General features: G+C 30.2%; 6 protein-coding genes, 1 long non-coding RNA gene and 2 pseudogenes across 17 annotated transcripts; 5 read left to right on the top strand and 4 right to left on the bottom strand.

The window, feature by feature from the left end:
• Positions 1–10,504: 10,504 nt before the first annotated feature.
• LOC107635183 (glutamine synthetase nodule isozyme-like) lies at positions 10,505–23,470 on the top strand. Of its 10 annotated transcripts, none has more exons than XM_088485292.1 (9): positions 10,505–10,768; positions 10,890–10,986; positions 11,217–11,272; positions 11,390–11,496; positions 12,335–12,400; positions 12,691–13,440; positions 13,801–13,882; positions 15,102–15,167; positions 20,153–23,470. In XM_088485292.1, the coding sequence occupies exons 1-6, from the start codon at positions 10,712–10,714 to the stop codon at positions 12,704–12,706; spliced, it is 399 nt and encodes a 132-aa protein (XP_088341418.1). In that variant the 5' UTR covers positions 10,505–10,711; the 3' UTR covers positions 12,707–13,440; positions 13,801–13,882; positions 15,102–15,167; positions 20,153–23,470. The 10 variants fall into 10 exon arrangements, with proteins under 10 accessions (XP_088341418.1, XP_088341416.1, XP_088341415.1 ...); XM_088485290.1 differs by having other exon boundaries at positions 10,520–10,768; positions 11,221–11,272; positions 12,691–13,454; XM_088485289.1 differs by having other exon boundaries at positions 10,520–10,768; positions 15,108–15,167.
• LOC107635182 (uncharacterized) lies at positions 19,235–31,267 on the bottom strand. The gene is made up of 3 exons (XR_015881092.1): positions 31,147–31,267; positions 27,582–27,692; positions 19,235–19,603 (listed from the first exon to the last, which is right to left on the bottom strand). It is a non-coding gene; the product is annotated as an uncharacterized LOC107635182 (long non-coding RNA).
• On the bottom strand, positions 23,203–26,543 carry LOC148569430 (sucrose transport protein SUC1-like; annotated as a pseudogene).
• Positions 23,603–30,548, top strand: LOC107635180 (chromatin assembly factor 1 subunit FAS1). Of its 2 annotated transcripts, none has more exons than XM_088485282.1 (9): positions 23,603–26,834; positions 28,022–28,108; positions 28,272–28,340; positions 28,479–28,562; positions 29,005–29,360; positions 29,447–29,766; positions 29,901–29,982; positions 30,058–30,186; positions 30,314–30,548. In XM_088485282.1, exons 6-9 carry the CDS (start codon positions 29,507–29,509, stop codon positions 30,428–30,430), a joined length of 588 nt encoding a protein of 195 aa, XP_088341408.1. In that variant the 5' UTR covers positions 23,603–26,834; positions 28,022–28,108; positions 28,272–28,340; positions 28,479–28,562; positions 29,005–29,360; positions 29,447–29,506; the 3' UTR covers positions 30,431–30,548. The 2 variants fall into 2 exon arrangements, with proteins under 2 accessions (XP_088341408.1, XP_088341407.1); XM_088485281.1 differs by having other exon boundaries at positions 23,604–26,834; positions 29,476–29,766.
• A 20,530-nt stretch (positions 31,268–51,797) lies between the features above and the next one.
• On the top strand, positions 51,798–56,353 carry LOC107638100 (AP2-like ethylene-responsive transcription factor BBM2). The gene is made up of 9 exons (XM_088484048.1): positions 51,798–52,125; positions 52,214–52,886; positions 52,979–53,061; positions 53,342–53,350; positions 53,481–53,569; positions 54,057–54,130; positions 54,231–54,281; positions 54,525–54,601; positions 55,271–56,353. Exons 1-9 carry the CDS (start codon positions 51,879–51,881, stop codon positions 56,170–56,172), a joined length of 2,205 nt encoding a protein of 734 aa, XP_088340174.1. The 5' UTR covers positions 51,798–51,878; the 3' UTR covers positions 56,173–56,353.
• Positions 56,354–79,862: 23,509 nt separating this feature from the next.
• On the bottom strand, positions 79,863–85,267 carry LCAT3 (lecithin:cholesterol acyltransferase 3). The gene is made up of 11 exons (XM_016338560.3): positions 84,719–85,267; positions 84,509–84,600; positions 84,237–84,364; positions 83,819–83,954; positions 83,653–83,704; positions 82,885–82,985; positions 82,518–82,700; positions 81,763–81,920; positions 81,309–81,363; positions 80,610–80,663; positions 79,863–80,367 (listed from the first exon to the last, which is right to left on the bottom strand). The coding sequence occupies exons 1-11, from the start codon at positions 84,933–84,935 to the stop codon at positions 80,188–80,190; spliced, it is 1,356 nt and encodes a 451-aa protein (XP_016194046.1). The 5' UTR covers positions 84,936–85,267; the 3' UTR covers positions 79,863–80,187.
• Positions 85,268–93,375: 8,108 nt separating this feature from the next.
• LOC110271613 (vacuolar protein sorting-associated protein 2 homolog 3-like) lies at positions 93,376–94,843 on the top strand. The gene is made up of 5 exons (XM_021122618.2): positions 93,376–93,565; positions 94,130–94,164; positions 94,255–94,305; positions 94,538–94,642; positions 94,745–94,843. The coding sequence occupies exons 1-5, from the start codon at positions 93,376–93,378 to the stop codon at positions 94,841–94,843; spliced, it is 480 nt and encodes a 159-aa protein (XP_020978277.2).
• A 63-nt stretch (positions 94,844–94,906) lies between these two features.
• Positions 94,907–102,088, top strand: LOC148569429 (uncharacterized; annotated as a pseudogene).
• Positions 102,089–131,567: 29,479 nt separating this feature from the next.
• On the bottom strand, positions 131,568–133,861 carry LOC107637190 (F-box protein SKIP23-like). Its single transcript, XM_021122617.2, has 4 exons — positions 132,707–133,861; positions 132,218–132,315; positions 131,846–131,958; positions 131,568–131,602 (listed from the first exon to the last, which is right to left on the bottom strand). Exons 1-4 carry the CDS (start codon positions 133,859–133,861, stop codon positions 131,568–131,570), a joined length of 1,401 nt encoding a protein of 466 aa, XP_020978276.2.
• Positions 133,862–136,468: the final 2,607 nt, after the last annotated feature.

Genomic DNA, 136,468 nt, shown 5'->3' with positions numbered 1-136,468 from the left:
ATTTAAAATATTTTGTTCAAACGACACCCGTATATTCTTTATTATACTAGTGCGATACTGATTCATGACAAATATCATCTACTTATCATACAAAGACATGAGTCATTAACCAATCACATAGCAAGTGTTTTTTTTTTTTTAACTAAGAAGTTCTTTTGCTATTTTTTTTTTGTGACTCGTTCTTTTGCAATATACGTTCTTGATTTGTTGTTATATAAAAAGAAAATTAATAAAAGAAATGTGCGTTGCAAAGGCTTATATACATTGGAATTGAGAGTGAAATTATGTTCCAGCTGTATTGGATTGACAGTGCATTATTGTGGCATCTTTTCTCGTTGCTCTCCAATTTCTTTATGTGTGGGGGTTTGAACCCTTTGTTTGCTCCTATTTACGGGGAAGCTGAGAGTGACATTCATAATAATGGTCCTGCTATGTGTATAGTGAAAAATCATGCATATCAAATGTAGTAGTGGGGCTGAGAAAGGGCTTTGATTTGATTTTAAGATATGAGAATTTTTTTTTTCAATTCATTGTTTATAGGGTTTTCTTTTTAATAATTTTAATAAAATTAAAAGATGTGTTATATAGATAAAATTTAAGATCATATAGTATGAGTCTTACATTTCACTTAATAATAAAGAGAGATATATATAGATTTAGAGCTAATAAGTTTATTATGCACTAAATAGTGAGTGCTTCCCTTGATGTACTCAAATACAAGTAGTCAGGCCCGGTAAAAAAAAAAAAAAAAAAGAAAACCAAAGAAAAGATATAAGACAAAATTGAGAATGTTGATGGGTGGTTCATGTTGAATAAGTTCATAACTGAAGAACTAATTAATAAAATCAAATGTGTACTGCATGCTCTCTGATCTCACATGCACGATTACGAATAATAATGAACATGTACAATAATGTCTTAGTCATATGGGCATAATTTATCCAAATAATATCTTATAATTATGAAAGGAATCAACCCCAAATTGGTAAAATTTAATCTTTTCTAGTTGGGGTCCACTCCTTTGATCAACAACATAATAATGAAGCTGCGTCAAGTGGGGGCATATGCAGTCGCTTTACAAATTCTGCTTTACCCATGTGTGGGGGTTGAAAATTTTCAAATACCCATAATATTTCTTCTTCTTTTTTAAATTTTGAAAAAAATAAATAGAAATTATAAGTTGGAGACGGATGCAGTGATATGCACAATTGAGTTGAGAGTGGTGAAACATAAATAGTAGATATAGTAATTTTTGAATAAATGTAAAAAGTAAAAAAATATTTATTTAAAGAAGAAGATAATACATAATAGTGAGAGTGGTAAAATAAGAGGTCTTTAAAGAAGGTGTTGAGAAATGAGAAATGAGAAATGAGGGGGGCACTTGGGAGTTGGGACGTGACTTGTTGAAAGGGAACTTTCCAAAAATGGAATAAGGTCCACATGTTATTATTGTTGACGCAGATAGTGTTCGGCCCAAATAGGCAAAGTTTCTTGCAGCCCTTGTTCTTAATGGGTCCCATAACATTCAACTCTTTGGGGTTTGGAATATGAATGGTCCCCCACCCTATTACTACACCTACATTCTCATAGTGATAAGTACTATATTTGTAGAACAAAGATGTTGCAATTTTCAATGTTTTTCTGATCCTTTAATATATTTGTGCTGTGATGGAAAATTTTGATGGTGTGATATAGCATGAGCACTTTTGTGGCCCAACAAGAACAAAGGCTCCTCCACTATTGTAGGGTAGATTGGGAAATTAAAGGCACACAAGTGGGGCACCATGATTGAATGTAAAAGTAAAGGCACCTACATAGGTGGTCGGTGGTCAGAAATTATTTTTAATATGGAAATGAAAATGGTATTTTAGTTGAATATTGATATTTGAAGTGTATTTTAATATTGTGAAACTCATTCAATACGTCTTCACATGTTGCAACACTCCCCTCACGTGTTGGCCAGAATGCTGCCACGTGTTCAGCACACTCCCCATGTATTGTAACATGCCTTTACGTGTTGACTTCTTACCTACAAAATCCACCTATCTGTAATTACATCAAATAATCCCATTTCAAAAAAAAATACCAACATTTTTTCTATATAAAAAAAAGAGCAATGCTAGAGAATCAGCAATTTTTGTGATTGATAGCTATCTAATAGCCATCAATAATGATTTAATGGTGTGAGATTGATGTGAAATTTTATCTAATGACTCACATTTCTCTGCTGGTTACATGCTGGCCAACATTCAATAAAATTGCTGGCACTTAGACTTTTTCTAAAAAAAATCAGCCGTCGGTGGTCTCTATCAAACCAAGTATTGAGGCAGTTACTCAGATTTTTGTGGCACTCCGACAATGCAACACAACACATACAACTATGTGCCACCTCGTGTGCAATGCTCTGCAATTGGTAAAATAATTTAGCTACTATTACGACATTCCAATCAATTAAACAGCGCGCTATTTTCTAAAAATTAATTTTATTAAATCTAAATCTAAATTATTGTAATACAATATAATAAATAAAAAAATTAAATTTGTTTAATTAAACAAAGAATACAATACTTTTTACTTAATAAAAAAGGTTTAAAAATGAGTTATATACTTGCACTACTTTTTAATTTTCACTTGCTTTTGAAAGTTAATAACGTGTTTTATGATTTTATTTATGTTTTTGTAGATAGTTAAAAATAAAAATGTATTAAGTAGCGTTTGTTTTGAGATATTATGATGGAGACTGAAATTCAAAAATTTAGTATCATGTTTATTGATCTAGAGACTGGTATTAAAATTTTAATTTCTGTCTTTAAAATTTTAGTATTTCAGTATCTCCAAAAAATAAAAATACAAAGTCTAAATTTTTTTAAACGAAGATTGAAATTTTAATAATATTTTATATTTAAAATATCTCTATTTTAATTAATTAATTCAAAATTTATTTTTTATATAAATTAAATTAAAATTTTATTCTTATTTTCAGTGATTTTCTCTCCCTTTGTACCAAATACAATACAAGTAATTTAATACGCCCCTACAAGCTGGTGGATGGAAGATGTCAATAATCTACAGCTTGGATAAGTTTCGATGAAATTGTTGAAGAAGACACGTCTGACGTGGTGACACGGAGGAAGATGCTTGCGGTGGAGCTTGAGCTGCCGGCGGCAAAAATATAAAAGGAGATGTTGTGCTTGAGAAGCGATCTTAAAAAAAAATGAAAAAATAAGCGCGTAGAGCGCAATAAGATTGATCTTTAGATGGCGCATATTTTTTGGTGACTGAAATAAACTAAACAAAGAAAAACAAAACAAACAAAACAAGGAACTGCTTAAATAGAGGGACAGTCCCGTTTAAGACTACTCTTAAATTTCTCCCAAGGTGAAAGAAGCTCCACATGTGAAAGTTGTAACTTCATCGCCATCTTTGCCATAGTATCTGCCACCGCGTTTGCATCTCTCGTAATCAAACGAAAGTTAACACGTCAATTCCAATGCATGATATCTCTTATTTTGAGCATCAATTGATCAATAAGCCCAAAACCATCTTGAGTAACAAGATTAAATGCTTTCACACAATCTGTCTCACAAATAACATCTCGTTGACCCACATCCCAAGCTAAGAGATATCCTCTCCAAATGGCAAACAATTCTCCTTGAAGAATACTATTACTCTCAATCATTCACAAACACCCCATTTGCCAACTCCCATTACAATATCTAATAACACAAGCAAAACCAACACTATCACCCGAACCAAAATAACTAGCATCACAATTAATCTTAAAAGTACCAATGGATGGGGATTCCAAAAACCATTTAGAGTATAGGGAAGGGACATACGTTGTAATTCAAAAATATTCCTAAGCTCCTTTTCTGAAGATAATGCAAGACAAATCACTTTTTTCGGAGGCTAAGTTTCATGAGGATTAAAGATGTCATTATTCTTTACTCGCCATATCCACCAAAGTCTCGAAAAGAACTTGAACGGATGCTCTCTGCTATGATACAAGAACCAATTCTTCAAATCCAAAGGATGACAAGAAATATCCAACCTATGCCAGACAAGCTGAGCTTTTGGACAATCCCGAATACAATGTAAAACCGATTCCTGGCTAGAAAGACATCTTGGACACCTATCTGATGACGACATCCCTCTTCTAAAGCGAAAACTTGCAATAGGAAGAGCCTCCTTAAGACACAACCAAGCCAAAAACTTATGCTTTTCCGGAACAAGCTGACGCCAAAGCCAAAGCAAATTCTCCCGCAATAAGAGTGGTCTTTAGAGGGCGCATAGAGCGCAATAAAAAGAGGGCGCGTAGAGCGCAATAAGAGTGCAGATGAAACTGTTAAAACAGATGTAGATTGAACGGCTAAAACAGAATGCAGACATGACTGCTAAAACAGAATGTAGAATGCAGATGTAACTGCCAGAAGAAAGCGCAGATGGAACTGTCGGAAGTAAGCGCAGATGGAACTGTCGGAAGAAAGGAGGCGTAGACAGAATTGCTGGTAAAAAACCGGGGTAACCAAAACTGAGGTAGGATTTTCACTTGTATGCATGTAATAAGGATTGGTTGGATCTTGAACTAAATTGGAAGATTGATTATTCACTGTGGGAGGGGATTGAAAAGAAACATGGTGATTTCTCACTAAAAGGACAATAGTTTATATATCCTCCTCAAGGAGGATACCATGATAAAATTGTGAAATAATAAGAAAAGAAAAGAATGCAAACTTTTATTGATTGTTGATTGATTGAATTAAATTGAGATGAAATGTAAACTATGAGGGTAAAACTAAATATATATAGAGCATTGTCCTATGAAAGATAAAAACAAATAAAGAGAAAATAAATAAAAGATAAGATAAGATAATAAAGACTAAAATTGTAATTGAATTTATGTATTCTGTTGGACTTAATTTATGGGACACGAGACTTCTTTGTTGTTGTCATGGATTAAGATGGAAGAGTAGTTTAATTATTATTATTATTATTAAGCAACATATTGACATCGAAATTCTATTATTATGACTAATCTAACAATTTAATCTGATATAACTAATTTGACTAAGTTATAACTCAATTATGTTATTTATACATTAAAATAAGTCACTAAATCAGTTATACATATAAAATTAATATTAAAATATAAAATATATATTAAAAACGATAAAATAATACATGTATTATATATAAATGGGTAATGATAGGTAACTAATAATTTTTTTGAACAATATGAATAATTATCAATTAAATTAAAATATATTATACTTTTAAATTACCCACCTAAATTTTAATATTAGAATAATCATCCGTACACCTAGTGAAATGAACATCCAATATATTTATTGTTCATATTATTTAGTATTTTCATTATCTACCTATACTTTTCCTATATAAATATATGGTAACTAATTTTTTCTATGTATTTAGTATTTTTTTATTGTAAAAAGGAGTTAAATGCTTTCTTTATAACAAATTATATTATCATTACATCACTCATACAGATTTAAAGATAGGTGAGTTTTATGGTGCCTTTTATTATGATGCCTAAATTGCCTAACTTACTTTTAAAAGTAAAAAATAAAATATTTAAAATAAAAAATAAAATGTTTAAAATTTATTAAATATTATGTATTTACCTTTTTTGGTAAGTTAGGCACAATTTCAAAGGCACCATAACATTCACCTTAAAGATATGCGTTTTTGTTATACATTATACAACACATGGCTGATGTAATGATAATATAAGAAAGAGAAAATAAACTTGGTAATTATTACAGTGTAGTTAGATAGCGTTTGGTTCATGTCCATGTTTACTAGCGACATGGATACGGTGGAACGTGTATACTGTTTGTTTGTTGAGACACAAAATTTTGATGGACACGGTTACATATAGATGTACATGAAATACATGTATTTTGTGTATTTCCTTGAAGCTGTGACACTGAGACATAATTCATGAGACACAAATTTTTTTCAATTTTATTCCTAGTTATTTTTTAAAATTTCAATTTTATCATTTACCATATCTTCATAACTCTCTCTCTTTTTCTCCAATTCATTCCACCTTCCAACCTCTGTTCTACCCCTGCCTTCTCCTTCCACCATTGTCACCGCCACCACTACTGGCGTTGCCACCGCCTCTTTCCTTTATCTGCCTCTCTTCCTCTCTTCTGCTTTCTCTCTCTTCTTCCGCCGCCGCCCTCATCTCCCTCTTAGCATTGTTGCCGTCACTATCGTTGTGCCGCTTCCCTGTCGCCTTCCGTCATCCCATTGTCGTGCCGCCTCCAGATCTGCCTTGGTTCGCCTCTCTTCTTCGTCGCTTGTGTCGATGCCTCTATTGCCTTGCCTTGCCTCTAGATCTACCTTCACCCACTTCTGTTGCCTTTGTTGGTTCGTGCCGGTACCTCCGTTGCCTCTTCCTGTATATAGATCTGTCTTCACTGCCTCCATATCTGTTTTTCAAATTGTACTTATTTTTTGTATTTTTTTTATTATTCTTTTTCATTGGATATATTTTGTTCAAGTTTTTTTTCTTGGATCTCTGTTTTAATTTTTTATATATAAAAAAATTATTGATTTGATTATTGGATTAAAGATTTTGATGATATTTCATAGTTATTTAGATTGAGGCTGAAAAATTAATGGTAGTGATGCTGGAAAGCAATGTTAATAGTGATGTTGCAATGATAAGAGTAAATATGATATTTAGTAAAGATCAATGTGTCTTGTACATTATTACCAAACATAGCAAAAAAAAATGTATATTTTGTGTCTATGTCTTACTGTGTATTTATGTCTATGTATTTGTGTCTCAAAGACACTATCCACTACTATTTTTGTTACGGAACAGTAAAAACATAATTTTTAAGAATTAAAGGATGATCTGTTATTGTGTTAAAGTTTTTTTTCTAGTATAGTATTAAATAAAAATTATTACGGAACATCGTTTATACTACATGTAGAATAAAATAATTTCAGATATAAATTAAAAATAATTTTATAAAAATAACAGTTAAGACATTGTTTTTAATTAAATTTGTTCGAACAACTTAAAAGAAATAATTGACAAAGATAATACTAATTTAATATTAGCTGAATTTATTTTATTTTTAACAAGCAATTAGTATGCAAAAATAATGTTCTTAATTTTTTAAAGAATTTTGCTTCAAATAAATTATTACTTAATAAATAAATATTAAAATTTTAATTCACGACATTTTATTGAATAAATTAGTTTTTTAATAATATAAAAAGACAAATTAATTTCTTCTATTTTCAATTTTTGTTAATTTGATTCTTTTATTAAATTATTTTAGAAAAATAAATGAAATTTGTCACTTTATAAAATAGGATTTAACTATTTTGTCTCTTAAAAATATATGTTAATATCATAATTAATTTTTTTATTGAAAACAAAAAATTTAAAATTTTAATATATTTATTTTATATTTATTAAATATAAATATTTAAAATATTTTATTAATAATAATCTTATTTTATGTCCAAAAAATACATATTAACTAAATCCTATAAAATATACTATAGCCTGAATTATTCTTTTTTTATTAGAGATTAATATATTTAATATTTTAAAATATTTAATGCTAATTTGATAATTTTAAAAAATAGTTTGGATATTACTCTCTTAGTTTTATAAATAAATAAAATACACATTAAGATAAATTACATATAATAATAAATATTTGGTTATATATATATTATTTGATTAAACTATCAAAATCGTATAATCCACTTCAAACTATAAGTAGAAGAAGTATATCTAATTATAATGAATTTGACTTTATCCATATTAGATATATTATTTTTGTAAATTTATTAGATTTTATTAATTGAAAATCAAGTGATTTAATAAAACAGATATACCGAATGATTTTAATAAATACAAACAAAAAATTATTGAAAATTAAATATCTTGTTATTAAAAAATAAAGAATAAAAAAACGTTATACTGAAATTCAGTGTTAACCACTAAAATTATTTTTCAACATCATATATAAATATATAGACAAAATTCTAATATTGTTTTTACCTCTTATTTTATTTTATTTTATTTTATTTATAAAGAACAGAACCTAAAATAAGATGAAAATTAAAGAAATGAATTTTTTTGTCTCAATTTATTTTTTTTAACAATTAAAAAGATTATTCTATTTTTTTATTTACACTTAAATTTCTCAAAAAAACTAAAAAAAAATTATTCATCAAAAGGTTTAAAAAAAAAGTGGCTACAAGATTAGTTTAGAGATTTTTATATCCCTTAAGTTTAGACCATAACTCATAAAATTACTAAAATAAAAAATAGATCAAATCATAATTGGACCTAAAATAAACAAAATAAAATAAATATAAAATAAATAATAATAAAATGATGCCTATTTAATCTACCTTAACTAATGAGAATCTTTAATATAATTTGTAAAAAGTAAAACATTTAGGTTTCTTTAATCGTTAATCATTATCTTAACTAATTCTTGATATATTTTATAGACAAATGATTTAACCATATTTACAAAAAAATTTTTATTCTTAGTTGTTGCTTTTGTAAGTGGAGCAATTGACATATGACAGTTCTTAGTTTATCCCACAGAACTCGTATTATTCCCTTTCTCCTAAAAAAGATTCATCCTCAAACCTGCATCAAAATCAAAATAAGATAGGTCAAAGACATTAAAAGTAGATGACACATATATTCACGAAAAGTCAATCTTATAAGCATTGTCATTGATTCTTTCTAGCACCTGAAATAGACCATCACCCCTAAGGTCTAACTTGAATTTTCTTTGAGTAGGAAACCTCTTCTTTCTCAAATAAATTCATAAGCCACTAGATTCAAAGACAAGTTGTCTTCGACCTTTATTCACTATTTGAACTGTCAACTTATTTTTCTTTTTAATTAACTCACTTGCTTTCAAGTGTATTACTTTAACCTTTTCAGCTTTATCTTCTGCATCCAAACTAATAAAATCACTCAAAAGTAAAAATAATAAATCTAAAATAGTTCGAAAGGATTTCAAAATAAGAAAAATTTGTAGAAGAATGAATGGTCCTACTATAATAGCAAACTCAATAAAAAGTAAATAATCTTTTCAAGTTTTTAAATTCTTACCAACAACATCATATAATAAGATCCTTAACATTTGATTTACCACTTTAGTTTGACTAGAATAGAGTATAATAATTTTGTGCCGAACATATTCCACAACACTTTTTAAAAATTATTCAAAAGTTTGATGTCATGATCAGAAACAATAGTTTGGAGAACATTATACAAGCACACAACCTCTTTAAAAAACAAATAAGCAATATTTGTTACATTATCAGTTTTGTGACATGTAATGAAATAAGCCATTTTACTCAACTTATCTATCATAATAAAAATGTTATTTTTATATTTCTTAGTTTTAGGCAAAATAAAAACAAAATTTATACAAAAATATTAATCTATAAATATACAGAAACAGATAAATTAAAAAAAAAATACAAATTATGTAGTAAAAATTTAGATTTAGTCTATTCACATATAAAATATTTTATCTTATAAATTTTGTACAATAAAAGACATTTAAAAAAAAATTAAGCACAAAAATATTTTTATATCTCTTTTATATAATAGATAGATTATGATTATTTGATGTGATTTGACTTAGTAAATATCACGTATATGTTATGATATGATATATGATTTTGTTGCATATAAAAAATATATTTTATGGCTGAAAATTGTATTTAAATTAAACTGTGAAAATTGGGTTATCTAATTTTATTAAGTTGTTTAAAATCTTGTATTAAGAATTTAATTGTTAGATATATAAATTTAAAAAACTATTTGAAGTAAAATTAAAATCATCTTTTTTCAGTTGAGATAATGTAATTTTAATAGAAAAAAAAATACAGTTCATATACTTTGACTAAGTTATATATCATGTTAGAATAGTTTTCGTTAATTAATAAAAATTAAACATAAATGTAACAATGTCTTAATTTTGTTTAACATGTTTAATTATTTCCATGTAAAAATAAAAAGAAAGCAAACTAATAAAATGTTAAAATGTTTATAACAAATTAATAATACACGTTATATTTTAATTTTTTTAATGTATACTTATAAATGAATATTTAACAATTTTTTATATATCATATGAATACTATTTCTTTATAATTATCATTTAAAAAGTTGTGAGTAAAGACATAAAGAAGAAAAAATAAAAAAATATGTTATTATTGTTTAAATGGTTAAATATATATTATTTTACCGTCATATAATTATAAATTATCTAATCTATTAGTATATTACATTAAGAAAAAAAAACTTGAGTCAATAATCCGAACCGAGAAAGTCATGGTCCTTGTATAAGAAAAAAGAAGTATAATAAACTTTAATAGTTTTTAATTGCTTCAATTATTTTTAAACGGAGTTAGTAATTAATATTTAATAATTTAATAATCTACAAATAGTTGTATGGTATTACACTAGTGTGACCCCTCTCTTTCCATTCTGCATTACTCTCTTCATCCTACATTATTATTACTTTCCATTCTTCATCTTTTTGGTCTCTGACCCTTGCTTCTTTCACACTCTTAGCAACCATGTCTTTGCTCTCAGATCTCATCTCCGAATCCCGCATGCACCGGCACCCACAAGATCATTGCTGAATACATAAAAACCAGAGACTTTCCCTTTTGCATGTGGTGGAAAACAGGATCGGTGTGGATCTGGCTTCGACATCAGAAGCAAAGCAAGGTAATCTTTTTAGTTTTAATTTTATGTTGCTTAAGTGTGAAAAGCTATCAATTTTCATCGTGATTCTTTTGATTTGTGAAAATTGACCTTAATATCTTTTTCTTTTTCAATTAAAACACAGACACTCTCTGGTCCAGTGAGCGATCCTTCAAAACTTGGAACTATCATGGTTCTAGCACTCGTCAAGCTCCTGCTGAAGATAGTGAACTCATCCTATAGTATGATCCTCATTACCCTTCTTTTTTTAAATTTAAATTTATTTCAACTTTAGATTTTAGATTTTCTTTCTTTGTTAGCTTGTCATGTGTTTGCAAGTCAGAATTTTGGAGGACTGAAAACTAGAAAACAAATATATACTTTACTTTTCTATTTACACTCCTATCCTTTCGTTGATATTTCATTTTCACAAGAAACTGATGAGTGGGGTTTGCTTTTTGTGTTGAACAAGCGAGCCCACAAACCATCTTCAAGGAATTTTCTAAAGGAGGGGAGAGAATATTCTTTGTAAGTCTCTTTTTTTTTTTTTTCATTTCTAAATAATGCTGGTTTCAATTATTGTGTCAACTTTTCATTAACCTTGTAGTTGAAAAATAAAATAAATAAAAATTGTATATTTTTTAGGTTATTTGTGATGCATACACCCCAGCTGGAGAGCCAATCCCTACAAACAAGAGACACAATGCTGCCAAGATCTTCAGTCACCCTTATGTAGCCTCTGAGGAACCATGGTATATATAATTTGCAATTTAATTTCCAGTATTTTTATTTTTAAATTTCGTTAAAAAAAATAGATGTGAAAATAAAAAATATTTATTTATTACTTTTACTATTTTTTCTTTCACAAAATTTAAAAAACAAAAAATTAGAAAATAAAAATGCAAACCAAAAATGGCCTGAAATATTAAATTCCCATGCCACTTTAGTAATATTTTCATTTTAAGTTCTTGAAATTAGAGACCAGTATACATATATTCAATAACTGAGGTGGTGGTGAATTCAGTTTGTTTGGTGTTATTCGGCTGTGTTATTCTGTTTTAATAGTGTTTTACAAAATGTGAATATTTTAATTTTGGAGTTTTATATTACGGTTTTATTTATTTTAATTTCCGAGTTTTTGTGTTTGACAAGGAAATATGTGATTGAATATTTTGTGTTCTGTCTCTTTTGTTGATATCATGGTCTTTTTGTTCTAATATTGCTCATGTATGTTCTGTTCTGCTATGTTTATACATATACTACTATTGAGAATTTACTATTATGTATTAGCTAATTATATTTAATTGCTTATGTTGTTGTTGTTGTTGTTGTTGTTTGTCGATATATGTTCTTCCAGTATCATAGTTTCTAAATCTGTTTGGCCATATCTATAAAAAATAATAATAAATAATATTATGTTCATTGATATCATTATATAAATAAGGTTCATCATTGGTTTCTCTCTAAAAAAAGGTAATCAAGGTGTTCCTCTCTGAACAGATTTAGAAATTATACTTTTTGAGGAACAAGTGTCTATACTTTATATCATTGTTGGTTGGTTCTAACTTTTTTTGTTTTTCCTCCTTTCAGGAAATTACTGCAGAATCTTTTGAGCCATCACTCTTCTTCTCACACCATATCCCTGTTCCTTCTGATGTAATTTCTATCCTCTTCTGAAATATAATCTTTTAATTGCTATCTTAACCTCTTTTAGCTGATAATTCTGCTTGTTTTTAGCTAAATTCTAACCACGTACCTATGCTTGCGAAATATTATGTTTCTTTTCTTATCATATACAAAATTCAGAAGATAGGTTTTGTTGTGTGCTTAATTAGCACTTTAATTTGTTCTGCAAATATTTGGTGACCTTTAGATGCATAGATTTCTGTAATTTGTAGTATGGTGAGTTAGAAACTTAAATTTGGTGTTAATTGTTTTTGGAACAGAGTGTGGTTTTGTTAGAGGATGAAGCGGAAGCGTGGGCATAAAAAGGGGAAGGGAAAGAGCAGTAGCAAGCATGTAGTGAGTGGTAATGAGACTTAAAATAAGAAAGAAACCTCTGCTTTGGAGGATTTTGGTACTAATAATGATAATGATGATGATAAGGATGATAACTCTGGAATGGAGGTTGACACACCTTCCTCAACTGGGACAGATCAGCAGCATTACAATGTGGCCAGCATTAATCCTGATGGCTCCATTGATAAGACTGTGGGGAAGCCACTCGAGGTTGGGTGCTTTAAGGTGAAACTCAAGACTCCAAAGATGTTGGAGTCCCATTCCCAGCACACGTCTTCAGATGCTCCTACGCATAGTGACCCCGATAAGAGTAGCCAACAACACGGCTTTGACAAACAAGGTGTCGGTGCTGATAGGAAGGAAGACAGTGCAAATTCCTTGCCTGATTTGAAATCCCCTGTTCCATCAAAGAGGGCTGCTACCGCTAGCATCAAAATTAAGTCCTCCAATAAAGGTGACTATATCTTGGATGTTTATAAGGATGTTCAATACATTTGGGACAATTGTTGTAAGTATAACAATAAAGGTGACTATATCTTGGATCTTATGAGGCGAGTGAAGAAGAATTTTATTAAGTAATGGACTGCAGCTGGGTTATATTACGAACCATCAAAAGGGACCAAGGATGAGACTTCCGTGTACCTCTCCATGATTTCTTTCTTTTGTGAAAAGGATAGGTATCAAGCATTTAGTGAGTCATTCTTGACCGCCATTTTCTTTCCGGTTTTAAATATTCTTGTGATACAATATATGAACAGGATTAGATGTGCTTGTTTATCTCTGCCATTTTGTCTCCAAACTTCTTTCACTTTTGGGGTCATGCTCAGGATGGGAGATGAGTCAATAAGTGATAGATGTTAAAACATTGAAAAGTGGAAAGTTTATAGTTTAGCTATATGGTTTTCTAAGATTTTATTTTCACAATCCTACTCAAGTAAATGAAAAGAAGATGAAGATGAATATGCTTTTTAATTTTGTGAAAGATGCTAGACCATGGTCTTTTGATAGCAATTTGAGCATATTCTTCTAATGAGCAGGAGTAGAGGATGCTGCATTATCTGGTGATGGAAAAGTAGCGAAGGGTGGTCAAGCGAAGCAGAAGTCAAAGAAACGTCATGAGTGAGTACACTCCCAACTATGATATTAGAATACTTATGTGGTACAATTGCTATTATGATTGGAAGTTGATATCCCTTAGTCTTAAATTGAATGAAATCTATTGTTAATTATGTGTTTGTGTCAGTAATACTATTTTACATAGAAATTATAGACTAATATCTTTGACTCCAGAAATTCAATACATGATTGATGGTTTAATTTTCTAAAAATGAATGGTTAATCTGAAGAATAAGAATAGAGAAGCTTTGATTACTCTAAGAAATCACATTAAGTGCAATGTAATTTCTATGAAAGGTATATATAACACAGTACATTTATAAACTTGGTTATTCCTATTTCTTCAATTCTTATAATATCATACATTATTCTGCAACAATATTGCATTGTAAATTCATATTGATAGTGATACTATATAATCCTTTATTATGTAGCTTGCAGAATTATGATCTTTTTTACACTTTTTCTAATCTTACTCTAATATTTAACCATTGTGTATCTTTCTTAACTATAGTATTATTTTACTCATGGCTCTCAGTTGTTCATCATTTGTCACTAACAAGATCTAATTTCCCTAATTAATTATCATATAGAGAATTTGCGAATTTGTCTGACCAGATTATATGTATATGTTTTGATATTTGAATAAAAGTTATTAACTAAATATGCTGATTTCTCATATATCTATCTATTCATTTATGAATTGTTAATGTCATCATTGCAAGGGTCACACACTTTTTTTTCCTTCCATTTGCATGAGGCAACATGGTAATGAAAATGATGCGTGTATCTTCAAGGAGGAAAGGCACAATGAACTAGTGTGTTATGTTGCACTTATCAATGCAAGATTTTAGTGTAATTACTTTTTTTTTCCCTACCAAGTATAGAAATACTACATTCAGTAAGGGATGAAAGGCACATTGGTGAATTTTCGTTTTACAACACCCAGACCTGTAAGATTTTCTGGTGACACATGACATTGTTCAGATAGTTCTGTTAAGATTTTGACTAAATATCTTCATGAATGCAAATTTGATTTAAGATAGGAGCATTCATATGTTATTATGATGAAGCATTCTTTTTTTTAATTCAATTTTTATGAAAAGTAATCATAAATTATTGTATCATTAAGTCCAAATTATTTATTTATTTTCGTGCATCCCACAGACTCATTCACTAGTTAAATATGAAATAATAAAAATGAGTAACAATTTGGTGGCAGGTATAGTATTGAGCAAGAGTATATTGTTATAGAAAGACATTAACGGGTGGCTTCCTTGGACCACAGGTAATCCAACTTTCTTTTCCTTTTTCTTTTTTTTTTTTCTAATCTCCTTTTTGATGAACTTTTTTAACCTTTTTTTATTTTCTTTTCTCTGAGTTTGTCTCAATTTAAGCTAGGGTTGCATCTTTTACTGCATTTTATGTTGCCTCAAATTGCTAACTCTTAGCAATTTTTTTTGTCTTTAACCCAATTGTCCACTCATGCGTGGATTGAATTTTCCTTAATTTATTTTATTAATAGTAAATACCTATGATTATGATCAAAGATTACATCACCATTCACCTACTTCATATATATTTTAATTTATTAGTGTTTATCAACCTTTTTTTTTTTTTTTTACACAATATCGAGTTCAATAAAAAAGCATTTATAATATTTAATTATTTAAAAAGCATACTTGGATAAACAATTTTGTAATTAATTCTTGATTTGATTTTTTTTAACTACTGTATAAATAATCAAAGTGTTTGATACTATGAACCAGAAGAAATCAATAAAAAATTGTTTGGTAGGAATCTCAATTCTTGAAACCACACATGAAAAGAATAATTATAATATAGGAAGCTTTTCACCTGTTCCAGTGTATTCTTTGGAATATGACTATTTCATTGTTTGTAACCAACCAGATTTTATATAAAAAAAATACAAATAGTCTAGATTTAAGAAAAAAAAATTTGTGGACATTCACAAAGAAAGTGTATGGTGGACATGCAACCGTTACATCTTTTGGTCAGTTTATTTGACTTGAAAATGTCTTTTTTATCAAAGTAGCTTCAAGCTAGTTTGAGTAGTTATATATTAAAATTGTAGCATTGGGTGAGTTAAGCTGATGATTTTGTTGTAAGATTTCTATTCTTTTATAAAAAATGAGCTTATATATTTGCTTAATAAAAAAAAGTTGCTTAATAGAAAATGATATTCTACTAGTAAGGTAAGTGTTATTAATTTGTTTTATTGAAAAAAAATAAAAAAAATAAATATGATATATTAACTGGTATTGTTACAAATATATTTTTAATTTAATTAATTGAATGTAAAATGAGTTAAAAAATATATTTTCTTTAAATGAATAGAACAATAAATAGGACAATTTTAATATTAATATAAGTTAAATTTAATTGGTCAAGTAAGTACTAAGTACCACTGTAATAATATTAACAAAAATTTGTGCAAAAACAATATTACTTATATTTTAATTTTATCGACTAAACTCATTTCAAAGTATAAGTATTAAATTTATTGTGCTAAATTTTTAAGGATAATATAGAATTTCACAATAAATTAATTTTATCTGATATTCGTTAATTAAAGAAATAAATTAATTAAAATATTTTTTAATTAATTAATTAATGATAAGTCTTAGGAAAAAAACTAATCTTATAATTCTTGTTAACTAAATTATGATATAGAATAGTGGTATGGATAGTTTTATGGGTAGGACTTGTCAAGAAATAATTTAGAAATTGACAATAGATAAGTAACAAGGGATTGATAGAAAAAATAAATAATAAATTTTGTGCATCATTATTCGTTAACATTATTGGTGAAGAATATTTATTAAGAAAATTAAAATATTAAGTTATTAATTAACATCTTTAGATGAAAGGCATCAGTAGTCAAATTAAAAAAAAAATCCTAGAATTATAGACTCCCAAATTTTGTAAAGCTATAATAAATTAATTTTTTTGTATATAAGAAATCATTTAATAAAAAAAATTAATATTAATATTAAATCTATTATCGTTAAGTTAGATTAACTAATTGCTTACACTTGTAAGTTAAGGATCCATAACTACTTATGCTACTTATAATGGATTAGTTAAAAAATTTTAGAATCATAATTATGCTAAATTAATATTCTTTTGTTTTTAAGTCTTTTCTCTTATTTTGTTTTGAGTAATTCTTGGCATATAAGCGATTAAGGCTTGTAAGCCTTATAAGTTCAATTAAAACTAACGCTCAAAACACGCTTCGAACCATTCTTCTTCCTCTTTGTCTTCTCCTTCTTCTTTTCTTTCGTTTCTTGCCTTCTCTTTCTCCTTCTTCTTCTTCTTCTTCTTGCTGCACGTTCTTCTTCCTCTTACTCTTCTTCTTCTCATTTTCTTTCGTTTCTGCACGTTTTTCTTCATCGTCTTCCTCTTCTTCTTCATTTACGTTCTTTCTCTTTGTTTTATCTTTTTTTTTTTTTCGATTTTTCATGGTGAAATCGTTTTTGAAGAAGAAGAAGCAGTAGAAGATGAGGAGGAGAAAGAGAAAGAGTTCTGAATTATGCATAAGATGTATTTTAACAAATTTTGGGTGTATTTCTTTAAATCCTTTGGGTGTATTTTCTGTAATCCTTTGGGTGTATTTCTATAATCGTTTGGGTAAATTCCTGTAACCATTTGGGTGTATTTCTGTAATCATTTTGGGTGTACTTCTGTAATCGTTTGGGTGTATTTCTGAAGTTTCATTATCTTCAAAAGGATTACAGAAATACACCCAAAGGATTACGAAAAATACACCCAAAGTATTTAAGAAATACACCCAAAATTCATTGCATAATTCAGAACTCTTTCTCTTTCTCCTCATCTTGTGCTGCTTCTTCTTCTTCAAAACGATTTTAAAGATTGATTTCAGAAACTATGAAAATCGAAAAAAAAAAAACGAAGAGGAAGAGGAAGAGGAAGAAGAACCGTTTTGAGTGTAGCGCTTTGAAAATAGGAAACGTTGAATAACGCATTAAAAGGCCTAGTAACTTGTAAGACTTGTAAGTCAAAAAGACTTATATGTGTAGCACTCCTCTTTTGTTTTATGATAAAATTTAGTTTAACATTTTCAAAAATAATGGTAATTCTTATCAAAGAAATAAATGAGCACATATGAAATTATTTGTTGTGATTTTTTAGAATCTATTTAGAATAATTATCTTTTAATTTAGATTTTAATAAGTATTATTATTAATTTTTTTTTTCATTCCTATGATAATTAAGAAAAGTAAACGAAACGAAAAGGATCTTAATATTAATAAATTAAAGATGGACAAAGGAAATATTGAATGAAAAAAATATGTCAACTTCACTATTAAGATGTATATATGTGCAATATTTTTTACTTATATTATGTGTTAGTTTTTCAAGATAACAATATTTAGTTTCACTTTTAATATATTATAAATAAGTAAATAAACAAAAGTAAAGAAACAGAAAATTTAAAAAGAATGAGAAAAAAATCATTTTTAATTATAGAGATCTATTTAACATTTATCACCAGCTTTTTTTTTCTTTTATTTCTCTTTGTTTTTCTTATTTTAAATAATATAGTAAAAGACAAATTTCAATAATATATAAGAAAGAATTAAAGAAGTCATTACATGTAAAGTAAATATGATTGTCTAAAATCTATATTTATTAAAGATAAATAATATTAATATTAAATACATTGAATAACTTAAAGAAAAAAAGTAAAATAATGTTATATATTCAAATTTTTTTGTTAACCAAGTATAATCAAATTAGTTTAATATAACAAAAATCAGTTATAGTTAGTATTATTTAATTATATGTTTCTTTTTTCGGAGGATCACATAAATTACTGGAGTGGTTGTTTCATTTGATCCCAAGCCTATCCAGGTGAAAAATGATCATCTCAAATATGAATATTTTTTTTTGAAAAAATAATACCTTAAGATTTAAGAAACAGAGAACACCATTTCCAACCCTACCGAAAAATTAAACCGATATTTTTCATGCTCCCATGTCCATTTATCTGATCTTAAAATGAATCATTTTATTGCTCTCTTTTTTCACGCAATAGAAACCAACAAAGTCTCTAATTACATGGATAGTTTTAAAGCATAATCAACAAACTTTTATTAGTTTAAAGACTCTTGAGACGAAATAATCTTTGTAGAAAAAATTAATGTATTTTATAATAAGATTTGCAGGAATCTAATTATATTATAATAAAATTTATAATATAATAAAAATAATTTTTTAAATTTGTATAAGTAATGAAAGTTTATTAAAAACTAAAATATGTTAAAAATTTATTAGAGACTAATTTAAAATATATTCTTTAAATATTTACTTTTAGGGGAGATAAAATATCAAGTTAAGAAGTCACTAGCAAGATAGGACCGCCCTTCCCTTTTATAAGAAAATCTTTCTTTGTCGTGTGAATCGTAGTCTCAACCCTATTGGTTTTGATTTTTATCTTTGGCGTTCTACTTTCAAGATTTTGTGAAGAAAAATTGAAAATAGATGATGAAATAAAAAAACAACTATTTTCACTTTTTCATTCCTAAAATTCTGAGATAACAGAAAGCTCACTATCTTTGAATGATTTAACTCCTCTTCAAGACCATTGAATCGATAATCAATGTGCTGCAGTTCAGTTACTGATTTTACATGTGGTTCTACTGTCTCAAGGGACTTGACTGCTTTCTCGAAGAAACACAACTGTTGAGGCATATCAGGAAGTAATAATAATCATTAATGCGTACTCTAAGTAATAATAAATATCCTTCATAAAGAATAGAATAGAAAAATGTTCTAAAAATAGATTATTAGCCACAGCTCCTAAAGTTGTGGATTAAAATAAACCTGCTATACCAATAATGAAAAGTTGTAAATTTGTAATTTTAACCAGCATTGATATTTACACAACTTGAAAGCATATAATATGTATGGAGCATCCTAAGTTTGTCAATCTTCTATGTCTGTATCCTAATTGTTCATGACTCCATACTCCTCATGCATTTGCATCTTAGCTAGATTAGCTAGTTGGTTTAGTTAGTTTTAGCTTAATTTCATTCATTTTCTTTGAAATAAACAAGCACTTTGATGAGTTTTATCTTCATACATTAAAGTACCAAGAGCTAGGTGAACTTTGGTCAATTTCATGCAAGTAATTTAAGAAACTTATGAATGAATTTGAATGAATGAATGTCTTGAAATTTGTTGCATGGAATGACAAAACTTTGATGCAAGTTCTTTGGTTAATGATAGGTGGAGTAGAGAGCCCTGGAGCAAAGTGAAGGCCATCAAAGGCGTTGCCAACTTCAGCCTGACTACAAAGGAGTTGCTAACTTTGGTTTTCAAGTTAGCAACGCCTTCCTCATTGCAGCATCACCACCTTCTTCATTTCAGCTATAAAGTTTCAAGTTGGCAACTTCTTCCCATTCTAAATAACAAAGGCGTTGGCAACTTGATTCTCCAAGTTAGCAAGGCCTTCTATTTTTCAAACTAACTTGGTTTCTAAGTTAGCAACTCCTTCCCTTTTTAAATAACAAAGGCGTTGGCGTCTTGATTCTCCAAGTTAGCATCGCCTTCTTTAAATCAAAACAAAGAAGGTGGAGATCAAAACATGAAGGCGTTGGCAACTTGATTTTCTAAGTTGGCAACGCCTTCCTTACGCTCTCTGCTTCAGTTCAGTGCTGCTTCTTCTATTTATTCTGTTTCTTCATCTTCGTCTTCATCAATCATCATCACTTTCTTTTTCTTCTTCTTCAACAAAGCTTTAGTTAAACAAACTGTTATTTTAATCCACCTTTTGCCTAGCTGAGGACGACCTCTTTCCAAAGCTTTTTCTTTGAGCCGGATACCTTCTACCTCCCTCCAAACTCTCTTCTTTGTGCCCAGTTACATACCTTCTTCTTTTATAGCCATAAGTTCATCGATAGAATCACGCTCTACACCGGCGGAGCCAATTTCAGTGTGGAAGCTGGTTTTGGTGGCCTCTATCGCTGTCGGGATCCACCTTGTCAATGTTGTCCAGATAGCATGGCTAATACGAATCTAATACCAAATAAATGGACTTCTTTGGTGTGGCTCGTCAGCGTCGTTTCTAACTCTGTTTTTCATCCTTTATTTAGTTATTACAGCAACACCTATAAACTCGGGTGGCGGCACCGTTCTTTTATGTTTGCTGGTGCTGTTGGCGCCACCATAGCTTTTTTGACAATTGGATTCGCCAAAGGCATTGGGTACGCCTTTGGAGACAACATCTCCAAGTATACTCAGCATCGCGCCTTCATATTTTTGGGATCGGATTATGGATCTTGGAGATTTCGATCAAACATGATCATGCCCGCTGCAGAGACTTCCTGGATGATCTTGCCAATAGAGACCAACCAAAGATCTGACTGGCATATAAGTTCTTCTCATTCTTTATGATAGTCGGAAACGAACTGGGTTACTTGGCCGCCTTATTTAGTAGATTCGATGTTATGTTAGCATTCACCGTGACAAAAGCATTTGAAAGGTTATGCGCAAATGTGAAAAGCATATCAATTTTCTCAATCCTTCTTCTACGATTATTGTCGACTGTGGCTCTGTTCTGCGTCCAGAACAAGCCAGCATTACTTGAGGAAGAGTCAAGTGAGTGGGAAGAGGAAGATGACAGATGCGCACTAGTTAAATGCTTCTGAGAAATGTTTCGGACTATGAAAAGGCTGAATAAACCCAAGTTATGCCTGATGGCGGCTGAGTTATTCAATTAGGTGGCCTTGTACGGATTCTTCTGGTACATCTTTGATTGGATGGAGACCGAGGTATTCGGTGCGAAGCATAGAGAGCTTAACTTTAGTGCAAGACCATTATATAACCCAAGCTAACGGTATGAAACTCAGCGTCTTATGCTAACTTGGATGGTTGCGGGTGTTATGTCCTTAGCTGTACAGCCCATTGGGCGAGTGCTTGGTGGCGCGAAGAACCTTTGGTCAGCTGGAAATTTTATACTTGCCGATGGCTTGGTCATAACGTTTTAGATAAGCAAGTTAGCCAAGGAAAAGCGGCGAGAGAGCAATGATTTAACACCCTTCAGCAGCATTCTAGCTTTGGTCTTCTGCTTTTTTGGAGTTATGGGCATTCCGACTGTGGTAATTAATAATATCTTTCTATTCGAATCATATATAAGATAAAAAAAATATTAGTATATGTTCTTATCTTAAATGTTTATTTATTTTGACCTCAATAAAATTAACCATTTTAGACATGTTAACCATACTCTTATTTGAATTTCAAATAACATTAAGTGTCCCACCAGCACCAGCATTCATCTACTCAAACGACAGTGGCTCAAACAAGAGTGGTGCAGGAAAAGGTATGACACTCGCTCTAAATTATACACTATAAATAATATTATACTAAAATAGGATGACATCAACTTTTAAAAAAACTAAAGTAGAATATAATTTTAGAGAATAAGCCATAACCAATAAGCAAAATATAATTCATTAATATTTAAAAAAAAAGGTTAGAAACCAATTATCTTTTAGTCAAAATCACCATATTAGAGTATTTTTTATTTTATTTTAAATTTTTGTTAATTTATATAAAAAATTATAGTAAAAAAATTGATTTGTTTTTTCATGTTAAAATTTTACAAGTTTACCTCTCAATCTTACAATTGAGGTTTCGAAGATTAGAATATATTTATGAAATATATAATTTATATATTAATTAAAGCAAGGAAATATCCTTACTTTGTGTCATTTACGTCTCTATTTGAAAATATCTTTAATACTGATATAAAAACTAATTAATAGATGTGAACAAATATATTAAACTATTTTTTTAACCACTCCTAAAAAAATTTTATTTGGAATAACTGAATTAGATAATATGTTGTATGCAAATTATAGTAACAACACTATTCCTGAAATGTAACAACCTGTTTGGAGGTGGAAACTTATCCACCTTCGTGGTAGGTGCAGTAGCGGCTGCTGTGAGCGGCATAATCGCCAGATTTTTACTGCCTTTTACGACGCAACCACTCACACTAAGAAGCGGCTAAAAAAGCAAAGACACTTCATGAAAGTATGAGTTTTGCTTCCATAGCTCAATTCTTCAGCCTATGGACTTAAGAATGGTTAACGGAATCAATCTAAAAGTCAATGTTTTTTTCTGCTGTATTCTTAAATAGTATTTAAGAACACATAAGCAGGTAAAAAGACATTGAATTTTGGATTGATATGGTTAAACATTTCTAAGTCCATAAACTAAAGAATTGAGCTGTGGAAGCAAAACTCATACTTTCATGAAGTGCCCTTACTTTTTTAGCCGCTTCTGATTGTATCTGGTTGCGTTGTAGAAGGCAGCAAAAATCTGGCAATTATGCCGCTCACGGCGGCCGCTACTGCACCTACTACGAAGGTGGGCAAGTTTCCACCTCCAAACCGGTTGTTCCATGGCAGGGTTAGTGTTGCTACTATAATCTGCATACAACATATTAGCTGATCCAGTTATTCTAAATAAAAATTTTTTAGTGGTGGTTGGAAAAATAGTTTAGTGTATTTGTCCACATAGATTAATTAGCTCTTATATCAGTGTTAAAGATATTTTCAAATAGAGAACATAACTGACACAAAGTAAGAATATTTCCTTGCTGTAATTAATATATAAGTTATATATTTTATAAATATATTCTAACATTCGAAACCTCAATTGTAAGATTGAGAGGTAAACTTGCAAATTTTAACATGGAAAAACGGATCAATTTTTTTACTATAATTTTTCATATAAATTGACAAAAATTTAAAATAAAATAAAAAATACTCTAATATAGTGGTTTTGACTAAAAGATAACTGGTTTCTTTTTTTTTCTAAAAAATATTAATGAGTCATATTTTACTTATTGGTTATGGCTTATTCTCTAAACAAATTATATTCTACTTTAGTTTTTTTCAAAAGTGGATGTCATCTTATTTTAGTATAATATTATTTGTAGTGCATAATTTAGGGTGAGTGTCATACCTTTTCCTGCACTACTCTCGTTTGAGCCACTTTCGTTTGAGTAGATGGATGCTAGTACTGGCGGGAACACTCAATGTTATCTGAAATCCAAATAAGAGTAAGGTTAATATGTCTAAAATGGTTAATTTTATTGAGGTCAAAATGAATAATCATTTAAGATAAGAACATATAGTATATGTTCTTATCTTATATGATATCTGATACGAATAGAAAGATATTAATTATCCCAACAAGAATGGCCAGAACTCCAAAAAAGCAGGAGACCAAAGCCAGAATGCCGCTGAAAGGTGTTAAATCATTGCTCTCTCGCCGCTTATCCTTGGCTAACTTGCTTATGTAAAACGTCGTGGCCAAGCCACCAGCAAGTATAAAATTTACAGTTGCCCAAAGGTTTTTCGCACAATCAAGCACTCGCCCAATGGGCTGTACAGCCAAGGACATAACACCTGCATCCATCCATCAAGTTAGCATAAAACCCTGAGTTCCATATCGGTAGCCTGGGTTATATAATGGTCTTGCACTAGAGTTAAGCTCTCTATGCTTCGCACCTAATACCTCAGTCTCCATCCAATCAAAGATGTACCAAAAAAATCCGTACAAGGCCACCCAATTGAATAACTCAGTCGCCATCAGGCATAACATGGGTTTATTCAGCCTCTTCATGGTCCGAAATATTTGTCGGAAGCATTTAACTAGTGCGCATCTGTCATCTTACTCTTCCCTCTCACTTGACTCCTCTTCAGGTAATTCGGGCTTGTTTTGGACGTAGAACACAGCCACAGCCGTCGGTAGAAGAAGGATTGAGAAAATTGATATGTTTTTCATATTTGCGCATAACCTATCACATGATTTTGTCACAGTGAATGCCAACATAACATCGAATCTACTAAATAAGGCGGCCAAATAACCCAGTTCGTTTTTTACTACCATAAAAAATGAGAAGAACTGGTATGCAGTCTGATCTTTGGTTGGTTTCTGTTGGCAAGATCATCAAGAAAGTCTCTGCAATAAACATTTGATCGAAATCTGTAAGATCCATAATCCGATCCCAAAAATGATTAAGGCGCGATGCTGAGTATACTCGGAGAGGTTGTCTCCAAAGGCGTACCCAATGTCTTTGGCGAATCCAATTATCAAAAAAGCTATGGCGCCAGCGCCCGCAAACAAAAAAGAACGGTGCCGCCACCCGAGTTTATAGGTGTTGCTGTAATAACTAAGTAAGGGATGGAAAACAGAGATAGAAACGACGCCAAGCCACACCAAAGAGGTCCATTTATCCGGTATTTCGAACTCCACATAGATTGGTATTAACCATGCTATATGGACAGCGTTGACAAGGTGGATCTCGACGGTGATGGAGGTCACCAAAACCAGCTTCCACACTGAGATTGGCTCCTCCGGTGTGGAGCCTTATTTTTTTGATAAACTCATGGCTATCAAAGAAGAAAATATGTAATTGGGCACAAAGAAGAGAGTTCAGAGGGAGGTAGAAGGTATCGGTCACAAAGAAGAAGGTATTAGAAAGTTAGCACAAAGAGAAAGTTTTGGAGGGAGGTAGTCCTCGGCTGAGCAAGAAGTGAGTTAAAATAAGAATTTGTTTAACTAAAGCTTTGGTTGATATACAGCTTCACCAAGACTATTTGGAAAGGCTTAGTTCCTCCAAGAGTGGAGCTATTTGTGTGGTTTGTTTTGATAGGCAGGGTGAATACAAAAGAAAGATTATGTCGGCTTGGGATAATTCGCTATGAGGATAATTTGTGTGTACTATGCAATAAGGAGGTGGAATCTGTTCATCACCTGTTTCTTGGATGTGAATTTACTTGGCAGGTGTGGTGCGCATGGATAGCTCATTTTGACAGACGGTGGTCCTTACCAGGTACTTTGAAGGAACATTTTCAAAGATGGACAGGAGCAACATGTCGAAAGGAGGACCGCAACAAATGGCTCATATATTTCTTTGCTGTAGTTTGGAACGTCTGGATCGAAAGGAACAGGAGGGTTTTTCAGAATAAAAGAAAAGGGGTAGAAGATATCATCCATATGTCTAGTCTTAGCTACCAGGAGTGGAGGCGTGATGACCCATTTTGTTGTTGATGGCTCTGCCGAAGATGACAAAGGGGTGTATTCTAGTTTGATAAGTTTGTGTGGTGTCGAGTTTTGTTCTTCTTTTTCGTTCTTTTTCTCGCTCCACTTTGTGTGTTGAGCTCTTTTATTTCAAAAAAAAAAAAAGAAGGTAATGAAGATGATGATGATTGATGAAAAAACAGAGTAAAAAGAAGAAGCGGCACAGAACTGAAAGAAGGCATTAATATTAAGGCGGTTGAACATAACCACCGTATTATTCTTTTATTTCAACATTTCTCTCTTATGCCTTAATGTCTCCGTTAAAAAGGGTACATTTTGGCATTTGCTATACCCGCCATTATCTCAATTTGTTTTATTATCTTTTTTAATAAAACTAAAAGAGCATATGAGAGTGAGAGGAAGTGATGTTTTTAATCATATAAGAGTGAGAGTATACGAAACCCTAACAATCGCGCCACCGTTCATCTCCACACAACAAAGCCATTGTTGCCTCCGATTGAGCTTTTGTAACTTGGTTCTTTGGTCTCGATCTGAAGTTTGCCACCGCCATAAGCGACATCGTTGTTGCTAGCCTCCGATTGTGCTTCTGCGATTTGGTTTTGCTTCTTAGTCAATTACTAATTACTAATTCAATCTACTTCATCTTCTTATTTGAATTTGTCTAATTCGATCTTCATATTATTTTGATCTGGTTTATGTCTTCAGATAATTCTTGTCATATATCCTATTTTCTCTTTCTGCCGCTGAGAAATCGGCTTGTTATAATCTCCTACAAAGCAGCCTTCATCTACATATTCGTCGGCACTGATGCCGTCATCCTTATCGCCTCTGTTGTTTCCAATTGAGCTTGGTAATTTTCTTTTAATACCTAATTTTTTTCCATTTTGGTTTGCCTAGTTAAAGTTATGTTTCCTTTGTGCTTCCTGTAATGTTCTTTTTCATTGAGACGATTTTATGTTCGAGGTAATTTTATTGTGTATGTCAAGGTTATGTTCATGCATATGAGAACCATGCATGTTTAGTAATGGTAGATTGGTAGGTAATATTAGACAATTTTAAAGGAATGAAATATTTAGCTATAGTTGTTTCAATTAGAGAGACATCGTAATTATAATTTTGAGTTTTTGATACTTTCAATTGACTAGTTGTTAGACTTCAAGGAAAAGGGCTTTTATCGAAATCAATATAATTTTGTTGATGAGTTTTAAAGATTTTACATTACGATTGGAATATTTGAGGCATTGTGAAGAAGTCATTTATCCGAATTATTGATTAATATCTCTGCACAGATATGGTTGAAAGCTGCTAAAGTTTTGGCACGGAACATACTTTTATTTCTTATTGCTTTCTATGGAAACAGATAATTCTTGAGATTATGTTTGTAGAGCAACTAGAATTACTATTGTGGCTGAAAAAGAAAATTAAGATGCATGTTTGTACTATGAGTTCAAGAGTCTGTTCTTCCTTCTTAGACAGATCTTCTCTTAAGCATAAAGTGAAAAAGGGAAGCAAAAAAATAAAATCCAACATGCATGTGAATTCTCAGGGGTTCGTATTAATCCAAGTCAGATCACATATTAACCTGATAGTTTCCTACCTGATGAGTATGACCAGTGATTGGTTCACATAAAACAATACTCTGAGCACCATTAGAAGAAATCTGAGTAAATTTTGTAGAGGCTGCCTTTCCCTTCGCAGAGTCTCTGACCTGCATTAATGAAAGAAATATTTATTCAGATTTATCATGTAAAGTAATTTCCAGACTTTTCATCCCTGAGTTTATTCATCAATAATTGAATGTATCAACTTCATTTTGAACCTCCTAAAAGTATCTAGTAACTTCTTTTTACTGAGCATTAGTTATCAATTTCATAATTGTAGCTGAATGGCTAACTTTTCATAACATGTGCATAAATAGGGAAAGTATTAACCATTAAGTGAATCAGTGGTTAGTCTTATCTCTTATGGTTAAAGTGGTACAAAATAGGGAGGAAGAGTGTTTAGCAATCCTAAATATTTGCTTATATTTTGATGCAGTTGTGACGGATGTTATGCATAAAAAAAACATGCAAAATGTTGGAACTTGCCACCAATACCCTCTGTCAGTAAGCTATAGAGACTAAGGTGCTCACCTCCAGTGTACTCCTCCTTTCCCGAGCATTATAGTCTATAGCGATCTTCTCTTATTATGATCTGTCTTTTATCTTCTTCTTTTTCAATTCTATATATGTCTAGCTAACTAGCTACATTTGATTTATTTAGTGATTGGAACTTGAGTGTTTTGCAGAGTAAATTCTTGAACCATGAGAAAGCTAAGAGAAAGATAGATACACACAAAAAAGATGGAGCAAAAGAGGTGAAAAAGAAAGCTACTTCTAATTAATAATGAATTCTTATCAAACCTATCTATATATATTTAATTTCTTGTGAGGCTGTTGGTTTAATTTTCTAGTATAATATATTATATTTCTTGTTTAATTTGAATTTTGTGAAGTTGCTGGTCATCAAGGGGAAGGAGAAAGAGGTGTGGCAGTGGCAAGCAACAAGGATCATCATCATGGTTGTGATCAACCTCATTGTAAGAGTCATGACAGAAGTACAAAGAAGATACCATTAATTGGTTTCTTGAATATAAGAAGATTTGTTTTTCTTTTCTTCTTCAAAATATTTTATCATTATTATCCGGTTAATAATGTAAGTACACACTGCCAAAAATTTATAGTCAGTCTTTAGAAATATCATCTAGCGTTCATTTTGAGTTAGAAATTTATATTGCCAAAGAAAAATAGATAAAAAAAAAAGAAAGGTGAAAATGCAATAAAGCATTTGCAGGAGGTTTAATACAATTTGCGTTTAACTTCTTGGCACAACTACTTTACTAGGATTGTTTGTCACCTTTTAGAATATTTGTTATAACTTGCGGTGGTTAAATATGTTTTTCCCCCTAAGCTTTAGTATGCAGTAAAATGATTTCACCTTCTGATTACTAGAGATGGTTTTCTCTGTGCACTTTTTTGCAGGAGTTAGATTCGAAATTGTCGCAAGGTGAAGCACAAAATGATGAGAAAAGTGGTGAAAAGAGGAAACAGCAAAAGCAGGCAGATGAAGCAGTAAAGAGTCAGCGTCGCCGAGAGAAAGAAGAAGCTGAACTGAAAAAGAAGCGTTCTATACAAAAGCAAGCCTCACTCATGGAACGTTTTCTTAAAAGAACTAAAACTGATAGTAACCCTGCATTTCAGAATGATGATGTCCCACCCAAAGAAATTGCACCTGATTTGTCTAGTAATAAGAGTGAAAGTGTGACTGACTCAGCTACTCTTTCAATGGATAGTACTTTTGCATCAAGTAGTGAAATTGTGCTTGAGAATATTCGCAAGTAAGTTTTTTCTCTTCTTTTCCTTTGGGTCTAGTCTTTAACCAAGTTGTTTGTAGGTCCCAGGAGAAAAAAATCTGACTTTGCAGGTTACACTTTTCAACATGGCGCAATTTAGGTCAGTTAATTAGGTCAAACAGAAAACAAAGATGGGGTTTACGTCAAAACCCAGGACTGAGATTTTTAAGGAACTTAAGCTGACGGGTTCTAAATCTGATGCTAATTATGATGAGTTGGGCATGGAAGGACTTGAAGACAGACCGGGAGAATGCAGTTCTGATATTGGATCATCCCCAATGAATGTTGATAGTTCACCTCCTGAGGCTAAGAAGTACTCTCGGGCAAAACAATTATTGCAGTTTGATAAAGCTCATAGACCTGCCTTTTATGGTATTTGGCCCACAAAAAGGTTAGATTATGCTCGAGTAGATTTTGGGGTTAGTGCTATGTGTACTTAAAGCCCTTTACTCGTCATCACTATTAAACCCTCATTTGTTGATTAAATTCTTGAATTTGCTTATTTGTTGAAATATGTATTTGTAGTAATGCTGTTGGACCACGCCATCCTTTAAGAAAGGACCCAATCCTGGATTATGATGTCAGCAGCGATGAGGAATGGGAAGAGGTGCATTGAATTTTTGTATTTTAAGTTGATGAAATATCAAATGGATTCCACCTGCTAACGTGCATAATTTTCCAGGAGGAACCTGGTGAAAGTCTTTCAGATTGTGACAAAGATGAAGATGAATCTCCAGAGGACTGTCCCAAATCTGATGAAGAAAGTGAAGATGGGTTTTTTGTACCTGACGGATATCTCTCAGAAGATGAGGTAGAGGCTGTGCTAGTGTTGTACTCAATTTGCATGTGTTATGTTTCGAATTCAGTGATTCCAATTTGGACCTTTTGGTATGTTCCTATATGCCTGAGCGTCATTAACTCTGTCTATTCATATGTAGGGTGCACAAGTGGACGGAATGGAAATTGACATTGAAACTGAGGGGGTTGATAGCACGCCAAGCAGCAAGGATGACAATGAAAATGAGGAGTTTTATGCATTACTTCGACATCAGTAATATTTAAACAGTTTGACAGAGCATGCTCTTCGAAAAAATCAACCGTTGATTATAACAAATTTGACTCATAACCAGGGTCTGTTATTGGATCAAAGTCTAAGTGGAACTCCTTGCTTGATTTTTCTCTTTCTATTTTTTATTATTTCTTTTTCTCAAGAATTTATAAAGAAATAAAAACATAAATTCAAGCACAAGAATTATCCTTTTTTTAAATCAAAATTTTAAATGCATGAAAACGGACATCAAATAAATACGGTATAAATCTTCTAAATTACATGTTATGAATACGTCACTATTACCGTGAATTTCATTACCCCACCCCCACACAAAAAAATGTAAACGATTGATAGTAAATACTTTTGATTGTCCTATTTTAGATTGGCATGCATGATCGATATCACATTAAAATTTCAAATTCTTAGTATTCCATCCACTCATCCTCATTTTGCTTCATTGTTAATAAGTCCTTGCTTTTTCCATCTGGACAGTGGCAAATTCAACATAACACAATAAACAACATTGAAATAAAATCCTAACAACACCCTCGTTGAAACATGAAAAATGCTAATAAATTCAGATGATTATCATGTATGAAATTAACATAATTACATAACATTGTTTACAACATCAGCATAGCATGTCATATAACAACACCCCACACAGAAAAAACAACATCTTCGCTCATTGAAACATGAAAAATCGAAACAGAGACATACCAGTAAGATCACCAGTGATGAGGACCAAGGAGGGGTTGATGAAGGAAAGTGCGGGTCCCACGAGGTCATGGAAATCGATGGCTCTGTCAGGATGGTGAACACTGAAATGGAGGTCGGAGAATTGAACCACCCAAAGCACAGAATCATAGACACCTTTTGTTTGAATCACCCTTTCTTCTGTTTTGCTTCCATTGCCAGCAGTTGTTGGAGTGTAGAAGGAGATGAAACAGAGAATAAGAAGGAGGAGGTTCATGTTCCTTCTTCGTTGAAGGTGAAATCGTGCTACCCTTCGCTGATTTTGGTTTTGATTCCGGAATTTTAATTTTTTTATTTATTTTTTTTTTACGTGGTAAAAATTGACTTTGGGCAAAGCAAGTTGATGAGGTAGTCCAAAACCCTTAATTTGGTTCATGAAAAGCAATGTGATGTAGTGAAAACAGGTTATATTCTAAATTAAGCAAAATATATTTGTATTCTTGATTAAATATTTAGATTTTATCGTGTTAATTCCAAAATATTGAATATATATATATATAATTTAAACTAATCAAATATAATTAATTAACATAATTTAGAGTAGTTTTATGATAACTATATAAATATTTGAGTAAAATGATAATTATATTCTTAGAATTTTAATCTCGAACTAATTAATCTCTTAAAAAAAGAGATCATTTAAATTATTGATAATAATAAAGAGTGAATATTAATATTATTATCCTTTTTTGTCTCAAACATCTTCTCAAGTACAGCAAGATAATTTAACATCTTAAAAGACAAATGATTTTTCAATAAATAAAAAAATTAGAGGATGTTTAAAGAGTCATATTAAAATGATCAATTATTTGTTTAATATTTAGTTATTTACATACTATTAGTTAAGGAATTTAGTTTAAGATAATGTACAATTTTCTTAAAACTGAAATAAATATGATAAAAATATACTATGATAATATATTTACTTTTGAACAGAATTATAACCAAACTATACTCTTTTTTTCCGTCATGGCAAATATACGTGTATGTTTTTGGCATAGCAATTCACTTCCTAAATTGTGTTGTCCCTTTTTGGTGTTGGTCATTTGAAGTGTATTAATTTTTTGTATGGAGAAGTCATCATTGTTGTTTCAAAATTATGCAAAACTGCCCAAGTGAAAGCCCAAATTAAGCATACTTTTCTCTAGCTTGGGGATTATATATTTAAAATTTAAATTCTAAGCCAATGAAGGCAAAAAACAAAATTAATTATTGGAGTTAATTATTAATTTAGTACTCAAAACATTCAGAGGTCGATGAAAAAATATCTAAAAAATATTATTAATAAAATAGTCTATAAATAATTTTAAAATATGATAAAAATAACAAATTTTTTATTTTAATAAATAAAATAAATGTAATATTTACGAAAATAAATATTTTTTAGAGAATTTACCGATTTAAATTTTCTTGTCATATCTTGTTTACGGTGTAAACGAAATATGGAAAGTCAGACTGACACGTGTATATCTTGTTTACACGGTAAACGAGATATATATATATATATAAGACAAATTCAGTATCTATAAAAGGATGTGTAACCTTTGGTATTCTTCACACACATTTCATATTCTTTTTCTGTCTCCTCTTTGTCTCAAAAACAAAGCTGAATGGCCAATAATAATCCATTCATAGTTGTGCTTCTTTATCCGAATTGTCGTATGAGAAATAGCGACAATAGGGTGACATTTGAGTGTCAGGATCCGATATTGTTTCGCACTCAACGTGTGGAGACGTTGTCGAATTTGAAGAGTTTGATATTGAGCAAGCTTGGTGGGACAGAAGGGAGAGAATGTATCGTCTCGTTTAGCCTGATTATGTCCCCGTCATTCCCCCACTTGGCGAGCCATCACCGCTTGGGTCAAAAATATAATCAGAAAGGGTTAAAAGAGGGGAGAAAGATGTTGACAAAGTGAAATTGGACCCGGAAGTCCGCTGTAAACGACTTCTGTATATAAGCGCGTACGGGCCATATTTCGTTTGCAGTATAAACGAGATGACAATGCACGTATCTCGTTTACATTGTAAACGAGATATATACGTGTCAAGCTGACGTGTCATATCTCGTTTACACTGTAAACGAGATATAACAAGAGAATTTAAATCGGTAATTTTCTAAAAAATATTTATTTTCGTAAATATTACATTTAATTTATTTATTAAAATAAAAAATCTCAAAAATAACCAATAAATATTATGTTTTTTATAAGTGACAAAATTTTGTATTTAGCAAATGACTTATTAACTTTATCTGAATTTTTGTAGCAATATTTGAATAAATATTTCAAAAGTGTACAAAAAAATTCAAAACAAAATTTGATCTTCAATTTTTTTTTTTACTTTTCAAAAAAATTTGGTTATTCACAATAATTTTTTTTAAAAAAAATCACTTAATATAAACTTACCCATTTTTGAAAATGAAAATATCTTATTTTTCTAATGATACTTGCAAAAAATTATATCAAAATGTGATCTAAATAATATTTTTTGTTAATATATATATTTAATACCTAATTCTATTTTGTCGTATTTTTTTATTTTTTGAGGACTTATTTATCATTAATTAATGTCTTTTGAAATTATTTTTGTCAGCATTGTGAATTTTTCTAGTACTATTTGAATAGTTTATTTTTAATTGTTATATATAATATTTTTAATTAGAGATCATATTTCAAAAGAAAATGAAAAAAATGCTTCAAACTTAATTTTCAATTATCATATTTATAGTTAGAAAAAATTAATTTTTGTGTACTACTATTAGTATAAAAAAATTTATCTATTATAAAAATAACAAAATTTTAAATTAACTAATTAAAAAATTATTAAATTCATGAATATAATTAGATGATAATGTAAAAATTTTTGTACGGTCTCGAAATAAAACTCTTACAAAATACTAAAATTGGTAAATGAAAATTTTTTAATAAACGCGTTGTAAGTGAATAGTGATCAACCTAATTCCATATTAGAGTAGCCTATGACAAGTGAAGAGGAAAAAAAGTCAAAGGATCAGTCAGGATAAATTGGCACGCTTTCGGCTTTTGATAAGTTTTTTTTTTTTTTTTTTCTCTTTCTAACTTTAGAAACTGAAGAAAAAAAAAAGTCCGATCCAACTCACTAGTTGAGATAAGGTTATTGGTTCATAAGATAAACTCATTCCATTTCACAACTCTACGTACTTTCATGAAACTTTCCACTAATGTTTAACACTATATATGCCACTATATATTGTTAGACTTGTCAAAAACACAAAATAGATTCACCATGATGGATACCATATAGTAAAATGAGCTCATGAAATCATATAAGAAGGAAAAATAATAAAAAATGGTTAAGGCCCATGATTTGTGTTATATGTATCATACTCATAGATTATAGGTGATGGTACTATTAGAAGTAGGTCAAAATTAGCTTCATCTCTGTCTAATTCAAGGGCTTCTTCTGCTAATCTGGTCCGTTTGTCGTGTGTTTAACTGTTTATTATTTGGAAATTTTTAATTTTTATATACTTAACTTTTTCATTTCCATCCGTTGATAAATTCATAATTAATATATATAAAATTTAAATTAAGAAATTTTAATAACCAGCACTTTTATTAAAATATAGTCAGTACTTAATCAACAAAAAAAAAGTGAATAATTTCACACTATTGGATGAAATTTCACACAATTAAAAACACTAATGATAATTAATTGATGACTACAAATCACAAAATTTGTTGACCTCTTAACACTTCTCTTTAAACTAATCAATATAATTAATTAACATAATTTAAAGTAGTTTTATAATAACTATATAAATATTTGACTAAAATGATAATTATATCCTTAAAATTTTAACCTCAAACTAATTAACTTCTTTAAAAAGGTACCAATTAAATTATTGATGATAATAAAGAGTGGATATTAATACTATTATCCTTTTTTTTTCTCAAACATCTTCTCTAGTGCAGCAAGATAATTTAACATCATAAAAACAAATAATTTTTCAATAAATAAAGAAATTAGAGGATGTTTAAAGAGTCATATTAAAATTATCAATTATTTGTTTAATATTTACATACTATCAGTTAAGGAATTTAGTTTAAGATAATATACAATTTTCTTAAAACTGAAATAAATATGATAAAAATATACTATGAATATATGTACTTTTGAACAGAATTATAACCAAAGTATATTCTTTTTTTCTGTCATGGCAAATATACGTGTATGTTTTTGGCATAGCAATTTACTTCCAAATTGTGTTGTCCCTTTTTGGCGTGTTGTTCATTTGTAGTGTGTTTATTTTTGGTATGGAGAATTCATCATTGTTGTTTTAAAATTATGCAAAAATACCCAAGTGAAAGCCCAAATTAAGCATACTTTTCTCTAGCTTCGGGATCATATATTTAAAGTCTAACCCAATAATTTAGTAAGTGGTATAGACCGCCTTTGTTTTTTCTCAGGAGAATCTTTCTTTTAAGAGTGTCTTCGTTCATCTCTCTTTTATCTGACATTTCTGCTTTCTTTACTCTTGTATTTCTTGTCATGGCACAAGCAGAGGATCTATCTATTGAGGGAGATGTGGTCTGCCTCAACCCAGCATATGATGAGTGCTTTATTGAAGGAAATTTGAACATGGTAGGCAAGATTATCTCTGACAAGGAAGTCAGCTTCAACACGTGCAAAGCAACACTGCTGGGAATCTGGGGAAATCCGGAGGGAGTGGCCATCATAGAGGTGGGCAGAAACAAGGTTATGATCAGCTTCAGAGACGCCAGTAAGGGTGTTCAGATATGGAAAGGTGGACCTTAGAGCATCAGAGAGAATCTTGTAAACCTGCAGATATGGAATGGCAGACAGTCAGTATATGATGTTGACCACAAAACCATGGAATTATGGGTACAAATTCATGGGCTTCCGCTTCAGTACATAACGACCAAATCAGCAGAAATTATTGGTAAAAGACTAGGAGTTGTGATGGAAATGGAAAACCCTAGATGGAATAACATCCTTCAAAGAACCTTTTTGAGAGTTAAGGTAACTTTGAATGTCACTAAACCTTTACCTACTGGTTTTTGGCTAGCTAGAGAAAACGCTCCTGATCTGTGGATTGATTTGAAGTATGAAAGGATTCAGGATAGCTATTGCCTAAACTGTGAAATTCTTGGTCATAATAAGAAGGACTGTAGGAACCCAATGGCAACAGCATGTTGGGACCCTTTGAAACCAAGGTATGCTCCGGGGTTGGGGGTTAACAGAGCTAAGTCTATTCCATCCAGGTGTGTAGAGCAGAGAGAAGATGAGGAGAACAGGGTGGTGTCGGAGAATAAACAAACGGGTGGTGGAGAGTGCTGGAGAATGGGAGCTTCCCAAGGAGAGAGGGGCAGATGCAAGGTGTTCGGGTGACAGGGTAGGGGAGAGTTTCAGAGAACTTTTGAATGTGTCCTGGAGCAACAAAATTTCAGTCATAAAGAGAGCCAGGGATCAATGATGATTCAGTAAGTATATCACCCAGGCGTGATTTGTATGAAGACAAACAATCAGGATCGGGTGAGAGGCTAGCAGACCTTTTAAACAGGACTAGGAAAGGGAAGGATAAGCTTCAAGCGTCAGGAGAGGATAATTGGGATGGTGGGCAAAGGGATGAGGGCAATCAGATCCGTGCACAAGTGTACGAAAATAATGAGGCCCTACCTTTTAATATGAGAACAACAAAGAATGAGATTGGACTAGCTGGCCTAACGGTAACTCAGGAAGAGACAGCAAGCAAGCAGGTAGAGAAAGGTAACAAAGACAATATTAGGTGCTTATCAATTAGAGAAGAGTTGAGCGAGCTCTTTGGCAAGAAGGGGTTCAAGCAGAATCATCAATTCAAAGATGGAATGCTGCAATCAACAGGGAGGGGGACAGATTGTACGAGTCAAGTTGCTGATCAGTTGTGGAGCTACAGGAAAAAACCAAAAATGAAAAGAGTTATCAATGCAGGTGCCAGAACTGTGTTTCAGAGGGTAGGAACTAGGGAGAAGTATTTTGTTGAGCTACTAGAAGATCAGCAAGAAATGGAAGAGGATTGCATTGCAAAGGCTCAGCAGAGGAATGATGTCAAATGGGCCTTGGAGCTGCCTTACAACTTGGGAATGCATCTGAACCTCAAAAGGAAAAGAGGATTATGCATCAATGCAGATTATGAGGAGGAGATCAAGAATTCCAAGGAAATTTGTGTGCAACAACCAGGTAAGAAGTACAAATCTGAGACTGGAACAGACATGGCCGAGGAGGCGAGCCTTGACATGCCCCACCATCAGCCATGATTGTTGTCAGTTGGAACTGTCGAGGAATAGCGGCCCTTTCGACAGTGCATGAGTTAAAAAGTATTTGTAAATACCACAGGCCGTCTATTTTATTTCTTATGGAGACTAAAGCTAGTTGTGATAGGGTTAGGAGAAAGTTATGTTTTGATAACTTGTTTTGTGTAGAGTCCCGGGGGCTATCCGGAGGTCTTTGTATTTTCTGGAAAAGTAATGTAAATGTTCATGTTTATGCCTGGTGTGATAATTTTATTAAAACTAAAGTTAGTAGTGGTAATAATGAGGATTGTGAGTCTACTTTTGTTTATGGGCATCCAGATTATAAGAAAAGGAAGGAGTTATGGAAGGAATTATCCTTCGTAGATAATAACTTAGCACTGCCAAGAATTTTGATTGGGGATTTCAATGATGTTATTTCATAAGATGAGAAAGTAGGTCTGCACCCTAAACCGAGTAGTCAGATCGAATCTTTCAGGAATTTTGTTCATGACAATGCTGTCTTGGATTTGGAGCTACAAGGGATGAAATACACATGGTTTAGTAATCCAAGGAATGGTTGTGTCACGAAGAAAATGCTAGATAGGGTTCTTGCTAATTGGGAATAGATAAGAATTTTCCAAAATGCTACGCTCTCAGCCTTACCTCCTATTAGTTCGGATCATACTCCTTTAATTCTCAATGTTAATCCTAGAAGACGAAGGAGAAAAAAATTTAAGTTCGAGGCTTTTTGGGTGGACCATGCTGATTGCGACTCTGTTATAAGGAGAGGATGGAGCAGTGCTGCAAATACTGGGGATGACATTTGGACAAATCTGACTCGAAGAACATAAAATTATAAGGAAGAATTGGTCAAATGGAGTAGAGACAGCTTTAAGAGGGCTGATGTTGAAATAGGAAATTTAAAGTGTTGCCTCAAACATCTGCAGGAAGCCGATTATTCTGAGTCTCGGCAAGAGGAGATTAACAATCTGAAATTGGAGATTACCAAATTATGGAGGCAAGAGAAGAAGTATTGGAGTCAGAGGTCGAGGGTAAAATGGTTGAAATTTGGGGACAAGAATACATCTTTCTTTCACGCCTCTACCATTCAAAGAAGGGACAGAAATCGGATAGAGAGTTTAAAGGATTCTACAAGCAATTGGGTGTGTGGGGAAAGGGATATTCTCAAGCTAGCAGTAGGGCACTTTCAAAATCTGTTTAAGGCCTCGGAGAACTTGGATATGTCTGCTTGCATTCGCCATATTTCTGTTAGAGTGACTGAGGATATGAATGCGGAGCTCATGAAGAAGGTTACTGATCAGGAAATCAAAGAGGCTACTTTCAGCCTGGGAAATCTTAAGGCGCCAGGTCCCGACGGTCTCAATGGTCTTTTTTATCAGAAGTATTGGACAATTATTAGTAAAGAAGTCTGTGATGTTGTTAAGAGGTTTTTTCATGATGGTAGTCTACCAAGCAGTGTTGGGGAAACCTTTATAGTCTTGGCTCCTAAGATTAATCACCTGGAAACCCTCAATCAGCTAAGACCGATTAGTTGCTATAACTTTATATATAAGATTATTTCTAGAATGTTGGTTATTAGGCTTAGGAAAATAATAGATAAGATCATTTCCCCCATCCAGAGTGCTTTTATGGGTGGCCGCCTGATCCAAGATAACTTGGTTATAGTTCAGGAAATGTTTCATGATCTAAATAGAAAAGGAACAAATGCTTCCAGGAACTTAGCTATTAAGATTGATATGAACAAAGCTTATGATAGGGTGGAGTGGTCTTTCTTAGAAGCAACTTTGAGGACTTTTGGGTTTAACTCGCATTGGATAAAGTTGTTGATGAAGTGTGTGAGCCAAGTAAGTTATAAGATTAAGATTAATGGATTGTTATCGACGACTTTTGAGCCAGGGAGGGGTCTTAGGCAGGGGGATCCCCTATCACCGTACCTTTTTATAATAGCAGCTGAGGTTTTTACCATTCTTATGGATAAGGCTAAAGAAGAGGGCAGAATCTTGGGAGTTAAAATTGCCCCTACGGCACCAGCCATCTCACACCTCCTCTTTGCGGATGACTGTATAATCTTCTCAAAAGACAATGAGGAGGAAATTTACCAGCTCATTACCATCTTGAATTTGTACACCGAAGTCTCAGAGCAGAGAATCAATTTGGACAAGTCTGGGATCACGTTTGGAAACCTAATTCCTATCAGGACTAGAGTAGAAATAGAAGAGATTTTGGGCTTGTCAGCTTGGGATAATCCAGGTAAGTATCTTGGGATCCCTGCTCACTGGGGAAGATCTAAGAATAGTGCTCTTAGTTGGATCGAGGATAGAGTGGTGGATAAGTTAGGAGGGTGGAAACAAAAACTTCTTAATCAAGCTGGGAAGGAGGTCCTCATCAAATCAATTGTTTAAGCGTTACCTGCCTACACTATGAATGTGGTTCTTTTTTCTAAAGGTTTTTGTGAACGGCTTAGTAGAAAATTGCCAAATTTTTGTAGGCGTCCTCGGGTAAGGAGAGAGGTATTCATTGGAAGAGTTGGGAGAAATTATGTGCCAGTAAAAAGGATGGAGGTTTTGGGTTTAAGGACTTATCTTGTCAGAATATAACACATTTAGCTAAACAAGCATAGAGAATTTTCGAAAATCCTAAAGCGATTTGGGTACAGATGCTAAAAGCTATTTACTTCCCAAGGGATGACTTTAAAGACGCTAGGGTGGGAAGGGCAGCATCTTGGATGTGGAAAAGTATTATTCATAGTAGGAATTTTCTTTTGAGAAATGGTAGATGGCTGATTGGGAACGGAGAGCGAGTAAGAATTCTGGAAGATAAGTGGATAACGAACTTAGATAAGGATCTTGCTGTTAGAAACCTTGATATTGAGTTTGTGAAGGATCTAATTATTCAAGGAGAGGGGTGGAATATAAATAAGTTAAAGTTGTATTTTGATGGAGCTTCAGTTGATAAAATCCTTAGAACCTCAGTAAGTCTTTTTGGTAGGGAGGATAGGTTTTGTTGGCCTTTCAGATCGGATGGCATTTACACCATCAAAACGAGATATCATGTTGCTCGGAATGAAAGGAGCCTACAGAACAATAATCCATCCACCAGTGTAGACTTAAAATTCTTATGGCATGAGATCTGGAATTTAAGAGTTCCTCAAAAAATCAAAACCTTTTTATGGCGGGCTTCGCATAACATTCTTCCTGTCTTTGGAAATCTTTTTGATAAAAGAATCACTAATACCCCTATGTGCCCTATTTGTTTGCAGGAACCAGAGACCATTGAGCATGCATTGCTACTATGTCCCTGGACTAGAGCGGCTTGGTTTGGAGCACAAATTCAATGCTGTCCTACGGCCCTAACAGTTTCTTCTTTTGGAAAGTGGATGATGGAACTTCTAAGAAAAATGAGGCTGAATGTAAGGGCTAATTATGATCTTTGCAGCAGTAAGGTTGGGTTTCTAGTTTGGGAGGTGTGGAAAGCGAGAAATCTAGCAATATATCAAAAGATCAATCCTAATCCTATAATGGTGATTCACAAGGCTAAATTAATGGAGCTAGAATTTGCGAAAATAATAGAAGAACCAGTAAAGCATGTAACTACTGTAACAAGATTAGGCAGTAGGGTTACCTGGAGAACCGCCGCTGCAAGGTTGGATCAAATGCAACGTTGATGCAGCTTTCATTGGAGCTCAGTCTGTGGGTGCTACCATTGCAGTATTCAGAGATCATAATGGAACCCTCCTCTTAGGAATTAACTCCACCATAGTTGCGGCCTAGCCATTGGCTGCGAAAGCATTAGCGGTTAGGGCAGCGTTAATTATGTCACAGAATTTTCTAATGCAGAAGGTTATCGTAGAATCAGACAATCAGATTCTCATTCAAGCACTAAAGTCACATGCATCAATTGCAGAAATTCAAGTTGTATTAGATAATATTCGACATTTAGCAAGAGGCATTCCAAGTTGTTGTTTTACCTGGGTGCCCAGAGAAGCAAACTCATTAGCGCATGAAGTGGCGAGACTCACACATCAGGGAACTCTCCACCAAAATTGGGTCGTGCATAAGCCAATTTCCATCAGGAACGTCCTCCGCAAGGATAATTTGGCCGTCTCAAGGTTGGGAAACAATTCTTGACTGAAGGCAGGAGCTTTTTGGGAAGACAGGGGGTTGAGGCTGCTCTGGTGGATATCTCAATGCTCCAGGAGTAAGTGCTAACAGCTAACGCAGAGATTGGAGTTGCTGCATTGCCGAAAGAACTAGCTACGGTGAGCTTCTTTACCTTGATCTACGGTTTTCATGTGACTTGGTAGTTGGAGGGCTGTGGCGGGTGCATCTTCCGACAACTAATCTGAAGGGAAGGTATGTAATTGGAAGGATGTGGTCCGGGGTGCCAAATGAAGTACAATTCCGGTCCCAACCCCTATAAAAAAAAGAGAGAAAGGGAAGGGAAGCTTAATCAGTACCATGATAAAACATAGGACAACATTCTCGAGCCCAACAAGAGCTTTCTGACGCTTCACTTCTTACCTAGCTCTGGTTTATGGTTTCTATTCAACTAATGATGGCTTCCAACAAGACATGTGTATTGGTGGTTATACATGAAGCCACTTAGCTCTCAAACTGTCGATTTGGAAGTGGAATCTCTGAGATCTGAACTGAACCTCATAGCGCGCAAATGTCTTAGTCCCTACGGCGATGTTGCACTGATCTGGAACGGGATTCAGGCGTCTGCAAGTGGGAGATGATAGTGGAGAGGGTTTGGCTTCGTTGGCAACCTTAGGAAGAATGGTGCACAAGGGATCTGATAGAGTTTGATTTCTGGGTTGGGTGGGTCTTGGGGAGTCCATCCAATTATTGTGCTTTGGGCCCTTGGTGGGCCTTGGCACTGTCCAAAAAAAAAAGTCTAACCCAATGAACGCAAAAAACAAAATTAATTATTCGAGTTAATTACTAATTTAGTACTCCAAAGATTCAGGCACCAATAAAAAAATCTCAAAAAGATGTTATCGATAAAATAGTTTATAAATGATTTGAAAATACAACAAAAATAATCAATAAATATTGTGTTTTTTATAAGCGACAAAACTTTGTATTTAGCAAATGACTTATCCACTTCATTTGAATTTTTATAGCAACATTTGAATAAATATTCTGAAGGTGTATGAAAAAATTCAAAACAATAGTTGATCTATAGATTTTTCTTTTTATTTTTTTTAAATTTGGTTATTCACAATATTTTTTTTAAAAAAAATAACTTATATAAAATTATCAATTTTTTAGAATGAAAATATCTTATTTTTCTAATGATGCTTGCAAAAAATTATATCAAAATATGATATAAAAATTTTTTTTGTTAATATATATTTAATATTTAATTCTATTTTATCGTATTTTTAAATCTTTTGAAAATTTATTTGTCATTAATTAATATCTTTTGGGATTATTTTTATCAGCATTGTAAAGTTTTCGAGAGTACTATTTTAATAGTTTATTCTTAATTGTTCTATATAATATTTTTAATTAGAGATCATATTTTAAAAGAAAATGAAAAAAATGCTTCAAACTTAAATTTCAATATTGTCATATTTATAATTAGAAAAAATTAATTTTTATGTACTACTATTAGCATAAAAAATTTTATATATCATAAAAATAACAAAATTTCAAATTGACTAATTAAAAAATTATTAAATTATTAAATTCATGAATCTAATTAGATGATAATGTAAAATTTTTTGTACGGTCAATGTATCGAAATAAAACTCTTACGAAATACTAAAATTGATAAATGAAAATTTTAATTAACGCATTGTAAGTGATCAACCTAATTCGATATTAGGGTGGCCTATGACAAGTGAAGGGAAAAAGTCAAAGAATCAGTTAGGACAATTTGGCACACTTTCGGCTTTTGATAAAAAAAAAAACTTTAGAAACTGAAAAAAAGAGAAAGTCCGATCCAACTCACTAAGGTTAGTTATTGGTTCATAAGATAAACTCATTCCATTTCACAACTCTACGTACTTTCATGAAACTTTTTCACGAACGTTTAACACTATATATGCCACTATATATTGTTAGACTTGTCAAAAAAACAAAATACATTCACCAAGATGGATATCATATAGTAAAATGAGCTCATGAAATCATATAAGAAGAAAAAATAATAAAAAATGGTTAAGGCCCATGATTTGTGTTATATGTATCATAATGCTCATAGATTATAGGTGATGGTACTATTAGAAGTAGGTCAAAATTAGCTTTATTTCTGTCTAATTCAAGGGCTTCTTCTGCTAATCTGGTCGGTTTGTCGTGTGTTTATTACATGCAAAATTTAAATTTTTATGTACTTATTTTTTTCATTTCCATCCGTTGATAAATTCATAATTAATTACTTTGAAGAATTATGCTTTTGTAGACTTTTAGGAATTGTTTTTTAATTTTGGTGTTGTCTTCTTAGCGATATTTTTTAGTAATATTAAAATTTAGTTTTTTTTTGTATGAATAGATCATAAATTTAATTGTGACTTTTAATTTTTTTTTAATTTATAAATTTGAGTTAAATTTATTTTTTTATTTTAATTTTTTTAAATATACAAATATAATCTCAATTTTTTATTTTAGCATTAAAAAAATTTTAAGTGTCCAAATTAGATTTTTCGATTTATTTTACGTTGAAAAATTCAACACAAATTAATTTTTTTTATTTATACACTATAAAATTTGACTCTTATTTTTTTATAAACTTTATTATTTCTCAAATTTAAGAGTCTAATTTATTATTTAAAAAAAATTAAAATTTATATCAGAATAAATATATTAATTAACTATTATACTGAATTACACACTATCTTTTTTTATTTCTAAAAAAATTAGTCTAATTCATTCTGAAAAAATATATTTAAAATATGTATAAGAACTAAAATTGAATATTGAACATCTGAGATATGTGCATAAATAAATGCACAAAATAAACGTATAAATACGTCATCATTCATTTATTTTCGTAATTATTATATTTATTTAATTTAAATAAAAAAATCCAATTAAATGTATACACGTCTTTAATTTAATTTAAAGAAAACGATCACATACACGTCTATAAAGTATAAATGCTCCTATAAATATAGATGGAATGGATTAGGCAGGTCCAAGATAAGTTGCATGCCTATTACTTACATTACCAAGGTAATTAATTAAGCATGTTTTTTACGGTGGCAAAAGGGGATGGCAGAACAACAAGTTTGATTTTAATAATCCACTTACTTTATTTTTTGTATCTTAGAAAAAGTAGTTTGAAGGCCATGTGTTTTACCCATTCTTTGATTCCTTTCTTCACAGTCAAACTTATAAGTATTGAATTTCCACTCTTCGAGATTAATCTTTTATCTGTCATCAACTCATATCTATTATTAAAACTTTTCTTTTTGTATTCATTCTCTTCGTACGTGTGTCTCCATCTGTGTACTGTTTTTCTTCCTTTTCATACTTATTATTTAACCTTGCATTTCAAATTACCTTGATCTCTATCTTATGTGATTCAATTAATCATTTCAATTTGTATGGTAATGCTACTATAGAAAAAATAAATAAATAGTATTTACACCCAATTGACTTTTTTATATGGGGCAGTTAATGATATTGACTTCATTCAAGAAAATTTTTTTTATGGGTTCAATATTAAAGTAATCAAACTTATATCGTAATAAAATAAAAAATATTATTTACACATTAAAATCGGTCGATATATTTATATATAAAATTTCTTTTAAAAAAAATTATTTTTTATTCATATTTTAGTTCTTCGTCCAATTTTTTTTCTAACAATTTAATAATATACTTTTAATCTACATTTTTAAAATTGCTAACTAAATGCCGACAAAAAATAATAAATTATACTAATCTTCTAATATTTTTTATTATAAATACATGTATAGTTTATATATTATGAAGTTATTAAATATGATAAATTATTTACTATTAGCAAAACCCTAAATTTTTTGTAGTTTTGTTCACACATCCACATGGAAAAAATTAATCCAATTTCCTTCATTGAATTTGTCTCTCCACAAGGTTTTTTTTTTTTTTTTGGAGAATGAAATAATATAACCCGCAAGACAAGGGTGGTTGTCCTCTCATAGGGGTGCAACGTGAAAAATCCACACTACTAGTACTCCTCCTCCTATGATATATATGCATATCTCGAATTTCTATATTTACAATAATTATGCTCTATTTTTATTTCTTTTCTTTTTGAGCTTCTACTATCTATTCCTTAGCTTTATGTTTCATAGAAAAGCAATCATATGTATATGTATAGGTGTACACAGTATTATTCCTAAACTTTGAAAACGAAACCATTTTGAAGCAAAGAAGAAAACAAAGTATGCTGTCTTACATGAATAATTATTTGCATTGGTTTGCGGCTGTGCAAAATATAACATCTTATTCATTTCCTTGTCTATATGTACCAATTTTTTTTTGTCAATACAAGTCAATTTTTAAAAAATTATTTTATTTATTTTAAATTTAATATTTTAAATCACAATTCCTTAAAGTTTAAATGAGTACATCGTAAATCTAAATAATAAAACTAACTAATAATATTGACTAACTAAAAATTAATTTTTATATTTTTTAGATAAAGTACAAAATTATGAGTTAAAATATGTGTTATAAATTCATAAATTAATATTTTTATATCAAAATACATGAAAAATAGTAGATAAAAGTTATTATATAGTTTAGTTTAGGTTTATTTACTCTGTTAGTCTATATAGTTTTACCAAATTTTTAGTTAGTTTTTTATATTTTTTATTAAATTTTTTACATTATTTTTTATTTTGTAATTAGGTCCTTCTTAGTCTAAATAATATTAGAATTAACTGAATATTTTTTCGCAAATTGAAGATATTCATAATTAAAAAATTAACTAGATTTTTTGCTGCATGTATTTTTGAAAAAATATTCTATTAATTTTAACAGTTTTTAACATGAAAATGGTCTAATACAAAATTAAAAATAATATAAGAATTTAATTAAAAAATATAAAATCTAATTAAAAAATTGATGAAATAATACAGGCCACATATATATATAGGGACGGATTTACGGGGATGAGTGGAGGCCTCGGCTCCCCAACCTTTTTAAAAAAAATTAATAGTAATAAGTTATTAAGTATGATTTATTTTTTAAAAAATGTATTTAGTATTTAGTCTAGTATAAATAAAAGTTTAGTATAACCTAAATATTAATGATTTCTAATATCTAAAAAACAAGTAACAATATTAAAAAAATATGAAAAAGATATTATTACTAATATTTTTTAATTAAATAAAATTTTTCAAATCCCATAAAGTGGATTCTTTTTCTTCTTGTGATCGTCCATCTTAATTCATTTGGTATTAATTCTTGCTGTTTCAACTGTTACAACTGAGAGATTTTTTTCAACTATGAATATTGTGAATAATAACTCAAAAACAAGATGAAAGATGATTTTTTTGCTAATTGTCTTTTAATTATATTAAAAAGAAAATTGCTGAAAATTTTGACACATATTCTATTATCGATAAATTTTATGATACGAAAAATCGATCACTTCGTTAGTAAAAAGTACATGCATTTTTTGTACTTTAAAGTATATTCTTTATCAATATATTTTTATAATACATCTTATATTATATAATTTTTTTATAATTTTTAATATCATATATATTATTGCCCTATAGTAATATTTCTGGATCCGTACCTGTATACATAGATATATATATATATATATATATATATATATATATAGAGAGAGAGAGAGAGAGAGAGAGAGAGAGAGAGAGAGAGAGAGAGAGAGAGAGAGAGAGAGAGAGAGAGTATCTTACTTAGCTTAGTGTGTTCCCATAACATGCAAGAAAAGTTCCAAAAAGAAAGAGACACTCCCGTTTGTAGCGGGGGATGGGAGCAGATCCATTATTATCATAACACTTACAAATCTGCCTCTCAAAGTATGTAACTATGTATACATCATACATATACATGTAATGTGCGAAAATTTCAACATACAAAGCATTCGTCAGATATTTTATTAATTTACATTTTTATATATATCTATTAAATAAAATACAAATTTCACTACTAATAATATCTCACAGTAACTATTAATGGAAAAGTGAAGAGAGAGGGTTATTTTTATCGGAATTGTGATAATAGCATCTGACATGAGGTGACTAATGTCCAAGTGGGCTTCAATTGTAAATGGCTCAGGAGAGGGGCTGCGTGTGTATTTTTTGTCACGCTATATAAATCTGTCAGCAAAATTTTATATATTATTATTTTCAATCTTCACCCTACTACAGGTGTTTACAGCCAAGAAAACACCAATAAAATAATCTATACACATATTTAAAATATATATTAAAATATAAAACACATATTAAAAATAAATTAAATTATATATATTTATATATAAATATATAATAATTAATTTTAATAATTTTTAATTTTAATATATAAATAATATTTTGTTAAATAATAATTATTTGATAACTTGAAATCTTGTATTAAAAAGGCATTTAATAAAGTTAAAAAATGAAAAATAACAATGATTATTAGTAAAAAAAAAACTTAAAAAAAATATATTATAAAAATATTATTCTGCTAATATATATGATATAAAAATATTTTGCTATAAACGATTTTGCAGCATGTGGTAATTATTTAATGTGACGATTAACAAAAGTATAAAGTATAATTCAGGGATTTGAAGTCCAAATTTTAACATTATTTAAGTAGATAGGTCTGGATGCATGAATTACTCTATAAAAATAACTGGTAAATATTCTTGGAAGGAAAGAGATGAAGTAAGCAGTGTAGTTATATATATTGGCTTAATTCATCTAAAAAAAAAAAAAGGATTAGCATTACCGACAGATTAAACTAGTAGTGGATAATAACTAGCTACTTGTCTGGTTTATAAGATCATAATATAACATTTCAATAATGTTTCATGCTTCAGGGTGCTAAGTAAATCGGTCACTTTCATGGTTTTCTAATAATGTGATATTTATTTATATTTCTTACAAGAATATTGTTATGCATTGTTTTTTATTTTTTGTTTTTAATAGGATTAGATTCTGCACACAACTGGCACATACCGTAGATATCATGCACATGCACAATAATTAGATCAGTGTCTGTACAAAAATACAGTTTGAGAAATACTAGAATATACTTAGAACTCGCACGTATTTTATGCATACAAATTAATTAAAATATATAATAGTAGAGATCAGATTATCTTTGTAAGCAAAAATTATATAAATAATATAGTTTCAAATGTGTCTATCGAAATATATCAACTGATTGGTTTGTCGTTGTGGCTTTTTTTGGATATGCACAAAAAACTTGGATATATATAAATAAAGCTCACTCATTTTTATGGGAATTGAAGAATAATTTTGTAACTTTTCACTTTCTTTTAAGAAAAAGTGAATGATGTATTTGATGTGTGAATAGAATAGAATATAATTAGAGGATTTATTTCAGGAAAAATTAAGGAAAAACAAAAGCATATACTTGAGAGAGATATGACTCATGACATATACACACCTTTACTTAAAAGTTATAACTTTGGCCAGTTTTTATAGTTTATAAGTATTTTTTTTTAATTTTTAACTTTTAAAAAGATATAATATTAATATTTAGCATAATTTTTAAATTTAAATTATAATTTTTTAAAAAATTATTTAAATACTTATAAAAAATTAAAAAATAACATTTTTACAATAAAATTTTTTTTATCATTAAAAAAAAATATTTTTAAAATTAAAAAAATAAATACAAAATAACTTATTTATAAATTATTTTTAATGTAAATATTTATTGTTTAAACTGTTTTTTTTAATTTTTTTTTAATTAAATTGTTTACTAAACTGAACTTTAGACGAATACACTCTTCATTCCCCTAAAAAAAAACGGTGGATTTGGTTTTAAGTAGAATTTTAAAATAAAAAGTTTTAAGAGTAAATATTGCATCGATAATGCTATGTGTATTGGTTGAAATTGACCATTATAATATTGATTTTTTAGTATTATTCTTTTAAAATAGAATAATTCTATGTGTATATTAAAATCAGTCATTAAAATTAATTACTAGTATAAAATATATGTTAAAATATAAATATACATTGAAAATAAATTAAACTATATATACATATATTTATACACAAATATATTGATTAATTTTAATATACAAATAATATTTTTGTTAAAAATATATACTCCGTTCAAATTTTGGATGCGTTTGTGTTGTTTTGAAATTATTTTGAAACATTATTTACAATGAATAAATAAGACTATAAATGCTTTCATTGAAATTATTTATATTAGGTTTTGTTTTGTAGATGATCAAGTGCCCTAACACACATTAAAATTCAAAAGTAGCTAGAAAGTGTTTATGGAATTCAAATATTTATTGTCATTTTTTTTGTTAAAATAAGCTTATTTTTCTGTTGTAAAGATAATTGAGTTTAGATTAAACTATCTTGATTAAGAGCATTGACTAAGAAGATGAAATTGATAGATATCTTTGTTTTTCCAATGCAGAAACAATTTAAAAATTTTTATAAGTAATATATATATGCTTAGGACTGGTAATGGGTAGGATACTACTTTAACAAACTCTATCCACGAGTTGAAAATTTTATTAAAACTCTATCCTACTTTATCTGCGGGTTGAGAATCTCTCAATCCTAACCCTACTCGCACCCTAAAATTCTAAACTCTACCCTACCCTACTCTACCTGCATAAATATCAATTTTTTTTAAAGTAAATATAAAATTCAATCATTTCAAATTTTATACATATTAATAACATAAAAAATAAAAAACTACTGCCCTAAATTACTAAATTAACTAACTAATTTTAGTGGTTATTCACTTATTATAAGTCATTATATAAGGGAGATTGTAGTTTCAACTCTCACTTCCTTCACTATATACCTAATTTTTATAAAATATGTGTTATATATGAGGTGCGAGTAGGGTAGAGTAGGTTACACCCTAAATCTATACCCTACTCTACCCGCAGACATACCCAGACCATATCCTACCCTATCAAACGGATTGAATCGGGTTAGGTACCCGCGAATAGGGTATGAATTGCCGGCCCTATATATGCCTTTCTTATTCAAATTTTTTATTTGTTATTAGTAAGACTCAACTTAATTACTTTTGAATTATTAGTAAATATCCTTAAAGTACTTTAACGAAAAAAATTTTATAGCATCAAATATAGTTTAATGAAATAATTATTAATAAACTCTCAGTAAAAAAAAGTAGATGAAATAAAAGATAAATAAAAGGTGAATGGTAAAAAAAATTTAAAAAAATTATTTATAAAATAATCAAATTAGATTTACATATAAATAGTTTTTTTATAAATATAATATATAATAAAATTTAATAATATTATTTAATTTATGTAACCGATGGATTTTATCTAGTAAAATAAGAGTTGTTGTTGACACTGTTGGATGAAAACTAAAGTGTAAATTTAAGTCGAAAGGATTAATTGATATTATTTACTTATTTTGATGAAAAGATCAGAGTAGAAAGCGTGTTTGAACTCCATCAGTTGAGCATTAATTACGAAATGGTCATCATCATTATCATCAATCCTTCTTCTTTTCATTGATTTTGGTGTGTGTATGTGATTTGAAAAGATCCCCAATAGTGTGCCCTAGAATGAGAAGAGCCCCATATTCATTACTATAATATTCATTAATTCATGTATCTGCACCTAGCACATCAAAAACATGAAATACAAGTATAAAAATATTAGAAAAATAACAAAAATTTAGGCATTTAAAATATGAAATTGATAATTAAAAATTATTAAATATCAATCTAATTAAAGTTATTAAATTATTTAATAATTTTTAATTATTAATTTTATATAAAGACAAATTATTTACGAGTCTGTACTTCAAAAATATTATATTATAATAAAAAAAGATATTATCAAATGACAAAATTGCTCTATTTAAAATTTTTGTATTATTGATATAAATTATTATTTTTTATAAATTTAATTTTAATATATTAATAGTGTGAAAAATTTTACAACTTTGTCCAATCATATTTTTATATTTAGATAACATTGTAAATAGAAAAATTGAAAAATAGGTTACAATCAATTTCTTGTATAAAAATTAATTTTGTTGTTGCATTTATCGATAATATTAATTAATATGAAAGTATCTATGACTCTATGACTATATTCAGATATATAGAGAAGGGGGAACAAAGAATAATATGTGTATAAATGCTGTTTCATCTCAACTCTTCTCATTTTCTGCACTCTTTTCTTCTTCTCCTTCTTCTTCACGAGTAGTAATTTAACCTTTCTTCTTCTTCTTTTTCTATGGCTTCAATGAACTTGCTGGGTTTCTCTCTCTCCCCTCAAGAACAACACACTACTACTACTCATCATCATCAAACTCGTTTTGGGCTATTCAATCCCACTGCACAAGATGATGTAACTGCTGCTGATGATGGAAACTGCTTCGATCTCACTCCTTCCACTCATGCCGCTACTACTCTCAACCTCCCTCCTTTTCCCATATATCAAGAACCCTTCAACAATCATCATCATCTTTCTACTCATCAAGGTTTGATCATTTGTTTTCTCCTTTAATTTCTCTATTATTATTACAAATTTCTTTTTTTCTTTATTTTAATTTTCCTTTATCATCATAGATTGGAAGGAGAATAACTACATCAACCAAAACCTGCTATTGGAAACTTCATGCAACAACAATAACAATGTCGACAACAACCACCACCACCAACAACCCAAGCTCGAGAACTTCCTCGGTGGACACTCCTTCGCCGATCATCATCATGATTACGGTGCCAACTCATCAGGAGACTACCTCTTCCAAAACTGCTCTCAGCCGGAAGTTACAGCAGGAGGAGGAGAAGGCTCCGCCGGCGGCGGCGGTGGAAGCACAAACTCAATAGGGTTGTCAATGATAAAAACATGGCTGAGGAACCAACCACTTCATCATCATCATCACTCATCAGAAAACAAAGAAACCATGATTGCATCTTCAAATAACACTACTGCACCAACAACTCAAACATTGTCGCTTTCTATGAGTACTGGCTCACAATCTCTCCCACTATTACCACCTACTAATAATAATAATGTTAGTGTTGCCGGTGCCGGTGCCGGAGGAGGAGGCGGAGACAGTTATTCTTCGTCGGAAATAAACAGCAGCAACAACAACAAGCAGATAGTAGTAGTAGCAGGAGGGTCTTCATCAACGGGAGCAGTTGAAAATGGAAGTATTGTTGAGAATAACAATGTGACCAAAAAATCCATTGACACTTTTGGACAAAGAACTTCCATTTACCGTGGTGTAACAAGGTCTTTCTTTTTTTTTTTTTTTCTTCTAATTAACATTATTATTATTATTGGGAGATTAGGGTTTTGATTTTTTGATAAAATAAATTAAATAGGCATAGGTGGACAGGGAGATATGAAGCTCATTTGTGGGATAATAGTTGTAGAAGAGAGGGACAGACTCGCAAAGGGAGGCAAGGTATGTAACATCATCAGCTACCATCACCCACCATTCCTTTCTTTTTTTTATTTTTATTTTTAATTATGCTGCTAATTTCATTTTCCCAAATCTCTTCATGGACCTTATCAATATTTTTATTTATTTAGTTTGTGCTCTTTGTCCTTTAAAAAAAAAAACAACTAACATTTATTTATTCATTTATGAAATATTATATTAACTTGTGTGTTCTTCATCTTTGTATATTACCCTCTCCACTCCAATGGTGTATGATCTTCATCAACATTGATGGTTTTTGCAGTTTACCTGGGTGAGTAGAAAAAATTAAATAAAATTAAAGCCCCCCCCCCCCCTCCCCCCTTCTTTTTTTTGTTTTTTAAATGAATTATGCCATGTTTTCTGTTTGAGTTAAATATTAATTTGTTGATGCTTATTTGCAGGAGGTTATGACAAAGAAGAAAAAGCAGCTAGAGCCTATGATTTAGCAGCCCTAAAATACTGGGGAACCACAACAACAACAAATTTTCCGGTAAGTTTAATTTTCTTTTGCACATTTTTTTATGTTAATTCTCTTCTTAACTGCCTTGTATAGTATTACCCTCAATTAAGGGTTTGTGTTGAATAAAGCTCTATAGGCAACAAACATTATTGGCATTGGGATTAACATGCAACAATGTTGTGAACATATAAGCTATTATCCACTACTAGATAGAGGGCACTTTCTATATTTGTGTCAATGTGCAATATTGAAAAAAGTTTCCTCTTTTGATGGGTTTTGTTTGCTCATCGAAGAAACTAATTTAGATTATTTGTCTTATCAAGCTAACTATGTTACCGTATATATAATTGGTAATCAAGGAAAACGAATATTCATTTTACACTATTTATTTAATTATCAAATATTTGTTAAGAACGTAAATATATAGAAGTACAACAGTTTTGTGTATGTTGCAATATAATTTATATATTTCTTATATTTTATTTTTGTTGGAATATAATTTTGATAATAACTTCAGATTAGTCAATATGAAAAAGAATTAGAAGAAATGAAGCACATGACAAGGCAAGAGTATGTTGCGTCATTGAGAAGGTATGTGTATTTGTAATTGTATATATCCTTATTGTTATTGATTAATTTTATTCAAAAATATGAATAATGAATTATATATAAATAATATTTTGTACCGTAGGAAGAGTAGTGGATTTTCCCGTGGTGCATCCATTTATCGTGGAGTAACAAGGTACATTTGATTATTAGAATCTAAAATATATCTATGCAATAATGTATAATGTAATTTATAATAACCGGCATAATTAAAATTTGTTAATGTAGTGAACTTAATTGATATGTGAAGTATTAAAATATAAAGAATTAATGGTATTCTTTTTTGTCTACCCCAAACTGTGTTAAGGCTTGCTCTTATCCAAATATCACAGTGTTATTAGTAGAGAGTTCATTATTATATTTTAAAATATGAATGTAGGCATCATCAACATGGTAGATGGCAAGCTCGGATTGGAAGAGTTGCAGGCAACAAAGATCTTTATCTAGGAACTTTTAGTAAGTAAATTTAGGCATCTAGCTATTCTATTCCACTTCTATTCTCTATTCTATGCATGTATGATAATTCACTAGCACATGCCAACCATATTTTTTAATTATGGGCAAAGAAACCTCCAAGTAACTAAAACAAGAAAAAGAACCATGCATGATTATACAAATTCTGTGTGTCTCACTTTCAATTGCGTTGAATTATATCACCTCCTAAAATATTATGACTCATTAGGTACACCTATATATACAATCAATGAAAGCAATAATTGATGGTTAAAATAAAACTTGTGACTAATATTTTAAATAATATTAGGTAGTTAATATTTTTAGTAAATATTAATCTTTTTAAAAAAATGTTTATTTTAAATTATAAATTTTTAAAAGAATGAAAATTTTAAAAATATAAAATTTAGTATTTTCTAAATAAAAATTAATTACTTATACTTTTTCTAATGATTTCTTTTCTATACAAGCTAAATGTTTTTCTTTGATTCATTCATTCTAGAAGATTTACATACATATAAAAATTCTAGTGTTTGTTTTATTCTTGGGACGGATGTTCCAATTAACTTTAGAATATTTCTATAATCATTTCTACTTATTTCAAACGTAGATACTTAATTTTTTATATGTCTTATGTTACTTCAATTCTCTTAACATGTTGGTTTTTTGCAGGCACTCAGGAAGAGGCAGCAGAAGCATATGACATAGCAGCCATAAAGTTCCGAGGTTTGAATGCAGTTACAAACTTCGACATGAACAGATACGATGTGAAGAGCATACTAGAGAGCAGCACCTTGCCCATTGGTGGCGCCGCCAAGAGGTTGAAGGACATGGACAATGGAGACCTAATTAATGTAGACAATAGTGTTCACCAAAGACAACACCAAGAAGATCACAGCAACAACATCAATTCTCATTCTCTAACTGATGGAATCAACAACTTTGTAACTGCGGCGGCCGCCACCCATCATGGTGGTTGGCCTGCTTCCCTTGCATTCCAACACTACCCTGCTAACTATGGATCATCATCATCATCATCACAAAGGTTCTGGTGCAAGCAAGAGCAAGATTCTTCTGATCAAAACAATGTGTCTCACAATTTTCATCAAGAGATTCATCCTTTGCAACTAGGGGGTAGTACCCACAATTTCTTTCAGCATGGTATCATGACATTGGATCATTCTGCTTCCATGGATAACAATAACAGCTCTGGATCAAGCTCTGTGGTTTATGGTGGGGGTGGTGGTGGTGGTGGTGATGTCAATGGTTATGTGTTTCCAATGGGTGCTGTTATTGGCAATGATAACAATGAAATCAAGGGACTTGGCTATGAAAGTGTTTTTGGCAGTGAGGCATATAATCAAACACATGGAAGGCATCTGTATTATCAGCAACAATCATCAGCAATGGATCATAACAATAATGGAGCTGTAGTAGTTAAGGGTAGCCCATATGATCATCATCATCATCATGGTGGTGGTTCCAACAATTGGGTTCCAACTGCAATACCCACTCTTGCAGCATCAAGGGGTCTCTGCCATGGGGCTCCACCATTCACATTATTGCATGAATGAATGAATGAATGCATGAAGAATAGTTTATTAGAACTTCTGAGTCATAGCCAAGATCGAAAAAAAAAAAAGTATATGATGTATACATACATTTACTCACTAATTTCCTAGTCCTTTTTGGCCTAATTCTATTCTTCTTTATTCATCTAATATGAAATCATTACTTAATTAGTGATTGAAGAAGGAAGATAGTATTTCATTTATATATATCAAAGATGCTATATGAATTTTGGGAACTACTAACTTTGAGAAAATATGGGTATATATTTATTGGGTAGTTTAATTATTGTAATTTTTTGTATTTATTTTTCCCTTTGGAATGAATAACAAGGATAATACAAATTTAAGGAGGAATAATTTTCTTTGTCATATTATGTATGACACTAACATAGATATAGAATATGATAATATATAACATGACATAACATATATAAACACGCGGATACGGAGAAACGACGTATATATCAAGTATAAATTAATTTTTAGATAAATTATAATAATATTTTAATATTTTATTGATATTAAATATAAATATATTTTTTAATTGTTTTTAATGTCTTTTTTGTCATTTAAAATATTTTTTGTTTAAACAAATAATAATATATTCTATTTTTAAAGTGATTTCAAAATTATATGTTAAAGAATATAAGGCTGAATACGCTAATACATGATATTTAGTTATGTCTAAGTATGTTAAAAAAAAAGAATTTATTCTTATTAGAGAAAAATCTTAAACGGCTCTGACAATTACTTCGAAAGATAACAAGACCTTTAATAAAAAAAAAAAATACCCTTTTCGACTCCTAATTTTTATTTTTATGGGACTGATTAGTCTCTGTGCCAAAAAAAAGTCAATGTTTTATTTTTTTGGCACAGGGGTAATCAGTCTCATAAAAATAAAAATCAAGCATCGAAAATGATATATTTTTTTTGTTAAGGATCTCATTGTCCCTTCGAAATAATTGTCAGAGCCAAGTTAGATATTCACTCCTTTTATTAAGACATAATTGAATATAAAAAATCTGCATATCAAACAAATATCGATGAGTATTGTATTTAAAATATGTTTGATGCGCAAATACGATGACAACAATTCAGGAAAGTGTTTGTGTTTTAGAACCTTTGTCAATATATATTATTGTATTATTCTTCATTTAATATCAATCATATATTTCTATTTATGCGTTTCAATTTTTAAAATAAATAATTTTGAAATATGATATTAGAAATTTTTTTTTAAATGTAAGTGATTTTATAACATTTAAAATTGAAAAAGCTAGTGATCTTTTTATCTTAGCGCATGCAACATTAATGTAATAGCATTATAAGAAGGTGAATAATATGGTGCTTAAAACATGGTGTCTAATTTTTTAAAAAAGGCAAAAAAATAATATTTAATAAATTTTAAATATTTTATTTTTATTTTATATATTTTATTTTTTACTTATAAAGGTAAGTTAAGCAATTTAGACACTACAATGAAAGGCACCATAGAATCCACCTTATAAGAATTCAGGTGATATGACTAAATGAAATGTTTAGTTAACATACACAACAATCACTACAAGAAAAATATTGAGTATCGTCAGATTCAGCGTCGAGTTTATTGGCAAATTTTGCGTCAAATCTAAGGTAGCTTAAATTTTTCAAAAATATTTACTGTCAGATTTCACATTCCGACGCTAATTCCGACTATGATTAGTCGCGCGAAATATATGATTTTGTTCGCACTACAGTTACTAGCGAATTCACCATCGAAATGGATTTAATGAAACGCTGTGTTGCACCAATTTACCATTGGAGTACTCTGACGGCAACGTGTTATAAAATTCAAACGCGAACTCTCTCTCTCTCTCTCTCTCTCTCTCTCTCTCTCTCTCTCTCTCTCTCTCTCTCTCTCTCTCTCTCTCTCTCTCTCTCGTGCTCCGCCATCGAAGGAGGTGCTGCTGGAGCCTCTGGTGCCATCGTCGTTGGATGTTGTCGCCCCTGAAGCTGTTAGTCATAACTGGGAGGCTGGGCACGCCATTGCTGTTCTTGGTGGTCACTGCCGTCAGAACCACCACTGCTCCAGCATCCTGTAGCCACAATCGAAGGTAAGTTTGGCCTAGTTTTTTAATTTTATTAAGATTTTTATGTGAGTTTAGGATTTTTTAGCAAATACTTTATGAAATTATTGATTAAATTAATGTAATGAAGTTTGTGACTAGAATTTGGTATTTTTTTTTTACTGTTTTCATATTTTTTTTGTGATTTTAGAATTTTGTTAGGTATTTTACTAAATTGTTGACTAAATTATGATAATGAAGTTTGTGGTTAGGATTTGGTTTGTAGTTTTTAGTTTTCCCAGATTTTGTTGTGAGTATAGAGTTTTATTATGTACTTTATTATCAAATTATTGATTAAAATAGGGTAATGCAGTTTGTAATTAAGAAAAGATGCACTTCTCTTCCTGTTACTCCTCCATCAAATCTGTCTCCTTCAATTTCAACATCTATATGATTGATTAATGATGGCTTTTATTACATGATACCTTTGTAGGATATAATATTTTGGATTTTTGTAGTTTATTAGTAGTAAACTCTAAGTGGTCTCATGCATATTTTGATATGGGTATGCTTAATTTAGTGTGAGATATATAAATACTCGAAATTATGGTAAGGCTACACTTATATAGAATAGTTATAAGTATATAATGTTGCTACATTTCTAAAGTGATGCCGTAGCAAACAAAAGTGTAGCCTATTCTTTTGAATTCTGGTAACCATTAGTGTTAAAAAGTGTAGCCTTCGGTCCTAAAGAGTATCACTTGAAAAGTGCACCATATTCTCAAACATCAAAAGTGTAGCCTTTAAGAATAGACAACACTGGTATAAGCATCCCCACTAGAGCGTCTCCAAAGCCTAAAAAGCGTAGCCTTAGCCTAATGCATCATTTTTTTTAATTTTTGGCTACACTTTTTACGTGTAACTAAATGAGTGATTTTCTTGTAGTAATCAATTGTTTAACTTTTATGTTTGACTTACTTTTCTTACGATAGAGTTTTAGAACAAAAGTGGGAGAAGGTCGCGTAGAGGCACCTTCTCAAAACCCTTGTTTGCTAAAAAATTATGGAATTATGAGGGATTACACACTAGAACAATTAGGATTTTATATGTTATTGAATTTGTGTTTATTCTAATACATGCTTGCAGTTGTTTTCTTTATGAAAATTGTTATATTTATTTGATGGATCTCTTTGAGTTAAGGGAAAGTTCTACTGAAATTTCGTGCGATTTGTTTTAAAATTTGTTTGGTTTGCAGAACATACTAATTATAGGATATGCTATGCTAGATTTTGTAAAAACTTTAATAATTTTGTCTTGTTCGTTGAATTCTAGGGTGTGTGATTCAAAATGATTCTAAGTCATCGTCTATGGATATATGACAGAGATAACGGTAGACTGGGGGGGGGATTAAAATCTGAATTTTTTGAGGGAGTTGACGTATTTGTTGGGCATGTGTTTAGCACGTGGAACTGTTTTGATGTGATGCACATTGAGAAAAACGTGTTTGACAATATCAGGCACACATATTTCACCGTCGAGGGAACAACATACCCGATCTTTGTCTTGGAAGGAGCTACAATGGGTATGGGAAATGACTATTAGTTAGAGCAGAAGGAAATCGATGCCGCACATCTATATGTGTTGCTTAAATGTGACCAGATTTCACTGTACCTCATGTGAGTTTATTAAGTCTACGTAAATATTGCAATCAATAACATTCTAACTTCTTAATGTAATCAAAACTTCTTTATCCTATTCTATCATATAGGTTATTCCAAGAGGCGAATCCTGATACCTCATTGAACAACTTTTCACGTTGGTTTAGAGAGTGCGTCAGTGTACATCTACATGACACAAAAGATTCGGAATTAGTTGCACTTAGTTGGGACCAAATAAATAAGGGCACTAGCTACCTGATGTACAATGTTAATAGATATCATTACATACCTTGCAGTGGTCGATATGGAAGAAAACTTATAACACCAGAGTTTGGATTCGTGGGGATTCAGGCGGGGTCACTCTGATTGGTTTAGTGTGTTGCACAATATAATTGAGTTAGAGTATTTCTGTCGCACTACATACAAGGTGTTTGTGTTTAAATGTGAATGGTATGATCCAAGTTCGCGACAAGGAACACGAAAGCATGAGGACTACGATATCATTAAGTTAATGTAGCCAGTAAATATAGGATATTATTCTACCTCAAAATACACGAGATGTGTACTTTTTGCCTTATTCGGGTTCATGCAAGTCTAGTTGGGTAGTTGTGGTTAAGACTAAGCCAAGAGGCCGCATCGAGTCTGATGATAGGACCGAGGGTCAAGAACCTTACTAGATTGATGACCCAACCCTTTTGAGAATGGTGGTTGATACCGGTGAGGCAATTACCCTTAGCTCTGCTATTACGGATGATGATATCATTGACCTTGGTTTATAGGACGACGCACCACCACAACAGGACGACGATCTTGAAGAAGAAGATGGGGTTGACGTGGACGAAGAAGAGGAAGACGAGTTCGATGATCAGGAAACTACCTCAGAAGAGGAAGATGGTGAACCAGAAGAAGATAATGAATCTGAATAGGGTTATTGTAAATATAGTTCTATGATATGTCTAATTCTTTATCAAACATTAAGAAGAACGTATTGCAATTAACATTGTTTCAAATATATCAATTACCATATATCATTCTATACTTTTATGTTGTTTGTTTGATATTTCACGTCAGGTTTAAAGCACTGTTTCAATTATGTTTGTCATCAGGTTTTACTTTAAATGGACGAAAAATAATTGCTTTTTAAAAAGATTTTCCGTTGGCATTACCATCGGAATTTACCAATGGTAACAACCAATAGATTTTTTTTTTTGAAAATCTCCAAAAAACCTTTCGTCAGAATTACCGTGGGATAAATTCAACGATAAAATGTCACGAATGTATGCAACATGACGCCAACATTATCGTCGGTTAATCCAACAGTAATTAACTATATATTTTGTCATCCTACCCCCATTATATTCCGACGCTAGTTCCGACGAAAATTAGTGTAGGATTAGAAAAATCCGTTGGTAAGCATTTTCAGGTGAGGTTTATATCGTCGCATTACTTCCGACGGTATCCGGCGACTTTCTTGTAGTGAACGGACATAATAAGCTTACTATTAGTGAAAAATTTTAAATTTTTTTATTTAGTAAAGAGGTAACTATCAACTTGGTATTCAAAAGATTCGAACGCTGACAAAAACAATTTTGAAAGATGTTATCAACAAAAAAGTTCCTAAAAAATAATTAATTTTGACAAAAGTGACCAACCGTCAATTGAGTTAACTGAAAATAATGTTGAATGCTGAAGTGGTAGTTAACAATTATTATAATTATAAAATTACCCATATTTTATTTTTATAATTTTAAAAACACCCCAATTTTAATTTTTTTTAAGGACACTAATTTCTTTTTTTCGAAAACTTTCATCTCTTCTTCGTCTCTAATCTCCTTACACCTCCAATCTCCTCGGTCATCCGTCTCATCCTCCTTCACTTACAACAACAAATTCAAATTCAAATATTAAATCACAACAATAAAATTCTGATTCAAATCTCAGTGTCAAAACCACAATATCCATAAAAAAAAATCAGAAAAAACGAAAAAAGAGAAAAAAAAAAAAAAGAGAGAAGGAGAAAGGAGGAGAACGATAGCGACGAAAGATAGTGCTATACTGCTTCTATAGTTGGGTTCCATTCTCTGTCTCAAATCTACTCTCAAATTCGGTACTGCTGGGTTCCATCCTGGAGATGGAGATGTCAACAACGCCGCCATCAAAGCGAGACAGAGATAGAGGTTGGTCAAAGGAGGAGAAAAAGAAGAAAGAAGAAGGTAGAAACAACAATGACAAAGGGTAATGAGAAGAGCAGACAACTCAAATTGGAATGAGAGAAGAATTTCATTTCGCACTTCCATCTCTCTTCTTTCTTTAACATCTTCTTTACCCCCGAATTTTTTTTAAGTTTATAATTTTAGATGATACATGTAAATGAATAAATTCAAAGGAAAATTATATATATATTAATTTTAAAATTATATATTTGATTTGAAGGTTGTCAGTAAAGGAGGAAGAGATGGATGGCTAAGGAGATTGAGGATGTGAGGAGATTATTGAAGAAGAAGAGAAAAAGAGATAAGAGTTTTTTCTAAAAAAAACTTAAATTTGGGTGTTTTCAAAATTATTAGAAAAAAGACAAATAGATCTCTAACTTTTTGGTTTACAGATATTTAAGTTCATGAGAATTTAAAAATACATTTAAGTTTTTGACCTTGTCAAAATCTGGACATATTGATCTCTCTATTCACTTAGATCTATTAGACCTAACGAAAATATTAAACGTGACTTCCGTTGTATTGATTTGACCGATATATAGATGCATACGTGAGAGAGTCTTTAAAATGGGACAAATTAAATCTAGGGATCAATATGTCCAGATTTTGATAATATCAGGGACTTAAATGTATTTTCAAATTTTCAAAAATTTAAATGTCCGCGAGATAAAAGGTCAATGGCCTATTTATCTTTTTATTTTATTATAATAATTGTTAAGTACACGTCAACATTTGACACTAACTTTAGTTAACTCAATTAACGTCTGATCACTTTTATTAAAATTAATAATCTTTTTAAAAAAAATTGTTAATAACAATTTTTAGAATCTTTTTATCAGCTTTTGAATCTTTCAACTATTAAATTAGTAATTTTTTTAATAAATATAAAACAAATATATTGAAAACTTAAATTTTTTATATTTTAATAAAAGAATTTAATTTATAATTTTAATATTTATTTTTAAGACACAAAATAGGTAAATTAAACCCATGAATGAATCATATAGAGGGTTATAAATTTTTTCCTGATCTCCATTATTATATGTTAATTTTATGTCGATGGATTTGCTATTCTTCGCATGATCCGATGATATGCTTGAATAGATTGTGACATTTTTCAAATGAAATAACCAATAAGAAATATCTATCATGTTGTCTTATTATATATGTGGTCATTGTGATAACTGCATTGTGATAATATCATATAAAAGAGAACAGAAATAATTGACAATATATACTTTGGTAGAACCAGAATTGGAAAATGAACTTTTTTTTAAATAATTTTTTTGTTCATATGCTTCTATTAAACTATATATATAGTGAGTTGGTGATGAATGAATAAGTTAATATATAAGATGAAAAATTAAAGAACGTTATTTTCGGACCATGCATGGGATATTGAATATAAATAAAATCACTATTAAAAAACTAGTGATGAAGGATAATACTCAAGGCTGAAGGCCCATTCAAATTAATAATCATAGAAATAAATTAAATCTCATGCATGCTCCAAAAATAATGCTCTTTAATTTTCATCTTAACTTATTCATTCTACGTTTACCTAGCTAGCTAGGACTTTGTTACTTGCATCAATGTCTTTTGTCGACTGATTTATTCAATGAGAAAACAACAAAATGGATCTGCCATTTCTTTTTCTTTTCATTTTAACTCTTTGCCTATGGCCCCTTATTTGTTTATTAACACACGTATTAATTAACTAAACTATCTAATTAACTAGTACTAACTAATTAATGTATCAAAGTAAACAAACACACACACATATAGACACAAAAAAGAACAAGAAAATCGAGGATAGATTAATGTAAGTGTAAGATATAGGATATAGTTGTAGAGATAGTAGTATATTAAAGAGAGTAAAAATTAAATTAAATTAAATTGAAGTTAAACTTAGAGCTAGTGGGATTTGGGAAGCGGGATTTATTTGATTTGCATAGGAGAAATCAGCGGAGTGCCCGTGCCTTCTTGGAAAGAATACCACATATAATTATTATTTTAAATAATTAATAATTATTTAATTATTTTACCAACTGTGTTGCTTCTTTCTCTCTTCTCTCTGCGCATCTTCTCTGCTTGGTTGCAGCATTATCCATGCACAACCACAAACCCTACCCCTCCCATCAAACAAGATAATTCCAAGAAATAAAGTGCAACCTTTCATATTAATCTTTTACTAAAGTTATATACACACACTTATACTATACTAGCGTCTATTGTGAGTGGGTCACAATCCCTTTCCCTACTTTTTGTCCCTTTGCACCCTACCTACTATACTATTATGTATTATCTCACTATATATATCTATATGTTAATTTAGTAGATAAAATTATAGTCATTATATAAGTGTTTTAAAAATTAAAGTCATATTTTTATTTTTATTTTGATAATATTTTTTTAGCAATATATTTTAAAAAGTGTTGCTAAATAATAAAAAAAAAAACTAACTTTAATTTTAGTAAAATATTTTTTAAAATATTATAGTCACCATAACCACCATAACATTGACATACTAAATTATAATTAGTATAGTTTCTTTTAATAATTTATTATATTAAAACTAAGATATTTCATGAGTTTTAAATGTGATCATCATCAATAGTAGTATTCATTAACCATAGTCTAAGCAAGTTAGCACTTCTAATTTAACCCTCTAATTTTGACCCCACACTAGTTGAAACTTGAAACCCAGAAATTACGGACCTAGCTAGTTAGTAGTTAGTAACCTTTAGATAGTTCAAAGGGTTTTTTGTTAATTAATATCTTAGATAAATTTTTGTTTTTATAAAATACTTATTCTTGTAGTTTTGATCTTTGTAATATTTCAATTTTAATTCAAAAAATTTAAAATATTTCTATTTTAATTCTTACTATTAGCTTATTTCGTTTAATAGCATTAACATGACAAGTTAAATTTTGATACGACAAACTAAACTACTAATGTCAAATATCATGTCATATATATTAACATTTAACTTGCCGCATTAGTAGTTAAGGAGTAAACTAGCAGCGAAAATTAAAATAAGGCCTTTTAAATTTTGTTGGACCAGAATAAAAAATACAAAATTTTATAAAGACAAATAGTTTATTTAAGTCTTAAAAAGTTTTAAAATAACATAAGTAATTGAAACTTGTTATATATTTTAAAATATTAAAAATTTAAAATTTGTCTCTTTACTCCTTAAAGCACTTATTAAAAGATCCTCACTTAAAAGGCCATTTTTAAATATTTCTTTAATTTCTTTCTCATATTAATTTAATTTGATGTATGTGAGGATGTGGGGTTGGAAATATTATATAAAAGTGGTGCATGCTTCATGTGCTTCTGTGTCCTTGTTTTCTCAAATAGAATCCTATCATAAGCTAACAAGCCCTAGGAATGCTCATTCTCGTCTTTTTCTTGGGAGCTCGTATATATTTATTTAACAAATCCAATGCCCTAGCTTTGTGATTGTGGAAACTCTGTTTGGGATTTCAACTTTTTTGACTTTGACCAGGGTTCCCATATCTACCAACACTTGTATTATTATTGTTATTATTGAATTAAAAAAACTATAGTTGCTGCCATATTAGTTTCGAAGATTGAAAATAGTAAAAAAATTATGGTTTTATTATGCCACCGCTTTAATTAGTCCTTTAAGAAGTATAATAATAGAATAATGACGTTTAGATCTTAGCTTCCGCTAATCAATAACTTATGTATGTAAAGGTTCTATTGCTTTAGAAAGAGTTTGAGATAAATATTTAGAGAGATTGTTCTGCGGTTTTTTATTCTTTTAGGTAATATTTATTTTGAGGTATTGGAACGAAGATTAGAAGACTAAGATTTAATATTATGTTTATTAATTTAAAAAATAGTATTAAAATTTTAATTTTTGTTTTTAAAATTTTAGTATTTCAGTCCTTTTAAAGAGTGGAGACACAAAAAATTGAAATTTTTGAAAATAGAGACTAAAACTTTAATAACATTTTATACCTAAAATACCTCATTTCAATTAATTAATTCTAACTTTATTCTTCGTGTAAATTAAATTAGAGTTTTATTTTTATTTCAGTCTCTGTTTCTCACTTTACACCAAACACAATATTAAAACTTATCACAGTCTCTATCTCTCAGTCTCAGTCTCTCAATCTATATCTCTCTTCTAAACACTAATTTAAGATTTTATTTTCTTTTTTTTTTGTTTGGTTGTTTTAAATTTTTAATAAAAAAAATTATGTAATAACAATAATAATTTTTAAAAAATATTATTTATTGTTGTTGCCGTTTACTATATATTATCAATCTAAAAGATTATTTTAAATGCTATACTTTAGTCTCTGTATTTTTTTTATGAAAATATTTAATAATAAAAAAATTAATTAAAATAATCAAAATTTATTTTATTTAATATATATTAATTAGTATAATAATTAATAAATATTTAATAAAATAATTTTTTTTGTTTCATTAAATTATCGTGTTTTGTATAGTTATGACGGATTCATAATACTATTCTATAAAAAGAAGGAGCCAAAGATCAAAGTACATACACAAGTCATTCAATAGTATTACTGATTATTGATATCATGACCGGCGACAAAGAAAAAATAAGAGGAGGAGAGATAAAGGAGTTTCTTTGTTTAATTAGTTAGGGTTAGTAAATTAATGATTTATATACAATTATACAGTTTAAGCAAACTAATGAAAAATGAAAAAAACAAGAATATATATAAATTAATAATGATAATAAACTAAAATTAAGGTGATAATTAAAACTAATCAAAGTGAACTTATCTTCTAAGAGAGACTAAACTGCTCATTACATTACCTGTCCAACAACTCATTATTAATAATATATTATAATTATATTTTTAAGAAAATGAACTTTTTTTTCTCCCATAATATATTTATAACAATTTTAAAAGGGATGAAGACAAAAAAGAAGTCTTAATTTATATGATTTAGTACTCACTACGTACTCTATGGTATACGTACTCTGATTTGTAATTCGATCTCTATCTTTAACAAATATAAATAAAAAATTATATACATACATCCATTTTTTTAAGAAATGATATTATAAAATAATAAATTAAAATTTTTATTTATAATATTATTTAATTTATATATATCATAATCATTTGTTTTGTAACTTTTTTAGACAAATATATTAATTTTCATATATCATTTGTTTTATATTATTAATTTATTTCTGTTTTTCTTTAGGTTTTATATTTTAATTTAATTTTTATATATTATTAATCATTTGTTTTGTAACTTTTTTTAGACAAATATATTAGTTTTATCGCTGATGTTCATATATCATTTGTTTTCATATTATTAATCTATTTCTGTTTTTCTATTTTTATATAAAATTTTTTATATATATCATTAATGAATATGGATAACACACAGCATTATGACAAACAGCGGCCTCGGGTGGTGGAGGAGCCTTCCTCTTGCGATTAGGTCTCTGCGGATTATCTCCTGCATCGAAAGAATCTCTCATAATTTTTTACCTAACTTTTTACTGTAGTTACCCGATGTGGGACTAAAGTAGTTCATTCATAAGAAATTTGGTAGAGATGCAATTACTTCAAAATTAAACCCAAAATATATACCAATATATGATGTGTATTGTCTATCTTAAAAAAAATTACATATAAAAAAGTACTTCTTAATCAAATCTATACCAATTAATTTTACATATTTTTTATGTCTATTATTTATTTTTTTAAAAAAAAATTACACACAAAAGAGTACGTACTCTTTAATAAAATCTATACCTATACTAATATATAATTGGCTATACCAATATATAATGGGAATAGAAAAATTTAGTATTCAATTCATCCTTTTTATTTTATCTCTATTTTTTTTGTTAAATACTGAATTCAATATAACAAACTGTTACTACGTCTTCCATTTTTTTTATTTTTTTGATAAAAAAATAATTTATCCCACAATAGAATATCAAACTGATTTACTTTTAATTCCACCACATATTTTAAAATTGATTTACTTTCAATAAAAAAATTGTTCCACCTTGTATCGTACTTACTTAGTCCCTAAGAGAATTAAATTACTCTTTCACTTTTAATATTAGTCTCGCAAACATTTTTCTTCTCTTCACCTTGCTATCTTATGAATAGAAATAAAAATTTCACCAAATCAATAATCACGTCAATTATAAATATTTTAAAAATTTAAAATAAAAAATATTCTTTTAAGACTAATAATAACAAATAGAATAAGAAGCACAAAACATACATCTCTAATTTCATGCTGGGTATATTTTTTAATTTGAATAGATAAGTATATCTTACAAAATATAAACTATGAGGTGGTTGTTATGGTGCCTACAAATATTTGCCTAACTTTCTAAAAGGGTTAAAAATCAATATTTAATTTTAAAAGTATAAAAATAAAAAATTATTAAATATTCAAAACTTATTATATCAAATAAATTAGGCAAAAATTAGGCACCATACCATAGACATCATAGAATTCACCAAACTATGAAATGAAAATAAATTTATTACTATAACTTATAAAAAAATAAACTAACGAGTACTCTTCAACGCATGATTTTATTTATTATAAATTTATTACGAAAAATTATATTCATATTTTAAATTCATGTAGATGTATGAGTTAAAGAATTAAAAACAAAAAAAAAATATGCCTGTGTATTTTTATATTAAAAAATAAATAAAATTCCTTCGTATATAAATACTATTTTATATAAGATAACGGTCAAAACCTCTCGACCACTTCGAATTCAATCTATTGATCTAACACATTACACAAAATTTGATAAGATATTAAATTATACTCTTATATTAAAGTTTATTATAATAATTTTATAATCAAAATAAAATTTATATATTAAAATAATAAATCAATGTAACATTAAATTTTTTAACATTTTAATTTTTAATTTTTTATTTTTTATGTTCTCATATTTTAGAGCTTTGATAATAATATATATTTTTAAAAAATTAAAAATAAAATTAGGATATATTTCACTTACATACAAACATAACGATTAAGAAAGAGTATAAAGATATTTATTCTTTTTTATTTTTCTGTATTTAAAAAAACACTGCATAAATAAAGATTAACTCCTTTTAAGTTAAAATTTTTGTCCAATTAAAAAATTAACCAGTGATGATATTATGATAACTAATTCCTTTCTTATGAGTTTAAATTATGCTTATTATCTATATTGCTCTTTAAAAACATAGGTACGGAAATACATTATAATGAAGCTGGTCCAAGTAACAGATCCCCCTAATTAGTATCTCATATGCTTAAAACATGTAAATACGTCGATATAAGTTATTTTGTCTGCACATTAAATCTTCTTAACGTAGAATATTAACTAACTTAATTAACACACTTTATTTTGTTGCTAAGCACTAATCTTTTATTTTTTCAAAAAAGTACACAACATATAAAATTCGCATTTTTTTAAATATAGGTGTAGGTCGAGACACCGGTGCTGCTACTAATTCAATGCCTCAACCAATTGGTTCTTATAAACCAAATACAAACAATGCTAGAAGTCATGCAAACATGAATGGTGAATATTCTATTTATATTTCTAATATTTTATTATCATCATATAATGATCATTTAAAACATTTATTATACTGAATAAATATAAAGTTTTATTAATGTACACTACTAATAAAATGTGTTTAGTTAAACTTATTGTATTATTATGCGTATTAGTTATCATAATAACAAATGAATTTTTATTATGTTTATTGTCAGTATTGCTCTTTAAATTATGCTTACTATACATTGTAAACAAAATTCTGAATTTAATAAAAAAATTAAAATAAATACTTAACAAATAAAATATTTAAAATAGTAGATACATTCATGAAACTAATAATAAGAAGAATAACTTTGTAATAAAATTTTTGTAACAACATATATCTTTTAAAATTAAAAGGTAAAACTAAACAAAAAAAATATAATTTAAACACAAAAACGACAATTAACGGATACTACAAAAATATTAATGACCTATCTCATGTATTTAAAAATATACTGTACAGATTATATGGGTCCTTTTTATTATAAAGTCATTAACAAATTAAAAATTTAATAAATGATGAAATTTGGTGATGGCACAATGTGTTCTAATTTTTTAAAATTAAAAAAAAATTTAAATATTATATTAAATGTTACAAGTCAATAGATAACTAAATAATGTAAATCTCAAATTAAAAACATAGATAACGGTGTATACATTTTTTATGAGTTACAGGGTAAATTTTTAATGAATAACTAATTTAAGTACTAACTAAAAAAGATGCTACTATAACTATTATCCAATAGCAAAAATCATGAGACACATAATATTATTTAGTGATGAAAACTAAATTTTAACGTAATTACAGTAACCAGGGAATAAACCCTTGATAATAAAAAAAATTATCAAATTAAAATTTAATAATGTAAGAAATACAATAGTAGTGCTTCAAACTACACTACCTACTCCAAGAACATGTATACACACTGTAACGCACGTCTGTTTCACCAAGAAACATTTGACATGTGTTGTAATGGGGAAAAAGTCTCTTTGCCCCAAGTAAATGATCCTCATAAATTACTTGAAATCTTCTTAGACCCTTCTGCAGAAGGGAACTATTTCAGGAAATACATTCGTGGTTACAATCATGTTTTTTCATTCACTTCGTACGGTGTACACATAGACGAACAATTAGCTATAGCAAATCACGGTATATATACATTCCGTACTCAAGGATCAATGTACCACAGTATAGGAGGATTTCATCCGGATCAAGGGGCACAGCCACGCTTCTTGCAACTGTATATATACGATACTGAGCATGAGTTACAAAATAGAATGTTGGAGAACACACAACTACATAAAAGTTTGGTTTTGAAGCTACAACAATTGTTGCACCGATATAATCTTTTTATCCATGTATTCCGCCAACTTGCACAATGACTAGATGTGCAAGAGTGTAGTTTGGTGATCAGAGAGCGACCTGCTAATCAGCCATAATAGTCGGTGATGACATTGAAACAATGGTGCGCGAACAATATATCAAGGTTTAAATTCATGCTGGTAACCTCAGAAGGATTCAGGAGTTTGTTGGCTATTATGATCCACTACAATATCCTCTTCTTTTTCCATTTGGAACCCATGGATGGGATATCAATACTCGAACTCAACGTGGGAACAAAGTATCATGTCGGACATATTATAGCTATATACTCCAGGTACAAACTCATATATTTGTTATATTATTTATAGACTTCCTTAGATGATAGTTTGTACCAATATATCATTTCACAATTTCTAATAATTTTCTAATATCCTCAAAATTTGTAGATCTGCTCCAACGATCACTCAACAGTTATGCAAGCAAGGCAACTTCTTCAACAATATGTTGTTGACAACTATGTGAACATAGAAACAGGCGAGTTAAGATGGGTTCAATAAAGACAAAAGAAACTTCGAGCTGAACTATATCAAGACTTACAATATGTTTTGCACACAGGAGAGAATAATGCTGGTAACTATTATTCAATTTAATGGCCACACGATTGATCATTACGTGTTCCTGAAGTTAAAATTTCAATCTAATAATACTCTTCTCTAAAATTGGTTTTAGAAAGTGTTGGCAGGAGAACGATATTACCATCGTCATTCATGGGCAATCATCGAGATATGACCTAGCGGTATGAGGATGGAATGACTGTTGTTCTTAAAGAAGTCAAACCGAATATTTTTCTCACTATGACATGCAATCCATCATGGTTAGAAATAGCTTTGGAACTCATTCCTACTCAAACTCCATAGGATCGCCTGGATTTAACAACTAGGATTTTCAGAGCCAATTTCAAACAATTAAAGGAGGATGTTATTACCAAAGGTGTATTGAAAAAGATAAAAAGTTATATTTATGTCACTGAGTTTCAGAAAAGAGGATTGTCACGCGTACATATGTTGCTAATCTTAGAAAATAATGACAAGTTGAGTGATCCTGACCAATATGATAGTTTGGTCCGAGCGGAAATACCATGTAAAGAAATAGAACCACACTTACATGAGGCAGTGCTAAGGCATATGGTCCATGGTCCTTGTGGAATACTTAATCAATCTTCACCATGCATGAAAATGGTCAATGTAAACGCAACTACCCAAAAGAGTTCGTACCAGAGACACGATGAGGTGATGACTCATATCCTCAATATAGGAAGCGATTTGAAACTCCAATCCCTATAAACCAAAATGTCACAATTGAAAATAGATGGGTGATTCTGTACAATCCTTGACTATTACTGGAGTATGATTGTCATATCAATGTAAAGATATGTAGAAGTATCAAGAGTATAATTATCTATACAAGTATTGCTATAAGGGACCAGACCATGTTGCAATGGAGGTTCACAGAAGCTCTCATTATGATGAGGTGCAACAATTTATTGATGCAAGATGGATTGCTTCTCTAGAGGCATGCTGAAGGATATTTAAATTCAACCTTTACCTAATGTAGCCATCAGTTGAAAGATTATAAGTTCATTTGCCAAATCAACATCAAGTGAGCTTTTATGAGCGCCAAACTATTTTTGAAATAGTTAATAATGACTATTTCTCAAAAACAATGCTCACTGAATTCTTTGCACTTAATTGGACCGATGACCAACAATCTAGGCATCTTTTGTACAGGAAAATCCCAGAATATTACAGTTGGCACAACAAGAAAAAAGAACGGCGTCAACGCAGGTCACAAAAGAGAGTTATCGGTCGAATCTATACCATTTCACCAACAGAAGGTGAAAAATTCTATTTGCGTATTCTGTTGTCAAATGTAAGAGGCCCAACTGGTTAGGATGATTTGCTAACAGTGAATGGTGTCCAATATTCGTCCTTTAAGCAATCCACTCAGCATCGAGGACTGTTGGAGAGTGATAGTAGTATAAGATCATGTTTGGTTGAGGCATCCATTTTAAGAATGCCATGTGCCTTAAGAAGGTTATTTTCCACCATCTTAATTTTTTGTGAGACAGCAGATGTAAAAAGTCTGTGGGACGAGTTTCTTTCATGTATGGTGGATGATTACGCATCAACAAGCACTACAACATGCCATGGGTTGACAAATCGTTTGCTTAGGGATTTACCAGCTCTAACCTCAGACACCGACAACGACAACTTCATGCCTAGAATTATTTAAGAAGAAATGTCCATTAAAGTTCCTTAAGAAGACCTGTGTTCTATAGAAAGATTGAATCATGACCAGTCTGCAACTTTCAAGTGTAATATGAATACAGTTGATCGAAGAGAAAGTGGAGTATTTTTTGTTGATGGACCAGGAGGAGTAGGTAAAACATTTCTTTACAGAGTTATAATTACAGACTTAAGAAGTAAAAAGCATATTGTCTTGGTAACTGCATCCTCAGGAATAGCTACAACTTTACTGCCTGGTGGTCGAACAGTTCATTCTAGATTTAAGATCTCAATCAATGCAGAGCCATCCTCCATGTGCAATATAAATAAACAATCTGATCTCGCAAAACTGATTAGGCAGACGACATCGATAATTTGGGATGAAGCGCCAATGGCTAATAAAGAGACAATGGAATCATTAGACTGCACATTGTGAGACATATTAGAAAACAAAAATCCATTTGGAAGAAGGTGATGGTTATGGGAGGGGATTTCCGCCAAGTACTACCTGTTGTGCCGAAAGGAAATAAGTCGCAAATGATTTCAACTTCTATTGTTAAATCACATTTGTGGGCATTCACCAAAATTCTCCACTTGCGACAAAATATGCAATCTCTTAATGATCATAATTTTGCAGAGTATCTCATGCGAATAGGGGATGGGATTGAGCCTACCATATCTAAGGACTTGCTACACATAGAAGCACACATGGCAATACCATGGAAAAGTAAGGCATCATTACACAAATTAATAGAAGAAACTTTTCCAAAGTTGTAATCTCATGGGTGGGATACATTTTACATGGTGGAGAGAGCAATATTGACACCCAAAAATCATGATGTACAACAGCTCAATGATATAATCATCAACTAAATTTCGAAAGACGAACAAATTTTAGCATCTTTTGATGAAGTAGAAGGAGATACAAATAATTTATATCAACAGGAATATCTTAACTCAATCTCCATGGGTGGATTGCCACCTCATACATTGAAGGTAAAAAAAGGTGTTCCTTTGATGTTACTGAGAAACATAGATCCTAAGGTAGGCTTATGCAATGGCACAAGGTTAATGTGTCGAAGAACTTTTCAAAACATGTTAGACGTGAAAATCTTAACAGGCCATCACTCTGGACAAAGAGCTTTTTCTGCCTCGGAAAAAACACAAAACAACTGAGAACTCAGGATTACCCTTTGTGCTTATCAGGAAGCAATTTTCTATAAGGTTGAGTTTGCCTTAATGATAAATAAATCAGAAGAGCAAACTATTCCTAAGGTTGGGATCTATCTCCCTAAACATATGTTCAGCCGTGGTCAATTATACGTTGCACTATCTCAAAGTGTTTCTCAGTCAACCACAAAAATCTTAGTCAAAGAAGAAACAGTAGCTAGAAAAAGCGGACAATTCACAAAGAATGTGGTGTTCAAATAAATTTTGTTACCTGCACCTCAGGTAATTTATGTACTTAGCAAATACATCCGCCTTTTTACAAGTATAATCCGTGTATTATGTAATTATATCATTACAATATCAACATTGGAATAGATAGATTTGTTCACTAATTTCAACAACTAATTACTAATATTTTTAATAGATAAATTGATATCACAAGAGCTCATCAGGATACGTCAAGAGATAAGAGAAAGAAACTCGAACATCTCCTTTACCCAACAGGTACGCACCAACTAAGATTCACATAAATTATAGAAATTTTATGATACATCATTGAATATATCAATGTTGGTTTTTTTAAGAAATTATGGTATGCAATCTTTATATTTACTTTGAAACGAATTCAAAATTTAACTTCTTTAAATGTTGATATCAATTTCATGATTTAAAAAAAAATTATAAAAATTAAATTTTAGCAACCAATAAAAAGTATAGATATGTCTTATTTGAAATGTATAATTACTTAATCTAAATTAATATATAAAACACTATTGAAATATATTGTGATACATATTTGGTTTAATAAATTACAGGAAGAAAGATTCTAATCGTAATGGAATACATGAAAAGATGGGCAATCACTTGCATCAATGAGACTATTCGACAATAAAGTAAATATTACAGTATTAATGATAGTAACAATTGCATTGATGATACATATTTTTACTTTAATGTTATTACTCACACGTGAAATTGAATCAGGTTCATCCACTCAAAATTTATTCTATATATATTGGTTGGGGAGGTATATAGTTAAAGCAGATAAGACTCAGTTATGGAAGATGATAAAAAGAGAAATATTGGATCAAAAAAATCAAAGGTAATACAATAAACTTTTAGTATATAATAAATAAAACCGTCTATTTCGATCTATATACCAAGTATGTTAAAAGTTTAACTTTTTTTTTTTTTCAGCCATGAACTTAGAAAAACACAACTAACTCATTCGGTACAAGACAATATCATTGCAGGTAATTGTTATTAAAAAAAATACCTAACAAATCAGATATAACATCATTTAATTTACATTTTGTCAATAATAACTCACGAATTATAATAATTTTTTTGTCCTTTCAGAAAATTCAATGCAAAATAAGATATCTCAATTCTACAGGTTTAAATTGAATTTTTCACTATAATAAAGATTCCATTTAATTGAATATACCCGAAGCATTTATATAGTTATTTTTATGGTAAAAAAAAATCTGACAATTTTTCAAGACGCAAGAAGTTATTGACAAGGAGATGTATGATGAATTACGAAGCATTTTTTCCAGGTGCACCATCTTTCTATTCTCTTTTTTTTAATTAATTATCTTATAGTTTGATATTTAAAAACAAAAAAAAACATATTCATTTCTTCTGTCCTTCAACTATTTGTAGGAAAATGAAGGCTTCTTCAGATTCAGATCCATATTTTAGCCTACCACTTAAAAAAGATGAAGACAATCATAAATATCCATGATATTTATGCATAATTAACCTTTTGAAATAAGTAACATGATTTTGGTTTATATATATTCTTTTTAAATTAGGATAATATTTTTGTCGTTATTTTATATATCTAATTCCAATAACATGTATACATATCTTTATTGTGTGCGTTTATAATTTAGCAATCTAAGTATTTTTTTTATAGTAATTTTAATTTCAACCAAACTATCATATAAATAATACTACGTTAAATTTGAAATGATGAAAAAAAAACTACTTATTTGACAAATTTAAGAGGTGAATAATATATTAATAAAAAGATAAAATTGATTTCTTAAAAAACAATAGATAAGCGGCTGAACATGCACGATAGTACCTGTTGAGCCACTAGTATAGATAAAGCCAGACATATTGTTGTTTTCTTTCTTCATCGTATCCAATGATATAACGAGGCCATATATATTTAGAGACTTACTACACATACAAATCTTTTTGGCATACAAGTCTATACAAGTTAGTACAAGCTCAACAAAAACAACTCTCAATTTAAAGAGTGTGTAAACACGCGCTTCCTCAACTTTGAATAGCGCAAAATCAGAAACGGTTCTTCTTCAACGTTTGTATTCCATGTTCTTCCTCCTCCTTCTTCTTTGCATTCTTCCTCATTTTTCTTCACATTCCTCCTCCTTCTTCTTCGCGTTTTCATCCTCATCGTGGTTCTTTTTATTGTTGTTATTATTGCTGTATTTTTTTCCCTCCTCTTTCTATTGATTTGCAACATTATGTATTTTTTTTTCTTTGTTTGATTTTTTCTCCCAAGAAGAACTATAAGAAAACAAAATAAGAAGATGAGGAAGAAGAAGCAGTAGAAGATGAAGAGGAGGAAGAGGAAGAGTTTTGAATTATACAATAAAAATACACCCAAATATTTTCGTGTTACACCCAAATATCTTCGTGTTACACCCAAAATTGTTGCAAATATAGAAAAAGGTTTCCTCTAATGCTGCTTTTTTTTCTTCTTTTTTTCCTTATTTCTTTCTTTCTTTTAGTTAAATGAATATAAGTTCATCCTCTTCCAAATAATTTTACAGCATTATGTGTTTCTTCTTTTTCTTTGTTTGATTTTTTTGTTTTTATTCTTGTTAAGAGAGTAAAACAAGAAAAAACTTGAGAAGGTAAAACAAAAAAGAAAAGATGAATAAGAAAAAAAAGAAAAAGAAGATGGTGATGATGATAAAATAAAAAGAAGAAGCAGTAGAAGATGAGGAAGAGGAAGAGGAAGAGTTTTGAATTATGCAGAACTTATTAGAATAAAAATACACTCAAATATCTTTGTGTTACACCCAAATTTGCTGCAAATACAGAAAAATATTTCCTCTAATGCTGCATTTTTTTTCTTTTTTTTCTTATTTCTTTCTTTCTTTTAGTTAAATGAATGTAAGTTCATCCTCTTCCAAGTAATTTTGCAGCATTGTGTTTCTTCTTCTTCTTTGTTTGATTTTTTTGTTTTTATTCTTGTTAAGAGAGTAAAATAAGAAGAAACTTGAGAAGGTAAAACAAAAAGGAAAAGATGAATAAGAAAAAAAAAGAAGAAGATAGTGATGATGATAAAAAAAAAAAGAAGAAGAAAAAGCAGTAGAAGATGAGGAGGAGGAAAAGGAAGAGTTTTGAATTATGCAGAACTTATCAGAATAAAAATACACCCAAATATCTTTGTGGTACACCCAAATATCTCCGTATTACACCCAAATTTGCTGCAAATACAGAAAAATATTTTCTCTAATGCTACATTTTTTTCTTCTTAATTGAACCACACATCAGTCACTTGATTGGATTCAAAACAATAAAAGGAGAAGAAAAAATTTCAATGAAAAAAGAAGGAAGAAGAGGAGGAGGAGGAGGAAGAGGTGGTGTTGATGACGACGATAAAGAAGAAGAAGAAGAAGAAGAACGTGCAGTAACAAGAAGAAGAAGAAAAACGTGCAGTAACGGCACGAAACGCGTGAATATAAATGATTTGTAAATACTTGTATGAAAAAAACGTTTGTATGTGAAGAATAATTCTATATTTTATTACGAAAAAAATATTTATATGAAGACATCTTTTTATAAAAATAGTATTATAAATTATTAGATAATTTAATTAAATATATTCAATCAAATGTATCAAATCATTTAACAGTTTATTTTTATGTGAAGATATCATTATCCAAGTATCTACCTCTTATTATATGTTTGCATGATGATTCAGTAACATTCAAGAAAATAAGAATGATATATTAAGTTTAGTTCTTAAAATTAAACTTGGTTCAGCCAACTGAAGGGGACATGAACCAAATGTTGGAAAAATAATGCTTACTTGCTTAGTTTGTTGAGATTCAATTTCCTATAGTGCACGTGAAAGCTAAGCCCAATTAACGTTCTCTAAAAAATGCCACTATCAACATCACATGATAATTTCTTTTATTAAATTAAAAAAATCCTAAGCAATTTGGATGGTGAAAAGCAAGCATGCCATAAGAAGAGCTGCGTCAATCGGAACTTTTCACATGTAGTTTTGCTCTCTTTTTTTTTTTTTTTTTTTTGCTGACTGAAAAAAGTTTTGTAACAAATATAAATCATTATGAGAAAATCAGACCCTTGTTTCGATGTAATATTCTCACCATGTAAAATGCCACTCGTTTACACATTAATAATTCAGCTGATGAATAACTTCTTTATGAGTTTCTCTTCTTATATCTATGTAGGGCTTATGCAAGAGAAATGAAATTTGAACATATATTTTTGTTAGATACCAAAATATGGATATTCTTCTCTCATCTCCCTCCCTCTTTTTTTAAATTTTTTTATCATAATATAATAAAAAGAAAGAGTGTCACTTTAGTATGTTTATTGTTTATTTATACATAGGGTAGCTTTTATTAATTGTTACAACAATTAATGAAAACTAAATAAAGTAAGTTATGATTGTTTTTTATTTTTCTATTACCAAATATTTTTGTATGAATTTTACTAGATAATTAACATTCAATCAATTAATTACTAGCTAACTTGTCATTAATTAGTAATTATTTAAATTTTATTTTTTAAAATATAAAATCAATAAATATTAATTGCAGTTGTTTAAAATTGGTTAATTAGGAGTTATTTATCTATACTTTTCTTTTTTGTATACATATCTAATTGTTACAAATCTATCAATTTAAAGAAACACGTATTTGCATTCAAGTTCACAGCTTAAAATTGTTAAAAAAAAAAAAGGAAAAAAGTTCACACCTTAATTAATTGTTGTCATATGTACACAAGGGTCATTAATAGCATAAATTTAATAGTTCTCTGTTTAGAAGTTAGTTGTTTCCATTACAGTCATACATTAAGTGATCATTTTCAAAATTATATATTATAAATATCTAGTTAAAAAGATAAAAGTGAACAATTTTAGATTTTCCATAGAAAACTTTAAAAAATTACAATTAATTTAGATTTTTAATTCAAATTTCCTATTTGCGATATTCTTATAAGGTATGTCTTTAGAAGATTTGTTAACAAGGTCTTTTTTAATTAAAAAAGAAAAATGTCAAAAAACATAGAAATTGAAGTTTGAGATGTTTCATGTTTCCACACACCAACTTCATGATGATAAAGCCTTTTGTACGTGCAAAGTTAATCAAATCACCATTATCAAAAGAAGTGCATTAACCATTAGACCTGAAATAGTGTTATTGTACATCCAAAATACAATACAACGTTACACAATGAATAACGAAGTACCATACCCATGTAATTTTGGATTGCCTAAATATGTACCAAAACTACATTATTTCACCCTAATACCAGTACCATAGTCTTTCCAAATTTTTCCTTAAGAGAATATAATATGGAGTAATGATACTGTATTTTTTTTTTTTATCAATATGGTACACACACAACACACATGTATGACTAATCATATGTGCTCCATAATCACCTAATAATAAATTTCTAGTTTTACAATGCAACAAATTTATAGAACCATAGGCTTAACTGCATCAGCATCTGCAACCTTTGATGTCTTGGATTTCTTGGTATCTGTTGGCTCAGCACCTAACCATTTTTTTATGAGTTCAAAGACTCTCTCGTGTCGTAGTAATTCGCGGTGAGCAGCAGCTACTCCCACCCTTGCAATGGCTTCAAGTCCATCAGCCTAATCAAAACAAAACTAGTCAAATTCATGACATGAAACCTTCATAAATAATTTTTACTAGCATCTAAATCACTCAATTATTAGCATTCATATAAAGACATTCTTGCATGCTTCTAAAACATATTTAATGCACGCTCCAAGAACAAACATCTACAACCATTCATTACAGCAGTGTGCAAAGCAGTTAGCTACAGATTACAGTTGAGTGAACATGCAGAACGCCTGAGAGATCAAAGAAATACCTTGGCTGATTCAGAAGGAACTGTTCCATCTCCATCCACATAAGAATATTCCGGCTGAAAACATCGAAAAAGTTTTTCATATATACATACTCACAAGTGCATGCACAAAACCCTCCTAGGAAATAAAACAGAAGGACGATACAGAACTAAAATGGCTAAAGTTGCACCATAGTCATTAGATCTCTTGTCTTATTAGTGACATAAAGTCCTGATAAACAAACATGACCAAACAATGCAAGGGCAATAACAAGCTCCTTTCTAACTACATCCATGAAGGAAAAAGAGAAGCCTGCCCTAGAGTCATGGCCTCCTTATTCTTGTTGGTTAAAACCAAGAAAAAGAAACTGCTCCAAGGAAGAAAAAGAAAAAAAAAAAGGCATACAATCTTCTATCACCAAAGCATATTTGAGTTCATTGTTGCTTCATTATTTCATCAATAAATACTGAGCTTCTACTAAATAATATCATAGTTTTCATTATGAACACTACTGAATAGTATGTCCTACCTCATGACATTTATTGTTTATTCTAAAAAGAAACACTATGTAAAGGATATGAGTGTTAATTTTTAGGATTATCATAATTGCTCAAGGCTCTTGACTGAGATATAAAACAGAATCAATGAAATACGTTTTATAGTGAAATATAAACTCATTAGTAACCTCCACCTTTGTCATATAAGAGATCAAAATGGCTTACCATGGTGTGGCATATGTCAGTTAAGTCTTCTATTGGAGATTCTTTCGAACCATAACTGCATTAGACACAGACAGGTCAGGCAAAATCATTGTACAAAGTTCTGACCATTTGAGCATTGCATATTGCACATAAGATTATTATCCTCTTATGTGTCGAGGATGAGATTATTCTTCTCATAAGGACTAAAATTATGATAAGAAGTTCTACTAGTAATATTTTATAAAGAAATAGTCGATTCTAACTAGTAAAATTCATAATATAAAATCCTGATATTGGAGCATAGTAAAGTCCAGATAAGAATTATAAACACCCCAATATCAAGTTTGTAAGAGATCCAGGTTCCACCTATAAACTAACTTTCTCATCTCTCAACCTAAAAATTCATTTGCCTTGTTTATAGGTATTAACGAAAACAAAAATATTCATTTTTTTCATGAGCAATTAATTCACATACCAACAATCAAAAGGTGTATCTAATGCTGTTCCATAAATGTTATAGAAGCTGAACCCATCTGGCAGTTTAGCATTGTTTATTACTTTTCGAGTTCCAGCAGCCCATTCGAGGATATCAAAGTTAAAAGGCAGTGATACCGTCTTCCCATCATATGTTAGCTGCAAAGAATAATATTGAAAAGTAACTTAGACAAGGACGGAGACTGGGTAGTATCATTTTTATACTGAACTGAAAATCCTTTTCTTGGAGTTAAGTATAAAATTCACACAATGTCATTTGCTTAGCCTTTTCTTGAGTTAGAACTACTGTTGAGAACAGGACCAAATTGAACCGGTTGGTTGAGTGTTTCAACCTGAGATTGGTCTAAGCTCTGTTCATTTTCTATCTACTAACCATAATTGGCCGAAACTCTGCTCTGTTCACTTCCCTGCTCACAATCATATTTCTATTTTCATTTATCCATTATTCCACCATTCCATTTCAAGCTTGATAAACATTTACTGTATTCTGGATATGAGAAATTAAAACTGCGAGAGGAAAAAGATCTTAAAATAAAAGCAAATGGAAATCAAATGTGAAAATACTTGAGGATGCAAGAAGGCAGCAACCATGTGGAGAAAAGTGCAGATTAGCACCTCACTGTGCATCACTTAACAAAATTAAAGACAAGGAATTTATTTAACATTTGGATTTTGGAACTGTATATACCCATTCGTCTTACATTCATCAATCTGAAGAAAAGTGCAGATTAGTACCTCATTGTTCTTCAGTGCTTCATCAAATAAAGACGTACATTGGACTGGTCCATAAGATTCCAAACTGATGTTGCTTTCCCCATCCTCCTTGGTTTGCTTTTGCCAAACATGAATTTCTGGTTGCTTTTTCCATTTATAATCCGGATTGGCCATCATCTCATAAATTGATGGACATTCAACTAGCTAACATGGTAAGAAAGTTTATCTCAAATCTTCGGAAAATGTTACAAAAAGAGCATGAAAATTGTGACGGTTTTGCAAGTATAGTTGGATACTTTTCTGAGTTTGTCAGGAAAAATTATCCCAGGATTTAATTCAAACAGACAAAGATTCTGACGGTACAAATCACTTGAGATCAAGAATTTACCAATTGATGCATAGTCCACCTTGATACGAAAAAATAGCTTTCAAAGCCATCAACAAACTCTAGTCCAGTTAATAAAGTATCATTGATGCATCCAGGGGCTCCTGTTCATGAGGAACGTAAAATCCAGAAGGTTATGGAATCAAGAAAGGAGGAAAATAAGAGTATATAGGGAAAAGAATGCTAAGCCCATGAACCAGAGTATGGGAATTTTTACAACCAACTGCATTCTTTTGTAACTTTCATCATCACATACTATATTTATACTCTGGACCATAAATAAAAAAAGTCATCAAAGAAAAGTGACATGTTATTCATAGGAAGCAAACAAAAATGGAAGATGAACATGCTCTGGTACTTATTTTTGTGCAATCTGGGGAAAATGTCATTAAAAGACCAAGGTCATACCAAAGAGCATAATGAACTAAAGAAAAAACGAAGCTTTGAAGTGAAAAGGCAAGATAATTTAGCCTTAGCATTCTCACTTCATAAATTTGAAATGCATTATTGCCAAGAAATTATGCAGCATGGACTACCATATGTACGACTTTCAAGATGGGCGAGTTTCTGCCTAAATGAGTGTTTATAGAGTAATCAAAATATTTGATAGCACAACAAAAATATATGAAATATTAGAAGATGTGAGTTTAGTTCCACACATCCAAATACCCAATTAAGATTCCGATTTATTGCGTAGTATTAAGCAATAAGCAATAAGTACGACCTACTTGCAGGATAAGAAGAGCATAAAAAAAAGAACAGAGGAATCACCTTGAAAAGGACAAGCCAAGCAAATCCACTTATTCACATATTTGACAAAATCCTGCCAAAACAATGTCCAAACTCACTGGTAAGTATTTTCAAACTACATGGGATAACTCTCTTCTCTAACTCTATGCAATATACAGTAGAAATAGCATGAGTTTTGTAAGCGCACATCATGGTGAAGAGACAAGAAACACAGGATCATGATTCCTCCCATAGAATGGGAAATCAAGTTAACTTTCCTTCCACCAGAGGCTTTGTAAGCAGTTTCCAACTTGGCTTTAAGGCCATCCATCAGCTTGTCAATTCTGCCAACACCAACAAAAATAAGGCACATAGTTAATTCTTTTAAACTCATTTGTTAACCAAATTTGTTGGCATAGTGATCAAGGCACGACGTGGCACCCCGAGAACCAATGTTGTGCTCCGGAAGCAAATACCAATTAGGAGAGTGATCCTAACTACACACAAAAGGGGATTAGTTTCCTTCCTTAATAATTGAAAGGTGGAATACCCTTGGGAAACCACTAAACAAATAAATAAATCACTGATTAAACTTGATATTATGCTGAAGGGGCCGAGCAATTTACCTATTGCTTTGCCTGAAGTCATAACCATAACCAAACAATGTGGTTCCTTTCTTGTAGCCACAACCAACAAGCATGTCAATCATATCATGGAAATGATACACCTCTGTCAAATGTATACATTTCGTAAACTGCAACAACATTCCACATAACAGCAGAAAATCAAATCAAATCACTTAATTAAAATTCCCAAAAAAAAACAAAAAAATAAAATAAAACAGGCTGTGTTGAACTGTTGATTATTGGTTTAATCAATTAACAATTGAATAAATTACCAAGGATGGATCTAGAATATCAATTGCATAGAGGCCATGATCATCTTCAGGGACCACAATATCAGATTTCTGGTCAAGTGTTTCGGTGTAACCTGAAAAGTTGAACACAATCTGACTCGGAATCAGAACTAATCAAGTTTATCAAACTCTGGAGTCACCTCACTGGCTGTGGAGCTTGATAACAAAGTTAGTTAGAGTTAGTTAGAGAACCTGTGTCGGGGTTGTAAACGGACCAGATCTTCTTGCGGAACTCCAAGTCAGCAAGGAAGAACCTAACCCAGACTCTGGTGGTGAAGCCGAACTTCTTGGGCTTGGAGTTGAGAATGGAGCCTCCCATGCCGGAGACAAGAAGCACGGGGTCGCGATCCGCCGGCTCGTCGTCGTCGGTGTTCCGGTCACCGAAACAGGGACACAGCGTCATCGGCATGGGAATGAGTGGCTTTTAGTGAGCTCAGAACTGAAACTGAAAATGAAAATGGAGCATGCACCACCAACCAACCATGAACCAACCAACCAACAACCAGAACCAGTAGCGAGTGTTGTTATACTCTAGACTCGAGTATTCTATTCTGCAACTACTTGTATTCTTCTGAAATTAAAACACGTTTCATTCCATAAATTTATGATATCTCTGCTTCACTTTTCAATAAATAATGTAGTTCAACAATATTTTTTTCACTGTATTTAACTTTTTATATATTTCGTATGTATATATTTCAGCGTTTCTGTTGCTTTTTGCTCTACAGACAAGACGAGATTAAGTGGATAAACTAACTAATTACTCCATTAATCTAAATTAGTTTTGGATGTTTAACTTGTATATGAAATTTTGAATCCATATTAATTAATTTCTTTTTTCACTACAAATATTAATTTCAAATATTTCTTATTCCAAAATGTCTCGCTGCCATTCATTTTTGCAAGGACCATCCGGTCTTTAACGAAAAAAAAAAAAAAGAATGATTTTGTCATTGAAGTAATTTTTTTAATTAATATAGTACTAATGAGTAAAAATTAAAATACTAAAAGGAAAACTTAAAAAAATATTGGTTAGAAACTTGTTTTTCTTTTTTTTTTAATTTAATATTTATTCATTTGTTATTTTATTTACAAATTGTTTGTTGAAAAATTAGTTTATTGTAAAAACCCATATTTATATCATTTTTTATTTTTTTTACTAGAATATTTCTTTTTGCTATAACTTTGAGAACTTATTTAATGTCTTATTTTCAGTAAATCAAAATATTTCTTTATTCTAGATAAATTAATATAAAAATATTTAATTTTAATATATAAAAATTTAACGTAGTTATTTAATCAAATTTATGTATATGGATGATTTTTTAAATAATAAATTAAAAAATCAATTATTTAGTTAATGTGGCAATACAAGATTAATAAATGTATAAATTCTTTTATATTGTCAATTCATAAAAATTAAATTCTAAACAAAAAATAAAAAAATATTTGAAGAAAAACTAAAATTATATTATATATACGTTACCTGAAAATGATTTGAGGTCTTGATATACTTTAAAAATTAAGATAATATTAAAATGAGTCTTTAAAAGATGGTCTATTTTTTAAATTTGTCTTTGAAATATTTTATCAATCAAATTAGTTCTTTAAAATTATAAATTAATTATTTTTATCTTTTAGTCACTTAATTAACAATTTTCGTCAACAATTAATAAAACAGAACGTTAATTCACATTATACATGACACCTAATATATTTAGTTAGACACTTAACAAATATATTTATAAAAATTTATTAATTTAGTGTCGTTATATTATGTTATATTAGAATTAGAATTTATATAATTGAAAAAATTGACTAAATTCATAGATTTTTATAAATATATTTGTTTAGTGTCCAATTAAATATACTATGTATTATATATGCTATCAATTAACATTTTATATTATCAATTGTTGACGAAAGTTATTAATTGAATGATGAAAAGATAAAAAATAATTAATTTATATAATTTTTAAAAATTAATTTGATTGATAAAATTTTTTAAAAATAAATTTTAAAAAAATATCTATTTTTTAGAGATTATTTTGACTATTAATCCTATATAATAGTTTAGGGTTCGATAATATACATATGTAAGTCTCATTAAAATAATATATAATATAATAGATATAAATAATGAATTATTAATTAACATGATACTTGTACTAAAATTGATTACGTCTAATATGATTTTTTTTTAAAATACCAATTAAAAATTATTTATTGATAGGTACAAACTTAATTTATTCACAATTTATTTTCTTTTCTTAGTTAAATTCTAGTAAAAAAAATATTAATTTTAAATAATATTAACAATAATTGAAAAAATAATAAAATATTTGATTGATAGTCATACATTGATAGATGGTGATTGGTCAGTTAACCGATTATTTTTATCTGGTTAGGTTTGAGATTGTTAAACAGCAAATTTTGGCATTAAAGTCTCTTCTCTAGTCTATTATTCGATCTCTTTTAAATCTGGATGTTTCTTCTTTCCAAATGGATATATATGGACAAGTGCCGAAGTGCGTGTGTTTCTACGACTTTTACGTGTAATCCATCAACCAATAATTCGCAATATTTCTCTTCACTTTGCCATAATCCATTCTTTTCATGTTTTCAGAGTCTCATCTTTCTCCATCAATTACGATAATGTGCTATTTACGCATCAAATTTTCATAATTGATGACTAAGATATTGTTAAATAATAAATATATTGAATAATATGAATTTTTTAAATTATGAAAAAGGTGTTTTCTTGTGAAAATAAAGTGCAACTAACTACTATTATATATCCTTTTACCAAGTCACCAAAAAAAAAAAATATATCCTTTTACCAAATATGTATATGTATTGAGACCATTTATCGTATTTATTACTACTTACTCTAAAGATTCTCATGCTTTTTAACCATTCTCAAATATTAATTTTATATAAAAATAATTACATATAAATTTTCACTAATTATTTAGTCATCATTCATCAAACAGATAAATATTGTCCCGCTCAAAATAACTAGTAATAAATTTGCATGAAAGTAGAAAAATAAAGAAAAAACTAAACCGTGGTAGAGCATGACAACAATCACAATAATAAGAAAAACTCCTCTAGATAATAAGAAAAATTATAAAGAATAAATAAATAATAAATTGTTGTTAAATTTATAATTTTCATCATATATAAAAATGTGATTAAATTCTTTTGTTTTATTTTATAAAAATTTAGTCCATAACAAAATGACTAATAATGAGGTTGCTGAAAAAATTATGTCAAAGTCAAAATTCAAATAATGAATATTATATATATTATTTATGTATTTTTTATATTTTTATTTTTGGAATTTAAAAATAATTAATAAAAAATGAAATAAAATAAAGAGTAAAGTATTGTTTTTGTCCCAACATTTGGGGTAAGTCCTATTTGTGTCCCTAACGTTTAAATCGTCCTATTTGTATCCTTAACGTTTATAAAAGTGATTCAATGTTATCCTACTATCAATTATACTAACAAATTATATTATATTTTTTAATTATTCTCATTTAGATGTATTTATTCTCAATTAGATCTCACCTGAAAAATTCTGAAGTCACCAAAAAAAAAAAAATCTCACCTGGATGTGTTCGATTTTAATATTATACCAACTATTTGTGTTTAGATTCAATTATGTCCTTAGAAAAGTGAATTATGTAAATGTTGTAGGAATTAGTTTCAACATTTGATGAGCTATTTTTCGGAGTAGATCATCAATTCTATCCTAGACATATGTATTCTAACTTCAAGAAGAGATTTTTAAAACTCAAACTAAAGCGCTCATAAGGTGTAATTGACGGTAGGATAACATTGAATCACTTTTACAAATGTTAGGGATACAAATATGACGATTTAAACATTAGGGACACAAATAGAATTTACCTCAAACGTTGGGACAAAAACGATACTTTACTCTAAAATAAAAATACATGTTTTATATCATAAAAAAATATACAAATAAAATATATAAAAAATAATATAAATATTACTTTTCGTTAGAAAAAGTGAAAAACCCTAATTCTATATAGTAAAAGTAAAATATATAATAAAATATTCAGCCACGTGCTTACGGGCTTACGGCTTACCTTAATATTATAAAAATGTAGCAACGTGTATTGTTATTATACAAACTGATGAATTTTCTCGTACAAATAAATAAATGTGCAAGCATCTAAAGGGTATATCCTTTAGCAATTGGTGATGGCAGAATTGCAGAATGGCACCAAGAGACATCATTGGTATATTCTCCTACCACGTCGATTTTAATTTTTCTTTTTTTCCAAATTGTGACATTGACAATAATAACTTAGGCTTAATTGCAAGTAAACTCCGACAAATTTGTGTTGATGTTCTTTACTTGTACATTTAAAGTCAAATATTTTTTATTTTAGTATTGAATTCGACTTAGTGTTTTGATATATTGGGGAACACCTAAAAAATTAAAGATGATAAATTGAGTGTTGGCATCAATACCTATATGAAAATAAATGTTGGGAAATAGAATAAAAATTAACAGCATTGGATAAAAATGAGTCAATTCGGTCAACAATATATTTTTCTAAAAAGAAAATTAATCGGTCTGTTTTTTCTTCATAATCAGCCAACTACAACTTATTTCTATTTTCCGTTTGTGGTTGGGCTTTATATTTGTTGTAGATCAATTTTTGGTCTAGATTTGCTTTGGGTCATTTGATTATTACTAAAATAAAGAGGTCCCTCAAAGAGGGCAAAGTAGGCATCCCAAAAAATGAGGATCTGGTCTCTGTATTTGAGTTCAAGTTCAAGAGCTGAGGCCCAGACCAAAAAAAGTTCTACGGCTAAGGAGAAGCCAAATTTAAGAATGACCAACCCTTAATCCAAAAAAAAAAAATAATGAACCCTCTGACCAAAAAAGGAAATGACCAACCCAACCCCCGCCACATGCTACTGTAAAAAGTAAAAACATATTTTACAATGATCATGGTTAATGATTCTAGAGGAACTTGTTTATCACGTTCAATATTCATTTTGTAGTTTCGCTTTCAGTCTAGTAGATTAATAATTAATTTCTTACGAATCAGAATCCTATTTAAAAATCTAACTAATAAATTATTATATACACAAAATAACACTTATTTAAATAGATAAATATATTAATTATTTGACCAATTCAAATTGAAATGTATGCCAAAAACTTCGAGAGTAAGATATATGAAATATTTCAGGTTTTAGGGTTTGTTATCCTAGTTTCTAATTTTATTTTTTCGGCCATTTATGTTTAGGGAATGTCTATGGTAGGAAACTCAATTCTAGTTCTGTAACCACGGGTAAAAATATTCGAAATTAGTGGTCTTTTTTGTATCCGTACGATAAAATTTTTTATAGGATAATCTGTCCCAAGATTTCTTATATTTGTAATTTATGTCTATTGGATTAGATGAACGAGTGGTGAGCTGGCTTTGTTAATTGTAAATGACGTTAGATTTTGGACTTCTATTTGAAAATAAACTGGGCTCAAGCTGGGTATAATATGGTGGATTTTATGTGATAGGAAAAGCTCGATATTAATATTTTGACATAAAATAATACAAAAATATTATTAGGAGTTTATACTAAAATTAGTCATTAAAATCAGTTATTAATATATTTGTGTATAAATATATATAGTTTAATTTATTTTTAATGTGTATTTATATTTTAATATGTATTTTATATTGATGACTGATGTTGATGTATATGTAGCATAATCGAAAATAATAATAAATATAACAATAATAAAAATTATTATTTGTACAATAAAATCAGCTATCATATATTTATGTATAAATACATATATTATTTAATTTATTTTTAATATATATATTTTATATTTTAATATATATTTTATACTAATAATTGATTTTAATTATTAATTTTAGTGTCCATATAGTATAATTAAATAATAATATTAATATTCATTAATGATATGAATAAGGTGTGATATATAATACTTATGAATATCAAAATACATTCTAATTATTCACTGATAATAATTCACTGATAATAAGTAGGTAAAGCAATATTAAATTTATATAAATCATGGGTCTAAATGCGATTTTGTCTAGTATATCAATTATAATCGTGGCATAATTTATTATAATACCGGTTCATAGATAAGAAAGAATACTTTATCAGGCAAATTACTCATAATACCTAGTAACATGTTTGACTTGCATGTGGTAGGAAATTATTTAATTTACTAATTTATTTGTGGGTAATATATATATTAATTATAATTATAAAATTAATCATATTATACATATAAGTTTTCTTGGTTTATAAGTTTTATAAGTTGGGTCAAACTCAATAGAAGTTACGTTCATCCACAAAAACGTATTAATACGCGCATCACATTTTTAAAACGTTCCCTCACCATTAAGAATGACTCTTCTTCTTCTTCCTCGATGAAAATTATAACTGTCATTTTTTCTTCGCGTTTCTCCTCCTCTTCCTCTTCTTCCTTCTTCTTTTCCTTTTTTTTTTGTATTTCTTCTCTTTTTTTCTTCGCGTGTTTCATTTTCATGGTCGTGTTTCTCCTTCTTCTTTTTTTGATTTTGCAACATTTTGTATTTTTTTTGTTCTTTATTTGATTATTTTCTCCCAAAAAGAATTATGAGAATATGAAATAAGAAGATGAAGAAGAACATCAGAAGATGAGGAGGAGGAAGATGAAGAGTTCTGAATTATACATAACTTATCAGAATAAAAATACACTAAAATATCTTCATTTTAGACCCAAATATTTTCGTGTTACACCCAAATTTGCTACAAATACAGAAATGAGTTATGCTACATATACACTAAAATCAACCACCAAAGTCAGCCACCAGTATAAAATATATACTGGAATACAAATAATACATTGAAAATAAATTAAAGCGCACATATATTTATACATAAGGTGGCTGATTTTAGTAGTTAATTTTAGTGTACAAATAGAATTTTTGTACAGAAATATATTTCCTCTAATGTTGCATTTTTTCTTCTTATTCTTTTCCGTATTTCTTTCTTTCTTTTAATTAAATGAATATAAATTCATCCTCTTCCAAGTAATTTTGCAGCATTATGTGTTTCTTCTTCTTCTTTTTTTGATTTTTTTGTTTTTATTCTTGTTAAGAGAGTAAAACAAGAAGAAACTTGAGAAGGTAAAACAAAAAGAAAAAGATGAATGAGAAAAAAAGAAGAAAAAGATGGTGATGATGATGAAAAAAAAAAAAGAAGCAGCAGAAGATGAGGAGGAAGAAGAGGAAGAGTTTTGAATTATGCAGAACTTATCAGAATAAAAATTTCTTAAAATACACCCAAATATCTTCGTGTTACACCTAAATATTTTCGTTTTACACCCAAATTTGCTGCAAATACAGAAATGAGTTATGCTACGTGTATACTAAAATCAGCCACCAAAGTCAGCTACTAGTATAAAATACATACTGGAATACAAATATACATTGAAAATAAATTAAACCACACATGTATTTATACACAAATACATTGGTGGTTGATTTTAGTGTACAAATAGCATTTTTGTACAGAAAAATATTTTCTCTAATGCTGTATTTTTTTCTTCTTCTTTTCTTTATTTATTTCTTTCTTTTAGTTAAATGAATGTAAGTTCATCATTTTCCAAGTAATTTTGGAGCATTATGTGTTTCTTCTTTTTCTTTGTTTGATTTTTTATTTTTATTCTTGTTAAGAGAGTAAAACAAGAAGAAACTTGAGAAGGTAAACAAAAAGAAAAAGATGAATAAGAAAAGAAGAAGAAGAAGAAGAAGAAGATCATGAAAAAAAGAAGTAGCAGAAGATGAGGAGGAGGAAGAGAAAGATTTCTAAATTATGCAGAACTTATCAGAATAAAAATACACTCAAAATTCTTTAAAATACACCCAAATATCTTTGTGTTACACCCAAATATCTTCGTTTTACACCCAAATTTGCTGCAAATACAGAAATGAGTTATGCTATATGTACACTAAAATTAGCCACCAAAGTCAGCCACCAGTATAAAATACATATTGGAATACAAATATACATTAAAAATAAATTAAACCACACATGTATTTATACACAAATACATTAGTGGCTGATTTTAGTAGCTGATTTTAGTGTACAAATAGCATTTTTGTACAGAAAAATGTTTTCTCTAATGCTACTTTTTTTCTTCTAAATTGAACCATACCTCAGCCACTTGATTGGATTCAAAACAATAAAAGGAGGAGAAGACTTGTACACTACAAGAAAAAAGCCCTATGGCCACGCTTTTTTTGCCACGCTTCAAAAGCGTGGCCAAAAGTTGTCAATGGCTACGCTTTTGTGAGGGTGGCGATTGAATAGTGATTTGGTTACATTTTTTCTTGCCACGCTTCAAAAACGTGGCAAAAAGGGTCAATGGCCACGCTTTTGGAAGGGTAGCAGTTGATTGGAGATATGGCCACGCTTTTTTTTTTGCCACGCTTTAAAAGTGTGGCTAAAAGTGGTCAATGGCCACGCTTTTGTGAGGGTGGCGATTGCATAGAGATTTGGCTACGTTTTTTCTTGCCACGCTTCAAAAACGTGGCGAAAAGGGTCAACAGCCACGCTTTTGGAAGGGTAGCAGTTGGTTGGAATGGCCACGCTTCAAAAGCGTGGCCATAGAGGAAAAGAGGGACTCTTTTGACACGCTTTAAAGCGTGGCCAAAAGGTTTTTGAAAAATAAAACCCTTAGTTATAACCCCAAAGCAAGCTTCGATCTGAAAACCCTTTTGGCACTCTCTCACTCTCAGCTTTTACCAAGTTACCATCGTCACTCAACTCTCAACTCCATGGCAACCCTGGTCGCTCAGATCCCCGCCGTCACCAGCACCATCCTTGCTGAGCCATTAGCCTCTCCTCCGCCTCGTCTCCTCCTCGTCACTAGCGTCGTCCTCGTTAACCTCGTCACTAGCGTCGTCCTCCTCGCCGATCTCCTCTGCATCGTCACCAGTGTCGTCTTCTCTGCTCTCCTTCCTTGTGGTTTCACCTTACTTTTGTCATCGCCTTCCTGCTCTGGCCATCTTCCTACTCTGGCCACCATGCCCTAACTCTTAACATTGCGCTGGCCACCGTCTTCTTTGTCATCCCCTCCACAGTGCCTCCGCCTCGCATCTGCTACATCCCTCGTTTGTGTTTGCCTCGCCATTTCTGCTTTACTCGATTTTCCCTACTGGTGCGTTCGTCTCTGCCATTCCCTGCCTCGCCGTTTTTGCTTCGCTCGATTCTCTGCTGAGAGGAATCGATAGATTGCTCCCAGGATTTCTTTGAGGTTTGTACATGTTACTTTACTCTATTCAGTTTCTCGTTTACACTTTCTCGCGAATTGGGATGGATTACTGTTTATGACGAATTTGATGCTTCGGATTAGGTTTGGAGTATTTAACTAATTTTAGGGTCACATTAAACTTGTAATGTGTACTAAGAAAAATAGAAAATAGACTTTTCATATTGAATAACTTTTTAGTATGCTAATTCAACATATGAATGGGATAGATAATACTCATAGAAATTATTTATTGATTGATTTTTGGTGATGTTTTTCAGGTATAGAGAGGAAAATTGGAGCATTACAATTGGAAGTATGTGAAGCAGTTATTCATTGATCACTGATTATTTTCTTGTTGAACTTTGGGATTATCTCTAATATTTTTCTTTCTTACTGTTTTTAGGAAAGGAAGCTTCTTGCTGAGATAAAGATAACTGCTAAGACGGGAAATGAGGTATGATCCACGTTTTCTCATAGGTTTCTTATGCATAATTACTTGAGAAGCTGTCACGTTGATCTGAATGTGTTCGAATAAGCTTACTTTCGGTTCGAAACATCTTATATATTGAAAGAGCCTTCTGTCAAAAGTTTTGAAAGTATTAAAAACTGTTATTTCTCTCTAGTCTCTAGATAATCTATTGTGCCAAACATGCTAATATATTCTTCTTTTCCTGTGCAATATTCAGGCTGCAACTAAAGTTCTTGCTCGACAGTTAGCAAGGCTTAGGCAGCAGATTGCTAACCTTCAAGGTAGTCGAGCTCAGATGAGAGGCATAGCAACTCACACACAGGTAGATTGTTGATGTCTTTGTTTCTTTTTCGGATGGTTGTTTATGTAGGTAGAGATGTTTATCAGTTTAATGCTCTTTGGTGTGGTTAGAATTTTGATTCAGGCTATGCATGCCCATTCTTCTGTTGCTGCTAGTATGCAAGGAGCTAGTAAGGCAATGACAGCTATGAATAAGGTAGCACCTTCAATTTTATATATTTAAGTGTTTCTTATCCTTATATAACATATATTTGTTCCTTTTTCTTTTTCTTTTCTGGATTGGACCATGATATTGATATCAGCAATCTGTTTGGTTTTACTCAGAGTAAAGGATGGTAAGGTTAAATTAAATATTTGTTAGTTTATAAAGAACAAGCATTCAGAATAGGGTACCTGCTACCTAATGGATTATTTTCATATTGTATGTGTACAATTTTATAGTAGTAACATGGCAATTAAATAAGAGAAATATAGATTGGAGGGAACCCTATAGTCTATAGGCAACTCTTACCACTACTACTATATGTATTATGTTTTCTCATTTAATTTCAACTTCTCTTTTTGTATTTAGCACTTATTGTAATGAAGAGACCTAGTAGATCTAGAAATTATGCTATGTTTAACTGTATATAGCATGCTGATAACTCTGATTCCAAACTTCTACTGTGGAGATCTAAGATCTGGTTGAACTTGACTGATTTTATTTAATGTGCATAGCTTGTGTGTTTATTTTTTGTTTTTCTTGTTGTCTTGACTGTTCACCGGCCTTATTGTCTGATCTAATTTTTCTTCTAATCTGGTTGCTGGACGGCCTTTTGTTTGATAGAGTATTATATTATGGTGTAGCTCATATTTTTCTTGGCCCCTATTTTTCTTTGAAAACTGTAGCTCATATGTAATTTATGGTGTAGTTTGTGTAATACTGCACTCTATTGTTTCCATGCTCTCACCAATAATTGATTGATCATGCATGAACTTAAAATAGCTCAAACTAAAAAATGAAATATGCATGCTGGATACAATTGTTTAATATTTTTAAAAGAGTCAATCAGGCAATGGTGCTCATCATCATCAATTTTTCCCTTCCCTTCCCCAGCGCCACCACTAGGCCGCCACCGTGTTGCTCCGGCCATTCACTCATCATCATCAATCTTTTTCTTCCCTTCCCCTGTTCCAATTCCCTACTTCTCAGGTTCCCCTTTCATCTCATTTGATTTTATTTCTGTTTGATTAATCTGGTTTAGCTCATTCTGTTTAGCTTGTTTAGTTCAACTAATTTAGTTTAGTTGAATTAGGTGGTTAATTAGAGAATCTGGACTGGTTAGTGGATGTAGGTTTTGTTTTGTTTACTGCTGCTGTTCGGAATGAATTTGTCTTTTCTCTGAATGTTGCCCTGGATGAACTTGTTTATTGTGCTATTTTGGTGTTGAATTCTGGACTTGTGATTGCTGTTTATTGTATTTTTGTTCATTGTCCAAAATAGATGCTATGAAAGTGTTACTATTTCATTAATTTTTCTTGGTTTGTTGTTGCTGAGTGCTGCTTTGCTTGTTGCTTGGTCCATATTATATGAACTGCAATGATTTTAGTTTGTGGAACTGGTTAAGTCATATGAATTCTATTTGCTGCTTGCTTGAACCTGGGAAACATGCTATTTACTGCTGCTGTTTAATAAGTGTTGCTACTTCGTGCCATGTGTTAGCAACTCGTTTCCTCGTTGTGATTCTTTGTGCTTATTATGCATTCATGCTCATTACATCCTTAATCATTGGCTGCTGCTGATTTCTCAATTTGCATTTCCTCTTCTGCTCACTTCCTATGCATGCATATATGATGTTGATGAATTTAATTATTAAAGCATTCATATGAAATTTGATTTGATTGATTGAGTTTAGGAAATAGCCAATTTGCTGCTGAAATGCTGCTAGATTTTGGTAGTGATTTTTTTTCCTTTGTTATAGCTAGGTTTTTATGATAAGTGACTATATTATTCAGAATTGGTAATTTCAATTATTTTACCGTATTTGATTCCTGTGCGTATTTTTGCTTGTCGTTTACACGAATTTTTTGATGTATTATTTGATCGAAAATAGAAAATTATGCTAGAAACTAATTAACAAAGTAATGTTATTATGCATTACAAGCTCAACCAGTGAATGTTCCAACTAGTTTTTCTTGAACTGAGCCTGTCATAGTAGCCATTCTCTCAAACTCTCCTTATTTTCTTGAACTGAGCCTATCATAGTAGCCAATTTTCTCATGGCAATGAATTTGAGTAGTATCTTGATAAAGTATGTAATCAGGGGGAAAACAATGGAATTTATTCTTTTATGCCCCACCCCACCCTACTCCATTAATATAGTATCTTATATTTGGATGGATAACAAGCTGTTTGTGGCTCTGATGTGGTGTTGTAACAAGTGAGGACATTTCTTAATACATCTTTCGTTTGTTTCTTGTTAGACTTCCATGATACATGGGCCTTATTGGATGCTCGAGTGAAAGATGCTTTTGATCTAAAGAAAACCATTCAAGAGGTAATTCTGATTCTGTCCGTCGAGTTTTAGAACCTTCTCGTATTTATATGACAAGTATACCTAATTTCTGCTTAAATTGTTTCCTGACATTTGATCTCTACCTACTTGCATTGCATCCTACATTACTAATTGGTTAGATTCCTTTCTCCCTTTTGCATGGTAATTCAATGGTTCCTTTTACCTTTTTTTTGTTTCTTTTTTGCAAAAGGAAAAAAAGCACTGAGCTTGCTTGCCAATAGGGTTATTCCTTGTTTCTTCATTGTTATGTCTTTGGTTGGTGATTGTCAGCATTTTTATTATTATGTTCTGTGAAAAGGAAATGAAATCATTTTGTTGATGTTGGTGTCATTTTTTCAGCTCCACCAAATATTGCTGGGAATCATTCTGAAAGAGGGATATTGAGCTCGGTTATGTACTTGTTGGGCACAAGGTTGTAAGAAAAAGATAAAATACAGAAAATAAGGGACCCTGACGTGATCTTGAGACCACAGACCTGCTATTAATTTTGCATTCCTTTTGTAATTATACATGTATTTTGCTTAGTTAGTGAATTTCGGCTGGATAGGAGGTTGAAGGGTTTTTTGTTACTGAAAAAACCTGGAAAGTTTTGTATGAGGATTAATGTATAAAACAATTATACCAAAAAATGTCACTAATTACTGTTTGATTTGTCTTGTAATAAAAATTGCATACTATATTTATAGGTTTGGTAATAAAAAAGGATTGAAAAAAGGATTTTTTTTTTTTGAATTTGACAAGGCTATCGCCACGCTTTTAAAGCGTGGCCGTATCTCTTGCTATCGCCACGCTTTTAAAACGTGTCCGTATCTCTCTATATTGCCACGCTTTAAAAGCGTGGCCGTATCTCTCGCTATCGTCACACTTTAAAAGCGTGGCCTATCTCTTTATAGCCACGCTTTTTAAGCGGGGCAATCTGTAAAAGCGTGACAAAAAAAGGCGTGGCGATAGGTTACCAAAAGCGTGGTGATAGAGCAACCACCACCCTTTCAGAGGTCACCCTTTCAAAAGTGTGGCGGTAGCTCAAAAAGCGTGGCGAAAAGCTATCGCCACGCTTTTTCAGCTTTTCGCCACGCTTTAAAAGCGTGGCAATAGAGCTATTTTCTTGTAATGGTATGAGAAAAATGCTTGTATGTGGAGAACAAATTTCTCATCAATACTATAGAAGGGCTGTAAAATACACCCAAAATACACTATATTAAAACAAGCATAAACTATATAATGCAAATAGAACTATAAAACCATCATAAAAAATAACAAAAATCAGATTCATGAATCATCATTAAACAGAAACTAAACACAATTCAACTAAAAGAATAAGACAATTCACCCTCAGTGAGATGAAAAATCATAAACTGTAAATACACCCAAACTTTCCTAAAATACACCCAAATATTCCTGATTTACACCCGAACGTCTGATATAAAATGCAGAAAATTCATCAGAACTAGTACATTAGATTCAATTCAAACAAGGAATAATAAACAAAAAATTTCACAGACAAGGTTCACACATTATTCAACTACACAATTATAAACTACTAACTGGATTCAAATTCAAATTCAATTATTAACTGGAATTAAACCACACCTTAGGAACTTCATTGAATTCAAATTCAAAATCCACTTCGCTCTGGTTCAGCTGATAATCTAAAGTTGAATAATCCATTATCTTCAAAACGATTTCAGAGCTTAATTTAAGAAACAATGGAAAATGAGAAAACGAAAAAATAGAACAGAGAGAGAAACTTACGTAAACGGCAAAGGAGAAGGGAGAGAGAAACGCACGAAAGAGATCGAAGAGAGAAGACAAGAAGCGCAGAATGAATTCAAAAATGGAAACAAAATCATTTCGAAAAAGAAAGTTATATATTTGCGCGTTGATTGATTGAAAAATCTGTTAAGGAGGCGCGTGTAACATACGTGCCATAAGAGGAGCGTTTTAAGGATTAGGAATTTTCAGGACTTGTATGACTTGTAAGCGTTAATCGCTTGTATGCAAAGATTAATCCTATGCTATTTTAAATTAAATGATTTATATAATGGTGATCTCATTTATTGTTATAAATGCTAAATTGAATAAGTCATAATTACTTTTGATTTGGAATTAAATGAGAATAAAACCAGATATTATCTTTTGTTCTTTAGATAATTATCTTTTGGATTTTAGATATATTATCTTTTGAACTTTAGATACTATTTTATTTGGATTTTAGGGTTTAATGGGTGCCATGCTCAAATATAAATAGTACCTTCAGGATTTCGGTCTTCAATATACCAAAGCCGCCTTTGTTGCTCTTTCCTCGTCAAAAGAGTTACAATTCAGTCGCCTAGGAATATAGAAGGTTTTGGTTGAGGAAGATCGAAAGAACCACAAGATCCAAATCCTTCCATCAATTTCTGACTTTTATGAGTAAAAGTACGCTTCCGTATTATGATATATTTTTGGTGATTCAATATAGATGATCTGAATTAATAAAATAATTTATTCTAACAAGTGGTATCAGAGCCATCCATAATTGAATCATTGAAAATATTAAAATTTTTTTATTTCACTGGATGAAATATGTTTGCGTTGTTACTCTCTGGTTGGACTTTGGATCGAATTTAATTTTATGGATCCGGTGAATTTATTATTTGTTTTAATGAGCATACAGACTTTATATATTAATTTATTTGATCATCCAGTAATATATTTTGTACATGTGAATGTATTGCATTCTTGACACATGATCAAGCAATATATATGTGTATTGTCGCTCATCGCCATTCATATAAGTTGTTGCTTATAACGCATTTGGTTTTAAAATATATATACGCATTACCGTATCTAATTTTTAATTTGATATATTAATAATTGATTTATTCTGAAATATTAATATGGAGTATTATTATGATTGTTTCAGATTTAATTATGTGTGTCATTAATTTGGTATAAAGTTAATTAATTATTCTTTTGGGATATAAGGATTATTATGTATATATAACTTATGCGAATATTAATCTATCCAAAAGAAGATTTATATTTGGCCAAATTATGTGTACACATTAATAATATTTGAGTAATAGAAAATAATGTTATTATTTAATTGTTACATAAGGAAACTAGTAACAATTTAGATTATTATACCACCTATTTTGTAAAGATTTGATTTTGGAATAAATTGATTGAACATTATGCTACTAAAGTAGCCTCTTTTGTGAAAATTGATTTATTTAAAACATAAGGAATATGGTGATATATAATTCATGCGAATATTGGTCAGCCCAAAGGAAGGTCTATATTTGGCCGAATTATATACACATATTGATGGTAAATACATGTTTGGGTAACTAATTAAGAATAAAGTAATACTTATTATTTATGCGGACAATAATCGGCCCAAAGGAAGTTTATTGTTTGGCCAAATAATAAGCATTGCATACTTTTGTTTACTTTCTATTAATTATGCGGTCAATAATCGGTCCAAAGGAAGGTTATTGTTTGGCCAATTAACAGAAAATATATGCAGTAATAAATAGGTTGCGAAGTTTAAGTTTCCATGTGCGCATTAAGTCGGTCCAAAGAAAGGCTTAATGTGTGACAGAAATTTTGACAATATTTGATTACTGCAATGAGAGTATCATTTACAGTTAATTTTCTATCCAAAGATTAAAAATTAATATTATTCTAGATATCTCAATATAAATTTTTTTCCCATTATTTAACTAATTTTTACTACATGTTCTTTTTGTTCTAATCCAGAAACTATGGCTTCAGCTACCAATGTTTCTACACAAATTAACAGTATTCCTATGCTGAATGGTTCAAACTTTAAGGTTTGGAAACATACCGTGGAGATTGTCCTCGATTGTATGGATCTGGATATAGCTCTTCGAGAGGAAAAACCCACTTCCACTCTGAAAAATCTCAATGAGGTTAAAATAGAGAACTGGGAGAGATCCAATCGAATGAGCATTATGATCATGAAACGCTCAATTCCTGAGGCGTTTTGGGACTCAATTATTGAGGATAAAGATGCCAAACAGTTCCTGAAAGATGTTGAAAAATCTTTTACTAAGAATGAAAAGGCAAAGGCAAGTAGTCTTTTGAGCAAACTTGTCTCCATGAGGTATAAAGGTAAAGGAAACATAAGGGAGTACATTATGGAAATGTCTTTTCTTGCTTCAAAATTGAAAGCATTAAAGTTAGAGTTGTTTTAAGATTTACTCGTGCATTTCATTTTGATCTCCCTTCCTGCACACTTTGGACAATTCAAAGTGAGTTATAATACTCTGAAGGACACTTGGTCCTTAAATGAGCTTATATCTCACTGTGTGCAAGAAGAAGAGAGGCTACAGCAAGATAAGACTGAAAATGCTCACATGGCTTCATCTTCTCAGTATAAAAGAAAGCGTGATACTACTGCGGATGTGCCTTCTCAGCAGAAAAAGGCTAAGAAACAGGATCAAGTTTCAACCTGTTTCTTCTGTAAGAAGGTGGGACATATGAAGAAGGATTGTACCAAATATGCCACCTGGCGTGTAAAGAAGGGTATAATTCTTACTTTCGTTTGTTCTGAGGCTAGTTTAAGTTATGCACCTGTTGATACTTGGTGGGTAGATTCTGCTACTACTACTCATGTGAGTGTTACTATGCAGGGTTGCTTGTGGAGTCGACCGCCAAGTGATGCTGAAAGATACATCTATGTGGCAGAAGGCAAAATAGTTGTAGTCGAAGCTATAGGAACCTTTAGAATATGTTCCACGAGTGGATTTTACTTGGATTTATTAGAGACATTGTATGTACCATCATTTAGACGGAATTTAATTTCTGTTTCTTGTTTGGACAAACCAGGTTATTTTGTTCGTTCGGAAATAATAAAGTTAGTCTTTTTTATAATTCAAATAATATTTACTCTGGTCATTTGGTAGATAATCTATATAGGCTTGATTTGAATTCCTATAATAATGAAATACTGCAAACAGGTACAAAACAAAAAACTAAATGAGAATCCGACATCATTATGGCACAAACGCCTAGGTCACATCTCTAAACAGAGAATTCAGAGGCTCATGTCGGATGGAATTCTTGGACCCTTAAATTTGGCGGACTTTGAAGTCTGCATTGAGTGCATAAAGGGAAAAATGACAAATGAAAGGAAATTAGGTGCCGAGAGAGCTAAAGATGTCTTAGAACTAATACATACCGATATATGCGGCCCATTCCCTACTGTTTCTTGGAATGGACAACGGTATTTTATTACGTTCATAGATGATTACTCTCGTTACGGGTATCTATATTTAATCCATGAAAAGTCACAAGCCTTGGATGTTTTCAAGTCTTTCAAAATTAAAGTTGAACTTCAACTTGGAAAGAAAATTAAAGCTGTCAAATCTGATCGTGGTGATGAATACTGTGGAAGATATGACAGTTCAGGTGAGCAACGTCCCGGGCCTTTTGCTCTTTTCCTAGAGGAGTGTGGTATTGTTCCACAATACACCATGCCAGGCAAACCTAGCATGAATGGTGTTGCAGAACGAAGGAACCAAACTCTTAAAAACATGCTGAGAAGTATGATTAGTCATTCTTCCTTGCCTGAATCACTCTGGGAAGAAGCCTTAAAGACCGCAGTGTACATCCTTAATAAGGTGCCAAGCAAAGCAGTTAACAAAACCCCATATAAAATTTGGACTGAAAAAAGGCCCAGTATAAAGCATCTGCATATTTGGGGATGTTCAGCTGAGGTGTGACCTTATAGGCCGCATGAAAGAAAATTGGATTCAAGGACAATTAGTTGCTACTTTGTTGGTTATGCTGAGCGTTCACGGGGGTACAAGTTTTACAATCCTGCATAAAGGTCTATTTTTGAAATGGAAAATGCGAGATTTCTTGAGGATGTTGAGTTTGGGGGAAGAAAATATTAAGAATGTTGCTTTTGATGAGGATTCTGTAACTGACAATGATCAGGTCCTTGTGCCTATTATCGTTGAAGATACAGTTATAGTACAAGAGCACAATGAGAATCCTACTGTAGATTCAGTTACAGTACAGGAGAACAATGAGAATATTGTTGTTACTCAAAATACTGTTATAGCATAGAAAAATAATGATAATCCTCCTCAATCCCAACCCATACAGCAAGCTCAACAACCTCAAAAAGTGTCATTAAGGAGATCCGACAGAGAAAGGAAAAAATTCATCTATGATCTCAAACAAGCTTCCCGTCAACGGTATCACAAGTTTAAGGCATTATCTCATATGGTTTTGAGGTAAATATTATAGATGAATGTGTATACCGCAAATTCAGTGGGAGTAAATACATTTTTTTGGTCTTATATATATTGATGACATTCTCCTTGCCAGTAACGATATAGGTTTATTGCATGAAATTAAGAAATTTCTATCGAACAAATTCGAAATGAAAGATTTTGGTGATGCTTCTTTTGTATTAGGAATCAATATACTAAGAGATCGCTCTCAAGGTATTCTTGGATTATCACAAAAGAACTATATCAAAAAGATTTTAAGTAGATATGTCATGAAAAGTTGTAGACCAATAGACACACCTGTAACTAAAGAAGACAAGTTCAGTCTCAAGCAATTCCCCAAAAATGATCTTGATAGGACAACAATGCATGATAACCCTTATGCATCAGCACTAGGGAGCGTAATGTATACTTAAGTATGCAAACCCCCTGATATATCATTCTTAGTGGGAGTGTTGGGTAGATACTTGAGCAATCCTAGCATGGATCATTGGATAGTTGTCAAACGCGTAATGCATGCGTTATCTAAAGAGAACAAAGAATTACATGCTTACTTATCGGAGATAAAAAAATTTGGAGATCATTAGGTTTTCTGATTCCGATTTCATGGCATATGGTTGCGAAACTTTGTCATTGAACTTTATATAGTAAATGACATTGAAAGACCATTAAAGATATTTTGTGACAATAAGTCAGTAGTATTATACTCCAACAACAATAAGAGCTTGACAAAATTGAAGCATATAGGCATCAAGTTCTTAGTGCGAGTTTATTTTATGCTATATATTCTATGACAGATAATTAAATTATTTTTCTGCAGAATTAAGTTGATGGTTTATTTCATGTTATGTGAAATGTTCATTTTGCAACATTTTTTTTATGTTTGATCTCAATAAAGTTTTAAAGTTGGAGCAGCTGGAAATAGACATGCATGAAATCACTTGGCATGTAATTTCCATATTACTTATCCAAATTTGATCTATGTCGTTAAGTATGTTAGGATGGTGATTGTCGTGATTTAGTCACGATATTAATGTGATAAAAGCTGCGGTGATTCCATATCTAATATATGAGATTGACTAGATTGTTAAAGTAATAAGGGAAATAGCATTCAAATGCGCGCATAAAGTTTATAAGATGTGATTATGTCAAGAAAGAATATATGTATAGCCCAAGTGGGAGATTGTTAGGAAGTTATTTAATTTTCTAATTTTCTTGTGGGCAATACATATATTAATTATAATCACAAATTATCCTATTTCAAATTAAATGACTTATATAATGGTGATCTCATTTATTGTTATAAATGCTAAATTGAATAAATCATAATTATTTTTGATTTGGAATTAAATGAGAATAAAACCATATATTATCTTATGTTCTTTAGATAATTATCTTTTGGATATTAGATATATTATCTTTTGAACTTTAGATACTATTTTATTTGGGTTTTATGGTTTAATGGATGTCATGATCAAATATAAATAGTGCCTTCAAGATTTCGGTCCCCAATATACTAAAGCCGCATTTGTTGCTCTTTTCCATCAACAATTCAACCGCCTAGGAATATAGGGTTTTCACAAGATCCAAATCTTTCCATCAATTTCTGATTTTTATGAGTAACTATTCATCCCTATTATATATAATAAACAATTATTGTAATAATTATATTCAACCCTATAAATCCTATATATATATATATATAGTAATAAATTTTAGCTTGGGATGATTTTTGTTATCATTACTGTCCTCATTATTTATCGATTACCATTCAGTTCTTCGGTTGTATGTTCTATATTTTGAGTGTTTCTTATTTTTTGGGTGTAATAACAAGTCTGATCTTATTTATATATCTTCGTTTGGTAACAAACTTTAGGTTGATAACTTGATATTATTGTTGATATTATTACTGTCCTGATTTTTGTTTCATTATTTTTTTTTCTTGGAACTCAAGTTGTCACTTGAGTTTGAGGGGGATGTTAGAATATAATTAAGATCAATTAGTTTTATTTAGTATATCTGAATATTTATTATAGGAGATTACGTCTTTATTATTACGATTCTCTTAGTATCTATAAATACCCTTTTATATTGTATCATTTCAGGCAACTTGAATAGACAACTTGAATACACTCAATAATACATAAATTCATTCTCCAGTCTAGTCTCTTGTTTCTAACATTCAGTTCTAGGTTTTCTGTTCTTTGTTTGGGTACCTTCGATTACCAATCCACTTGAATTTAATAGTTTGAAGTTTTCTTGAGAGAATCAAATCTTGAAGGATTTATTATAGATAGGTGCTGCCCGTTGAAAACCGTTGTCAGCATCTTTGATAGAAATTAATGGATTGGTGTTCGAAATTATTTGGTTTCTCCATTGTTGTGCGATACATTAAGGAGTGACCCATTCCACTTGAATTTAATATTTTGAAGTTTCCTTGGGAGAAGCAAATGTTGAAGGATTTATTATAGAGAGATGCTACCCGTTTAAAACCGTTGTTAGCATCTTTGATAGAAATCAATGGATTGGTGTTTGAAATTTTTTGGTTCAATTTATTTGGTTTCTCCTCTGTTCTACGATACATTAAGAATTGACTTAGCATAGTGGTAACCGATTAACGTTGGTACAACTGTTTTTGGATTTTTTGAAATTGTATTATAAAATTTGTGTCCCTTATGAAGTTACACAGAATACATCATGTTCGATTTTCTTCGTTCATTGGATCATTTCAATTTCCTTAAATATTGATCAATGTCCCGAATAACAACTGGGATTTTATTTGATTATGAAATTCAGACTGCTCTTTTTTTGTCCTTCTTTTAAGGATTTTATCATTGTTGTTGCCGATGGGAGTAGGGCTCCTAGACTTGGGATGTTGGAGTCCACGGAACTAGTGTTTTCCTGGATGTTGAACATTTTCCTTTTTTTATCTTTTCTTTCAAGCTTTTCAAATTATCACGTAATTGACAGCCATAAGGTGTCTATGTTAAAATATTCAATTTTCTGTTTTAAATGTTCCCACAGAAAAACCTTAAAAAAGTGTTATTTTCTCTCTCCTGAACACTGTACCTCTTAACTTGAAGATATATTATTGGTTCAATATATGAGTTTTAATGGTATGTATAGTGTGTAATTTTTTTCCTGATCCTGCTGTGTTTTAGGTCGTTGCTGTTATTTTTTTGTTTCCTTGGTCTTTGTTTGGTTAGGATTTTTGGTCGCATTAGGGTCTGTTATTGGGCTATAATCTTCTTGATATTTGTTTGGTGACCTTTGATTGCGAATCCATTTGATTTTAAAACTTGAATTTTCATTAGAGAGGTGGATCTTGGAAGACATATTATAGATATATACCATCTATTTTAAACTATTGTTGTTATCTTTGATAAAAATCTAGAGATTGCTGGTTAAATTTTTTTTGGTGTGATTATCATTACCATTGTCCGGGACTTGGATATCTTGGGTTTGATGGAACCGGCATCTCCATTAGGATGGTTGATCTGTACGTTTTTTTTTAGTTTTTTTTTCTTGATCTTCGATTGTGGATCTTTTTTCAGCTTCATTGAGCTCTGTTGTTCAGGTGTAAGTTTCTTGATATTTGTTTGCGAATCTTTGATTACTAGGTGTACTTCAGTTGCTTCGTCCGCTTCATCACCATCGCCGTGTTGTCGGCATAACCGCTGGCCTGTATTATGTCCCTTTCTGTGTATGTGTTTGTGTTCGTTCAAACTGTGGATACAACATGCTTTGAAAGCTAATAACGAGTTGCATATGTTTTTTGAGATGACGTGCTTTAGTCAGTGCAAAACATTTATCTTCAAATGTCCTCTGTAAACTAAATTATCCACTGATGTTTTGTAAGCGCTTGATAAAAGTTGGTTTCAGTTAATGCGAGTTGCATGTGTTTTTTTAGATTGTGTGCATGAGTTTGTTCAAAATAATGAAACATTTGGCTTCGAACTGTAAACTAAGTTATCCATTGATGTTTTGTAATCGCTTCATAAAAGTTGGTTTAGGTAAAATTTTCATTATCGTTCAGTTATTCCGTTGTATGTTCTATATTTTTTAGTATGTTGCTTATTTTTTGGATTTTATTAAAAACTATGATTATATATATAGTAATAAGTTTTAGCTTGGTATGATTTTTGTTATCATTATTGTCTTCATTGTTTATCGATTATCATTCAGTTCTTTGGTTGTATGTTCTATATTTTGTGTGTTTCTTATTTTTTGGGTGTGATAACAAGTCTGATCTTATTTATATATCTTCGTTTGGTAACAAACTTTAGGCTGATATTATTGTTGGTATTATTACTGTCCTAATTTTTGTTTCATTATTTTTTTTTCCTGGAACTCAAGTTGTCACTTGAGTTTGAGGGGGATGTTAGAATATAATTAGGATCAAATAGTTTTATTTAGTATATCTGAATATTTATTATAGGAGATTACGTCTTTATTATTACGATTCTCTTAGTGTCTTTAAATACCCTTTTATATTGTATCATTTCAGATAACTTGAATAGACATCTTGAATACACTCAATAATACACAAATCCCTTCTCCAGTCTAGTCTCTTGTTTCTAACATTCAGTTCTAGGTTTTCTGTTCTTTGTTTGGGTACCTTCGATTACCAATCCACTTGAATTTAATAGTTTGAAGTTTTCTTGAGAGAATCAAATCTTGAAGGATTTATTATAGATAGGTGCTGCCCGTTGAAAACCGTTGTCAGCATCTTTGATAGAAATTAATGGATTGGTGTTCGAAATTATTTGGTTTCTCCATTGTTGTGCGATACATTAAGGAGTGACCCATTCCACTTGAATTTAATATTTTGAAGTTTCCTTGGGAGAAGCAAATGTTGAAGGATTTATTATAGAGAGATGCTGCCCGTTAAAAACCGTTGTTAGCATATTTGATAGAAATCAATGGATTGGTGTTTAAAATTTTTTGGTTCAATTTATTTGGTTTCTCCTATGTTCTACGATACATTAAGAATTGACTTAGCATAGTGGTAACCGATTAACATTGATACAACTGCTTTTTGGATTTTTTGAAATTGTATTATAAAATAAGTGTCCCTTATGAAGTTACACTGAATATATCATGTTCGATTTTCTTCGTTCATTGGATCATTTCAATTTCCTTAAATATTGATCAATGTCCCGAATAACAACTGAGATTTTATTTGATTATGAAATTCAGACTGCTCTTTTTTTGTCCTTCTTTTAAGAAATTTATCATTCTTATTATCGATGGGAGTAGGGCTCCTAGACTTGGGATGTTGGAGTCCACGGAACTGGTGTTTTCCTGGATGTTGAACATTTTCCTTTTTTTATCTTTTCTTTCAAGCTTTTTAAATTATCACGTAATTGACAACCATAAGGTGTCTATGTTAAAATATTTAATTTTCTGTTTTAAATGTTCCCACAGAAAAACCCTTAAAAAAGTGTTATTTTCTCTCTCCTGCACACTGTACCTCTTAACTTGAAGATATATTGTTGGTTCAATATATGAGTTTTAATGGCATGTATAGTGTGTAATTTTTTTCCTAATTCTGCTGTGTTTTAGGTCGTTGCTGTTATTTTTTTGTTTCCTTGGTCTTTGTTTGGTTAGGATTTTTGGTCGCATCAGGGTCTGTTATTGGGCTATAATCTTCTTGATATTTGTTTGGTGACCTCTGATTGCGAATCCATTTGATTTTAAAACTTGAATTTTCATTAGAAAGGCGGATCTTGGAAGACATATTATAGATAGATACCATCTATTTTAAACTGTTGTTGATATCTTTGATAAAAATCTAGAGATTGCTGGTTAAATTTTTTTTGGTATGATTATCATTACCATTATTCGGGACTTGGATATCTTGGGTTTGATGGAACCGGCATCTCAATTAGGATGGTTGATCTGTACATTTTTTTTTGGATTTTTTCTTCTTGATCTTCGATTGTGGATCTTTTTTCAGCTTCATTAAGCTCTGTTGTTCAGGTCTAAATTTCTTGATATTTGTTTGCGAATCTTTGATTACTAGGTGTACTTCAGTTTCTTCGTCCGCTTCATCACCATCGCCGTGTTGTCGGCATAACCGCTGGCCCGTACTATGTCCCTTTCTGTGTTTGTGTTTGTGTTCATTCAAACTGTGGATACAACATGCTTTGAAAGCTAATAACGAGTTGCATATGTTTTTTGAGATGACGTGCTTTAGTCAGTCCAAAACATTTATCTTCAAATGTCCTCTGTCAACTAAATTATCCATTGATGTTTTGTAAGCGCTTGATAAATGTTGGTTTCAGTTAATGCGAGTTGCATGTTTTTTTTTAGATTGTGTGCATGAGTTTGTTCAAAACAATGAAACATTTGGCTTCGAACTGTAAACTAAGTTATCCATTGATGTTTTGTAATCGCTTCATAAAAGTTAGTTTAGGTAAAATTTTCATTATCGTTCAGTTATTCCGTTGTATGTTATATATATATATATATAGTAATAAATTTTAGCCTGGTATGATTTTTGTTATCATTACTGTCCTCATTGTTTATCGATTACCATTCAGTTCTTCGGTTGTATGTTCTATATTTTGAGTGTTTCTTATTTTTTGGATGTGATAACAAGTTCGATCTTATTTATATATCTTTGTTTAGAAACAAACTTTAGGTTGATTTTATTGTTGGTATTATTACTGTCCTGATTTTTTTTTCATTATTTCTTTTCTTGGAACTCAAGTTGTCACTTGAACTTGAGGGGGATGTTAGAATATAATTAGGATCAATTAGTTTTATTTAGTATATCTGAATATTTATTATAGGAGATTACGTCTTTATTATTACAATTCTCTTAGTATCTATAAATACCCTTTTATATTGTATCATTTCAGACAACTTGAATAGACAACTTGAATACACTCAATAATACACAAATCCCTTCTCCAATCTAGTCTCTTGTTTCTAACATTCAGTTCTAGGTTTTCTGTTCTTTGTTTGGGTACCTTCGATTACCAATCCACTTGAATTTAATAGTTTGAAGTTTTCTTGAGAGAATCAAATCTTGAAGGATTTATTATAGATAGGTGCTGCCCGTTGAAAACCATTGTCAACATCTTTGATAGAAATTAATGGATTGGTGTTCGAAATTATTTGGTTTCTCCATTGTTGTGCGATACATTAAGGAGTGACTCATTCCACTTGAATTTAATATTTTGAAGTTTCCTTGGGAGAAGCAAATGTTGAAGGATTTATTATAGAGAGATGCTGCCCGTTGAAAACCGTTGTTAGCATCTTTGATAGAAATCAATGGATTGGTGTTTAAAATTTTTTGGTTCAATTTATTTGGTTTCTCCTCTGTTCTACGATACATTAAGAATTGACTTAGCATAATGGTAACCGATTAACATTGATACAACTGTTTTTTGGATTTTTTGAAATTGTATTATAAAATCTGTGTCCCTTATGAAGTTACACTGAATATATCATGTTCGATTTTCTTCGTTCATTGGATCATTTCAATTTCCTTAAATATTGATCAATATCCCGAATAACAACTGAGAATTTATTTGATTATAAATTCAGACTGCTCTTTTTTTTCCTTCTTTTAAGGATTTTATCATTGTTGTTGTCGATGGGAGTAGGGCTCCTACACTTGGGATGTTGGAGTCCACGGAATTGGTGTTTTCCTGTATGTTGAACATTTTCCTTTTTTTTTATCTTTTCTTTCAAGCTTTTCAAATTATCACGTAATTGACAACCATAAGGTGTCTATGTTAAAATATTCAATTTTCTGTTTTAAATGTTCCCACAGAAAAACCTTTAAAAAGTATTATTTTCTCTCTCCTGCACACTGTACCTCTTAACATGAAGATATATTGTTGGTTCAATATATGAGTTTTAATGGCATGTATAGTGTGTAATTTTTTTCCTGATCCTGCTGTGTTTTAGGTCGTTGCTGTTATTTTTTTGTTTCCTTGGTCTTTGTTTGGTTAGGATTTTTGGTTGCATCAGGGTCTGTTATTGGGCTATAATCTTCTTGATATTTGTTTGGTGACCTCTGATTGCGAATCCATTTGATTTTAAAACTTGAATTTTCATTAGAGAGGCGGATCTTGGGAGACATATTATAGATAGATACCATATATTTTAAACTATTGTTGATATCTTTGATAAAAATCTAGAGATTGCTGGTTAAATTTTTTTGGTGTGATTATCATTACCATTATCCGGGACTTGGATATCTTGGGTTTAATGGAACCGACATCTCCATTAGGATGGCTGATCTGTACGTTTTTTTTGGGTTTTTTTTTCTTGATCTTCGATTGTGGATCTTTTTTCAGCTTCATTAAGCTCTGTTGTTCAGATGTAAGTTTCCTGATATTTGTTTGCGAATCTTTGATTACTAGGTGTACTTCAGTTGCTTCGTCCGCTTCATCACCATCGCCGTGTTGTCAGCATAACCGCTGGCCCGTACTATGTCCCTTTCAGTGTTTGTGTTTGTGTTTGTTCAAACTGTGGATACAACATGCTTTGAAAGCTAATAACGAGTTGCATATGTTTTTTGAGATGACGTGCTTTAGTCAGTGCAAAACATTTATCTTCAAATGTCCTCTGTAAACTAAATTATCCATTGATCTTTTGTAAACGCTTGATAAATGTTGGTTTCAGTTAATGCGAGTTGCATGTGTTTTTTTAGATTGTGTGCATGAGTTTGTTCAAAACAATGAAACATTTGGCTTCGAACTGTAAACTAAGTTATCCATTGATGTTTTGTAATCGCTTCATAAAAGTTGGTTTAGGTAAAATTTTCATTATCATTCAGTTATTCCGTTGTATGTTCTATATTTTTTAGTATGTTGCTTATTTTTTGGATTTTATTAAAAACTATGATTATATATATGTATAGTAACAAATTTTAGCTTGGTATGATTTTTGTTATCATTACTGTCCTCATTGTTTATCGATTATCATTCAGTTCTGTTGTTGTATGTTCTATATTTTTTGAGTGTTTCTTATTTTTTGGGTGTGATAACAAGTCTGATCTTATTTATATATCTTCGTTTGGTAACAAACTTTAGGTTGATATTATTGTTGGTATTATTATTGTTCTGATTTTTGTTTCATTATTTTTTTTTTCTTGGAACTCAAATTGTCACTTGAGCTTGACGGGGGATGTTAGAATATAATTAGGATCAAATAGTTTTATTTAGTATATCTGAATATTTATTATAGGAGATTACGTCTTTATTATTACGATTCTCTTAGTATCTATAAATACCCTTTTATATTGTATCATTTCAGACAACTTGAATAGACAACTTGAATACACTCAATAATACACAAATCCCTTCTCCAATTTAGTGTCTTGTTTCTAACATTTAGTTCTAGGTTTTCTGTTCTTTGTTTGGGTACCTTCGATTACCAGTCTACTTGAATTTAATAGTTTGAAGTATTCTTGAGAGAATCAAATCTTGAAGGATTTATTATAGATAGGTGCTGCCCGTTGAAAACCGTTGTTAACATCTTTGATAGAAATTAATGGATTGGTGTTCGAAATTATTTGGTTTCTCCATTGTTGTGCGACACATTAAGGAGTGACCCATTCCACTTGAATTTAATATTTTGAAGTTTCCTTGGGAGAAGCAAATGTTGAAGGATTTATTACAGAGAGATGCTGCCCGTTGAAAACCGTTGTTAGCATCTTTGATAGAAATCAATGGATTGGTGTTTAAAATTTTTTGGTTCAATTTATTTGGTTTCTCCTCTGTTCTACGATACATTAAGAATTGACTTAGCATAGTGGTAACTGATTAACATTGATACAACTGTTTTTTGGATTTTTTGAAATTGTATTATAAAATCTGTGTCCCTTATGAAGTTACACTGAATATATCATGTTCGATTTTCTTCGTTCATTGGATCATTTCAATTTCCTTAAATATTGATCAATGTCCCGAATAACAACTGAGATTTTATTTGATTATGAAATTCAGACTGCTCTTTTTTTGTCCTTCTTTTAAGGATTTTATCATTGTTATTGTCGATGGGAGTAGGGCTCCTAGCCTTGGGATGTTGGAGTCCACGGAACTGGTGTTTTTCTGGATGTTGAACATTTTTCTTTTTTTATCTTTTCTTTCAAGCTTTTCAAATTATCACATAATTGACAACCATAAGGTGTCTATGTTAAAATATTCAATTTTCTGTTTTAAATGTTCCCACAGAAAAACCTTAAAAAAATATTATTTTCTCTCTCCTGCACACTGTACCTCTTAACTTGAAGATATATTGTTGGTTCAATATATGACTTTTAATGGCATGTATAGTATGTAATTTTTTTCCTGATCCTGCTGTGTTTTAGGTCGTTGCTGTTATTTTTTTGTTTCCTTGGTCTTTGTCTGGTTAGGATTTTTGGTCGCATCAGGGTCTGTTATTGGGCTATAATCTTCTTGATATTTGTTTGGTGACCTCTGATTGCGAATCCATTTGATTTAAAAACTTGAATTTTCATAAGAGAGGCGGATCTTGGAAGACATATTATAGATAGATACCATCTATTTTAAACTATTGTTGTTATCTTTGATAAAAATCTAGAGATTGCTGGTTAAATTTTTTTTTGGTGTGATTATCATTACCATTGTCCGGGACTTGGATATCTTGGGTTTGATGGAACCGGTATCTCAATTAGGATGGTTGATCTGTACGTTTTTTTTGGGTTTTTTTTTCTTGATCTTCGATTGTGGATCTTTTTTCAGCTTTATTAAGCTCTGTTGTTCAGGTGTAAGTTTCCTGATATTTGTTTGTGAATCTTTGATTACAAGGTGTACTTTAGTTGCTTCGTTCGCTTCATCACCATCGTTGTGTTGTCGGCATAACCGCTGGCCCGTACTATGTCCCGTTCTGTGTTTGTGTTTGTGTTCGTTCAAACTATGGATACAACATGCTTTGAAAGCTAATAACGAGTTGCATATGTTTTTTGAGATGACGTGCTTTAGTCAGTGCAAAACATTTATCTTCAATTGTCCTCTGTAAACTAAATTATCCATTGATGTTTTGTAAGTGCTTGATAAATGTTGGTTTCAGTTAATGCGAGTTGCATGTGTTTTTTTAGATTGTGTGCATGAGTTTGTTCAAAACAATGAAACATTTGGCTTCGAACTGTAAACTAAGTTATCCATTGATGTTTTGTAATCGCTTCATAAAAGTTGGTTATTTTCATTATCGTTCAGCTATTCCGTTGTATGTTCTATATTTTTTAGTATGTTGCTTATTTTTTGGATTTTATTAAAATCTATGATTATATATATATATATATATATATATATATAGTAATAAATTTTAGCTTGGTATGATTTTTGTTATCATTACTGTCCTCATTGTTTATCGATTATCATTCAGTTCTTTGGTTGTATGTTCTATATTTTGAGTGTTTCTTTTTTTTTGGGTGTGATAACAAGTCTGATCTTATTTATATATCTTCGTTTGGTAACAAACTTTAGGTTGATATTATTGTTGGTATTATTACTGTCCTAATTTTTGTTTCATTATTTTTTTTCTTGGAACTCAGGTTGTCACTTGAGTTTGAGGGGGGATGTTAAAATATAATTAGGATCAAATAGTTTTATTTAGTATATCTGAATATTTATTATAGGAGATTACGTCTTTATTATTACGATTCTCTTAGTGTCTTTAAATACCCTTTTATATTGTATCATTTCAGATAACTTGAATAGACATCTTGAATACACTCAATAATACACAAATCCCTTCTCCAGTCTAGTCTCTTGTTTCTAACATTCAGTTCTAGGTTTTCTGTTCTTTGTTTGGGTACCTTCAATTACCAATCCACTTGAATTTAATAGTTTGAAGTTTTCTTGAGAGAATCAAATCTTGAAGGATTTATTATAGATAGGTACTGCCCGTTGAAAACCGTTGTCAACATCTTTGATAGAAATTAATGGATTGCTGTTCGAAATTATTTGGTTTCTCCATTGTTGTGCGATACATTAAGGAGTGACCCGTTCCACTTGAACTTAATATTTTGAAGTTTCCTTGGGAGAAGCAAATGTTGAAGGATTTATTATAGAGAGATGCTGCCCGTTGAAAACCGTTGTTAGCATCTTTGATATAAATCAATGGATTGGTGTTTAAAATTTTTTGGTTCAATTTATTTGGTTTCTCCTCTGTTCTACGATACCTTAAGAATTGACTTAGCATAGTGGTAACCGATTAACGTTGATACAACTGTTTTTTGGATTTTTTGAAATTGTATTATAAAATCTGTGTCCCTTATGAAGTTACACTGAATATATCATGTTCGATTTTTTTTGTTCATTGTATCATTTCAATTTCCTTAAATATTGATCAATGTTCTGAATAACAACTGAGATTTTATTTAATTATGAAATTCAGACTACTCTTTTTTTGTCCTTCTTTTAAGGATTTTATCATTGTTGTTGTCGATGGGAGTAGGGCTCCTAGACTTGGGATGTTGGAGTCCACGGAACTGGTGTTTTTCTGGATGTTGAATATTTTTCTTTTTTTATCTTTTCTTTCAAGCTTTTCAAATTATCACGTAATTGACAACCACAAGGTGACTATGTTAAAATATACAATTTTCTGTTTTAAATGTTCCCACAGAAAAACCTTAAAAAACTGTTATTTTCTCTCTCCTGCACACTACACACTGTACCTCTTAACTTGAAGATATATTGTTGGTTCAATATATGAGTTTTAATGGCATGTATAGTGTGTAATTTTTTTCCTGATCCTGCTGTGTTTTAGGTCGTTATTGTTATTTTTTTGTTTCCTTGGTCTTTGTCTGGTTAGGATTTTTGGTCGCATCAGGGTCTGTTATTGGGCTATAATCTTCTTGATATTTGTTTGGTGACCTCTGATTGCGAATCCATTTGATTTTAAAACTTGAATTTTCATTAGAGATGCAGATCTTGAAGGACATATTATAGATAGATACCATCTATTTTAAACTATTGTTGTTATCTTTGATAAAAATCTAGAGATTGCTGGTTAAATTTTTTTTGTGTGATTATCATTACCATTATCCGGGACTTGGATATCTTGGGTTTGATGGAACCGGGATCTCCATTATGATGGTTGATCTGTACGTTTTTTTTTTTTGGTTTTTTTTTTCTTGATCTTCGATTGTGGATCTTTTTTCAACTTCATTGAGCTCTGTTGTTCAGGTGTAAGTTTCTTGATATTTGTTTGTGAATCTTTGATTACTAGGTGTACTTCAGTTTCTTCATCTGCTTCATCACCATCGCCGTGTTGTCGGCATAACCGCTGGCCCGTACTATGTCCCTTTCTGTGTATGTGTTTGTGTTTGTTCAAACTGTGGATACAACATGCTTTGAAAGCTAATAACGAGTTGCATATGTTTTTTTAGATGACGTGCTTTAGTCAGTGCAAAACATTTATCTTCAAATGTCCTCTGTAAACTAAATTACCCATTGATGTTTTGTAAGCACTTGATAAATGTTGGTTTCAGTTAATGCGAGTTGCATGTGTTTTTTTAGATTGTGTGCATGAGTTTGTTCAAAACAATGAAACATTTGGCTTCAAACTGTAAACTAAGTTATCCATTGATGCTTTGTAATCGCTTCATAAAAGTTGGTTTAGGTAAAATTTTCATTATCGTTCAGTTATTCCGTTGTATGTTCTATATTTTTTAGTATGTTGCTTATTTTTTGGATTTTATTAAAAACTATGATTATTGGTGCACGAAATTACAATCACACTTATGCAATTCCGCACGACTAACCAGCAAGTGCACTGGGTCGTCCAAGTAATACATTACGTGAGTAAGGGTCGATCCCACGGAGATTGTCGACTTGAAGCAATCTATGGTCATCCTTGTAAATCTCAGTCAGGTAGATTCAAATGGATATGAGTTTTGATAATTAAAATATAAAAGAAACATAAAATAAAGATAGAAGTACTTATGCAATTCATTGGTAAGAGTTTCAGATAAGCGTATGAAGATGCTTTGTTCCCTCTGAACCTCTGCTTTCCTATTGCCTTCATCCAATCATTCATACTCTTTTCCATGGCAATCTGTATGTTGGGGGATCACCATTGTCAATGGCTACCGTCCGTCCTCTCAGTGAAAATGGTCTGGCTACGGGTTACGTAGGGCTAATCATCTGTCAGTTCTCACTCATGTTGGAATAAGACCCATTGATCCTTTTGTGTCTGTCACTTTGCCCAAGACTCGCGAGTTTGAAGCTCGTCATAGTCATCCCATCCCAGATCCTACTCGAAATACCACAGACAAGGTTTAGACTTTCCGGATCTCAAGAATGCTGCCAATTGATTCTAGCTTATACCACGAAGACTCTGATCTCAAGGAATTGAAGGCTCTGTTGTCAGAAGAGGCAATCAAATGCATGGACCAGGAATCCAAGAGATACACACTCAAGCTATTGCAGATAGAACGGAAGTGGTTGTCAGGCACGCGTTCATAGGTGAGAATGATGATGAGTGTCACGGATCATCACATTCATCAGGTTGAAGTGCGAGTGAATATCTTAGAAGTACTTTGCATTAATTCATGAGGAACAGCAGAGCTCCACACCTTAATCTATGGGGTGTAGAAACTCCACCGTTGAAAATACATAAGTGATAATGGTGTTCATTGGCTTCGGTCCCAGAGGGGGAACCAGAATGACCAAGACCACTAATACAATAGTAAAAAGTCCTATTTATAATGAACTAGTAACCTAGGGTTACAGAAAATAAGTAACTAAGTGCAGATAGTGCAGAAATCTACTTCCGGGGCCCACTTGGTGTGTGCTTGGGCTGAGCATTGAGCTTTACACATGTAGAGGCTTCTCTTGGAGTTAAACGCCAGGTTGCAGCCTGTTTGTGGCGTTTAACTCTGGTTTGTAACCTGTTTCTGGCGTTTAACTTCAGAATAGGGCAGGAAGTTGGCATTTGAACGCCAGTTTGTGTCGTCAAAACTCGGGCAAAGTATGGACTATTATATATTTCTGGAAAGCCCTGGATGTCTACTTTCCAACGCAATTAAGAGCGCGCCAATTGGACTCCTGGAACTCCAGAAAATCCATTTCGAGTGCAGAGAGGTCAGAATCCAACAGCATCTGCAGTCCTTTTTCATCTGAATCAGATTTTTGCTCAAGTCCCTCAATTTCAGCCAGAAAATACCTGAATCACATAAAAATACACAAACTCATAGTAAAGCCCAGAAAAGTAAATTTTGAATAAAAACTAATAAAAATATACTAAAATGTAATTAAAACATACTAAAAACTATGTAAAAATAATGCAAAAAAGCGTATAAATTATCCGCTCATCAATTATATATATATATATATATATATATATATATATATATATATATATATATATATATATATATATTATCTAACAAATACTACTATTTACTATATATGATATGATCTTGTTGAATATATTAGCCTTACTTGTTGTATGTAATAAGCACCATGTATATTTACATCAATGTCCATATAATATTCTTATTTTTATTTAGATGATACTTATTTTTGTTTACTGTATATTAAAGTGTATTTGCAATTTCAAATTTTACAAGAGAGAATTTTTCTTTTATAAAAACTGGAACATCCAAAATAACATATGTCCCAAATAGAGAAAGATATTTTTATCCGTACGATTGTAATACTGTAAACAACATAAATGCATTAATTTAATTTTACAATGCCTTTGTTAATTTAAAAATATTATACACACAAAATTAACATATATATATATATAATATCCTATAAAAATAAAATTTTTAAATGAAAATATAAAAATATATTTATTTATTTTTGTAATTTTTTATCATTTTTCTCTTTCATTAATAATAAAAACCCAATATACAAACTCAACACTTATGAACATACATCTCACTAGAATGAGAATTATTATAAAGATTTATATCACTAAAAAAAGTATGTTCCAAAAAAAATACTCTAATCTCGCCACTTATCTTCGACAGGTATAAAAGGAATAATTTAATTTGTGGTCAAGAAAAGAACCAAGCCTCAAATTTGTGGGCAGAAATATTTTTTTCATTGTAAAATAAATTGGAAGGTCCGATTAGCATGTTTAAAAATTTTTTTAACATTAAACACAAATTTAAGGATCAGATTTATATATTTTAAAAAAATTAAAATAAAAAAATAAATTTGACCTTTAGATTTGTATATTTAAAAAAAAATTAAAAATCACAAATCTAAAATATCTAATTTTTAGATTATTAAAAAATACCACTAGAACAACAAACACCAAAATTAAAAAGCATACTGATGAAGTTTAAACTTTGAAATGAGATTCTTTCCCAAAGTATATATATATATATACTATTCTATTTGTTTAAACCTTTTTTGTATTTGTAAATAGAAAACATAGTTAAATGAATAACACTTTATTTAAATGTTAAATAGATATTAAATTATACATGAGCTCAAAAAAAATAAAGAAATAACAAAAAGCTAATTTTAAGTAAGTCATCTCAGAAGCTAACATCAGTAAAAATAAAATGTTCAATAAACTTTGTCCCAAATAGTTTGCAACTTGCTCTTCTCTATGGAGCATGAAGATTTACATGTTGAATGGAACACTACCAGTTCATAATGACCAAGGTCTGGATATCTTTAATAACAATTATTAATATTCCAAGCAATCAACCTAACTAATGATTCCTAAAGCCACCTTGCCATGACAACATCAAACATCTTCTTAGGCCAAGAAAAATATACCTCAAAATCACATCCAAAATTGTTCATATTTTACCACATGTTTATCTTCGTCAATGTCATGTGTCACCCACCATGTTGGCTCTTGAGTGCCAGCTACCATGCATTAGTTGATAATATTAACTAGCCAATAAAATTAAGACACACAGATAAAAAAGTTAGCTAGTGTATAATTAGTTTTAAAAAAAACGGTAATTCAATAAATATTACCACAATTAAGGCTGTTCACGGTGCGATTTGGTTCAGTTTTAAGAAAAAAAGTCATCCGATCCGAACGCTTAATTTATGTGCGGTGCAGTTTTGATTGGATGAACTTTTTTTGAAAATCCGATCCGATCCGATCCGATTATAAGCGGTTTGGATCGGTTTAGATTTGCGGTTTTCTAAATAAAAAAATTAAATACATATAACAAGTCTTAACATCAAATTTTAAATAATCAACAATGACATAACAAGTCTTAACAAATCTTAAAAAGTCAACGATAACATAACAATAGAAATAAAATTATAGGTTAGTTAAAATAAATAAATAAATAATATTTTAAACATAAAATATTTATTAAATAATAATAATTCATGAATAATAGAAAAATGTATAACAAATTTAACATGTTATAAATATAATTGTAAGTATAATAATTAAATAATAATATTATAGCACATTGTGCGTTTGGATTGGATTGGATCGGTTATGAAAAGTAGATCCGAAATCCGATCTAATCCAGCGGTTTTGCAAAAAATAGAATCCAATCAAATCCAAATTAGTGCAGTTTTAATCCGTTTTCGATTTGGATTAGATTGGATGGACGGTTTAATTTGGATCGGTTTGAATTTGAACATCCTTCCACAATGGTAGAATGGTATTTACAGATCCAGAACCATTTTTTGATGGATTGAGCCTTGAGTGAAATAGACAATAAACAAAAAGAATGAAATTAGAAAATGGAATATTCCAAAAAAAATGTATGTCAAAATGAAAAGAAATAGTAATTGGACACCCAGTGATTTAGAAATAGATCATTTCTATTTTTTTTTACTTAAGTGTGATTTCTCTTTTAATTTTATAAGTGGAACCAAAAATAAATAAAATAAAGAGAGCAATAAATAGTTAAATTAAATACTTGACACTATCCAATTTTTTTTTCACTGAAAAGAGAATCCACTCCCCAATGATTTAAATGGTTAGAGCTGGTTAAAAAAAGGGATGATACAAATTAAAGTAATAACAAATTAAATATACATAACAAGTCTTAACATCAAATTTTAAGTAACTAACAATAACATAATAAAATTTAATAATATCTTAAAAAATTAATAATAACATAACAATGAAAATAAATTATAGGTTAGTTAAATAAATAAATAAATCTCATTTTGAACATAAAATATTTATTAAATAATAATAATATATGAATAATATAAACATATATAACAAATTAAAATTATTATAAATAAAATTATAAATATAATAATAAAATAATAATATTATAGTACATTATGCGATTTGAATTGGATTATATTAGTTTTGTGAAATAAATTCGAAATTCAATTGACCCATGCGGTTTACAAAAAAAGAATCCAATCAAATTCAAATTAGTACAATTTTAATCGACTTTCAATTTGAATAGAATTAGATGAATAATTTAATTTAGATCGATTTAAATTTAAATACTCCTATTTACTATTTTATTTTGCATTAACCCCTTTTTTTAAACCACATTCTAACCATTTAATTTACTGGATGTCCAATTACTATTTCCTTTTATTTTGACACACATTTTTAGAATATTCCACTCTAATTATATTCCATTACTATTTCATTCCAGGCTCAATCCATCAAAAAAGTGATTTTGGGAACTGTAATTACTATTTTGCCATTGTAGTAATGTCTTTTGGATTACTGCGTTTTTTTTAAGCTAATCATACATTAGTTATCTTTTTCCATCTGTGTACCAATTTTATTGATCAATCAACCATACTCAACTTTAGCCACCACAAAACATTGGCCACCACACCAAAGAAGTCACCTAATTAAAATTATTCTTTAATCTAGTTGCCTTCAGTTTACATCTAAAGTTGCACTATTTAAAAGTTTTTAAGATGTTAGAGGAAAGACTATTATTAATAGAGTAATACTAAGGAATTAACCTACTTTTTTTTTTACTAACATCAATCAACTTTTTAAAATTTATTTTGTTTATTTAAATTTTAATTTTTAAATTTTAAATTATAAATTTAAACACTAAAATTAATTAATATTAACCAATTAAAAATTAATTTTTTATATTTTTCTTATTAAAGTCATGTCCATTTGTTAATCTCCACTTCCTTTGTAATTCTTCAAATTCGCAGCACAGTTTGATGCTACTAATGTATATATATTTGGTTGGGTAAAAATAAAGTAAAAGTTTTAATGGATGAGGTTAACACATGTTCAATGAGAAATGCTAAATCAATTCATGAGTTAATATAAGTCATATTTACATCATAACGATGTATAGATTATTTTTTATAATTTTATTACAAATATATCACACATAATTGTATGCTTTACATTAAGTCACCAAATTAGAGAAACCAAGATCTCTATTTATAAATAAAAACAATAAATTTCTTATAGTTAACATTAAAATATTAACGTAAAGAACTTTCGTCATGCTAAAATTAATTCTTAATAATAGAAAAAAAATTCCAAAGAGCTCGTAGTTATAAGTTAAAATTGAATAATACATAAATAAAAATATTACAAAAACTTAAAAAAACCAATTCATGGTAAAAAAAACACACATTGAAACATATGCATTATATATAATGAAAAAATTTTCCAGTACACCACATTTAAAATAGAATCGTCATTTAGTGAACTATTGTTAAATGTGCTTCTACATACTTTAAAATACATAGCATAGAATTCTCCATGACTTAGAATAGTATTTATCATTAAATAATAACAAAAAATGCACATACTTTAGGATAAATTGTAAATATAATTCAATGTACAACACTTCTTAATCAATGGTACAATTGAAAAATTTTCATTTAGTTGTTCTTTAAGTTTTTCAGGTCTCGCTCTACTTATGTGAGACCCTCAAAATCCTAATAACAATTCAACAGCACGCAATTAAATAGATAATTGTTTTATTTGGCAGCAAAATGAGGAGAGAATAAAAAAATAGTACATGGTAAATAATTGTTTTCGGTATTAGATTATTCATAGTATAAGATTTCAAACTATTACTCGACAAGTGAATGTACGTACTGCTAAGTAACATGCTTTTTCATGAACTCAAAAATAATCCTAAGTTCAAAAATCAGGAGAATAGAGAATGATAGGAAAATTAAATTGTCTAAAATGTTGAAAACATGAAAATAGCAAATTAAGAGAGACATTAGTATAATATCAAATTGTACATCTACTTGATATGATAGATGTTCTTTCAATTGAGACAATTATATAAATATTTAATACAACCCCAACTTCTTTTCAAATTAAACAAAAAATAATGATCATGTTGCTTAGAATGAAATTTATCCCAATTTCCAACAAAAAAGAGCTCTGCTTTGACAATTGATTGGGAGGAACAATAAATAAAGAATTAAGAAAAAATTTCGAGAAGAAATTGAAAAGTCTGAAAGCAAATGAACTTGCAAAAAGAAATTAGTGATCTTATACAGCTATGATGGTTTCAGTGGTTAAGAGAAGGGGGTTGAATCTTAGCCCCTTTTTCATTTGCTAACATTTGTTGGATACAGAGGAGACTTTTCTGTTTTTAGCTCGTCCCTAGCCACGAGACATTTTCATTTTGTCTCGTCACTTGGCACGAGACATTTTTGGTTTTTGCTCCTGTGCAGTAGAAAACAGAAATGGAGTAGGAGAGGAAGAAAATTACACCCAGATATATCCTGGTTCGGCTGCTAAGTGCAGTGCAGCCTACATCCAGTCTCCATCACAACAATGATGGAATTTCACTATAATCAAACAGATTACAACTTGTAAAGTGCTAACCCAACTTACAAGGGGATTCCCACAGAATCATGAAACACAACATAGATGAACAAAGGAACTCTAAGACATCTATGGCTTTTTCTTTTAATTTTGCACTCTCTGCCTTTTTTCGCTCTATGGCTTTTTCATTACAAACCTCACTGTTTGCCTTTTACCATGAGACTCAAGACATGACAATATTAAACAGAAAAATACAAAACAGAATACATTGAAGGAGAAGAGAAAACTGTTAGCTCAGGTAGCTCTGAGAACTCTGTGCCTTGCACTCTCAATTTTTCTCCTTGCTTCAGACAGTGGCTGTCCACCCTTAATATAGAAGAGGGGAGCCTTCACTTATTGAAGCCAAAACCGAACCAACTTCTTCCTCCTTCAACAAAACCGGTTCGGCCACAAAGAGAGAGAAGAGATAACCATGCATTAACCAACATGCAATTACCTCTAGTCCTTTCTTGATCATCACCCTTCATCAATCCGAGCTCTCCATCCTTGGCTTGCTCTCCAAGATGGAATTCTGGCCCTTGATGCTTCATGATGATGATGACTTCATCTGCTTCAATCTCTGCCTTCAACCATCACTTCGCCACTCTAGCTACTCCCTGTGGTGGTTGAGCAGAATCAAAGACAAGCCATGCTTCAAGAATCTCCCTTGCTGGCCGAGATCTTCTTCTTCCTTTTTGAGCATGCAAAGCTCAAGATAACCTCACCAAATCTGACCATATTTGGTAAGTATCTTAGCCACAGCTCATTTTTATTTTAGTATGTTTTCTTGCCATCATTGTGATAGTCTTTAGGCTTTCTTTCTCCTCCTTTCGGTAGCTCATTTTTACTTCCATGGCTACCAATGTTTCCTGTGTAATAACCGAAGAGAAGAAAGAGATGAGAGAGAGAAGTCAAAGTGGAACTAAAAGCATGTAGTGAGTTTGAATAAAGTAAAACAATGCTGAATTAATTCCTACTCCCCTTTCTTTCTTGGTGGCGTGTAGCAATAATGACCCATCAAATCAATTATAATCTCTCTCATGTTTCCAATGCATATATTAATTCTTCTCAATAAATTTTGAGTTCCATCACATGTTAGAAGAAGAGATCCGTTGAGGTCATCAAGCAAATTGCAACATTTGCTTTCCTGATGGATTTATTTTCGGATCATGCATTGGATCTTTCATCAAAGTTGGGCTTGGTTGCAACCATTTTTGTTCTTGGCCCATTAATAACATTTGCTTTCTTGATAAGAGGTTGGAGCAAGTATAAAGCAAATGGAAAGCATGTAACACACTTGGGCTTAGATCACTCAAAATCATTTGGGCCTAAGTGACATTAGCCACATTCATTTTTGTTATCAAAACCGAGGCTGAGTGTAAATTGGGCTAGCATAATAGATTTGTTTTCGGCCCATTATTAAACCTGCAGCAAAATTATAAAATATATATTGAATGAAAATTCAGATTAATAATTTTGTAATAATTTTAATAATGTTTAGTCATCACAAATATTAATTTAGAGTTTTCCAAACTCATCAAGCTAACAATTTTTAAAATGTGAAATTTTGAGGTCTCTAAAAAATAAACTAAAATTAGTTTAGATCAACCATAATCCATAGGGATAGACATAAGAGACCCAATACAATCATAATTACATTTTTAATTAATTAATTTATTATCCAAGTGAGAAGAAAAGAAATAAAAAATGAAAAAAAAAAATAAAAAAAGAAATACAGAGAAGGTATCTTCACATAAGTCTAAATAACATTCAAACTAATTTTTTTGGCCTTCTGAATAAAATTTGACCACATTTGCTAAAAAAAATAAAATAAAATAACAAAATCAAAACTTAACATTGCAAATAATAATAATAATAATAATAATAATAATAATAATAATAATAATAATAATAATAATAATAATAATAATAAGGGTTAAGTATGATTTTGGTCCCCAACGTAGGGGCTGAAAATTTATTTCGTCCCTCGCCTTTTTTTCGCTCCAAAATGGTTCCCAATGTTTCAGTTTGTTTTAAAACCGTCCTTCGGACCAAAATGCTCCTATCCCTTCTTTCCCAAAATCATGCAAAGCACCAGCACCACTACAACCACCACCACCCACCACCTACCACCACCACCATCATCAGAACCCAGAATTTCACAAATTTCACCATCATCATCATCATGCAAAGAATCCAGAATTTCACAAATTTCAGCAACAACAATAATATTTCAAGAACTCAGAATTTCACAAATTTCAGCATCAACAACAATAATACTCAAACTCAACTCAGCAACAATACTCCAAAATCAAATTTCAGCAACAACAATATTCCACAATAAATTTTACAAAAAATCCAAAAATTTCACAAAAAATCTAATTCACAGAAGAAGAAGAAGCGGCAGACGGCGGGCGACGGTGCGGCAGTGGAGTCGGCGGGAATAAGAAGAAGCGGCGGGCGGCGGTGGGGTCGACGGGCGGCGGGAAGTAGCGGGCAGCGGTGCAGCGGTGCGGCGGCATGGCGTCCCTCTTCTCTCCCCTTCCACCCCCACCTTTCTCGGCCTCCCTCCCCCCTTTTCTTTCTTTCTCGCCCCCCTCCCCCCTCCCACCCCGCTTCTGTATCCCCCTTTCTTTCTTTTTTCTTTTTTTTATTTATTTTATTTTACAATTTTTTTAATAAAAGATAATTTGGTAATAAAAAAATATAATTGGTAAAAAGGACGATTTTAAAATAAACTGAAATTTTAGGGATAATTTTGGAACGAAAAAAAGGCGAAGGACAAAATAAATTTTCAACCCCTACGTTGGAGACCAAAATCATACTTAACCCTAATAATAATAATAATAATAATAATAATAATAATAATAATAATAATAATAATAAGGATTGTAAAAAAAACTTAGAAAAAAAGTAAGAAATTTTAAGGAATCCATTTGAAAGATAAAAACTTCGTTAAAGCAAATTTTGAGCTAAGAATATTTATGAATGGAGCCATTGATAAAAAAATATCATTTTTTATTCATCCATGGTAATAGCTTTACGATTATAACACACTAAGGCCTTAGCTTCAATTAATAAAGAACATGCCAACACTACCAAGATTAATACCACCTTTCACATTTTTTTTTAGTTTCTTCATTCCATCATACACAAACGCTATCAAATTTAGAAAAAAAAAAAAAACGAACCAAAGTATTTAAATTAGTAAAACAAAAAAACAAAAAGGAGAATTGTGTTTGATGCAAGAGATTCTGTTTTGCAGAGCCTGATATGCTAAAGACACAATAATCTCAAATTGAATATTTCCACCAAATCAACAATTTAAATAAATTAAATTTTCTCACTGTTCTCCTAGAAGCTTTAGTTAAATTACAAAGTTCTCTTAGACAAAAAATGACAACGTTATCCGGAACTCAATGTGTCTTTGGTTTTGGACATACTTTTTTAAATAAACTCCATCATTGCCAAATGTAGCAGCAACTTCACCCTTACCAAACCTTAAACAAATTAAATATAATTTTTTTTTTTATCAAAATGGCCATTTACATTGTGATATTGTTATAATGGCTAATGAAATACAAATTGATAAGTGAAGTTGGACTATAAATAATAAACTAACTCAGGTAATAAGTCAAGAACACTAATTCAACAAATTTATCTGTAACAAAATTTTGTGTGTCAATTAATGTAAAAATTTTAACATTATATTTTTATAAGATTTATAAATCAATACATCTTAATAAAAATCAATTTCAAATGAGTGCATTACCCGTGTGAAGCACAGGCATGTTTAATGTTCCAAACTACATAGACAAAATGAATTAAGAAATAATGAAAAAATACAAATGCAGAACATATGATGGTTAAAGTGATACTCCTGCATAGAAAAATGTATGAACGAAAAAATAACATTATCCTAAAGCAGCATTTAACATAAAATAATTGAAAACTGAATAGAAATGACTTAATAGAAACATAATAAAAAAAACAACTACAACATAACCTAAATTGATTGCTTACAAAAGGCTTTAATAAAACTCATATAGATAATATATATTAATTTTATCAAACCAACCTTGCTACATGGTAACATGACACAATTGCTCAATTGAATGAACTATTGTGCAAAAAATCATATATTGCATTAAGTCATACTTCAATACTTCATTTATAAATTGAACAACCTAAAGAATGTGCAAAATTAAGGATGCAAAATACTTAAAAAATAATGAACTACTTAAAAAAGTTCGATTGCATATTATAACTTATCAGTTATCACTCTATCTATTGTTACATCATGAAAAATAGGCTAAAACTTCCTGGTCATTTATTCACCAAATCTGACAGCAAAATTCAAAGCAAACTACCAAAATCACAACATAAAAAATATGAATAGTTATGCATCACTTAAGTATCGAACATTAACATTAGATTAAACCAAAATTAAAATTTACGAACACATACAATGACAACAAAAAAAATAAAAAGAGAATTTCGTTCTCTTTTTTATTCATTTTTTATTTGAAAAAAAAGAATAAAAAAATAATTTCTCTGACCCTCAATAATCAAAATAATAATAGTATATCAATAATCATACATTCTGTAGAAAGAAATAAAATAACTAATTGCAAACTCTATTTTAATTATTTTTTAATATCTACCTAGGACGATTCAATATTGGTGAATATTAACATTACTCTCATCCGTCATAAGCATAAAGAAGCATGTTGCCTTACTTATGTTAGTTAACAACAATAGTTAATGATAAGTATTATAAATTAGCAGCTAATCTGACTCCAACCAAAGAAACTATCATCTAGCAGTATCCATTCTTTTCCATTACCCATTTCATATACTTATTATTGCTCACCAAAAGCTAGTACCAAATAGCATAAGTATTATTTGTTTTTTCTTTTATTGTAACTCCCACCAAAGAAACTACCATCTATCAACGATCATTCCATTCCATTACACATTTCACATATTTACTATTGCTCATTAACAGCTAGTGCCTAGTAGCATAAATATTATTTGTTCTTTCTTTTAAAAAATTAATAGTCTAATATAAACTAAGAATGTTTTGAATTTTGAATGTAAGTACACCCGTTATCTAAAGAAATAGATAGTTCACAATTTTAATTTAAACACATTGTTATGAACAAAATGTATCTGAAAAATATAGTGTGAGATATATGGCTCAGTTAAATTACAAAAAAAAAAAAATTTAAATAGACAAATAGTAAACACACCAACAATAACATGAAGAGAACTTCTAAATTTTAAAGAAAAATATAAAATTCAACCCAAGATTAATAAAACCACTACTATCCTTGCAAAATTTTAAGGTGTTGGGATTAACAATCCCCCATGTATTCCAATCTAAAAATTATAATAAAATTAGAAATTTAAAGAAGTAAAACATATTTTTTTAGTTTCATAAGGACTTCAATTAAAGACTTCAATTTGCTTTTATTGCATGCTAATAATAAAATTTAACCTAAAAATGCCTCCTAGCAAGTTTAATACAATTTAGTAATCAGCCATGAATTTGAAGACAATCTACATTTAATTAAAGGTAAAGCTCTCACCAAAAATGAGATGACAACTACAATAATCAAGTCCAAATCATTGTATGTAAAGCTTTAGTTAACAATATCAATTTTGCATCAAAATACTACATGAATGTAATTTTTGTTTTGGGAAAACTGAGATCCACAATCCAACATGGCCAAAATCTAAATAAATTCTTTATTTATATTACTAAGAAATTAACCATATCAAAAAATTCACCTTAAAAAATAAGATTAAATCAAATAAAAACTCTCTTTTTTTTCAAGAGGTTTCTATAACGGGGTATTAACTCAAAATATGAAAAAAACTTCCACGAATTATTTGTGCAATTAACCCAAATAAACCCCAAAATAAAAAAACTCATTTCAACATTTCACACAAGAAAAAAGAGAGAAAATTGCACAAATCAAAACCATCAATAGATTATCTTCATTAGGTAAGTAATGTCGTCAACTTTTGTTCAAAACATGATTTAGTTTATATTACCATGCCGATGAAATTAGCAATCCTCAAATCTTATTACTGGCCAAAAGTAAATACCAGAACCTTTGGTGAACTAAATCAAATGAGCCAAATGATCCATAAAACGCAGGTAGAAGGTACCATATATAGAGCTTCTGAAATTTGTATATAAACTTGGAACAAATGGGTTGACTATTTCAGTATAAAATATCATTGTTAGAACCATGAACTATAGTATTGGATTAGCAAATGAGCAAAGAGCAATACGCAAAAATTGGCAACCATGAATTTTGATAGTAAAGGAGAGGTGGATGCTAATAAATGTATAACATTATTTACTAAAACTTACACAAAATAGTTGGTGAGAACTAATCCTTGAATTTACTCATTACTTCATGAAGCTTCATAATATGACGTGATAAATGTTCCGCTACTCTATTCACTTGTGTCAATCTAATGGTAGCCTACATTGAAAATCGGAGACCAAGAGGTATCTTATCAAAAGAGTTGATCCTGTGGACCAGAATTAATACTAAGTTCAGAATCAGAAGAAAATAATGAACAATAAGAACATGAAAAAAAAAAAAAAAAGAAAAACTACATAATCCAGACCCAATAATAATCTGCATTACTAACACAATGACTCTAATCAAACCCAACAATAATCTCTATGAAATCATAACTCTCTTTAGATGTTGACATACCTCCTGAAAAAATTTAGGCTTGAATCATAGAGATGTAAAGTGTCTTAGAATCTATAATCAAATATATAGATCAAAGTTCATAGTTAAAATTCTAAAAACCATAAGCAAATAAATGTCGAAAAAAAGAATGGTACCATAATGAGGAAAATCACACATGGTAACGGACAAAAATCTGACCAAATAATAATTTCTTATCAATAAGATAGTAGAAGAAAAAACTATTTTAATGCTTCATGCATAGAGATTTAAAAAAAAAATTGAAAAACATTCTTTAAATGGATTATTTTTGCCAAACATATAAATTTTCTAAATTAAAGAGGCAAATTTGCCAAACATATATGAAAATAATTTTAAAAAAATTAAAATAAAAAACTAAATAAAACTCATATGCGGAGGATACTGCTCTAAATATCCCAATAGCAAAGTCTGAAGAAGAAAAAAAATTAAAAGGTCTAAAAATCCACAATACAATACACATTTATACTATCTATTAATATAAAGAGACCAACACACGCCAATCTGAACAGACCTTTTTTGAACATTCTTCAATCTCAGACTTAAACCTAAGTAAAAGATAAATGAAAAAAAAAAACATTAAATGTCAAGAGAATGATGATCAAATTAACTAAGAAGCCTGGGAGATATACTTATGATGTATGTCCAGAAATCTCACAGTTGTAGTGGCAGCTTCAGCCGCATCCAGCATTGCCTGTGCCTACTTGCACTATACAAACACAGTGCCCAATAAATCAGTCATAAAATGTAAAAATAAAGGGAAAGAAAAGAAAGAAACTCTTATCATTCTTAAGTAATATTACTATATATCGTACATGTGAATATAATCATTAATTAATACATAAAAAAAATCAACATATGAATAAAATGGTGCTTTGCTCACGAATACAAACATCACAACTGAAACATCTATCTTACCAAAATTAACAAATATCATATGCAAATAACTAACCTTCAATTGTAAAGTTATCAAGTTTTGCACGGCTAGCAACTAACGCATATGCATAATTGAAAAACAAATCAGCTCTCTTCAACTCTGTTTCAGATGGTTCAGGATTCTCTGGTCTATTGATGTGGAAATCACATTGCATTTTTTAATAATTGATTCTTGAAAAAAAATTTGCAGAGGAGAGACATGATAGTAGCACATTTTACTCAGAGAGAGAGAGAGAAATTATTTTCTCAGCTATATGGAGGCACTTAAATGGTTTCTTTAGATCCGTTTGTTGGAATAACAAACAAATAAAAATAAAAAGGGGAAAACAAAATCAACTCAGATAGATATAAAATTTCATAACTCAAATGAATGACCTGGTTATGATGCCTGGCAAGCACAACCACAGGCGCCAACAGCAATGCATTCACAACATCGGCAAGATCAGAAACAATAAACATAATAGGAGTCACCACTTGAAGCTTCAGCTGTCGCCACAACAGCAGCAACAACATCAGCCTTCAGAGGACAACCTGGCTTCCTCTCCACCCAAAAAGATACCTTGAATTTTCACTACCTAACAATCCTCTCTTAATAGTTTAGTATTAGTATTAGATTAGATTAGATAGATATATATATATAATGTATTGTGATTTATAATAAAAACCTCCAAAAACACTTGTATGCTAACAATCACCCAAAAAAACACAAAGTCTTGTATGCTAATAGAAAAGGTGATAAGCGTACCTTGATCAAAGGAAAAATAAAATAAATATATAATATAAGAGACTTGAAAGTCCAAGGTAAAAAAATACAAAATACAAAATAAAAAAAGCTAAGCTAGGGTAATATCCAAATAGGATGACAAAAAAAGTTCACCTCTGTTAAAAATGTTTGGTAACTCCCATCTTCCAAATCGAAGATGCCAATCTCATAAGAGGGAGTAGTGTTTTCTAAGTACACTTCACGCATTTCATCTGTAAAGTAGATTTGATTTCCTTTGCAATTTAAAAAGTTGCTTGGCAGTATTTGAACAGAAGAATTGAGTCCAATTACTAGTATGTAATTCTCCAAACGGTATATTCTTGACCATGTTTTCTCATTTTTCTTCAATTCATAGATTTCAAATTTGAGAGTCTTGCCAAACCACTTTTGATTCTTCATGCAATACCTATATCTTGCCCCTCTTACCAGCATCAATAAACTTCCATTATTACCTCCAATTAGATAGTAACAATTTAACATTCCTACAATGGATGGAGGTGGTGTGGCTTCATGTTTTCCTCCCACTGGTTCTGACTTTATTTTTGTATCAAATTCATATAGTTGGCCTTCACCGTCTACTACAAATATTTTCTCTTGAAAAAATATGACATCATGAACGTTGTCTTCTAGATGTCTTGTTGGAAATCTAATCCATCTCTTATCGTTGGGCATGTAAAAGGCCAATTCTAATGATAATCCATATATGACCACTGCTATAAAATCACTGTCACTGTCATTGTTAGGAGCGGAATTTATAATAGCCTTCCAAACTTGGGTTTGATGCATGAAAATGGTATTTCTAGTGATAATTTTACCCTCAGAATAGATAGTACATTCATCGCCATTAATATTAATTACATTTGGAAGAGTTGAAATTGGAGGAAGATCCAAGTGAACCTTTGTAAATGGATTTAACATTCTTATCGTACCCTCGTATACCATTACAATGATCAACCATCCATGACAAGAACCACACATGCTGTTGTCTTGCATATCTGGTAAGATGAGGTGGTAAATCCCCTTCTCTTCGAGACTACGAGTGTCAAGAATTCCTTCATCTTCAAGAGCATGAGTTTCTTCTTTAGCAGCACTGTCCGTAGATAGTACCAGCCACGGAGCTTTATTGCCATCAGGAATCTTTGGAAGTTTCAAGTTCCATTGCTTACAAACCAATCGAAGTTGAATGTAATTGTCATATGAATAGAACCGCTTAGTAATTTCGCTAAACAAATCTTGATGAATGTTTGACCATCGATCAAACTCACCCATTGCAAATTTTAGAGGAGACCCAAACTGATTTATAGAATATAAACGAGAGGATTATTCAAGGTGAAAACTCATCTGCCATCGACCTGGCATAAAGTTATTTTTAAATGCCTAACACGTGTTACTATTTAGTTTGAAAAAAATCGCTTTATTTTTCTACAAATGGTTTAATTAAAAAAACCGATTTGACTATATCACATAACTACTCTTGAAAAAAAAATTTTTTTTTTTTTGCGTATTATTCTTAAATTTCTAAATGATGAATTTAATTCGTTCTTTTTCTTTATTTCTTTTATCAATTTTTTTTAAATTTATCCGTTACTTTTATTTATTTAATTTTTGTCAAATACATATATACAAATTATTTTAGGTACCTATCCCACACTATCCTAATACGATTAAAAAAATATGCGTATATTTATTTAAATACATTCATATTATTTTTAAATTAAAAAAATATACTTATTTAAAATAATATGAGTATGTTTATTTAAATTTAAAAAATTTAAAATAATAAAAGTATGTTTATTTAAAATATTAAAATTTAAAATTTTAAATAAACTTACTTATACTAATTTTAAATTTTATTTAAAATAATACGAATATGTTTATTTAAATTAAAAAATTAAAATAATAAGAGTACATTTATTTAAAAAATTTTAATTTAAAAATAATATAAGTGTACTATTTGTTAGTTAAAAATTAACAACCGTTATTTTTTTAAATCGAATAAATATAATTAATCATATGAGTACATAATATAAATACATACAATTTTATAAATTATTAATTTAAATTATCTATTTAAATTTTAAATTACAAATTAGTATAAATTTTATAATTTAAAATTCTAATTATTTAAATAAAATTAAATTGATTAAAAAATAAAAATAGACTAATACAATTCAAATATTAAAACATAAACAAGTTTGCTGAGTCTATAGATAAACTTTACGTAAATAAATAAGTTTAGTCCATGTGATTGGTGAATTTTGTATAAATTTTATGAAAACACAATATAAAAATAAATTCTAAAAAGTAAGATGATTTTTTTTTAGAATTAAATTTTTTTTTATATTTTATAATAGAAAAAAACCTAATGAACATTGAGCTGGTCCAATATACTCGGTAATTTATTTTTTTAATGATTTTTAATTATAATTTGGGTTAAAAAAATTATACAATAAACAATTAACTACAATTGCCAATGAGTTATAACTCAAATGATATAATCTCTCCATACTCATCTAAGAGGTTGTGGGTTCGAGTCTTCCTATTTTCGGTGTCATATCCAAAAACAACTTTATGTAAATCCCCTACATATAGGCCTTTCTAATTGATATTATTTTGTCAATAGTATAACAATGTATAACTGAATAAAATTCATTAAAAAGTAAAACCGAATTCATTTTTTATATATAATTAAGAATTACACTATTTAAATCTCTTTTCAAATTAAATCAAAATTAAATTTTAAAATTTTAAAATAAAAAATTTAAATTCCAGCTAAATGTCTTAACTCTTCTGAGAACATAATAAATCTAAAAATCAAATTCTAACAAACTCATAAATCAACCTTCCAACAATTTATCTTCAAATTTATAATTTGTACTCATGAAAAAATATTAAAATTAATAGAGTATTTTTTACAAATTAAAAGTATCTATAATTAAAAACTTAATTAAATATTTGGCTACGTATTTTATTAAAAAATATTATATTAATTTTAATATGTTTGATATAAAAATAACTTAACTACAAATTAAAAATAATATAAAAATTTAATTAAAAAAATATAGATACTTAATTACAAATTTAATAAAACAGTAAAATTATAGAAACCAATAATTAAATTTATAAAAAAATATAGAATTTATTTTACTAAAAAAAAAACCTTTTTTCCATACATCTATCAAATCAAATCAAAATTAAAATTTAAAATTTCAAAATAAAAAATTTAAATTCCAAAAAAACCTCCTATGAAAAATGAGTAGAAATAAAATCTAACCCTTAACTCTCCGTCCTATACAAGTATACCCTAACATTTCTCCCAGTCCTCATGTCGGTTTTTCATTGTGGGAAAATTTTTCTTCCCATCCCCAATTAACAGGGACATTATTCTATTTAACAAAGACTATATTTGATGGACTTTTTATATTTTAAAAAATAATTATATTATTTACCCATTATAAAATGAATAAGAAAAATGATAAATTTTTGCATTTAGGTACAATCTCTTGATGAAACGATTAAAATGACTTTCACAAGGTTTATGCTGGCTCAATTTATTTAACTTAAAATTTAAATGAATTTGATTTTAGAAATAAAAATTTATCTATTTAAATGGGTAAAAATTTAGAGTTTATTATTTAAAATTTAAAATTTTTATTGGATCAATCTAAAATTGGTTGCCTTGGTTGGATTTTTATAATTTAGTTGGTAGCTGATTAAGAAAATAAATAACTATGAAACAATCTAGAGAGTATAGAATATCTGATTTAGTTACTGTTTAATATTTTTTTTCCCTCCATTCTTGGGATTATGCCTTTTGTATACCGAAAAAAAGAAATTCATCACCTCATTTTTGTGGGCTAGAAGCACGAAGCCCTT

The sequence above is a fragment of the Arachis ipaensis genome, chromosome B4, assembly GCF_059453495.1.
Source record: "Arachis ipaensis isolate K30076 ecotype BB chromosome B4, ASM5945349v1, whole genome shotgun sequence".
NCBI lineage: Eukaryota > Viridiplantae > Streptophyta > Magnoliopsida > Fabales > Fabaceae > Arachis > Arachis ipaensis.
Note: the sequence above shows the minus strand (reverse complement) of the source record. Positions and strands in the feature narration are given on the sequence as shown.

Coding starts and splice junctions, on each gene's coding strand:
- LOC107635183 (XM_088485291.1), top strand. CDS start 12,866: ATGGAGGTTGACACACCTTCCTCAACTGGGACAGATCAGCAGCATTAC.
- LOC107635180 (XM_088485282.1), top strand. CDS start 29,507: ATGGGGTTTACGTCAAAACCCAGGACTGAGATTTTTAAGGAACTTAAG. Junction 29,983..30,057: donor GCGATGAGGAATGGGAAGAG/GTGCATTGAATT, acceptor ATAATTTTCCAG/GAGGAACCTGGTGAAAGTCT. Junction 30,187..30,313: donor GATATCTCTCAGAAGATGAG/GTAGAGGCTGTG, acceptor ATTCATATGTAG/GGTGCACAAGTGGACGGAAT.
- LOC107638100 (XM_088484048.1), top strand. CDS start 51,879: ATGGCTTCAATGAACTTGCTGGGTTTCTCTCTCTCCCCTCAAGAACAA. Junction 53,570..54,056: donor CAACAACAACAAATTTTCCG/GTAAGTTTAATT, acceptor TAATAACTTCAG/ATTAGTCAATATGAAAAAGA. Junction 54,131..54,230: donor TATGTTGCGTCATTGAGAAG/GTATGTGTATTT, acceptor TTTGTACCGTAG/GAAGAGTAGTGGATTTTCCC.
- LCAT3 (XM_016338560.3), bottom strand. CDS start 84,935: ATGCCGATGACGCTGTGTCCCTGTTTCGGTGACCGGAACACCGACGAC. Junction 82,701..82,884: donor GGTGGACTATGCATCAATTG/GTAAATTCTTGA, acceptor TTACCATGTTAG/CTAGTTGAATGTCCATCAAT. Junction 81,364..81,762: donor GATACACCTTTTGATTGTTG/GTATGTGAATTA, acceptor TGTCTAATGCAG/TTATGGTTCGAAAGAATCTC.
- LOC110271613 (XM_021122618.2), top strand. CDS start 93,376: ATGGCAACCCTGGTCGCTCAGATCCCCGCCGTCACCAGCACCATCCTT. Junction 93,566..94,129: donor CTCTGCTCTCCTTCCTTGTG/GTTTCACCTTAC, acceptor GATGTTTTTCAG/GTATAGAGAGGAAAATTGGA. Junction 94,643..94,744: donor GCATAGCAACTCACACACAG/GTAGATTGTTGA, acceptor ATTTTGATTCAG/GCTATGCATGCCCATTCTTC.
- LOC107637190 (XM_021122617.2), bottom strand. CDS start 133,861: ATGGGTGAGTTTGATCGATGGTCAAACATTCATCAAGATTTGTTTAGC. Junction 132,316..132,706: donor ACCAAACATTTTTAACAGAG/GTGAACTTTTTT, acceptor TTGTGGCGACAG/CTGAAGCTTCAAGTGGTGAC. Junction 131,959..132,217: donor CCTGTGGTTGTGCTTGCCAG/GCATCATAACCA, acceptor CCACATCAATAG/ACCAGAGAATCCTGAACCAT.